Below are 144179 nucleotides of genomic sequence, written 5' to 3' on the forward strand. Positions count from 1 at the left end.
ATTAAACATTTATTAACACCACTAGATCTTATATTAACTAAATAAAAGCAGAAAAGCAATGAAGCAATCTAAGTGATCCTCTTAGTATTCTTCACTTTAAATACTCTAGAAAATGTATAATTAAAAATAACAAATTATAGGGACTTCCCTGGTGGTGCAGTGGCTAAGACACTGCTCCCAGTGCAGGGGGCCCGGCTTTGATCCCTGGTCAGGGAACTAGATCCCACATGCATGCCTCAACTAAGATTTCGCATGCCTCAACTAAGGAGCCCGCCTGCTGCAACTAAGGAGCTGGCGAGCCACAACTAAGGAGCTTCCCTGCAGCAACCAAGACCTGGCGCAACCAAACAAAAATAAATACTTTAAAAAAACACAGATTATATCTTAAGAAAAAATTTAATGCTGACTAGATTTTTTTTTTTTTTTTTTTTTTTTTGTGATACATGGGCCTCTCACTGTTGTGTCCTCTCCCGTTGTGGAGCACAGGCTCTGGACGTGCAGGCTCAGCAGCCATGGCTCACGGGCCCAGCCGCTCTGCGGCATGTGGGATCTTCCCGGACCGGGGCACGAACCCGTGTCCCCTGCATCGGCAGGTGGACTCTCAACCACTGCGCCACCAGGGAAGCCCCTAGATTTTTTTAATACTGCTTTGAATTGCAGTTTCACAGAAAAATATATTTATATTGAGAAATGCACCTACATTTTTCTTTTAGTAATACTAATCATAAATCATTAAGAGATACATCCATAAACATGACTGATCATAATTTTTAAAAAGAAAACATGTAAACATTTAATACAATAATCCCATAAGAAAGCAAACTCAGTAGGAAGTGAAAAATGAACGACTAGTATAAAATTTACTATATAGTACCAAGTTAAGCTTTTCACTAAGTGATTGTTATTATAATTCACTCAAAATGCTATAAATTCTATAAAAGCATACTTATGATCAAATATCACAACAGTAGATATAGTGAAGAAAGCATAATTGGATTTATATATCAAGAAATGCTTTAAACTAGAAGAAATTAACCTACTGTAAATTAGTAATTAGGATATTATTTCTAAAACATATTTCTTTTCTACTCGAGGTCTGATTTTGATGCTTGGAAACAGTCTTCAACATGCTATGATTCTATAGGATATACACAATCACAATGTCATAATCATAACAAAATGCCATCTTTACTGAATAGAGAAATAGCCATCCTGCCACTCTTGATAGTCCCATCACATCCACAATTTAACCACTATCCATTTCTTAACAAAGGAAAGGAGATAATGAAGGTTACTAAAATTTAGATTTTTTTTTTTTTTTTTTTGCGATACACGGGCCTCTCACTGTTGTGGCCTCTCCCGTTGCGGAGCACAGGCTCCGGACGCGCAGGCTCAGCGGCCATGGCTCACGGGCCCAGCTGCTCCACGGCACGTGGGATCCTCCCAGACCGGGGCACGAACCCATGTCCCCTGCATCGGCAGGCGGACTCTCAACCACTGCGCCACCAGGGAAGCCCTAAAATTTAGATTTATAAAACTATATAAGACAGCGATTTCATTTGTTCCAGCAGTCTGCTTCTAGCAAGATTAATGTCAAATACACCCAAAAACCCAATGCAGTCAGAAGCAGAAAATAGGCCAATAACAGATAAAGCGATAGCGGTGAGTGAGGAATTTTCATAAATTCTTTCACAATAATCTTTTCACAATTTACTGGGAGTTGGGAGAAGTCTGGTGTGAGGCTGAGGGAGCTAGCAGGCTGCTATTAATTAGCAAAATAATTTACTTGTAAATAAGAGCTTTAATGAACAAAGTTCAAGGCAGTAGACATAGGTAAAACAAAACAAAACGTTTACATTTCTACTTTACAACTTGTGAAAGCTCTCAGAGTATGCTCCTATAGGACAAAGACAAATGTTTTATACTCTACAAAAGAGATATGAAAATAGAGAATTGCTTAAGTGAGTATCCCAGAAAATTGTCTATTCTTTGATGAAGAGGTACAAGGATCTCCATACTCCAGATTATCAGGGGAGATGAAAAAATGCTAGACTAGAAAAAGAAAATAATACTGAAGAACTATAAGAAGTAAAAACTTCTGAGGCAATGGTGAAATAAAGACAAATTTTTTAAAATATGAAAAATGGAATACAAAAAACTGGCATTAAAAGAACAGCCAGGGCTTCCCTGGTGGCGCAGTGGTTGAGAGTCCGCCTGCCGATGCAGGGCACACGGGTTCGTGCCCCGGTCCGGGAAGATCCCACATGCCGCGGAGCAGCTGGGCCCGTGAGCCATGGCCGCTGAGCCTGTGCGTCCGGAGCCTGTGCTCCGCAACGGGAGAGGCCACAACAGTGAGAAGCCCGCGTACCGCAAAAAAAAAAAAAAGAACAGCCAGTGAAGGGACTTTCACTTCCAGGCAGGATGGAGTAACAGAGACTGGATTTAACCTCAACTTGAAACACCCAAAAGAAAAAGAAAAAATATATGAAGGAAAGAAAAAGGTTTTCAAGACGCTGGATACCAGGTAATGAAGGACAATCATCTCAAAGAGATGGGAAACAAACTAGGTGAGCAGTTTATTGCCTTCAGAGAGTTTTCAGCTGATGGTGTGAGTAGGGTGGGGCAGGATGTGAGATCCATAGAAAACCCATCAGACTCTCTTGGGTTGAGGAGACAAAGCTGAAGGTACAAGACAACTAGAATATGCAGGACAGAGTACTGGAGAGGAGAAAGCTGGACAGAGTTGATATGCAGAGGGTTCCCTCTAGTATTCAGCAGAATACTGAGAGCACATGTATGGGAAGAAACTATCCTAGTCCAGGGAAAGAACCATCTGAAGGGATTAGAGGGACAGTGGCCAGTAAGACAACATGAAGGTGAAATAAAGAAGTTTTCAGACATTAAAAAAAAAGAGAGAAATAATTCATCACCCAGAGCACCTGCATACATGTTATAGAAGTCCTTCAGGCTAAAGGAAAATGATAACAAGTGAAAATAATGATTTATGCAAAACAATAAAGAACACCAGAAATGGGGAGATGGAGCTCAAGACCCATGGAGAAATATGTGTGATTTTTAAAAAATTATTTCAGTCTCTTTAAAAGATAATTCACTGTTTAAACAAAAATAAAGAAGTATTGTGGAATTCATAAGTTGTGTAGAGGCAAAATATATGCCAACAATAATGCAAAGACCAGGTAAAGAGAAATGGAATTATGCTATTGTAAATGTCTTATATGTGAAGTGATATCATGTCAAAGGTAGAATATGATAATGACTTACACCATGTGCCCTAGAGCAACCTCCTAAATAGCAACAGCAATAAAAAAGCCAAGAAAAAAAATAAAGTGGAATCATAGAAAATATTCAATTAATCTAAAAGAAGGCAAGAAAAGAGATCAAAGGGAACAAAAGTAGATAAGAGAAAAAGAAAACAAGTAACAAGGTGATGATTTACACCTAACTATATTAATAATCTCACTAAATATAAATAGAATAAACATTGCAATTAAAAGGAAAAGATGATCAGATCTGATACAAAAAGCAAAAACCAATTAAATACTGCCTACAAGAAACACACTTTAAATATAAACACTAATAGGCTAAAAGTAGAAGATTGAAAATGAATATTATGCCCATACTAATCAAAGGATAGCTGGAATGGATACATGAATAACAGTGCAAATAGATTTCACAGTGAAGAATATTATCTGAGATAAAGAAGGTTATTTCTTAGTGATAATGGGGTAAATTCATCAACAGCACTTAAGAATCTCAAATAATCACTTAAAAATAGAGTATCAAAATGCCTGAAAAAAAAACTGATAGAACTGCAAGGAAAAATACACAAATCCACAATTATGCTCAGAATAATTAATATGCTCTAATTATGCTCTCAATAATTAATAGAACAAATAGAAAATCAAGAGTATTGCAGACTTAAACAACACTATCAACAAACTTGACCTAATTGAAATTTATAGAACTTCTTGCCAATAACAGTAGGCTACACGTTCTTTCAAAGTTCACATGGAACATTTATCACGATAGACCAGATCCTGAGCCATGAAAAAAGTTTCAATAATTTTTAAAAGATTCAAGTCATACAAAATATGTTCTCTGATCACAATGGAATTAAATCAGAAATCAATAACAAAGATATCTGGAAAATTTCCAAATGTGTGAAAAAAATATAACAGCTCAAATAACCCATAGGTCAAAAACAAAATCAAAAGGAAAATAAGAAAGTATTTTGAACTGAATGAAAAACAAAACATCAGAATTTGTAGGATGCTACTAAAGCAGTGTCTGTATTAAAAAGAAGAAAGGTCTCGAATCAGTGACTTCAAGTTTTTTTTATTTTTTATATAAAAAACTTTATTTTTCAGTTTCTTTCTACCATAAGAAACTGAAAAATAAAGAACAAGTTAAATGCAAAGTAAATAAAGGAACTAATAAAGACCAGAGAGGAAATTAATGAAATAGATAACAGGAAAACAATAGAGAAATTAATAAGACCAAAACTGATTTTTTTTAGAAGATAAAGAAAATTGATAAATCTCTAGCCAGACTGACCAGAAGAAAGGTACAAATCACCAATATCTGGAACAAGAGAGGTGATATTACAGATTCTACAGATATTAAAGGGATACAGTTATAAAAAACCTTATGCCTAAAACTTTGACATTTGGATGAAATGAACAAAATATCTATAAGACAAATTACAAAAGAACTCTTAAGAGGTAATAAATAGATACTCTAAACAAGCCTAGGTCTATTAAAGAAATTGAGTTTGTAGTTAAAAATCTTCCCACAAAGAAAACCTCAGGCCCATTGACTTCCGTAGTGAATTCTCCTGAGCATTTAAGGGAGACCTAATACCAATTCTACATAAACCCTTTCAGAAAATCAAAGATAAGGGAATACATCCCAACTTATTCTATGATGCCAGCATCACTCATCATTTATCTAAATTTCACCATACCATCTACCAAAAATTATCTTATATTCATGTGGATATGATAAATATGGGGTAAATGACAGTACAGTTAGTACTCTTAGTATTGTTGAGGTAGTACAGTCCTTTTTGATTGACTGACTATGGCAAAACAGTGATTGAATAACAGACTAATGTCAACCATAGAGAATTTTAATAGAAGCTGAGAACATGTAGGCTATCAAACAATTCAGTGAGCGTAGAGCAATAAATAACAGTTTCTTTCTGGCTCATGGAAGGTTCAGTGTGAATTTTCCTCTTCAGGAGGCTCTCCTGGAATGTCTCCTTCAAATGATGGACTCAGGGATCCACTTTATGTTCTCTCTGAGGTCTTTTTTTGCAACAAGTCAATTGGAGAGAGAGTACACCTTTGCACTGCATGTTTCTGGCCAGCACTGAAACAGATCATAGGGCACTTCTGCCTATATCCCACTGACCAAAACTCAGTCCTATGCCTAGACGCAACAGGAGCTCAGTATGTAGTTGTGCTGTATGCCCAGGAGGAAAATAAAGCAATTTGGTGAACATGTCGCATTATATCTGCCATATATATTATGAATACTTTGTATAACAGCATCAGGATCCACAAACTAAAACCATGATCCATATCTAACAAGGTGACATAGGTTTAAAAAATTCTATAAATCCACTTAAATCAAAATTGCAAAGTAAAGATTTGGCTAAACATCAGCTAGTTAAAATATGGATCAAATATGTATTAATTTGAGACATTAATTGAAGTATGAAATCCAGGTTAAGATTTTCTCTCTGCACCATTCAGACTATCCTGAAATACTGTATTCAACCCTAATTGATGCACGAAGAGAACAACTGACTAATGGGAGTAGGCCCAAGGATAATATTGGGTTGGCCAAAAAGTTCATTTGGGGTTTTCTGGAAGATGTTTCAGAAAACCCAAATGAACTTTTTGGCCAACCCAATATAACTAAGGTGGAAAATTGAAAACTTTCACATGATAATTAGTTGAAAGAACTATGAAAGTTTATCCTGAAAGAAAGATACAGGGATAACAAATAGCTGTTATAAAATATTTGAGTGAGGGGATCATATGAAACAGAGATCACACTTATTCTTTATGGTTCTTGAGATTAGTACAAGGACCTTTCAAGTAGAAGGATAATATGGGCTCAAAATAAAGAAAATCCTTTATAAATAATTGGAGCAATGGTTCTCAAAATGTGATCCAGAGTCCCAGCACAATCTGAGACCTTTTCAGGGGGTCTGCTAGTTCACAACTATATTTAAGTAATACTAGGATGTTATTTGCCATTTAGATCCCCATTTTCATGCAAATGAACAGTGAAGTTTTCCAGAGGCTACTTGATGTGTCATATCACAAAAAAGAAGACATAAGAACCCCTTATTAAGCTAGACATTAAAGAGATTTGAAAAGAGATAAAACCATTTCATTCTTCTCACTATAATTTTTAAATATAATTATTTTTTTCAATTTTATTGAGGTATGATTGACAAATAAAAATGGAATATATTTAAGGTGTACAACATACTTAATATATATATATATATATATATATATATATATATATACATTGTGAAATGATTACCACAATCAAGCTAACTAACAAACCCATCATCTTATACAGCTAGTGTGTGTGTGTGTTGTGTGTGAGAACACTGTAGATCTATTCTCTTAGCAAATTTCAAGTATACAATGCATTATGATTAGCTGTAGTCACTATGCTGTACATTAGGTCTCCAGAATTTATTCATCTTATAACTGAAAGTTTGTACTCTTTGGCCAGCATCTCCTATTTTCTCCCACCTCTTCCAGTCCCTGGTCCCATACTACTCTCTGTCTCCATGAATTAAACTTTTTAAAAAATTCCACATATAAGTGAGATCATATAGTAACTGTTTTTCTGTGCCTAGCTCAAAATTATTAAAATTTTAAAACATTTATGCTAATATCTAATGGGCTTATTGTTGCTATTTTAAATGAACTAATTATTTAAATGCCTCATTTTAATTCCTAATATCACTATCAATAGATATACCCCATATAAACAAAAAGCTCTTTGTGATGTTTAGTTAGTTCTAACAGTATAAATGGGTCCTGAGACAAAAAAGTTTAAGCCCCATTGAATTAGAGCTATACAAAATGGGATGGATTGCCTCAGTAGGTACTGAATTCTCTTTCACTGAAGGAGCTAGCTGGTCAGTTATTAGGGGTATTGTGGGAGGCATTCATACTACAGATTTGGATTAGCCAACCACTGAACCCCTTTCCAAATCTGAAATTTAATGATGCTAAAACTCAGTAATCCAGTAATTTCATAAAATACTGATAAGAATATAAACTTAATTAAAATTTGTTTCATCTAACATCTATTTAGTGTCAGAGCCATACTTAAAATTCTGTCATCTTTCTACTAAACCACTTTTATTTCTTCCCCTTATCCTGTTCCCATACCTAGCAACCTTATGTTTACTTCCAGGCCTTGGCCAGGCAAATAAATGGACTGTGTTTTATTCTAACTAGAACCATTCATGAGCTCACCAGCTAAGATGTTTGTTGGTTGTGACCAGCTTCCTTTCTTAACACTCCTTGACTGAATAGACAATAGATTTCTTGGACTTCTGGTGTGCTGTTTACCATGACTCTTGTTTTCTATTTGTGTCTAAGGCATTCAGAGTACATGTTAGCAAACAAAGATTCAGTTGTGAGATGTGGGTGGGAAGAAAATAAGAAAGAAGCCAGATGAAATACTACCTAGTTTTGAGGTCATCCATGGAGTGGGATGAGTCATAAAACAGTAAAGCACATATAATTGTACACCAACAAATACTTTCCCAAATAATGAACCTGAATATAAAAGGTATATTAAATGAATGCCATGCAACACTTTCTAAAGCAAGTGTAAAAAATCAGTAAGAATGGCATGCTATGAGCATGGAGATACTGTAGGCACAAGTGTTAATTAGGTACTACCATGTATGTGCCATAATATTCAAGCATCGTTGTTGGTGTCAAAGTTTTGGATCAGTTACACATTCCTTTAAAATATCCATGGTTCAGAAAATTGTACCTATATTATATTTCCTTGCCGGAAAAAAAAATGTCAAGAGTAAAGGCAAAAATCCTAAGGTGAAATTCAAACAGTAAAATAAAATTGCCCATGGGATACTTGCAATGACACCAGACTGATCTGGAAAATAGTTTCCTACCAGTCAGTAGGTACCATTTTATGGCTGTCCCAAACTTAAACACTAGAGATAATTTCAATAGTCTCCAAACATTTTTGCACTTATTATCTGAATATTTAAAGAGAAAATAACCTAATTATAATGATTCCTTGTCCTTATATAGTAGGTACAGAAATGTTGTCTTCTTTGAATACTAGAAAAGTAAAGGCCAGTATACCATTTTAGATGTTTTGAAGACAATAGATTCAATCAGAGAGAGCTGGCATTGTTATAATTTTCGCCACACATATACAGAACTTCCTTACACTATTCTATTACACTATCCTTACACTATTGCAAGTTTTCTATAATTTGTAGAAATATAAATTTAGAATAAATTTAGAATAAAAGTTTAAAAATAAGATTTTATCATTACCTTTCATAAAACACTACAATCCTTTCCATCATACTTAGAATAAAATAACATCCTTCCCACAGCCTACAAGGTCCTATATAATTTAGCCCCTGTTTACCTCACCAACATTATAACACTTTACCACTTGCTCAGCATACTTTAGTCATAAGGTTCTCCTATTTCCTTCACATGACAAACTCTTCTCTGCCTCACTGTCCTTGAACTTGCTAATCTCTCTGCCTACAATATTACTTTTCAGGATCTTATAAAGCTGATATTTTCTCAACATTAAATCTCAGCATAAGTATCATATCAAGTAGGCTTTCTCTGTCTTGATTGAAACAATCATCACACACACACACACACACACACACACACACACACACACAATCACCTTGTCCTGATAGCTTTCCTTATATCATTCATCAAAATTCACAAGTATTGGGCTTCCCTGGTGGCGCAGTGGTTAAGAATCTGCCTGCCAATGCAGGGGACACGGGGTTGAGCCCTGGTCTGGGAAGATCCCACATGCCGTGGAGCAACTAAGCTCGTGCACCACAGGTACTGAGGCTGCGCTCTAGAGCCTGCAAGCCACAACTACTGAGCCCACGTGCCACAACTACTGAAGCCTGCGTGCCTAGAGCCTGTGTTCCGCATCAAGAGAAGCCACCGCAATGAGAAGCCTGCGCACCGCAATGAAGAGTGGCCCCCGCTCACTGCAACTAGAGAAAGCCTGCACGCAGCAACAAAGACCCAACTCAGCCATAAATAAATAAATAAATAATTTTTTTAATTCACAAATATTTTCCTTACCTGTTTATTATTATTTCTCCCCTAAACCAAATAGTTTTGTATTTCCATTTCTAACATTATAAGCATTCAATAAACATTTGTCAAATGAATCAGTCTGAAAGAGAGCCACAAAATAATTATCATAATTATCATTATGATAGCTACCATTTAAACAGTAACATGTTAAGTCCTTTATGTGCATTATCGTATCCTTACCTTACCTACTATATCCTTACCTTACTTACAACTGTATCCTTACCTTACCTTTTTTATTATTTTTTTAGTTTTATTTTATATTGGAGTATACTTGATTAACAATGATGTGTTAGTTACAGGTATACAGCAAAGTGATTCAGTTATACCCTTACAAGTATCCATTCTTTTTCAAATTCTTTTCCCATTTATTACAGAATATTGAGCCAAGTTCCTTGTGCTATACAGTAGGTCCTTGTTGGTTATCTATTTTGAATATAGTAGTGTGTACTTGTCAATCCCAAACTTCCAATTTATCCCTCCCCTCCTCATGCCCTTTCCCCCTGGTAACCATAAGTTTGTCATCTAAGTCTGTGAGTGTTTCTGTTTTGTAAATAAGTTCATTTGTATCATTTTTTTTTAGATTTCACATATAAGCAATATCATATATTTGTCTTTCTCTGTCTGACTTACTTCACTTAGTATGATAATCTCCAGGTCCATCCATGTTGCTGCAAATGGCATATTTCATTCTTCTTAATGGCTGAGTAATATTCCATTGTGTATATATATACACCACATCTTCTTTATACATTCATCTGTTGATGGACATTTACTTACCTTACCTGTCATAGTATGATGAGCAACTTCTGAAATGACTCCCAATGAACCCTGCCTCCTGATACTTATGCCATTATATCATCTCCTTCCTTGTGTGTACTGGCTGGACTTAGCGACTTGTCTCTAACAAATAGAATATGTCAAAAGTGGTGGTGGTTCTGAGTTGATAAAAAAAAAATAGTAGCTTCATTGAAGTGAAGCCTGATGCATACAACCTTGACCAATTTATCAAAGTTAATAACACTGCCAATATATACTGACATCATGTACCCATGATATGATACAATGGAAAGGGAAAATCACTTTTGTGTTATCCTTCTAATAATGTAAAACCTCAACAAAATCATGAGAAAATACCAACAAATCCAAATTGAGGGGCAGTCCTACAAAATGACAAAATAACTAGAAGTTCTTCCAAAAAAATGTCAAGATCATGAAACACAAGGAAATACTGAGGAATGATTACAGATCAAGGAGACTAAGGAGACATGACAACCCTGAATAGGATCCTGAGTGGAAAAATTGTTGAAATCTGAATAAAGTTGTAGTTTAGTTAGTTTGTTTTTTTTTTAAGTGATGAGCTGTCAATTCTGAGACTATGCTATAGACCCCTGCAACTTCCATCTGGCTTGCACTTACTCTTGGGCTCTTCCTGCTTGCTGTTCTGATGAAGTGAGTTTCATGATATGAGCCACATGGAGAGGCCCACATGCCAAAGAACTTCTGGTCAAAAGCTGGTGGAGTCACTGAGGCCCTTGGTCCAACATACCTTGAGAAGCTGAATCCTACCAACAACAGTATGATTCTCATACGATTGAACTTGGAAGAAGGTTCTTCTCTATGTAAGACTTGAGATGACTGCAGCCAAAGCTGACACATTCAGTGCATTTGAGGGATTTCAGGGCTGAACAAGGGAAAAAGATATGACCATGAAGTGGCTGTTGTACATATGAGCATTATTTCAGCAACACTTTGACAGGTTTGCATGTGGGGGAAGTCCCTCATGGCATGATAGTATTTGGAGCCTAAAGCACTATCTAGAAGGGGATGGAGGGACAAGTGAACTCCCAGGGGAAAGGGGGCTTACATGTCTAGGGGATGTCATTCAGGAGACCAGTAGGGAATCTGGTTCAGAGAGTTCCAAAGGGCAGCAGCAGCTCTGCTTTTGTAGCTATAGGGTTTATTTTATCCATGGCCAGCAGATGTTGGGCATAGCTTCACAAGATACACAAAGCAGTCAGACTCAAAATGACTAAATTCTGTTTATTTGGGCTATGTTGAAAACAATGTGTAAAAATTTTACTTTGGAACCAATGACCTTTTGAGCTAACAGGACACAGTCTCCTGTGATGAAACAAACAACCTAGGGGACATCTTTGGTTCATTTATAGAACAGATTTACATTAAAGTTCTTCTGTAATTAACTAGGTTAAATAGCAACAACTTGCCTTTAAAAATCTCTCAGCTAAAGTAAAACCATAACTTTTAGTTCTCAGGTAACTCTGCACTGCCACAGAAGTATTATTCAGGCATATGAGAGGCTCAAAATTCTTTGAGAAAAATACTGGCTCCTCTCCAGGCATTACTGTAGACTATTGTCCCAGGCACCTCCATGAGGTGGGATTACGGATTACCTCTGAGCAAAAATAAAACAACTTCTTTAATTTGTATAACTGCATCTTATTCTGCTATTGATCATAATCCGTAAAGAACATATGACTCTTTTCAATAAGATACACAGTCTTCATTCCAGTCACTGGCCAGAGAGCATAACTTAGAATTGGAAATCTTGTGTGCTAAAAGTATAGATGAGATGTTACAGTCTAAGGGCAATGTTAGCCATGAAGTCTTCTAAATTCTGAAAGTTCTATCTTTAAGCCAGAACTCTAGAAATTAGAGAAACTTAGTTCCTGACAGAAATATTTTTACTAAGTTATATTTAGTATCTGTATTTTTTTTTTTAGGATAACTATGTCAAACAGCAGTAACAAATTACCACTCCAACTGTGGTGGCTTAAAGTAATAAAAAAAATTTTATTTCTAGCTCCACTACATGTTCAAAGATGATTTGAGAGTGTTTTCTGTACTTTACATAGGCTCTCAGGGGCCCAGTTTGACTGAGGTCCCATCTTGTAGTTGTACCATCTAAACCATATGGACATGGCAGTAGAAAAGAATCTGATCTGAAAGTGACCCATTTCACTTCTGCTTACATTTCACTGGCCAGAACAACTAACATCTAACTTTAAGGGGACTGGAAAATGTAAGTGAGTGTAGGGAATAGAATATTTGATGAATATTATCTCTGTGACAGTATCATTCCTATACGTTTGTGAGGACAAGTATGATAGATACACTTGTTTGCTATTGCTCTTTTAACAAATTACCACAAACTAGTGATTTAAAACAACAAAAAATGTATTACTTTAGTCTTTGAAGGTCAGAAATCCAAAATGGGTCTCACTGGACTACAATCAAAGTGCTGGCATTCCTTGGCTCATGGTCCCCTTCCTTCTTCTATCTTCTTTTTTTTTTGCGGTACACGGGCCTCTCACTGTTGTGGCCTCTCCCGTTGCGGAGTACAGGCTTCGGACGCGCAGGCTCAGCAGCCATGGCTCACGGGCCCAGCCGCTCCGCAGCATGTGGGATCTTCCCAGACCGGGGCACGAACCCGTGTCCCCTGCATCGGCAGGTGGACTCTCAACCACTGCACCAACAGGGAAGCCCCCTTCTTCTATCTTCGAAGCAAGAAGTGGACAGTTGTATTTTTCTCACATCACACCATTCTGACACTGACTCTTTTGCTTCCCTCTTCCACATTTCAGGGTTCTCATGATTACATTTAACCTGGATAATCCAGGATAATCTCTCTCTGTTTTAAGGTCAGCTGATTAGAACTTTAATTCCATCTGCAACCTTCTCCTTTGCCATATACTCTAACATACTGACAGGCCCCAGAGACAAGACATGGACATTTTTGAGGGGTTGTCATTCTGCTTATCAAAGTAGGATATGAAAAACATATGTGCAGCTTTGGCATACTGCCTGTTAAGCAATGACTTTTATATAAAATTTACATTTAAGGCACTTCCCTGGCAGTTCAGTGGTTAAGACTCCGAGCTTCCACTGCAGGGGGCATGAGTTCCATCCCTGGTTGGGGAACTAGAATCCTGCATGCCAGGTGGCGCGGCCAAAAAAAAAAAAAAAAATTTACATTTAAAAAACTGTTAAAACTTCCTTTCATCAATTCATAAGAACCAAGTAACACAACATGTTTTCCTTTTAGTCTTAGAGACAAGAAGAAGAAAAATGAATTCGGTAATACATTGCCATATGCATTTCAGTATCATTTTCTGAAGCAAGTGAATCCTGTTTTCCTAGGTAGTCTTATAATTTATTTCTCCTTAAAATAAGTGCTCCCTGTTGCTTCCAATGCTTTTAGAACAAAAAGTTTTAAGTACATTAATCAAAAATAGAATAATAATGTCACTATTGCTGAATGAAAGAAAAATTATAGAATATTGGATGCAAAGTGAAAGGAAAAATACATTTTGAACATTTTCTACAGAATGAACTTGTTCTTATAGTTTATTTTCAGCCATATAGAGAGCAAGGTATGCACGTACTCAGAAGAGAGAATATTCCAAAGAATGAAGAAAAATCCCTTCCCTCAAGGAGCATAACATTTATTTGGAGTGATAAAATCATACACATAAAGGGATAACTAGCTACACCTAGCATGAAATAAGCAGAAAAGTGTCTTTAGTTAAATGCTATGAGAGTTATATAAGAAGGAAAAGAAGGAACAATGGGTAATTATCCAGAAAAAAAAGTCTGATGGGACAAGAGTAAGTATTTTTTTTATAATAGACTTTAGTTTTTAGAGCTATGTTTTAGGTTTATAGCAAAATAAATAAATAAATACATAAATAAGAGGATGTAAAGAGATTTCCCATATAAACTCTGTCCTCTGTCCTACACATGCAGAGGCTCCTCTGTTATCAACATTCCCCATCAGAGTGGTAGATTTTGGGTTTTGGGTTTGTTTTTGTAGGTCCTTTTCTTCTCTTGTGTTTCCCACTTAGAGAAGTTCCTTTAGCATTTGTTGTAGAGCTGGTTTGGTGATGTTGAATTCTCTTAGCTTAGTCTATCCTAAGATAGATTACTTGCTAGGCTACAAAACAAGTCTCAACAAATTTAAGAGAACAGAAATATATCAAGCATTTTTTCCAACCACAATGGTATGAAACTAGAAATAAGTTACAGGAAGAAAAATGGAAAACACAAACATGTGGAGGCTAAAGAACATGCTACTAAAAAAGAATAGGTCGATGAAATCAAAGAGGAAATCAGAAAATACTTTGAGAAAAATAAAAATGGAAACACAGCTTTCCAAAATCTATGGTATACAGCAAAAGCAGTTGTAAGAGGGAAGTTTATAGCAATACAGTCCTACCTCAAGGAACAAGAAAAATTTCAAATAAGTAACCTAACCTATCATCTAAAGGAATTATAAAACAAAGAGCAAACAAAGCCCAAAGTCAGCAGAAAGAAGGACTTAATAAAGATCAGAAAGAAAATAAGTAAAATTGAGAATAAACAACAGAAAAGATCAGTGAAACCAAGAGCCAGTTTTTTGAAAAGATAAACAAAATGGATAGCCTTTTAGCTAGGTTCATTAAGAAAAAAAGAAAGTGGGTCCAAAGAAACAAAATAAAAAATGAAAGAAGAGAATTAACAACCAATATCACGGAGATTCAAAAAATCACAAGAGAATACTACTACAAGTTATATGCAAATACATTGGACAACCTAGAAGACATGGAAAAATTTCTAGAAATATACAAACTTCCAAGACCAAATCAGGAAGAAATAGACAACCTGAACTGACCAAACATTAGTAGTGAAATTGAATTTTTAATTAAAAAAACTATAGCAATAGTCCAGGACTGGATGGCTTCACAGGGACATTCTACCAGACATATAAAGAAGAGCTAATATCCATCCTTCTCAAACTATTCCAAAAAATTGAAGAGGAGGGAATACTCCCAAATTCATTCTACAAGGCCATCATTACCCTGATACCAAAACCAGACAAAGACACTGGAAAAAAAACAGAAGAAGAAGAAGAAAATTAAAGGCCAATATCTCTGATGAATATAGATGCAAAAATCCTCAACAAAATATTAGCAAATTGGATTCAACAATATATAAACAGGATAATACACCATGATCAAGTGTGATTCATTCCAGGGATGCTAGGATAGTTCAATATCTGCAAATCAAAATTTAAAAAAGGATGAAATCACATGATCATATCAATAGGTACAAGATAAGCATTTGACAAAATTCAACATCCATTCATGATATAAACTCTCATAAAAGTTGAGGGAACATATCTCAACATTATAAAGGCCATTTATGACAAACCCACTGCTAACATCAGACATACTGGAGAAAAGCAGAAAAGCAGGAAGTTTTCTTCTAAAATCAGGAATAAGACAAGGAAGCTCATTCTCACCACCTCTATTTAACATCATATTGGAAATCCTAGTCACAGCAATCAGACAAGAAAAAGAAATAAAAGGCATCCAAATTGGAAGGGAAGAAGTAAAACTGTCACTATTTGCATATGACATGATGTTATATATAGAAAACCCTAAAGTCTGCACAAAGAAACTATTAGAACTAATACATGCATTCAGTAAAATTGCAGGATACAAGATTAATATACAGAAATCTGTTGCTTTTCTATACACTAATTATGAACTATCAGAAAGAGAAAGCAAGAAAACAACCCCACTTAAAATGGCATCAAAAAGACTAAAATGCCTAGGAATAAACTTAACCAAAGAGGTGGAAGACCCATACTCTGAAAACTATAAAACACTGATAAGGTAAATTGAAGATAATACAAAGAAATAGAAAAATATCCTGTGTTCCTGGATTGGAAGAATTAATATTGTTAAAATGCCCATACTACCCAAAGCAATCTACAAATTTAATGCAATCCCTAACAAAATATCCATCACATTTTTCACAGAACTAGAACAAATTATCCTAAAATTTATACGGAACCACGATAGATCCAGAATAGCCAAAACAATTTTGAAAAAAAATAACAAAGCTGGAGGTATCATGCTCCCTGACTTCAGGCTAAACCACAGAGATACAGTAGCCAAAACCCCATGGTACTGGTACAAAACAGACACACAGAACAATGGAACAGAATACAGAGCCCAGAAATAAACCCAAACACTTATGATGATCAATTAATCTATGACAAAGGAGGCATGTATATACAATGGATAAAAGATAGTCTCTTCAATAGATGGTGCTGGGAAAACTTGACAGCTACACATAAAACAATGAAATTAGAACATTTTCTCACACCATACACAACAGTAAATTCAAATGGGTTAAAGACCTAAAAGTAAGCCTTAGAATCTTAAAACTCTTAGAAGAAAACAGGCTGAACACTCTTTGACATAAATCGTAGCAATATTTTTTTGGATCTGTCTCCTGCGGCAAAAGAAACAAAAGTAAACAATAAGCTATTCGGACTTCCCTGGTGGCGCTGTGGTTAAGAATCCACCTGCCAGTGCAGGGGACATGGGTTCTATCCCTGGTCCGGGAAGATCCCACATGCCTCAGAGTGGCTGGGCCCGTGCGCCGCAACTACTGAAGCCCGCATGCTCTAGGGCCTTCGTGCAGCAACTACTGAAGCCTGCATGCCTAGAACCTATGTTCTGCAACAAGAAAAGCCACTGCAATGAGAAGCCCATGCACCACAACGAAGAGCAGCCCCCGCTCGCCACAACTAGAGAAAGCCCACGCCACAAAGAAGACCCAATGTAGCCAAAATAAAAAATAAAAAAGATAAGCTATTCAGACCTAATTAAACATAAAAGGTTTTACACAGCAAAGAAAACCACTGACAACTTACTGAATGGGAGAAAACATTTGCAAATGATATGGCCAATAAGGGGTTAATATCCAAAATATATAATCAGTTCATAGAACTCAATATCAAAAACCAAACAACCTGATTAAAAAATGGGCGGAAGACCTGAATATACATTTTTTCTACAGAAGACATACAGATGGCCAACAGGCACATGAAAAGATGCTCAATAGCACTAATCACCAGAGAAATGCAAATCAAAACCACAATGAACTATCACCTCACACCTGTCAGAATGGCTATCATCAAAAAGTCTACAAATAACAAATGTCGGTGAGGATGTGGATAAATGGGAACTCTAATACACTGTTGGTGGGAATGTAAATTGGAGCAGCCCCTGGGAAAACAGTATGGAGGTTTCTCAAAAAAAACTAAAAATAGAACTACCATATAATCCAATAATTCCACTTCTTGGTATATATCCAAAGAAAACAAAAACATCTTAATAAATCTTAGCACAACTAAATCTCCATAGCATTTTCACCCAGGATCACAGTCACTCAGTCCTTTGTAGGTTTAAATGCTGGGGGGCTCACCTCCCTCCTTTGAGATGTAGTTCCTTGAGGGCATGAATTCTCAATAGAGAACAGTTTCATCAAAAATTTAAAATCTGATACTTAAAAGTGTCTTTGCAGCTTCTTCATCTGCACTTGCAGCTTCACTAGATACATTAACGTAGAAAGTGTAATGATCCTTGTTAGCATTAAAACATTCAAAACTGACTCCAAAGAAAGGTATTTCAATAGGATTTTTAGCTGTTTTTTTTTTTAAGACTTCTTCTTAAGGTCTTCTCATTAGTAGTGAGAAAGCTTCCTCTGATTGTTTCAAAAGCTGCTAAATTGGTGTTAACCAGTGACTTTGGGTTATATTTTCTCTATTTATCAATCCTCTATGAACTATAATAGTTTGTGACATAGAAACACATGGTCTATTGTAGCAGAAACTTATACGCAAATTTAAGTCTTAACACTACTCTCCAAATTATTAAAATCTTTATTATAATTGGTTTGTTTTCCAAAAAAACAAAAAAAAGTATGTAGATATTTACACATACACACAGAAATATATTATAAGCACCTTCAAATTGGATCTGAATATTATTGTTTTACCTTATTTCCTAGTTGCATAAATTTTCAAATAGTATTTTTAGACAATAGAATATTAAGAAAGAATATAAATAACCTAAAATTATTAATCTTTAATTCTAGATAAACCTATATTGTACATTGATGTTTAAAATCTTACATACATTAAAAACATATGAGAAATGCTTTATAAGAATGTACTTTATTATGAAAATACAAATGACCACAGATACATTTCTACTACTTGGGTAAACATCACATGTGATTTCCCTTTTCTGAAAGTAGGACAGCAACAGATCTTGTAGAATCTTTAAAGATTCTGTTTTCACACTCTGATCCTCAGATATTCTGCCATCCTGCTGGTTCAAACAGAGAAGAGTCAAACTGTCGAGTAGAGTTTCACATAAAGACTGGTTTACAGATTTTCATAAATTCATGTTAAAGTTAGGTAAGAAAAACATATGGTAAGATATGAATACTCCCTGCTTCACACTTCCCTCTGCCAGCCAAGATGAATAGGGCAATGTCTGCCCTTACACATAGGGTCATTGACTAATGTGAATAACAAAGAAGAAATTTTGTCAGTTATTCATTCTCCCAAGAGAACAAAAGAAACACTGCAGAGAAGTTTTTGTTTCAGAACAATTTGATTTTTATTTCAATATTTGGAAAATTGCTATATAATTTGGATAGATGTAGAATCATGTATGAAATAATTATATCAAAATTTTTCTATAGAAACACATTTAAGCTTAAGAAAAATTCCACCAATGGTTGACACATTTTCTGCATTCGAATTTGAACATTTCTTTAAGTGAAATAATTACGATTAATCATAAAATTAAATATAAAAACACAAAAATGGATATCAACTTAGGTACCAGTAGTCTTTATCAATAAAATTCAAGTCAAGGTAAAAACAGAGAGGTATATGATCAAATTGAATTTTATGTCTACTAAAATTAAAGAAGCGTGAAAATATGTATTGCAAACTGGCCAACTGACCAGAGAAATTTTCTGAGGAAACCTCTCCATTAACAGAGATAAATGTTAATTTTAAAATGTCTCCTTTTGGAGGATAAATATGACCTTCATATAAATTTTTATTATATGAACTAGACTGGCACATCTAATATTACTTTGAAAAATTATTGAGAAATAAATATCCACAGCCCAAATGAAAAGTAATAAGAATAAACTATATGAAACCTAAGTAAGCCTACATAACCAAAGAGCAATAACTAATATATACGATACCATTGCAGTCAGAATTAACTTATGTGTATTTTCCCATTTCCACTTCATGCTTTTCTTTCAAAGTATTACCTTTCTATTGAAAGTATTAAATATGTATCTTATATCTTTTAAAAGTGCAAAACACAGAGACTATATTATATTTATACTCAAAATATATAAAGCTTATAAGATCACATGAATCACATTCACTTATTAAACATGTAGTTATATTAAATCATTTAAAATTTTATTAATATTTAATAATGTCCCATTGATAGATTGACAATGTGTAATTCTTACATAATGATGATCCAGTTCTTTCCTTTTTTTTAACTTTTAGATTCTTCACAACTGTAGGCAGGATGTCAGTTTTCCTGTGGTAAATATTTATATAGGCCAAATGCAATAGCAGTGAAGAAGATAGTAACTACTTTGCAAATAAAACCTGAATTCGAAAAAAATACAGCCATCAGATGTGTCAATTTATTTAGAGCAAAAATGTTTGTGGAAAGAGCCATTTACCAAAGAAAAGGTAAGTATATTTCATCTATAAATGTACCAATTTTCCAATTGTAGAATGCAATTAATGTCATAAACTTATGTCAAGTTACTTAAAGGAAATTTTAAAGATATGCTTATAAAACCTTTTAGACTTCTTAAACAAATAGCCCAAGACAAATGCAAAGTGTGTTACTATTCCACAGAATGTATTAATTCTAAAACATAAAAATGTATTTCTACTTTCAGAACTTAATTATCAGCAGAAACTGGAACATTTTTAAACCACTTCATGCAGCTTTACTCCTTGAAATAGTCATCATTTTCCAAATGCCAATAGAAATATTTTAGAAAAATTAATTGACTATGTAAGTTTTTAAATTCATTTTCATTTTTCAAGTTTCGGAAAGTTAATATATTATGGGAATTATATAAAAGTACTTGAAGTTTGTATGCAAATAACCCTGGTCATTAAAGTAAAAAATATTTTACAGCAACAATATCAGTTATCTGACACTATCAATTACAGTAGTTTCAAAGATAAAATAGGAAACATTAATGAGTTATTTGTAATGATACAATACTTCAAACATTTATTTATAACAGCTGAACACTGCAAACAACCCAAATGTCCATTAATAAGAGCATGAATAAGCTATAGCCTATTCATAAAATGAAACAATACTCAGAAATTTTTTAAAAGCACAAACTACTGCTATAGAATAGCATGGATGAATCTCCCAAAAGCATACCATTAAGCAAGACAGGTGAAAAACCCCACCAGCATGTATTATATTTGCATAATTTATAGAACAGGCAAAACCAACATATTTTAATAGAAATATGAAAGGGGTTTATCCGTGGGGGAGGGAAATTGACTAGCCAGGGGCATAGGAGAAATTTCTATAGCTTCTGTTGAGTGCTGGTTCCACAGGTGATTGATAGACTGATAAATTTTTATTAACTTTTTTGAGTTGATAAAACTTTTGAGAATCTGATGAATACCACAGCCTTCCTTTACAGAAGACATACAATGTACAAACAGAATTTTAGGATCCCCAAAATATACTAAAGTTTAATGTGGGCTCCTAGGGCTCATGCATCCCTCTTGAATAAGCCTTGTTCTAGAGTAGTGGTATGCATAGAACTTTCTGTGACAATGGCAGTGTTCTACATCTGCACTGTCCCATAGAATAGTCAAATGTGACCATTAAGCAAGTGAAATTTGGCTGTTGATACTGAAGGACTGAATATTTAATTGCATTAAATTAAAGTTAAATAGCTATGTGCAGGTAATGTCTACCATACTGGACAGTGCAGCTCCAGGATCTCTCACATAGCGTCTTCAAAGTTTACTGTGATAAAAATCACCTGAGGTGCTTTATTAAAAATATACATTCCTACCACTAATTCTTGGTTGGTATTCTAAATAAAGACCTCAGAACTTATATTTTAGCAAGCACTCCAAGTGATTCTGATTCAAATGACTCATGGAATAAAATTTAAATACTGGTTTACACTAAATTGCTGCAAATGTATATTCCTATTTCAGTTTCCTGTATTTGCCCTTTCTGACTGTAATTCCCTATGTTCTGTATTATCATTATCCCTTTTTTTTGTTGTTGTCTTTATTGAATCTGTTAACAACACTGCTTCAGTTTTATGTTTTGGTTTTTTGGCCCCGAGGCATGGGGGATCCTAGCTCCCTGACCAGGGATCGAACCTGCATCCCCTACAATGGAAGGCGAAGTCCCAACCACTGGACGGCCACGGAAGTCCCTCTTCCTTTATTTTTATCTATCTAACTATCTATCTATCTATCTATCTATTTATTTATTTATTTATTGTGGTACGCGGGCCTCTCACTGTTGTGGCCTCTCCCGTTGCGGAGCACAGGCTCCGGATGCGCAGGCTCAGCGGCCATGGCTCACGGGCCCAGCCGCTCCGCGGCATGTGGGATCTTCCCGGACCGGGGCACAAACCCGTGTCCCCTGCATCGGCAGGCAGACTCTCAACCACTGCGCCACCAGGGAAGCCCCCATTATCCCTTTTAGTAGCTCCCTAGTAGGGTTTCTAATAGTTCATCAATTTTCTCAATTATATGCCACATTTGAAAATAGCTAAGCATATTACAGTTATACCTAAAATGAAAACTAAAAGGTTCAGCAGACTTTCTTAGGAATAATGCCTAGTTTTGTTGAATTATCTCTGAGAGATTAATTTTGACTTCTTAAATGCCATTTTTGACTTTTTAAATTTTTAAAAAATTTATTTAGTGTTCAGTATTGACTAATAAGCTCACTGGACAATTGACTTCTGATTTAGAAGGCATTGCTGAATACTGTTTATCAAACAGATATTTATTACTGTTAAATATTAGAGGCTATCATTATGTGGTTCTTTGAATTACTGAACCCACTCAGTAAAATCACAAAACATATAAACACTTTTAAATACTTAGCACACCAGAAGTATCTATACAAAAAAACCACTGAAAGTTAATGCTGATTAAGGCTTCAGAAATTATGTAGTCCAACATCTTCATTTCACAAGAAGATCTAGTGAATTTCCCGAAGTAATACAAGCATATCTAGACTTTCCCCAACACTTTGACCATATCACTATAGCATCCCAATTTTCTATATCTCTTATTTATTCAACAATACTGAATGTTTGCTATATGTCGGCCTTGTTTTATAACTGAGCAAAAGAAACGATGTGAAATTTACATTTAAGTGGGGTGAGAGTATTTTGATACTTTTCAGTGGTGTAAAATTTCTTTTTTAAATTATCCAATCTCTTTTACTGCAGAAATGGAAAGGGCCATAAGGTCAAGCAACTTAGTTGTATATGTATACAGGCAAAATTGCTTCCCAAATTGAAATTCTGCTAATCATCATCCTTTATTCAGGAATAACATAAAACAATTGTGTAGTTAATGCAATGTCTCAAATATTTACATCAGTTCTATAGTAATTTGGTTTCTAAAATGTTTTGTATATAATAATATATGCTTCTTTAATAATCAAAGTATCCATTTGTTCTTAGTTTATTATGACTATAACTTACTCTAAACCGTAAGTTTTTAAAAACAATTGTACCTAGAGTCTGTCATACAGACGTATGCTAACACATATATATGGAATCTAAAAAAAAAAAAAAAAAAAGGTCATGAAGAACCTAGGGGCAGGACTGGAATAAAGACACAGACCTACCAGAGAATGGACTTGAGGACAGGGGGAGGGAGAAGGGTAAGCTGGGACAAAGTGAGAGAGTGGCATGTACATAGATACACTACCAAATGTAAAACCGATAGCTAGTGGGAAGCAGCCACATAGCACAGGGAGATCAGCTCGGTGCTTTGTGACCACCTAGAGGGGTGGGATAGGGAGGGTGGGAGGGAGGGAGATGCAAGAGGGAAGAGATATGGGGATATATGTATATGTATAGCTGATTCACTTTGTTATAAAGCAGAAACTAACACACCATTGTAAAGCAATTATACTCCAATAAAGATGTTAAAATTTTTTAAATAAATAAATAAAAACAATTTTACTTCTCAATATTCTTCAATAGATATCACTTACATACTCCTGCCAACAGGTAGGCCATTTTTGTCTTGTTATAGATCCAACAACTTCCAGTGCTTCCACAGCGCTCAGTATCCCGAAGGATGCAAGAAGTTTCTCCTACTATTTTAAAAATTACTGGTCCAGGTATAGTCCCTATGAAAAACGCAATGATTGTAAATTCACCATGAAAACACTGTAGGTTGGGATCAGAATGATTTTAATCCTAAACATAAACTTATATATTTAGTCATCATCACTGTAAACATATCATTTAAAGTTATCTAAGAAGTTGCTTATCAATAGGATTGTTAAAAACTGAAAACGTAATTGTTTTCGAAAATCCCTATCCCTGTAGATATAAAAAAAGCTAGCAGATCTTCATCTTCTTAGAATGATATGCATGTTGTTATTTAGTTGACATCTCAACATTTTTGTTAATTTCTAAATGAAAAACTTAGGAGAAAGTATTTAAAACAGAGATACTAAATATTGATTTTGTCACCTCAATATATCTCCTAAGATTTCAAATTGTGGAATTTTCAATGACTGAAAATTTAGTTTTGAAATGCAATGTATGCCTGTTATGTATCAAGATATTGCAAAAATAACTGAAAATGTAAATGCTTTGGCATGTTTGTAGCAGCCCTAGCTTCAGAAGGCCTCATATGCAGAGGAATAGTTGTGTGCTGAGGGAAATCTCTATATACTCACAGAGACATTTCCTCAGGAACAGTATTGCTTTCAGGTAAAAGTGAATGCAGTCTTAAAAATAAAATAAAATAAATAAATAGATAAATAAATAAATAAATGCCACTACAAAGACATTAGAACTGGGTTTTCAGAACTAACATATCTAATGATTGACCATCTTCCGTAAGAAATTTTCGGAGTGCTCATGCCTCATGACGTTTTGATTCCTGTCAAAGACCACTGCCCATCACCAGATTTCCCAGTCTCAGTTAGTGCTGGTACTCTGTTTATAATTGTTCAAAGTGAAAAACCTAGGACTACTACTCATTTTTTTTCTATTTCCTACCATATTTTTTCTAATCCATGATAAACCACTGTAACACTACCTCCAAGTACACCTTGAATAAGTTGATTTCTCTTTTTCATTATAACCCCCAGAACCCAATTTAATATAACTCTGACTTAGACTTCAGAAAAAGCTTCCTTTTTCTTTTCCTCCACATTTATCTTTGCTAAATATTTCTCCCTCCAGCAGCAGAGTTATCTTTTAAATGTAAATCAGATAATATCTACCCTCTGCTTAAATTCTTTGATGGCAAAACCCTGAAAGATCTAGAGACAGTTGTATCTAAAATATCATCATCTTATTCCACCCTCTCCCATTCAAAAATGCATCAGCCTCACTGGCTTCCTTTCTGAGGTAGGAAGTTGTGCACTTGCTGTTTCTTATGCTCCCTCCTCCATTAAGAATCCATCGTTATCCACTGGATCACTTTTGACCATAAAAACATGCTCTAATTTTTCTCAATTAAAAAAGCTAATTTAAACCCTGCATATTGATCTAGCTATAGAACAATTTCTCTGATCCCCATTAGAGCCACACTTAAAATTTTCTACATTCTTGACTCCATTTACCATATGGCTTTCAGTCTTCAATCCAGTCTAATCTTGTTTCCTTACCCCACCAATAATTTTAGTCAACTTCTTGAATCAGAGCTCCTAATATAGTCATAATGTGGATTTGAAAGCTATTTTTTGCATTTTAAGAAAGCCTGAAGTACACAGTGCATCACCCTCAGCAAAGCCAATTTGTTCTTTGGACATAAATCTTTTAAAACATCAGATTCAGTGTCTTTGGTAATGAGAAATTTTTAAAGCACTAGTCTAGGTTAATGACTTCTCAAACATGCAAGCAATGCAAAATATAGTTTCTGTGCTTATATGTGCTTTGTTTCAGCTTACCAAACCACTTGTATAAGCTTGAAGAATATACTTCTGATCAAAAAGATTCTCTTCTAACTGAATATAATATTAATGCATATTTTACATGACAGGATAGGTTTTACATTAAGTATTACTTTTTTACTCTAAGTATTGTCTCCTAAATTCTGTAAAGCAGCTCTCCCATTCAATTGTTTTGTGTCAGTTTATCATAATTATTTATTTGAAATTCTAAATATACATGTTGACACATGTATAAATCAAAAAAGAAACAATTCAATTCAATGTAATAACAGATTGCCAGAAGTCCATACCAAATATTCTCAAAATCACAAAGGTCACACCCATGGCCAGAGAACGGTGTTTGTCAGATACAATCCTGCAAGCAAATAGCAATGATATCATGAAAAATCATTATTATTAGCTGTAGAAAATGTTTGCTAGGTTCAGGGGTAATTTTTTTCCCTGTGCATCCATTAGACTAAGGTTCTTTGGCCAGTTGACAGAGTTCAATCTGGGTGAATTAACTGCAACTCTTCCCATTTTTCCATATTCTGCCCCCTGCCAACCAATTCTAAAGTTACTTGAGCTTCACTAGGAGGAAGCATTTATGGCCCAAACTCTCTGCCCCAGCTTTGGCTGAAAAAAATTTAGCACTACCTTTCATACTTCACATTCTTCATTCTGTGGTGCACATCCATTGTTTGAGATCTCTTCCTTTTGTCCCTGTGAAACTTACTCTCTACCTTTCTCTACCTTGCTCTCCATTTAGGTAATGGACTACATCAATAGGCTCTCTTGCCTCTGGATACTGATTGAGTTATGCCAATAGGGTGCTCCAGAGTGAGAAAGGAAAGTGAAGTCAAGGTCTTCATTCCCAGGCTCCCTCTCTGCAGTTACCCAAGTTGACTGGGTCACTAGGCAAAGCAGTACCCTCTACAGGTCTCTCTTCTTCCTACCCTTGTTTCCCTTTGGGTGTTGAGTGGTAACAGACCTGAAGTATTGCACTATACTTTGGGATTCCTTATACCCTGCCCGCATTTTAAATAGCCACTTTATTCAACCTTACTTGAATTGTCCTAATTTGAGGGTGCCATCTCTTTTCGGTTGGACCTCTGACTTTTACCCTCACTATTCAAAAGTTAAAATAAATAAGAAATAACTTTCTCAAATATAAAGAATGAAGATCTCTGTATTTTGTATTGGTCAAGTATTTGTTTTAAAAAGAAAAATAATGTACAAAAATCACATATTAGTATTTTGGAAAATAAACTAAAATACAACAAAAAATAATCAACCCTTGAACATTTTAGAAAGTAAAGAAATAAAAGCTACATTTAAAATGGATATTTTAAATAAATCCTATGCTTACCCTTTATTTCCTTGTTCTGGAACTTGAATAATAAACAAGTATGACCAATACTGTCATCCAAAATGACTCAATTTATTAAAATGTAGCATATGTTCAGTATTTTATGACTATTTTGTAAAAAGTGAGATAATTCCACCTGTATCAACCTGGTAAAAATATATGTTCTTTCCTCAAATATATACTACTAGGAAATGAAAACATATTTACCAATTCTTAAAAGATAATGATGTTTTTAAATGAAAAATAATTTAACTTTTATTATGAGCAGATTCATTAAAGACATATAAAGGAAGTAAAGTGTCACATTTTAGAACCACACTTTAGGATAAAGTTTTTGGTATAAAATAGAAATGTGGGTCATATGCTTAACTAAAATTGAGTATTCTGCTTCATTTAGCATAAGCAGTTTTTTTATATGTAGTATGATAATGGTGTTCTCTGAAGTATATAAAGAGCTAACAATAACTCATAATTATTAACAAATATTTATGTATCTTCAGTTTGATTATAACCTTCTTTCTGATATACAAAAGAAGATGAAAAGATGAATCATTCTCATAATTCTCCAAAATCAGTTAAATGAACAGCAAAACAAGAAATAATATTCATAAAACACAATTTTTTAGTGAAAAACATTACTATGTTTTAAGAATAAAGTGAATTTTTTGGTATTTTGTCTAAGGAGTAAGGCTATGATGGTATGGTTTAAGAATTTCATGGAATAAACAAAATATTGGTTAGTACTCTTCCAGGATGTAAAAGACAGCTTCCACTATCTCTTATGACTTCTAAATATATATTTTCAGTCCATATCTTTCTTGAGTTCTCGACTTAAGTTCCTATCACACACAAAAGTTGCTCTTCCCCTGGTGCTCCCTGTCACAAGAAATGGAATCATCACCCATGTAGTTTTCAAGCCCAAAACCTGGAAAGAAGCATGCTTGAAAGAGTATTCTTTTCCTCATTCACCACAGACAATCAATAATAAAATACTGTGATTTTTATAAATAACTCTTTTTATATATCTCTCTGATTTTCTTCATCTCTAATTCCACTGGCCTATTCCAAGCGTGCATTTTTTGCCTGAAGAAAATAAAACAATTTCCTAACTTATCTGCCAACAACCATTTTTATCCCTGCAGTCCACTCTCCACATAGAGCCACAGTGATTTTTTTAAGGTAAAATTCTGATTATTTCACTAACCCACTAGGAAGCTTCAATGGCTCATCAGTCTCATTGCATGCCACCTCACAACTTTTGCCTTTACCACCCTCTTTGTTTATGACATTCTATCATACAACACTCTTATATAGCTATTTCTTGCACTCAGAGTCAGAGTCTTTGCATACATTGTTCCCACTGTGTGAAATTCTCATCCCCCATCTTTTAGGGTTTAGCTTAAATGCAATTTCCTTCAGGACACCCTCTCTAAATCCCCAGAGAGGAGATTTAGTTTAGATTGTCCCATAATTCTCTCTTGGCATTATTCTACATTTTCTTTGCAGTATGTTTTAATATTACAACTGAAAACTTATTAGTGAAACTACTTTTTTTTTTTCTATCTTGCCACTCTGCAAAGTCCATTAGAGAAGCAGGAATCTGGTCACTTCTGTTCCTCTTTTATTTCACCTTTTTCCCTTAAAGTGCTCATCCACCTTCTTGTTTAAATCCATGGTAACTATCACAGGTGAGAATACATACACATATTAAAATAATGATGGATGGGGACTTCCCTGGTGGTGCAGTGGTTAAGAATCTGCCTGCCAATGCAGGGGGCACTGTTTGATCCCTGGTCCGGGAGGATCCCACATGCTGCAGAGCGGCTGGGCCTGTGCGCCATAACTACTGAGCCTGCACTCTAGAGCCCATGTGCCACAAGAAATTAAAAAATAATCATAATAAAAATTAATTAATTAAATGAGGGATGGAAGGGAAAGAAATGAAGAACTAATTTTTCTTAATGATCACCTTGATGGAGCGAGAACTGACAAATCATGATATTGATACTTTTCTGTTTAGACTTAAGCCTCACAGCTTCAGATTTCATCAGAATTCTCCAGAGGAAAAAGAATGGTGTCATTCTTGGCCCCATTTGGTCACCAGAAACTATGACAGTTTGCTTGCCCCCTAGTGTGACACTCTACCTAGACCTAGTCCATGTTGTCAAGCATCTACCCCTCATCAAGAATTGACAAGAATGTCAGGGACAGCTTTAAATCCCTATTTCATCTCTAAAAGCTTCTGCTCTCTCTGGAATTTTAATCCCTCTAGTTCTCTGCCACTTTGTGCCTTTAAATATATGATTTTTAATTTAACCCAGCTTTTCTAGTTATCCTCTGTGGGAGCATTGGCCTGCAATGCTATTCCATCCTACACCACTTCCATGACATTAGCACTTGATAATGATTTCACAATTTATGTATTTGTTTTTGACTTTTATTGTACTTAAAAAAAATTAAATTCTGTTGAATTTGGAGTATGATTATATTTTGGAAAGCTATACAAAGAGCACATGCTGGAGAGACATGCTTACTTATACCCCTGCTCTCATCTACTCTCATTTCTATCCCATCCCTTTAGGTTATCATTTTCATCACTTTCTTATTTATACCTTCACAGTGTTTCTTTATGAAAATACAAATGATTATAAATGCATACCTCTATACTCTCATTTCTTCAGAGGAAGTAGCAAACTATTGGGTTGGTCAAAAAGTTTGTTCAGGTTTTCTGTAACATCTCACGGAAAAACCTGAATGAACTTTTTGGTGAACCCCATATATTGACTGTTCTGTACCTGATTTTTTCATGTTACAATATATTCTTAAGATCCCCTCCTATATGAACATAGAGCCCCTCCCTATTTGTTTTCACTTTCATTATATTACATTGTGCAAAAATGAAATCATCTACTCAACCTGTCTGTTGCTCTTTCACACTTAGTTTTTTCCCAGTGTTTGTTGTTTCATGTATATAGTACATACATAATATGTGGTTGTATGTAATATAGATAGCCTTATGGATGTAAATATATTTTTTGCAGGATATCTTCAAAAAGGATTTCAAGAAGTACAAGTGCTGGCATAAAGGGTAAACATATCTGCAATTTTTTTTAAGTATTAAAGATACCCTTTTCATCAGAGTTGCACCATTTTGTGCTCTTTCAAGCAATATATGAACACTTTTTTCTATACAGCCACATAAACAGATCTATTATCAATGTTTTATTCCTGTCAACTAGGTACATAAGAAATACTATCACATAAAAATTTTTAATTCTATGACCTTTACTATAGATATGGCTGAATATCCTTTCATATTTGTATTTTGTTTTCTTTGATGCTTTTCCACTTTTCTGTTGGGATGTTAATCTTAGGAGAGCTTTACTTATTAGAGGAATTAATCTTTTATAGAATATGAGTTGCATAAATTCATTGTTGCTTGGCTTTTGACTTTGCTTATTTTTTTTAATTTTATGGAGTAAACCTTATCAGTCTTTCCCTTATGACTTCTAGATTTTTAGTCATAGTTACAAATACCTTCACCTTTTAAAAATAATAATGAAATTAGCTGATTTTTTTTACCACTTGTATTAATTTTTTTTACATTTAAATCTTTGTCCCATTTGAGTTTTTCCTGGTGTATCATATGGGTTCTGGATATAATTTTTTCCCCAAAGTCTGTCCCCATTATACTCAAACCACTTTCTTAAAAGTCCATTTTTGATGCCCTTATTTAGAATTTTACTGTCATTATATTAAATTCCTATATGAGTTGAGATCTATTTCTAGACTTAATGTCAGTCTATTCATAAATCAATATTATATTGCTTCAGTGTTGAGACTTTATGGTGCATTTTAGCTTATGAGGCTAAGCCTCTGTTACTGTGCTTCTTTGTTTCAGATTCCCAAGCTACTCTTGCTTATTTTTCCATAAAAACTTAGAATCAGGTTTTATAGTTCAATAATTCCATTAGTATTTTCATTATCACATTAAAATTATGAATTAACTTAAGAAGAACTGATATATTGGTGGTGTTAGGTCTTCCTATTCAATAATCTGAGATATATCCTTTCAAATTGTTCAAGTCAGTTTTTGTGACATTCAAGTGTGTTTCATTTTGAAACTATTTTTATTTTGAAATTATTATTTTGAAACTCACAGGTAGTTGTAAAAATAGTACAAAGCATCATGTGTACCCTCACCCAGCATCCCTAAATGGTGAAATCTTACAGAACTGTAATATAACATTAAGACCAGGAAACTGACATTGGCTTACTGCTGTTAACCAGACTACAGACCTTATTTTGTTTTCATTTTTCAGTTAATATATGTTAAATTTTTTTAACTGAATGTGTCTGTGTGTGTGTGTGTGTGTGTATAGCTCAATATATCTGTTATTTTTTATATGCTGTTACCTCACCAAATAGTTAGCTAAATGTACTGGCTATTATTTCTTTTTTAAATAATTTATTTATTTTTGGCTGCATTTGGTCTTCGTTGCTGCGTGTGGGCTTTCTCTAGCTGCAGAGAGCGGGGGCTACTCTTCGTTGTGGTGCACGGGCTTCTCATTGCAGTGGCTTCTCTTGTTGTGGAACATGGGCTCTAGGTGCATGGGCTTCAGTAGTTGTGGCACGGGGCCTCAGTAGTTGTGGCTCACGGGCTTAGTTGCTCTGCAGCATGTGGGATCTTCCCAGACCAGGGCTCGAACCCGTGTCCCCTGCATTGGCAGGTGGATTCTTAACCACTCCGCTACCAGGGAAGTCCTATTATTTCTAATGCAATGTAAAAAGAACTGATAATATTGCTCTAGGAAGTTTTACTGTGACTGGGTAGACAAATACTGGAGTTCAAATGTCATCAAAAGTGAAGGATCCTATGTTTAACATACCTTTCAATCAGGACCTCTTGAAAGACTATACTCTAGGATAAAGGACAATCTGAAAATTGATAAGGTCTTTAAAAAACTTAAACCTCTCCTTAAATCGGCTAAATTCCTGCTTGGCTTACAGGGAACTGTTCCTATTCTACCTTCCTTAATAAAGCTATTGTAAAATATTTTTGGAGTTATTAATGTTCAGAGTCTCTATTATTTTTGGTACACAAAATCTCAAATGATTAAAAATAATTATAGGAGTTACAAGAGACAGAGTCAAGAGAAAAAAATTAAATTTAAATAGTACTACAGAATATTCAGATACTAGATATCTGACAGACATTTTAAATTTAGAAGATTAATATGTCCAAGAAAACAGATGACAAGGTAGAGAATATTATCAGAGAACTAGAATCTATTAAAAAGAAATAAAATTCTATATCAGAAAAGTACACTAATTATAACGAACTCATAGGTGAATTTAACAACTAATTAGACACAGGAGATGGTAGAATTAGTAAACTAGAGTACAGGTAACTGGAAAAGCAGGTGGAAATATTATTAATACATTAGAGATCAGTGAAAAAACTTCAGTCTGAAGCACAGAGCATAAAAACAAATGAAAACAGAAAGTAAAAAAGAATAAAAGATACATGGATATAGTGAAAGGTTTACAATATGTGTAACTGATATCCAAAAGGTGAGTAGATAAGGAATGGAGCAGAAGCAATATTTGAAGAAAGAATAGTTAAGTATTTTCCAAAACCAGTGAAAGATACTGTGGTAGATAATCACTCAACATGGCTATCATTGATTCCTCTTTTCCCCCAATACATGCTTGTTGCTCCTGACATCAAGAGATGGAATCTAATCACCCTCTTTTTGAAACGTGACTTTTTTGACAAATAGAATGCAGAAGAGTGACATTCTTGGACTTTCAGCCTAGGTCTAATGAAGCCTTGCAGTTTATGCCTTGTATCTTATGCCTGGGTCTCTTAGAACACTAAAACTTGGGATGTTCCCTTTTGGAATACTTGCACCTTGTTAGCAGATGTTTAAGTTGCATAAAGAAGCCTCTATGACCAATCAACAGCCCCACCTAGGCTCCTAGGAAAATTTAGCCTAAACTGTCAGCCATCTAGGAAATCTAACCCAGTCATACTATCAGGTAACTCAAATGTTATGTGCCATCTGACCACAAGCTCAAGAGAAACCTTAAGCAAGAACTACCTTGTTGAGCTGAGTCAACTTGCAGAACCATAAAAGATAAGGATAAATTGTTGTTGTTAAGTGATTAAACTTGGGATGGTTTGTTACTGTTATGGACTGATTTCTGTTCCCTCCAAAATTTATATGCCAAAAATCCTAACTCCCAGTACTTTGGAATGCCATCATATTGGATACAGGGTTTTGCAGAGGTAATTAAGTTAAAATAAGTTCAGTTGAGTAGGCCCTAATCCAATATAACTGGTGTCATTATAAGAAGAGAAAATATGGACATAGACATTCACAGAGGGAAGATAATGTGAAGACTCAGGAAAAGATTGCCATCTACAAGCCAAGGATATCTGGAACAGACCCTGCCTTCATAGCCATCAGAAGGAACCAATCCTGCACCAACTGTACACTTCTAAATAACACATGGTTTAAATGAAAAATACATTGAAAGGCATATTTGAATTGAAAGTATGAGTAAAATATATATCAAGACTTCTGGGATGCAGCTAAATTTATACTTGGATAGAAAAGGCATATATACCAATAGACAGAAGATATAGGTGAATAAAATAAAAATACTAAAAACATAGAAGTAAAATGATAGAAATTATAAAGATAAAAGCAGAAAGATTTGTTAGTCACACACACACACACACACACACACACACACACACACACAGACATTCAATTTTTAATTTAAAACATTCTCACAAAGAAATTCTAGGTCAGGTACATGACAAGTGAGCTCTTCCAAAGATTTAATTAAAAAATAATACCATACCTCCATAAATTAGTCCAGATATTAAGAGAAGAGGAAATATTTCTCAACTTATTTTATGAAACCAGAGTAACATTGATGCCAAAACCTAACAAGCACATTAATAAGGGAAAATTATAAGGCAACCTTATTCATGAATATAGATGTAAAAATTCTAAACAAAGTATCAGCAAATTGAATCAAGCAACTGACTAAATCCAATTTATTCCTAGAATAAAGTAGAGGTATCATATTGCAATCATCTCAATAGATGCATTAAATGCATTTGATAAATTTTAAAATTTATTAATTAAAAAAAGTTTTAGTGAACTAGAAATAGATTATTATTCTGATAGATGGTCCCAATATCACACTTAAGGGTAAATTTACAGCAAATTTTATATCTAACAATAAAATACCAAAAACCTTCATCTTGATGGGCATAAAAAACAAGTATACCATCACTACTTCTATTCAACGTTGTACAGGATATCTTAATCAGTGCAAGAGAAAAACAATGTATAGGCGTTGGAGAAGAAGAAATAAAAATCATTATTTGCAGATTGTGATTATGTACTGTGGAAAAAGGAACTTCAGCATGTAGTCAGTATTGCTAAGAGAGCTCTTTAAAATGGAGCTGGAAGGCCATTAAGGAAGCAGGGCTTATGCACATCCTCACCAGCTGGAACCATGAACTTTTGAATTGGGCCAAACCACAAATATTCCAAGGACTCTACAAGAAAACCTGCAACCTGCCACAGTAACGAACTTTTCCCTCCCTCTAGTGGTAGCCTTTCTCAACCAATCATGTAAAGATAAAAATAGCTTTGGCTTGCCAGTACCAATTATAATTATTTTGAAACAACTTGTGCAACCTTGTTGGGTTTTTTTGCCTTCATAAACCCGTCTTTTATTTCCTCCTTGGAACACATTTTCAACTCCTGCTCAGATCAGTGTCTCCTGAATTGGAATTCTCAGATGCCAAATAAAGCCTTTATTTCTTTGCAGCTTTGCTGTGGTGAATTTTGTTCATTATTACATAGAAAATCTGAAGTAATCTACCAACTATTAGAAATTAATATGAACACAGTCGCAGAATACAAGGTCAAAGCAATAAGAATGAATTACATTTCCTTCATACCAGTAATAAACAACTATTTTATACTATGCTATACTAAATATCAAAAACAGGAATGAATCTAATGAAGGAGGTTTAAGACCTCAACTCTGAAAAAGAAAATTATGAAACGTTATTGGAGAAATAAATGAAGATTTAAATAACTGAAGGAATCATACTTCACTGATTGATCAAGAGACTCAGTGTGGTAAGTATAGCAATGCTCCCAAATTGATTCAAAGACATTCCAATCTAAATCTCAGCATGTTTTTTTTATGGACATTAACTAGGTGATTTTAATCACCTAGAAATACAAAGGGCCAAGAATTGCCAAGATAATCTCAAAGATGGACTTACAACAAAGACTGATGTAAATATTCACAAAAAATACACAGGAATTAAGACAGTGTAATGTTGGTACCGGGATGCTCAAATAGACCAATGGAACAGAACAGAGTGCAGAAATAGAACCACATATATAGAGTCTGCTGGTGCATGTCCGTGGGGGGAAGAGACAGCCTTTAAATAAATGGTGGTGAGTCAATTAGTATCCATACAAAAAAAGATGAACCTGGGTTCCAACTTTATACAAAAAATATCATTCCCAGTTGAATTATTGATTTTATAATCTCTTATTAAAATAACATAAGAAATGTCCGCATGACTTTGATTAGGCAAAGATTTCTTAAACAGGACATTAAAATTATATTTCATTCAAAAGATGCCATTATCAGAGTGAAAAGGCAAGTCATAGAGTTGAAGATATTTGTCATGAATATATATGTCAAATGACTCCCACATTTGGAGTATATAAAGAAATTCTGCAAATCAATAATAAAAAAGGCAGACAACCCAATGTAAAAATAGACAAAAGAACAGAAAAGACATTTGACAAAATTGCACATTCCTATGGCTAATGAATAAAGGAAAACATGTTCAATAATATTAATCCTCTGAATAGGGAAATTAAGATGACAATGAAATATCAACACTTATACACCTATCAAAATTGCTTGAGTTTAAGAATAATTAAAAATAGACTGCTAGGGCCTCCCTGGTGGCGCAGTGGTTGAGAGTCCGCCTGCTGATGCAGGGGATACGGGTTCGTGCCCCGGTCTGGGAGGATCCCATATGCCGCGGAGCGGCTGGGCCCGTGAGCCATGGCCGCTGGGCCTGCGCATCCGGAGCCTGTGCTCCGCAACGGGAGAGGCCACAACAGTGAGAGGCCCACATACCGCAAAAAGAAAAAAAAAAAAAAATAGACTGCTAGAAGAATGAACTAGTGCAGATACTTTAAAAATTTATTAAAAAGCTTAACATACATATGACTCAGCAATTCTGCTGTTTATATGTGTACTCAATAGAAATGTATTCATATGTTTTCCAAAAAACAAGTAAAAGAATGTTCATAGAAACAGCATATTAGCCCTAAAGTGGAAACAACATTAACTACAGAATGAATAAATTTTAGTATATTCACACAATGGACTACTATAAAACTATGCTGTACAATATGGTAACTATTACCCATGTGTGCTTACTTAACTTTAAGTCAATTAAAACTAAATAAAATTAAGAGTTCAGTGCCTCATTCACACTGACCACATTTCAAATGCACAATAGGCACATGTGGCTAGAGGCTATATTGGATGTCAGAGATATAGAACATTTCCATCATTTTACAAAATCTGATTGGATAGTACTGCTATAGAGCAATGAAAATGAACTTCTGTTATATACAACCATATGAATGACTCTTAAAAGCACGTTGTTGAATAACGAAATGCAGACACAAATGACTATGTGCTGTATTCTCCTGTGTATGCATAAAGTTCAAATACAGAACAAATTAGCCTATTCACTGCAGAAGTCAGGAGAGTGGTAAACTTTAGGCATTAAGGGTTTAGACAAGAAGGGAGGTGGAGGAGGGGCTTTTGGAATACTTGTATTATCCGTTTCTTGGGCTGGACTCTGGTTACACAGGTGTCTTCGCTTTGTTAAAATCCATCAATTTACATTTGCAATTTGTGCACTCTTCTGAAAATATATTATGCTTCAATAAAATGTCTATAAAAATAATATCCCTTGACTCTCCATTTATTATCTATTAGGCAGCCATCAAGCTTATCCTTCTTTTGATCTCTACCCTGTTTACTTCTCCCATTTTTGTTAGTTGTACAATTTCTACTTTATCAAAGCATATTACATTTCATTCTATTTTGCCACCCTTATGCTCAGCTTAGTATTTGCCTTAGTTCTAGCATAAATTAATTGCACTTAGTTAAATATATTAGCTAAATATAGATAGCTAAATCTAAGTAGTTTAACATACTTGATGCTTGCCACCAGACCTTTTTTTAAAAAATATTTATTTATTTGGCTGCGTTGGGTCTTAGTTGCAGCATGCGGGGTCTTAGTTGCAGCACACGGGATCTTCGTTGAGGCACACAGGATCTTTTGTTGTGGCATGTGGGATCTTTGTTGCAGTGTGCAGGCTTCTCTCTAGTTGTGGCGCACAGGCTCAGTAGTTGCAGCACGTGGGCTTAGTTGCTCCATGGCATGTGGGATCTTAGTTCCCCAACCAGGGATCAAACCCACGTCCCCTGCATTGGAAGGCAGATTCTTAACCACTGTCCCACCAGGGAAGTCCCTCGCCAGACCGTTTATCAAAATTTCCCCAATCATATCTTGGTTGGTTACAATTTGCCTTGCTGTCAGTTCTTAAGGAGTATCTAATATCAACATATCCCGGGTACTTCCATATGCAAACTGTTTATAACTGTAGGGCAGTTTGTTGATGATGAAATAATGAGCTCATGTTTTCCTTCCTTGAGGATCTTTTAAGTGTTTCTCCAGTCTTCTGGAGGTGAATGCTGCTGTTGAGAAACCTGATGCCAAACTTTTGTTTTTCCTTTTTATTTTTTAGATGACAAAAGGATTATTTCTGCATCTTTAAATCCAATAATTTTACCACAGTACATCTCAGCGTTGATTGTTCTGGATCAATTTCCCTAGACACTTGATGTGCCATTACAATATGTAGATTCAAATATTATTTTATTTAATTATTTATTCATTATTTATCATTACTTATTATATCAGTAAACTTTATAGATTTAAATATTTATTGTTTTGGTTTCCTTCTTTAGGGACTGCAATTATGTGCATTTTGGCTCTCCTTTTCCTATCTTCTATATTTGCCTATTTTCTCTAATACTTTTTCTTACTTTTATATTCTCCATCCTCCCCCTCCTATGCCACATACATGCTTTCTATGTTGTCTTTTCTTCCTTCTGTGCTTCATAATTTAGTCTTCATCTATAAATTTTTTCCCATTTATTTCTTTCCTGAGTTCTGTCAGTTTTCATTCCATAGCCTCCTTCATCTAGCTATTTTTCTCTTGTTTCATGGCCAAGATTGTTTAATTTTTTTAACTTAAACTTACATAGAGTTACATTTATATTTTTATCTGATTCATGGTAACATTGTTCTAGTGAGTTTTCACTGTCCATTGTAAAGTAATGCTTAATAATTTTCATTTCTCTCACTATAATTATTTGGTATGTAGGCAGAAGCTTTTCCTTTTCTACTTAATCATTTTAAATGAGATGGGTTTTCTTAAACTAGAGGCAGAAAGTTATGGGAATAGAACATGCACCAGCTTTCCAAGCTTCAAAACTGAGTTATCTTCTCTGTTTATATAGAGGAGTTAAATATAGTCCCTATGTGTGGTTATACCTTCTCTGCCTCTGCAAACCTGGCCTGCTTCAAAAGAACTTGTACTGCCAGATCTGGGCTTTCGAGATCTCTTCATATTTATTGTTTTCCAAAGTTATGTATTCACTTGTAGATGGTATTTTGCTGGCACTTTTTTAGATCTGCTATGTCTGGACCCCCTAGGCATTTTGCAAAACTTTTTCCCCATTCTTTCCAAAAATACTCTGCTTTGAGTTATCTACCTCGGTCCTACTCCCAGAACTTCCATCTTAAGGTACAACCCTCTCTTCTTGAGCAGAAATATATGCTGGAGATATTTGAGGTCTGTCAATCTTGAGACCCTCTCCACATTCCCTGTTATTCTTTGTAACATCTTTATGAATCTACAAGCTGGTTCGTTGTTCTACTTCAATTTTGGCAATATTTATATGCAATTACAACTCTGTCATTTTTTGTTGATCTCATAATTGTACTGAAACAACAGTATATGTGTGCATGTGTGTTTATGTGTGTGTGCATGCATGTTATACTTTATTCTACTTATTGCTCTCTACAGTTACCAGGAGACATGAGAAGATTCAGAACTAGACTTCTAGAGTATTACTATCATCTTTCTCATCTTACTGCTGAGAATATTTGCTCAGAAGTTTCACACGAACTTTAAATAAGGCATGCTCAACACTGTACTGATTATATTCAATCTGACTTTCTCTTCTCCTTGAATTTCTTATCTCAGTTAATGCATTATCATTCATTTAGTTCCCCAGACTGGACAAGTGGACATAATTCTAGATTTTTACACATTTTATACCAGGAACATCAAATTAATAACCTTGCCCTTTTATCCAAACTAAATATTTCTCTATTATGTTCTTTTCTCTCTATCTCTAAATAGAGCCACATTCTAAACTGGTCTCCTAAGTATCTTCCTTTGTTTCCAGTTTTCCCCTATCAGCTTCATCCACATTATCTTCAAACTAATCTATCTAAAACACATATTTGATAACTTTTACTTCTGAGGTTTACTCTTTTCAATGGCTTCTAGGTGCATACAGGATAACATCATTCATGTTAACATGGCAAAGAAAGCCTCCCATGACCAGGCCCTTACCAAGCTCAAATCTCCCTGTACAATTTATAATCATGCTACTCTTGTCATAACAAACTCCCTGTCAAGATATTTCACACATTTTTGCCTCTACTTTTCCTACTAATTTTTCCTGTTAAGAACTTGCCCCCAGTTTGCTTGCATTATGAGAAATCACTTACCTTCACAACTTAAGTTCAAGTGCCACACTGTCTATAAGCATTTCCAAATCATCCTAGATAAAAATGAACATTTTCTCCACTTTGTTCCCAGGTCAATCTGTACAAGTTTTAATCAAGGCATTTCTAGGAACTCCCTGCACTCCTTTTTTTTTTTTTTTTTTTGCGGTGCGCGGGCCTCTCACTGTTGTGGCCTCTCCCGTTGCGGAGCACAGGCTCCGGACGCGCAGGCTCAGTGGTCATGGCTCACAGGCCTAGCCGCTCCACGGCATGTGGGATCTTCCTGGACCGGGGCACGAACCTGTGTCCCCTGCATCGGCAGGCGGACTCTCAACCACTGCGCCACCAGGGAAGCCCTCCCGGCACTCCTTTTTATGTGTTTTTCTCCCCCTAGTAAACTCTAAGCAGCTTGAAGGCAAGGTCCATATTTTATTAGTTTTTGTAGTTTCAGTGCCAGATCTAGGTGAATAAGTAAAAACCTGCTTCACTGTATTGATATGTTAAAGTTTTGTCTCCCACCTAAACTGCAAGTTCATTGAAGTCAGAGACCATATGCACCCAACTCAGATTTTTTTTGCATATATTTATTCATGTTTTTTAGTCTGTTTTCCTAGGGGACAACAAATTGCTCCTCATGACCTAAAGGTTTATGTTAGCCTTTTGAAAAAAATAATTTGAAAATAATGACCAATTATTCTGCTACTATGATAAAAACAAATGTTAAATATATTTCATATATTCAGGAAGAACAAATGAATAACAAATGTTGGTTTAATTTAGAATAGTAATAAACTTATGTATTGAAATTCCAAAATTCTAGAAGTTATTATGTTCCTTTGTTGATGACACTGATGTTTTCTCATAGTCAAACTGGCTAATATAGAAGTAAATAGTCAATAAATTTCTATAACCAATGAATCAACATTGTAATCATATGTGTTATAATTAAGATTTTTCCTATATTTATGAATTTTCCAGGTTGTTAAATTAAGTAAATAAATTTAGTTTTAAGTTAAACTAAATGTGTTATCTATATACATACTTTATGCAAATAACTTAGTTAAAATAGAGAATTAAGCATATACATGAATTTTGAAAATATAACAATTTTCCCCTCTAGCAGTTGTTACCTTGAAACAAAAGCATAAATCATTTACTACAATATTCTAAAACCTTCCTAAACTTGTCTTTCATATATATTAAATGAATAATGATTATGAATATCATATACATACCGAAGGAGGGTCAGGATGCTTGGTATACCAGCAAAAGCAGAAAATACAATTGTAGAAAAGATAAAAGCAATGAACAAAGGTAATTTATAGCACTTTGAATCACATGTCCCATGTCTAGCGTCGATAAAATCACCTTGATTATCTGAGGTTGTTAATCCTTCCTTAATGCAAGAACAATTGTAATATGTCTATGAAAATGAAGACAGGAAACAATCTTTTAGAAATATAGTCATAAGACAAAAACTCTTATAATTGTAAAATAAAAATTAAATCAATAACTGCAGGGAGACTAGGCAGTTTTATTAGTAAATATCCTTCTATTAAATCTGCCATTCATAGCTTACAAATGAACCACTAATGATAAATAAGATCAAGGTATTTTACCTAACAAAGAATTGTGTATGTTTATATATAATTATAGTTACTTAGGAAAAATTCTATTAATTTAAGAAATTTCACTAAAAATATTTACATTTAATTGTATAAATAATTGTTGGAGAGAGATATAGATTAAGGACAAATATGGAAAATGTAATGAATAAAGTGGAATTTTAGCTGGGATTTGAAATCCGGAGAGTTACCCAATCGTAGACAGTTTTAGAACTATGCTGTAAAGGCAAGACTTTATTTTGTATGTGATGATGACAGGGCTGTTATCTATCAGGCAGAGTAGGCACAGTGTACCTAGGACCCACAATACTTTCAGAACCAAAAAAAAAGGTTTTAATTTTAGTGTCTTTTAAAATCAGAGAAAAAATAAATATCATAATAATGAATATATTATAATGCATCCAGCCTGGATCATATTTGTCTTTACGCCAAAGCAGTTGTACATTAAATCAATCTCTCTCTCTCTCTCTTTCTTTCTTTTTTTAAGTGAAGGAAGGGGTTTAAAAAGGCAAAGTGCCTAAAGCCAACATAAGTCATAATGTAGTCCCTAATGGGAATGAATGAAAACTTGGGGTTGTTATATTATTATTGATAACTCAAGGAAGATGAATAGGTGATATTTTCTAAGAAGAACTAAACAGAGTTGGAGATACAGAGACCAGTTAGCAATTTGTTAATCTATTGAAAAGATTCTAAATTAAATAATAATAATAATTTTAAAAATTCAGTAGAAATATTAAACTAAGTTACCAGTGAAGGAATAAGAGGAAATAAAGATGGCTTGAACCTGGGTGATTCAGAAAATGATGGTACAAAAACCATGTCCATTGTTTAGGGGAGCTGCTAAGTGGTTACTGGATATAGTAAAGAAAAATAGAAATATCTAAATAGCAAATCATTCATTCTACCATATTTTTTTATAATGCCTATGTGCCAAACATCATTCTAGGTATTGTGAAAACATAGTAAACAATACAATAGAAATCCCTGCCCTCATGTAGGAAATTTTTTACTTGCATGAGATAGGCAATTTTTTTTAAAAAAAGAACCTTTAATGGAGCACATGGTGACGAATACTATGGAGGAAAAAGTAAAGTAAGGAAAAAAAACAGGGATTATAGGGGTGAATTTAGCATGATCAGGTAATGCTACAATGATACAGTGATATTTGAGCAGAGATTCAAAGAAGGTAAGGGAGTGAGCCATGTGGTTACCTGAAAGAAGTATATTCCAGGTGGGAAAAACAAAACAGAAATTGAAAAGCCTTGGGACTGGAGCTTGCTTGACAAATTCAAAGAAAAGCAAGGAGAAAAATTTGGTTGAATCAGAGTGAACATGAGGGAAACGAAGAGAAGATAAAATTGGAGCAATGAGGGAAGGATTTATATAGAAACTGGTAGGTAATTGCAAGAGCAATTTAAGAACTTCAGTTTTTATTCTTAGTAATGTGAAACCAACCATTAGAGGGATAGATGTATAAATGACATTTTTAAAAAGATCACTCTAGCTGCTATATTGAGGCTACTGAACTGTGGAAGCAAGGGTAAAAGCAGAGAAAACAGTTAAAAAGCTCTTGAAGTAAGATGCAAGTCATTGGTGACTGGGGCCCGGGTATCAGAGAAAATGATGAAGATAGTCAGATCTAGTATGTATTTTGAAAGTAGATTTGAAGGGTCCTAGGGTAAGAATGGTTACCAGAAGGAGAAAATCATATGGAGAAGGCCTCCCTGAAAGAAATTAAGACTTGCAGGCAAGGGAGGCAGGTCAGTCCATGGCTCAGAGAGGGAACCAAGAAAATAAACACAACGACTTCACTTTTTCCCCCCATCTTTCTGACTTTCTATCAAGACTCCTTATTATCATAGTCTATATGATAATAGATTATATATGATAATAGAACTCTCATCCTATAGTTTGGTCTCTTGGAACAGTGAGGAGGGTAGAGAAGGTGAAAAGTGGATCTGGAGGTCAGAAAAAAGATATCCAGTACAATAAATAATTGCAGACCATAGAGCCTAAGATGACTAAGGGGAAAAGTGAAAATGTGAAGAAAGTTTAGTGAACAGATGGTAGAATCACAAGATATTAGGCTCTGGAAGGGCTGAAGAACTGTAGAGTTATATCCAAAGAGATACAACCAAAATGGGAAAAATTATATTAAAATGAAATAGTAAAATATATTCAATTCAAATAATAAAAGAAGAAGATAGATCTAAGTCTACCATATCAATAATTATAATAAATGTCAGTTGTCTAAAAACTACAATTGAAAGACAGACATTAACAGAATTGAGGAAAAAGCAAAAGCATATTATACCTTGGCTACAGGAGACACCTTAAACATAAAGACATGAATAGTTGGAAAATAAAATGATAGAAGTAAGATAAACCATGAAAACAGCAAGAAAGCTTACAGTAACTGTTTAATATATAAAACAGACTTCAAGACAAACAGTACTGCCCGAGATAGAAAGGGACATTTTGTAAAGATGAAAGGAACAATTCATCAAGAAGCTGTGACAATTATTAATGTGTATGCCCACAATAAGAGGGTCTAAAATACAGGAAGTCAAAATAAAGAGAGAAATAGACAACTGTATAATTATATTAGGATATATTTTTCATATATAATGTTCAGGATTTCATATATTATTACAAGGTATGCAAAATGACAAGAATAATTGCCTTAAAATTAGGAAAAGAACAAATATAAGTAGACTGCTACAGATAGTAGACTTAATAGCAAGAACTTTAAATAGTTATGATTAATATTTTCCAGAAAATAGAGGGTAAATGGATAAACTATCTTAAATGATGTGGAATTTCACCAGGGACTTGGATTCTACAGAAACATAAAGTTAGAACGGAAAAATACAATGAGTAAACTTACAACCTCAGTAATGGGTTTGACAACAAAGCAGACATGGCAGAATACAGAAATAGTAAGTGGAAGACAGGTCAACAGAAAATATCTACATTTAAACAAACAGATAAAAGGAGATGGAAAATAGAGAAAAGAGCAAAAGAGTATGGGATACAGTAGAAAGGTCTATTTGTAGTCTGCTGTTAGGCAGAATACTAAGATGGCACCTAAGATTCCCATCCTGTTATTTTATAAACCTGCATAATCCCTAGATTGATGTGAATTGGTGGATTTTAATCCCCTTACTAAGTTATGTTACATGGCATAGCTGACTTTAAGAAACAGAGGTAAACTTCACCTAATTAGATAATATATAAAAGGAACTGAGCTTTTCCTGAAGTCAAAGATTCAAAGCATGTGTCATAAGGGAGATTCTGTTGCTGGCTTTGAAGATGGAAGGAGTCATGTGGCAAAGAATGGGGGTGGCCTCTAAAGAGCTAAAATTGGCCCTCAGCAGACAGCTACCAAGGAAATAGGGGCTTCATTTTTTACAGCCCAATGGAACTGAATTTGGCCCAAAATCTGAATGACCTTGGGAGTAGATTTTTTCCCAGAGCCTCCAGAAAGGAATGTATTTCAGCCAACACCCTGATTTCAGTCTGTGAGACTCTAAGCAGAGGAACCAGCAATGCCATATCTGGACTTCTGACCTGTGAGCTAATAAATGGGTATTATTTAAAGACACTAAGGCTGTAGTAATTTGTTATGCAGCAATATTAAACTAATATATGGTGCATCCTCCACAACCAATAACAGAGGAGAAAGTGAGGGAGAAATAATAGCTGAGAATTTTCCAACTGATAGACATAAATCCACGGACTAAAGATATTCTGTGAAACCCTAGCAAAATAAATATAATGAAAACCACATCCAGGCATATCAAAGTAAAATTGCTAAAAGTCAAAAACAAAGAGAAAGTCTTAAAAGCAGCTAAGCAGCCACAGACATAAAGACAATATAATGACATCTTTCAAATGCTGGGGCACGGTCAGGGGGTGGGGTGGCGGGCGGGCATCACTGCCAATACAGAATTCCATACCAAGTGAAAACAGTTTTTCTTTTCAGAAATGAGAGTGAAATATGGTTCTTAAGGAAAAAAAAAATCTCATATGAAAACATGGAAATGCAAGGAAGTGGGTAAATATAAGTGCATATTGACTGTACAAAAAAACAACAATAACAGTATGTGTCCTTTAAAATATATGGAGAAATAAAATATATGACAAAAATAACACAAAGGTTGGAAATCAGTAAATGAAGTTAAAATATTCTAGGGATGTTTCAACTGGAAGAGATCCTGAAGCCTGGCTTCTTGTAATCCTTAATGCTTTGGACGAGACTGACTTCCCTTCTCTATAGATAAGTAGAATGAGGCTCCTGTTGGACTACAGCAGTCTCTGGAAGAAGACCCCTGATACTGCTATTTTATACTGAAAGCCATATCAGCTGCTGAAAAGAGCTAGTCCCAGTGAGATCATGAAGAAAATCCCAAGATTTCTTTCGTATCTATATAAGGAAATTTGAAGATCTTGATAGCATGGATAAGAATATGTGGGTCTCAATGAGGCAAAACACTTGGAATATTATCAACATGAAGAGCAGATATCTATTTTCAGTTTTGGTAAAGCTGTGATTTTCTATAGAAACTTAGAAATCTTCAAAGGTGTAGTATTTCCTACCACTCCTCTTGTAAACTTTTGCATAAGTGTAATTGAAGAGCACTCAATTCTAATACATTTGACCCTTATATTTTGAATACGAACATTTAATCCGAATTATTTCAAAGTTGACATATTTTCACTGAAAAAAATTTTCCAGAGGGAATTCCATTAACACAATTTAGACACAATAATTTTTTGTATATGGTATTTCTCTTATTTTCATTTTGTTAAAATTATTTTTACTGGCATCAGTTCTTTCCCATTTGAAATTAATGTATATTTTATCCATTAATTGGTTTCATCTGTATCAAATTGTATTAATCATAACTTCTGCTATTGTCAGTTTTCCTTCAGAGCCATTATTTCTTTCAAGGCTAATTGTCCTGGGTAATTCATAACAGATCTAATTTTTGCCAAAAATATTTTATTCTTTCAATTTTTATTCAGCATCAAATGTTATCACACAGTTTGAGTCACTATTTTGTGAATTATTTCATTATTCATTATTAATTATTCCTTAGAGAAATGAAAGGAAATTATAAAGACTTTTATGAAATAGAAACAAATCCCTAAAAGGGATTCCCCAGAAAAAGAAAGATGGGTTGGAGCTATATAGTGGCTGGCATTTTTAGCTCTTGAATATCCCATGGATCAAAACCCCAAGGTCAAGCATTTCTGCTTTATTCTGTGGTGACAACATGAGATTTAAAAAATCATTTACTTGTCAAAATAAAATGGAGAAGAGGAAGTAAACAGGAGTGTAAATTAAGATCTTCCATAAGTTAATAAATTGTTGAGGATGGGTAACTAACATATGGGAGTTCATTTTGGTTTTCTATTACATTTAAAGCTTCCCACGGTAATATATTTTAAAGATTTTAAATATCATTTTAAATATATTTTAAAATATATAAATCATTTAAAACATGTAATAGTTTTTAAAATATATAATACATATAAATAACCATTTTAAATTTAAAATTTTTAAAGAATCATTTTAAACATTTTAAGAAGAAAGATTTTTTAAAGGGTATATAATCCTTTTAATATTAATATTCAATTAGAAACTGAAGATATATTGTTAAATAGTAGGCCAGTGAAAATACGACAACGAGGAACTAAAGTTGGTCAGGCATGCTAATATACTATAATAAAATGATCTGTGTAACAGGAAGAAGAATATTGTTATGTACATACTAATAAATAAAGTACTAATAAAGTACTTTATTGCCTGCTAAGGAAGATGACATAATGCCCATGGGTCAGGAAATATCTTCTTTGTTGCTCTCTTCCCCTCGCAAAGACTAGACAAAGAGAGAGGAGAGAGAAACACAGAATTTTTAAAACCTGGGTCCCTACTTCACTCCCAATTCTCACAAGTCCTATGTATTGTGATCACATGAAGCCATAATTTAAGAAAAATTTAAGAAAGGGAAAATAAGAAGGGGAAAGGATTTTATAGAGAGCAGGAGTAAAATATAAACATCATCTATAAGTTGCACTTCTTAATGGAGAGGAAGAAGCAGAGAAAAAGATAATTACCTTGTGATTCTTTAATGTTTTAGAATATGTACAACCTGCAAAGCAAGGAGAAAAATATCCAATATCATTTCTTCCACATGTAGCAGAATAAAATGAAGATGAACATTTACAATGAGAATTGCAAGGAGCTGTCAGGTTTCCCAACTGCCCTGTTCTGTAAAAGAAGAGATTGAATGTAATTATAATACAACTGTATTATCCTTATTAATGTATACACAAAGATATCAATGAGATCAATAAAATATGATTATTTAAATAATTTTAACAGATTTAGGTACAACAGATATACAATAAACTGTACATTTTTAAAGCATACAATCTGCATACACTTGTGAAACCATCACTGCAATCATGTTAACAAACATAATCATCACCCCCAATAGTTCCCTCGTTCTCCTTTGTAATTCCTCCACCCAATGGCATCTGCTGATCTACTTTCTGAAACTGTTCATTAGTTGGAATTTCATAGTGCACTAGGTGCACTTTCTTTGTCTGGCTTCTTTCATGCAGCTGGTCTTTACATGGTCTTTGTATGGTCATATGCTTCCATGTCTCTTGGATAAATATTAAGGAGTAGAATGTTTGGATCATATGGTAGGTGTTCATTTAACTTTTAAGAAACTGTCAAAGAGTTTTCCAAAGTGATTGTGCTATTTTGCATTCTCACAAGCAGTGTGTAAGATTTCAATTGCTTTCTATATTCCTTGTCAACACTTGGAATAGTCAGTCTTTTTAATTTTAGACATTCTAACAAGGATACAGTAACTTCATATTGTGGTTTTTAATACGTTTTTCCCTAATGACTGATGCTGGACATCTTTCCATGTGCTTATTTTCCATCTGTATCTATTATTTGGTTAAATATCTGTTTAAATCTTTTGCCCATTTTTGTGGATATTACTAAGCATTGAAAGTTCTTTATATGTTCTAGAAACCACGTTCTTTGTTAGATATATGATTTTCAAATATCTTCTCACAGTCTATGGCTTGTTTCTGCATTACCTTAGTGGGATCTTTCAAAGAGCAGATGCTTTTTATTTTAATGAAGACCAATTTATCAATATATTTCTTTATGTATCACATATTTGGTGTCATAACTAAGAAATCTTCGCTGAACCCAACTTCACATACATTTTCCTCATATTCCTGGAATTTTATATTTCACAATTACATCTACAATCCATTTTGAATTAATTAATCATATGGTATAAGATATGGATCAAAGTTTGTTTAAATATAGATATCTAATTGTTCAGGCATCATTTGTTAAAATGACTGTATGTTCTCTGCTAAATTGCATATGCACCCTATCAAAAATCAATTATCTATATATGTGTGTGCTTATTTTTGGACTCTCCATTCTGTTCCACTGACTTATTGGTCTATATTTACTCCAATACTACTTTCTTGATTATTATAGCTTTATAATAAGTCTTGAAATCAAATAGCGTTAGTCCTCCACCTTTGTTCTTTAGAATTGTTTGTGGTTTTTCTAGATCCTTTGCATAACTATATGAATTTAAAAGTCATTTTTCCAATACCTAAAAAAGAAAGCTTGCTGGGATTTTGATTGTGATTATATCAAATACATACATCAATTTGGGGAGGATTAACATCTTAAAGATACTGAGTTTTGTAACCCACAAATACGGGATATCTCTTCATTTAAAAATTTAGGTCTTTAATTACTGTCAGCAATGTTTTACAGAAATCAGTGCATAGGGCTTTTACATCTTTATCATATTTATCCTTAAGAATTTCTTTTTCCTGGCCTTCCCTGGTGGCGCAGTGGTTGAGAATCTGCCTGCCAATGCAGGGGACACGGGTTCGAGCCCTGGTCTGGGAAGATCCCACATGCCGCAGAGCAACTAGGCCCGTGAGCCACAACTACTGAGCCTGCGCGTCTGGAGCTTGTGCTCCGCAACAAGAGAGGCCGCGACAGTGAGAGGCCCGTGCACTGCGATGAAGAGTGGCCCCCGCTCGCCGCAACTAGAGAAAGCCCACGCACAGAAACGAAGACCCAACACAGCCAAAAATAAATGAATAAATAAATAAATAAATAAATAATACTTTAAAAAAAAAGGAATTTCTTTTTCTTGATACTTTTGTTAATGGTATTGTTTAATATCAATTTCAACTTGTGTGTAGGTAGTATATAAATGCCATAGAGTCTTATATATCGATCTTTTCTTCTACAGTATTTCTTTCTGTTTGATAGTATTGTTAACATTTTTTTAAGTTTTTTCCAGAATTTACTGAGATATAATTGACACAGCACTGTATAAGTTTAAGATGTACAGCATAATTATTAGACTTACATACATCATGAAATGATTACCACAATAAGTTTAGTGAACATCCATCATCTCATATCAATACAAAATTAAAGAGAAAAAATTTTCTCCTTGTAATGAAACTCTTAGAATTTACCCTCTTAACAACTTTCATATATGACATACAGCAGTATTAATTATATTTGTCATGTTGTACATTACTTCCCTAGTACTTATTTACCCTATAACTGGTAGTTTGTGCATTTTGACTGCCTTCATTCAATTCCCGATCCCTTAACCCTCTGCCTTTGTTAACCACAAACCTGATCTCTTTTTCTATGAGTTAGTTAGTTGGTTGGTTGGTTGATTTTAACATCTTTATTGGAGTATAATTGCTTTACAATGGTGTGTTAGTTTCTGCTTTATAACAAAGTCAATCAGCTATACATATACATATATCTCCATATTTCCTCCCTCTTGCGTCTCCCTCCCAACCTCCCTATCCCACTCCTCTAGGTGGTCACAAAGCACTGAGATAATCTCCCTGTGCTATGTGCCTGCTTCCCATTAGCTATCTATTTTACATTTGGTAGTGTATATATGTCCATGCCACTCTCTCTCTTCGTCCCAGCTTACCCTTCTCCCTCCCCGTGTCCTCAAGTGCACTCTCTACATCTGTGTCTTTATTCCTGTCCTGGTTCTTCATAACGTTCTTTATTTTTTTTTTTTAGATTCCGTATATATGTGTTAGCATTACGGTATTTGTTTTTCTCTTTCTGACTTACTTCACTCTGTATGACAGATTCTAGGTCCATCCACCACACTACAAATAACTCAGTTTCATTTCTTTTTATGGCTGAGTAATAATCCATTGCTTATATGTGCCACATATTCTTTATCCATTCATCTGTCAATGGACACTTAGGTTGCTTCCATGTCCTGGCTATTGTAAATAGTGCTGCAGTGAACACTGCGGTGCATAACTCTTTGAATTATGGATTTCTCAGGGTATATGTCCAGAAGTGGGATTGCTGGGTTGTATGGTAGTTCTGTGTTTAGTTTTTTAAGGAACATCCATACTGTTCTCCATAGTGGCTGTATCAATTTACATTCCCACCAACAGTGCAAGAGGGTTCCCTTTTCCCCACACCCTCTCCAGAATTTATTGTTTGTAGATTTTTTGATGATGGCCATTCTGACCGGTGTAAGATGATATCGCATTGTAGTTTTGATTTTCATTTCTCTAATGATTAATGACGTTGAGCATTCTTTCATGTGTTTTTTGACAATCTGTACATCTTCTTTGGAGAAATGCCTATTTAGGTGTCCTACCCATTTTTGCATTGGGTTGTTTGCTTTTTTGATATTGAGCAGCATGAGCTGCTTGTAAATTAGGGAGATTAATCATTTGTCAGTTGCTTCATTTGCAAATATTTTCTCCCATTTTGAGGGTTGTCTTTTTGTCTTGTTTATGCTTTCCTTTGCTGTGCAAAAGCTTTGAAGTTTCATTAGGTCCCATTTGTTTATTTTTGTTTTTATTTCCATTTCTCTAGGAGCTGGGTCAAAAACGATCTTGCTGTGATTTATGTCATGGAGTGTTCTGCCTATATTTTCCTCTAACAGTTTGATAGTGTCTGGCCTTATATTTAGGGCTTTAATCCATGTTGAGTTTATCTTTGTGTGTGGTGTTAGGGAGTGTTCTAATTTCATTCTTTTATCCTGGGATAAACCCCACTTGATCATGGTGTATGATACTTTTAATGTGCTGTTGGATTCTGTTTGCTAGTATTTTGTTGAGGATTTTTGCATCTATGTTCATCAGTGATATTGGCCTGTAGTTTTCTTTGTGACATCTTTGTCTGGTTTTGGTATCAGGGTGATGGTGGCCTCGTAGAATGAGTTTGGGTGTGTTCCTCCCTCTGCTATATTTTGGAAGAGTTTTTGAAGGATAGCTGTTAGATCTTCTCTAAATGTTTGATAAAATTCGCCTGTGAAGCCATCTGGTCCTGGGCTTTTGTTTGTTGGAAGATTTTTAATCACAGTTTCAATTTCAGTGCTTGTAATTGGTCCGTTCATATTTTCTATTTCTTCCTGGTTCAGTCTCGGAAGGTTATGCTTCTCTAAAAATTTGTCCATTTCTTCTAGGTTGTCCATTTTATTGGCATAGAGTTGCTTGTAGTAATCTCTCATGATCCTTTGTATTTCTGCAGTGTCTGTTGTTACTTCCCCTTTTCCATTTCTAATCCTATTGATTTGAGTCGTCTCCCTTTTTTTCTTGATGAGTCTGGCTAATGGTTTATCAATTTTGTTTATCTTCTCAAAGAACCAACTTTTAGTTTTATGGATCTTTGCTATCATTTCCTTCATTTCTTTTTCATTTATTTCTGATCTGATCTTTATGATTTCTTTCCTTCTGCTAACTTTGGAGTGTTTTTGTTCTTCTTTCTCTAATTGCTTTAGGTGTAAGGTTAGATTGTTTATTTGAGATGTTTCTTGTTTCTTAAGGTAGGATTGTATTGTTATAAACTTCCCTCTTAGAACTGCTATTGCCTCATCCCATAGGTTTTGGGTCATCGTGTTTTCATTGTCATTTGTTTCAAGGTATTTTTTTATTTCCTCTTTGATTTCTTCAGTGATCTCTTGGTTATTAAGCAGTGTATTGTTTAGCCTCCAGGTGTTTGTATTTTTTACAGATTTTTTCTTGTAATTTATATCTAGTCTCATAGTGTTGTGGTCAGAAAAGATACTTGATATGATTTTGATTTTCTTAAATTTACCAAGGCTTGATTTGTGACCCAAGAATTGATCTCTCCTGGAGAATGTTCCATGAGCACTTGAGAAGAAAGTGTATTCTGTTGTTTTTGGATAGGATGTCCTATAAATATCAGTTCAGTTCATTTTGTTTAATGTGTCATTTAAACCTTGTGTTTCCTTATTCATTTTCATTTTGGACGATCTGTCCATTGGTGAAAATGGGGTGTTAAAGTCCCCTACTATGATTGTGTTACTGTTGATTTCTCCTTTTATGGCTGTTAGAATTTGCCTTATGTATTGAGGTGCTCCCATGTTGGGTGCATAAATGTTTACAGTTGCTATATCTTCTTCTTGGATTGATCCCTTGATCATTATGTAGTGGCCTTCTTTGTCTCTTGTAATAGTCTTTGTTTTAAACTCCATTTCATCTGACATGAGAATTGCTACTCCAGCTTTCTTTTGATTTCCATTTGTATGGAATATCTTTTTTTCATCCCCTCACTTTCAGTCTGTATGTGTCCCTAGGTCTGATGTGGGTCTCTTGTAAACGGCATATATACGGGTCCTGTTTTTGTATCCATTCAGCCAGTCTATGTCTGCTTGGAGCATTTCATCCATTTACATTTAAGGTAATTATCGAAATGTATGTTCCTATTACCATTTTCTTAATTGTTTTGGGTTTGTTATTGTAGGTCTTTTCCTTCTCTTGTGTTTCATGCCTAGAGTAGTTCCTTTACATGTGTTGTAAAGCTGGTTTGGTTGTGCTGAATTCCCTTAGTTTTGCTTGTCTGTAAAGGTTTTTGTCATCTTACTAGATGCTTTTTGCCCAGACACTTTGCCAGAAGTGCCAGCTTCTTGCCAATGTCCAGAAATAGTAAATATACTCAGAGTAAAATGCAACTGCAGAAGTTTGCTTCTCCTCACAAGGTTTGCCTTTCTCCAGGATTTTGGTCTTTAAATTCCTAGTTGCCGAAACAACTGTCTTATGCCCTTAAACACATTTTTAAAACGTTATTCAGCTTTTCTAGGTGTTCTTAGTGGGAGCATTGGTCTGCCATAAGCCACTTCATTTTAGCTCAAGTATAAGTCTTGTTTTCTTTACTTATTTTACTTGCTTAGTCCTTTGGTTTCCAATTCCAGTTCTGTTTCTCTTCTTTAACATCAATCTCTGCCCAGTTCTTTGAATTTTTGCATGTTTAACCTAAAGGAGACATTACTCATGCATACTTTCAGATGTCTTCAGTTCCATTCTTTGATAAGAAGGCAGACATACCAATTCAAAAACAAAGGTAAGACTGGCTTTTTACAGACAGTTAGTATGGTCTCCTAGTTGCTACTCACTTTAATACAGATTTCTACTTATGGGTTCTGATTCATTTCAATATGTTTTTTTTCTTTAGACTATATGAATGCATAAGCAGTCATACTACAAGCTATCATTATGATATTTCTGCCCTTAATGTGAAAGGTAAAACTATGCTTTATGTTTCTTTTACATGTTCAGTAATGCCAAGAATGATATGAGCATATTAGGCTTACTGGATAAATAATTATTAATCGACTAAGAAATATATTGTTGGGATTAGATGTAAAAATCTCATATATATAAAATTATATTTACCCGCCATAATCTTCAGTGATCCCAGCAAATGGTATTGAATCACAGCGTACAAAAATTACAAATGCAAGCAGTACAAGTGTTACAGCAGATGTAACAATTACAAATCTCATAAGGCCTTTACAAGACATTTGTAACTTTGAAATAATGATACCTCCCAGAATCTGGCCAAGAGCACCTCCTGGAATTAAAACAAGTCCTAAAAGAAAGGAGGAAGAGAAAACACAGTTAAAAATAGTCAGCTAAAGACAGTACAGAAAATTCATACTTTGAGGTAATCCCCTCTGCTCTAAACATATAGCAAACATAGATTTAACTAAGAGACCGAGACAAAACTTAAAAGCATGATATTAATAAATACCTCAACAAACCCTGAACCCTAAGAGAAATACAAATTTGCAAGTGGGGCTGAAGCTATAGGCCTAAAGGACCTAGAATAAGAGGCTCCACAAGATGTTTTACAGCAGTTGTGAGAAATACAATAAAAGGCATACCCGGAGGAACAACATTTGAAAATTTGTAGCTAAGAATGAGAAATTTCAATAATTAAAGAAATATTAGTCCTGGGAATAAAAGTGCACTCCAATTACTGAGAAAGAGTAAAAATAAATAAATATTAAATCACATAAGGTAATAAGGTAAGGAAACTTCATAACATCAAGATTAAAGTGTAAATTGTAAAAGCTGCCAGAGAGCCTGTAACTTGCAAAAGAATTATAATTATAGCTAATTTTTTAAAAAGATAAAATTAATAACCTAGGCCAAACACACATACACGATCTTGAGGAGTGGGGTTAGTAAACTGCAAGTGAGTAGTGAAAATTTCCTAAACCAACTGAGGGGGATAAAATGAATAAAAAAATGAGTCCATTGACAGAGGACAGAATAGTGGGGGGAAAAAAGAAACAAAAGAGAAGTGTAATAAACAAAATGTACAATTAAAAAGTTAAAAATTACTTAAATATGTCAGAATTTACAATAATTTTAAATGGACAAAACAACTATTAAAAAGATAGAGTATCAAATTTGATATTTTTAAAAAAGGAAAGCTTGAAAATAAAGCAGTGAAAAAATATGTACCATGAAAATGTAGATCATGAACATGTATATACCTAATGACAATGCATAAAATAAATTATGCAAACACTGCCTAGATTTCAAGAAAATTAAAAATCTATAAACAAAGTGTTCTAACTCAGCTTTCTCAGACACAGAGACCTAGCTTACAACACTATTAAAGATATGGAAAGTATTAATTGATTTGAACAAGCAGTTATTTCAAAAGAGAAGAGCCTATTTCTACAAACTAAAAATCTCTTTTCAATAATTCATGGCTTAAGTAAAAATATGCTGATGAGAATTAAAAATGCTTAGAACTGAACAATAATACAAATTACATCTAAATGTATGAGATGCTACTAAAGAAAATCTATAACTAATGATACCTCCATTATAACTTGTTAGGAGAACTAAATGAGTTAATATTTAAGTGCTTAGAACAGTGTACAGTCACATAGCAAACATTATATGAGTATTTGTTAAAAGGTACAATTTACAGACAAATTCATTTATTAGAAAGCAAAAAAAGTACAAATAGTGTAGTGGCAATATTTATTAAGAAAATTGTGGGAATTGGAAGTGAATCAGAGGGTGAGCAACAAGGCTGCAGTTAAGAAGTCAAGAAGAAGTAAACTACATTTTACCTCATAATCTCAGAAATTAAGGGCAGTAGGTATGACTGAAAGCAAGAGTGAGGTAGACTTAAAAAACAAGAGGATTTGATGGCCGTCTATATAAAATGTTTGATCCCCAATTCCTATCCCTACCCACAATGCCAGAGAACCCTAGGTTTATTCAGTTTGAACCCAACAACTATAGAGTTAAGAAAACCAATTACATCTGTGAGCAGAAAGCTGAGAACACAACTCAGCTGAGAAAGTACTGGATGTCAGGCTTATTGCCCTAGGCAATAAGAAAATACTGGACACTGGGAGTTCAAAAATTAAATAGCTGGGTCCTTGAAAGACTACCCTAAAAGGACACAAAACAGTTGAAAATTCAACTGCAAAGCACAGAACTTCCAATCAACTTCTTATGTAAATACTTTATTGGTGTACAGAAAAATATACAAATCAATATTACACATTTGATGAATTTTCAAAGTGAACGTAACTATGTAACCACACCCAGGTAAAAAAATCAAACATTACCAGAAGGCCAGAGGCTCTTTCGTGCACTTATAGGATTTTATAAAATATGAATCATAAAGTATGCATACATTATGGCTTCTTTTACTGGACATGATATTTGAAAAATCCACCCATGTTTTTGTATGTAACAATAGTTCATGCCTTCTCATTGCTGAATAGCATTCTACTACATGCATACAACACAACTTATTTATTCACTGTGATGTTGCAAATTGTGCTGCTACTTTTAAAATTCATGTATATGTCCTTTTGTAAATGTTTGCATTCTGTTGGGTATATTCTTAAGAGAACTTATGTTGGGTATATAACTAGGAGTTGAGTTCCTGGGTCAGGGGATATGTATAGGTTCAGATTTTTATGATACTGCCAAACAGATTTATAAAATGATAAACCAATTTACATTCTCACCAGTAGTGGATAAAATGTCAATTGCTCCACATCCATGCCAACATATATCTTTCTTTTTCATTTTAGCAATTCTGGTGAATGGGTAATAGTATTGCATTGTGATTTTAATAGGCATTTCCCTGAAAAACTACTGAAGGTGAGCACATTTTCACATGAATATTGGCCAATTGATATCATCTTTTATATAATGTCTGTTCAAGTCTTTTGTCCATCTTTACTGGATTATCTGCCTTTTTATTATTGTCAGATTTTTTACATATTCTGGACACAAACACTTTGTAGAATATTTCGATTGAAAAGGTTGTTTTGCACGCATTTTCACTCTTCATGCTGACATCTGATGAACAGAAGTTCTTAATTTTAATGTAATAGCACATTTTTTTCTTTATGGCTATGTAATTTGTGTACTGTTTAATAAATCGTTGTCTTCTCCAAGCCATGAAGATATTTTCCTATGCCTTATTCTAAAAAGTTTTATTGTTTTACCATACACATTGAGATCTGCAATCCAGCTAGAATTGGTATCTATGTATGTAGTGAGGTAGAGGTCAAGATTTGTCTTTATTTAAATGTACTATAACTACTACGCTATTTATTGGGCAACAATTCTCCACTACCCTCTGATGCTGTATATCCTACAAGTAGAAGTACTGACTGCTTTTTGTTTCATATTTTCTAAGATATTTCTATAGTGAACATGCTTGGATAAGCAAGATAGACCCCCTTTTAGAGCACTTTTGTTGTGGCTTCACTATACTAATGCTGTGGCTCCAATTTCAAAATATAAAATAGGTAATTATTTTTTACCTATTTTAGGCTTGTACTGTATATGCTCTAAACTCCAAAAGTGATACTGGAACACATAAATTGTTACCCTTGCTCCTCAAGTATGGTCCAACAGGAACAACGTAGAATCTCAGGAGGAAAAAGGAAAGTCCCAACTCTCATTATGGACTCACATGAAGCAGAAGTAGTAAGAATTGTAGTATCTCAATTCAACAGACCTTATGTTCAGTGAAAAAAGTTACCAGGGGCTTGAGGTTTACAGTGGATTAACCACCAATTGAATTCCATTGTTCCTATAGCCCTGGATGTTCCACACATTGTGATGTAACTAAATTTTTGGCACAGACCGATGGCACTGGATACACTGTCTTGGACATTGCTGAAGTCTTCTTTTGCATCCCTCTAGCACCCAAAGAAAAAGACTAATTCTCATTCATGCTACAAGGCCACAAATATACATTTGCAGTATTCCCTGAGGAGTACCTAAATTCCTCTTCTATTTACTACAAGGGGGCAGGTCAGGATTTATTGTGACTACCACTACACTATGATGCCCAAAGCTTTCAGTGATAGATGTTATTCAGTTGGCTGTAGGGTCAGAAGCCTGACTCAATGGCTCTGACTCTGGTACTAGCACACCATCACCAGCAAGGGTGACTGACCAACCCTAACAAAATCCAGAAGTCTGCCTATCTAGTTTTGGGGGGATTCTGCAGACAAAATCACAATGCTCTATCACTCTGGAGGTTAGGGAAAAATTGTCTCCCTTCCCCCAACCAAAAGCCAGCCTAGCATCACTTTGGATTCTTGAGTATTAGAGAGAGTAGCCAATTCACTAGGGCATTCCCTTTGGTCTTGTATACCAGCCAACCCACAGGCCTACACTGGATGCTAATCCGCAAGCTGTGGTATGCTCCCTACTTTGAGGTACCACAAACCTAATGACCTATTTGAGCTACAAGGCTCCATGACTGATGATTTTGTTTGCTGGAGCCTATGGAGAAGGGAGGAAGTCCCCACTCAGAAGCATCGTTGCTTGTATAGGACTCACCGACTCCCTGAAACAGGTACATTTAAGAGCAACTCTTAGCTTACTACTGACCCCTTGTCACAACCAAAGCTCGGACCCACAGAGACTTTGTGATTCTGTGGACTGATATTCTCATTTTGAGATGAACCAAAACAGACTCACCACTAACCATTTGACAAGCCTTACTTGTCAACTGGAATTAGTGTGTTCAAGCCATGGGGGTGGGTCACAAGAGATCTTCAAATGATTAAAGAAACACCACCAGTATCACAGAGCCCTCAGAAGACAGTGGAAATCTCTTTTAAATGTACTTACTTTTGGTTACTCAGGGAAGATTTCCAGAGGGACTACTGATACATTATTTATATGTACCCTGAGGGCAGTTATCTTTATTACTCTAAGAGTAATCCAACTAGAAAAGGTGGTACAAAATTTGTCCCTAATTTTAGTTGAAATAATCAATGACGGGCTTCCCTGGTGGCGCAGTGGTTGAGAGTCCGCCTGCCGATGCAGGGGACACGGGTTCGTGCCCCGGTCTGGGAAGATCCCACATGCCGCAGAGCGGCTAGGCCCGTGAGCCATGGCTGCTGGGCCTGCGCATCCGGAGCCTGTGCTCTGCAAGGGGAGAGGCCACAACAGTGAGAGGCCCGCCTACCGCAAAAAAAAAAAAAAAAAAAAAAAAAAAAAAAAAAAAAAAAAAATAATCAATGACACCTCATCCCTGGAAAGCACTCTGGTCAGCCTCAGTCACTGATCAGCATTGTTAGGGATGACAGAATTGCCCAAAACTTCATCCTTGCAGGCCAGGGTAGAATATATGCAATTGCTAATGCATTCTGTTATGCTTGGATTAATACCTCAGGCTAAGTGGAAAGGTCAATACGGAAACTTTAGGAGAAAGCCATCTTGCTTTCTAAGGTAGACCCTGAGGGTCAAGAAATTTGTTCAGCTGGCTTGGTCCAGGAAGTTGCCAGCATGATTAGGCCAATACTGCAAGTGGCCTTATCCTGTTCTTTGGAGTCCTGTTGATATGAGCCTTAATTAAATACTCTATGAAACAAATTGAATGGGTTTAGTCCCTATCTCTATTAATTAATCAGAGTGTCAAACAATGTGGTATACCTGTGGAAAAATCTGTCATGGCCCCTGAAACTGTGTCATGTTTGGCTTTTGGACTATGTGCAGTCTGACAGTGGTGTGCTCTTTATCACAAAATCTACTCAATAATAGGCTGATAGTCAATGTTTTTGCGCACCTTAACATTCGTTTTTTATTTGGCTCACATGTTTTATGTTCCTTCTTTTTTTCCTTTCTTATTTTTTTAAATTATTAGTAAAAATTTTCAAATAAATATACTCATTTACTGTTCTTTTTACTATTCTTTTACTGGTTACCTGCAAGTTACAGTATGCATCTCTGACTTTTTATAGCATAAAATAAATGATCACATTTACCATCTTTCCATTAATGCTGGAACCTTAAAACATTTAATTCCATTTGCAACCTCTTTTGGACAGCCAATTCTCAGTATCTAGTAAAACTGATGTACACAATAGCAATGCCTCTTCAATCTCTAAATATAGATCAACTTTTACAAATGTGCACAAGGAGACATGTACAAGTTTATTTGTTACTGCACTGTTTGGAAAAGTGAAAAAGTTGGGGGCAACTTCATATCCTTTTATATGATATGGATAAATAAACAGTATTCATAAAATAGAATCCCACAGCACTGTTAAAATGCACTGAATAGAGATCAGCATGAATCGATGAACATAATTTCAGATGAAAGTAACAGAAGAGTACATACAAAATGATATATGAATTTTAGAAACAGATTGTATGCAGATAGGTACATCAGAGGTAAAAATATATAAATGTGAGAGAAGGATGAACTCTAACTTTAGAAGAGTTGTTACCTATGGGGAGGGAGGGAGAGAAATGGGATAAAGAAGAGGTACAGAAGTCTTACAAAGTTTTATGTGTTAAAAACTATTGATGCAATGATGGTAAAGTGCTCATATTTTAAAAATTTCAAAAAGCAGTATTTAGATATTTTAAGTTTAAGCAAATGCTACTACTCCTTCTACTTTCTGCTTATTTGAAATAGTTCATAAATACATATAAGAAAACTTTACATAAAAATTTCATAATGAGTACGAGTGGAAATGTCTACCTGCAAGTGTAGTTGCTTCACTGGGTGTTAATAGAAACTGATTTTCTATGTATATAGGCAAAAATTCAGATGCTCCAATCATAACTAAATATTCTGAAGCTCTGGACAGAGACAGGTACACAAACATTGGATTCTTGATCAGAATCTGAAATAGAAATAAGTTACATATGAATTATTTTATTTTGTTAGGTAAAATGGAATAGATATACCCACTAGTATGTTAATGACCAATCCATAAAAAGTTTAGCTTTCTCAATCTTAACTGAAAATACATATATATGTATATAAAAATTGAAATATAAATTTAAAATTCACCAATATACACATACCATAAAAGACATGTAGTGTTTTAACCATTTTTGTTATTTGATCTCCACACCACCTATAATTTTTACTTGGGGATCTGGCAGTTTGCTAGAACTGCTAGAACTAAAACACTAACCTTCAAACTAATTTCTCTATTTCCTAAATATGTATGTATCCTTTAAACTATTTAGTGGTGGTTTATATTTGTATATATTTTTTAACAAACTTAAAATTTCTTTTTCTAGCCCTAAACACAATTTCTAAAATCTAATCATTTTCTGCATATTCATCGAATTCATCTTCTGAGTGCTATTTAACATTACATAGTGTAATTCCACAATATTTATCCACTCCCATAGGGTTACATGCTTAGGCTGACTTCAACTTCCTACTGGCACAGACAAGGCTACATTAAACATCCCTGTGCAACCCTTAAGGAAATAGGATCGAGTGTCTTTGGAAGTACATATCCTAGAAAGGGTTTGCTAGGGCATTGGAATTTGGTATACTTCATTCCATTATTTCTCCAAATCTTTTCTCCAGAATTATCAGTTTATAGTCCCACCATAATATAAGATAGTTCTATTTTCTTCATGTAGCAACTGATACTTTCTAAAATTCATCAGATCAATATTTCTGACTTCACATCCCCTTCCAGAACTTTGCTATTCTCCAAGAAAGAGGCATTGAACTTCGAAAGGACTTTACGACTGCCTCAGCAAAGCAAGTAATGCTGCAAGACTTCTGAGGCTGGGTCATAAAAGGATAATATGACTTCTGCTGGGAACTCTCACTCTCTCAGGACTCTGGCCTTGGAACTTGGTTACCATGTTATGAGAAAGCCCAGGCCAGATGGAGAGGCGATGTGCGGGCATTCCAGCAAACAGCCGGGATCAAAAGCTACTATCTGAGTGAACAAGTCTTCAGATGACTCCATCCCCCAGACTTAGTTCACTACAACTGACCACAAGTAGAGCTGAGAAGAGTAAGCTCTGCACAAATCACAGAGAGCAAAACGGATGCTCTAGTATTTTAAGCCACTAAGTTTTGGGGAGGTTTGTCATGTAGCAATAGATAACTGGCACACCCCACATAATCACAAACACTTTAATATTGGCTGGCTTTCAAAAATTTTCCATGCTGATGAATGTATATTACTACAATGCTATATTTTGTATTTCTCTAATTTCAAATATAACTGAGCATTTCTTGATATAATTCTTAGCTATTTAGGACTGTTTTGTGTGTATGAACTGGCTATTTGCATGTTTATTAGGCTTCCTGAAATTCTTGTGTAGATTTTCCAAGAATTTCTTGTTTATTCCAAATATTAATCTCTTGTTGGATTTAGATATCTGTTGCCCACCTTTTAGCACTGTTTATAGCTTCCTTCATTGAACAGAAATCTTTGACTTAATGTAATCTAATCCATAAATTATCAGTCAATATTTGACGCTATTGGGAATCTTGTCTAACCTTTTCCTACCTCTATGTCACAAGGTATTTCTTTCATTTTAAACATTAACTTTGTTTTTTCTAGTCACATTCTATTAACCTAGAAATCACCTTTTTGCATAATGTTAAGTAGAGAGCCAACTTCATTTTACCAAATAGAGAACGAAGTTAGTCATCACACCTATTGAACAATTATCCTTGAAGTGCCTCTTCTATCATATGACAAGTTCTTATATACATTAATCTGTAGCTGTGTTCTTTATTCTGTTCCACTGGCCTATTTATCTGTACTAAGAAAATGCTACCTTTTTTTTTTTTCACTACTAAGGCTTTATAGCCTGTCTTAATGTGTACTAGGATCAACACTCTGTTTTACCTATTCATGCCCTTATTCTGCCATAATTTTAGAATCAATTTGTCATTTACTAAAAAAATAAAATTCTTGCCATAGTACTGATTACATCACATTGAATTCATGGATTATTTGAGAAAGAAATCACATATATGAAAGTTGTCATTTTATTCATTAAATTGTATATCTCTCAACTTATCCTAGTCTCCTCTAATACTGTTACATAGAGTTTTAAATTTTTTCACGAAGTTCTTGAGTAGTTCTGAATTATTTATAGTTTTGTGATTTTTACTTTATTATCTAATTTTAAAAATAGATATTTATGAATAGTCTTATTTGAATATTTTATTTTTTTAAATTTTATATTTATGTTGCACATTCAGATACTGCTCAATTAGTGGATTACACCTCTTTTATAGGTCCTTCTAGTTCACAAATGTTGATTTATTCATAATAATTATTGAGAATTGAATATTAAGCACAGTCCTTATTCTAATGAAAGTTATAGCAATATTCCATGATGTTGTATGAAATGGAAGTCTGTATTAGACATAACAAGCAAAACAAGAAACAGAAAATCTGGTTTTTTGTCTTGGCTCTGCAACTGATTTTTGGAGCAACAATGAGCAAATCACAATCTCTACATATCTCATTTTCAGCAAGTATTATGTAACAGTAGATAGAGCAATGGCCTGAGAGTAAAATACATGAGGTATTCTTATATTCTTAACCTCAATTCGGCCACCTGTATGTGTGTGTGTGTGTGTGTGTGTATGTAAGTGTGTGTCCAAAGATATACATGTCTTTGGAAAAGTTACTCATCCTCTTTAAATTAGTGGTTCATCATCTGTAAAGTAGAAATGATAATATCTATATTTATGGTGATTATGAGAATTGCATATATGTAATAATTTATATAATTTCTGGCACATAGTAGGTGCCCAGTAAAGAATATGCATCAGTTTGATAATTTATAAAATAAGAGTATCACATGAGATTACTAAATTTGTTGTTTGTAAACTTTAGTTAGCCTTAAATCATTTGGAGGGCAGTTATAAAACATGTATTGCCAGGTCCTACTTCCAGAGTTTCTGATTCAGTAGGTCTGGAATGGGGCCTAAGAATTTACATTTTTAACAAATTCCCAAATGATGATGATGATGTTAATCTGAGAACCAATGCATGAGATAACTTTTGTGTTTATGCTGTTTAGGATTAAAATGAACAGACTTAGTGGCTAATTCAGTTGATGTAACTTATCATAATGTTACACAGAAAGTTAAGAAAGCCCAAACACTCTCTCAGTAGCTAAACAATTCAGAGCTCATAAAGAAATAGAACCATCATTCAGAATAAGATGGCAGCCTATCTTGTCTGCTCAGTAGTGGGAGTTCCGTTTCTTTATCTTGATTGCTTCAAAGGCCCAAATATTCAGTTTCTTTCTGTCAGCTTATTGTGTCTATGTCTGCTTCTATTTTGGCTACTGACTATTCTCTCTCCATTTTCTTCTTTATCTCAATGGCCTCTGCTCATTCATTTTCTCTACGTCAGTTTACCAAAGCTATGTTGCTTGAGTTTCCCTCTCCTTCTCCTATGTATATACTCCACAAGAGAGAGGAACTGACTAGATTAGTTGGTTTACAGCAAGGTGTCTCTGTTGGTCATTGTTCTCAAGATATGATATTTAATAGGTTTTGGGGAAATCTAAAGATTACTATCTTGGACTCAAGTGCTGATCCCAGATCTACTTTTGGCTTTTTGGAATATATCATACAGAACAAGGCAACTAATGCACAAGGAAACACTTCTGGGCACTTTATTCAGAAAGGGACTGTGAGCCTAGCAAATACTCAGAATACCATGGATTCTCTTCCAGGTGTTCCTGCTTTAAAAAAATCAACCCATTTCTTTTCTTAGATATAAAATACAGGAGGCAAAGAAGAAGGCCAGATATACAAATCGGTATCCAAGTGGTTTCATGTAGCAAAATTAGGCTTAATTCTGGTAGTTGTTGATACACAAAGGGAGAAACTGAATTAGTTCCGCACAGTAGGAGACAGTTGTGTGCAACAGCCATATCTTGCAGTACTGTGGATCTTAGCCCCAGTCAAATGGCATATAATCTATAAAAGTATTAGATCACTATGTTGTACACTTGAAACCATATAATATTGTAAATCAACTACATTTCAATAAAAATAATAAGCTATAAAAATTATCTTTACTGACATTTTAATAAAACTCTTTTCTTTCCTTACTTGTTGAATTTTCTAAAATATATCATGCCAAGCAAGAAATACAGTAATACTAGGGAGAATCCATTTAAAAATATCCACTTCTCTGGCTCCCTTTATTAAAAACTCATGACAAGTAAAGAAGACTTAAAAAAAAAAAAACTATGTGTAGAAAATCAGGAGGTGTGTATTTCAACCAAATTAGTAAGTCTTATAATGATGGTGATACATTTTACTAGCTGGAATGATCTGTTTGCTGGAATGATTTTCCATTAGTCCTTATATCAGGAGCTTCTAAACAGTCATTGGACTTCAAGCAAACAATACCAACTAAGTGTCATGAACCAGGAGGTACTGAACTACAGGATTAATAGAGGAGAAAGACAATAGGCCTTTAGTAAATGAAGTTCCTCACACTAGTCTTTAATTTTCTTATTTTATAGTTGATAACCCACACTTCTTATCAAGATAAAGGAAAATCTTGTCATGATGTTTTCCCCTAATTATTTTGTGCATTTTCCTTCCTTAATCTAAAATCAGAAATATTTCAATTCATATTATTTATGCATTTATTGAGTTTTTACTATGGGCTATGCACTGATCTGTACACTTTACATTCCTATGAGGAAGGTACCATTATTGTACCAATTTCTTGGCTGAAGAAAGCGAGGCTCAGAAAGGTTGAAATACCATATTTCATTGAATCTAAAATGCCAATGCCATCTACTGTAAGAGACACCATTATTTTATGTACTTCTAAGTAAAAAAAAAAAATCACTACCACTCACATTATGGTACAACGCCTTAAGGAAAGTCCTACGTTACTCAGATTTCAGTCTCACCAGCTTTTGAAATACATTATATCTATTAAGAAGATACAATGTCAATTTTTCTGAGTTTTCTGAGGTATTTATATATTTTGGATATTAACCCATTACCATCCAGATCATTTGCAAATAATGCCAATTTTTCCTGACTCAGCTATACAACTTGGCATGTGGGAGGCAATCTTTTTGCAGATATCTCAATAAAAGAACAATAAAGCTATCTCTACTTGTGGGAATTCTTTACTTTAGTCCCATAAAACACTTGACTATTTCTTTGCAAGAAAATGTGAACTAGTGATCATTCCTACAACAGCAAGTATTTGCTTTACTAGTATCAAAAATTATATCCTGTTGCTGTTTCTGTCTTTCAATATATATATATTAACTTTATAATTCAATGCTTAAATATTGCATTAGCTTTTTGAAGAGTTAAAGAGCAGTTTCTTTCAATATGGACAGCACCACTAATGTATATAACTCAAAGTAATAATAATATGAATAGTCATGACCAAGCTTGCTATATCAGGCAATATCTACTATGTCACAATTACATTCTGACTTACAGCTATTTCAAGATTCCATAAGTTTAAGATCCTACCCAATTTCAAAGATGTTAAAATGTCCAGGGGAAAAAGTGTATCTCAGAATCAAAGAAATATTTGTATCAATATAAGGTCTCAACAGCAGTAAATGCTATATACTGTCTCCACTGGGTGGTCCTACTAGTAGGTAGGCCTGCTAACAGATCAGAACCTATGGATAAGGGGAGACCTGATTCAGCATTAGCCTTGTTAACTCTTGAATATATATGTGGAACACAAAGAGTAGGCTATAGCTGGCTCTCTCTTAAGGCTTTTCATCAAGGAAAATAGGATGCTAATCTCTGGTGGTCAGTCTCTAGTGTGCAACCTGACTTTTGGGCTTAGGTGAAAGTAACAGACCCTAACAAGGAAAATCTCTCTGCCTATTAGATCTACCACAAAGAAGCATAAACTCACAGTTAGTTCTACCTTTTACTCGTTACCAGAAAGTCATAGACTCTCTAGCCCTTACCTGAGGAGAGATTATAACCATTACCCACTGCACAAACCGCTCTTGCTTCCTTGAATTCCTTTATAATCTTCATTGCTTGACTGACTCACAAGTAAACACCAACCCACCAGAGAACACTGGCTAACCCTTTATCATCAGGGAAGACATGCTCTACTTTAATTTTACCAACATGGCTTAACAGATATGCTCTACTAAGAAACTCATCTTTGGCAGGTGCTAAACTATGAAAGAAAGCAAACACTGCAAATTTTTAAAATCTTGTAGGCCCGTTATCTCTCTGTTTTCTTTCTGAAACTCAAGCCTGCTATAATGTTAAAGGCAAGAGCCTAGATGTATGGGCTTTTCTATTGAATCTTAACATTACATGTCTATAAGGTACCTGGATTTTAGAACATTTGCGTCCCCATGTTTTAGGCTTTTTATTTTTCTTTCTTTGTAATGGCTCCAGAAGCTCAGATCATGTTGCTTCCTAAAACGTCTACTTTTTTCTTCCTACATAAATTATTATCAGTAGCTCTGAACTTTATGAATGCCAAGTGATTCTTTAATTGGCTCCTGAAATTGAGTCCTCATATGCTACAGCTGAATAAAAAATTCAACTTTTTATGGCACATACGGAAAACTTCCTGAAACAACATTCAAACTGTACTGACTTTTCAATTCTTAATCCACTCTAATCCATTTTTTACACAAAGTTTAAAAGTTCCTAAAACAAAATTTATATTATGTTCATATTATTCCCCTACTTAAAATAAACTAGTGACTTCCTATTGCATTAAAAATAAAATCTAAAGTTCTTACCCTGTCCCACAAAGACATGAGTTAGCCTCTGAATGTCTCTCCAACCTATCATTCTATCACTCTCCCCACCAAGTAACTATGCTCCAACACAGAGGTCTTCTCTAAACTGAACATACTCAAATCTTTGCTTCCTCAAGGTCTTTCCACATGTGTACCTTGTGCCTGGAATTTTCTTAACGACCATTCTTCACATAGTGAACTCCTTCTCATGCTTTAGGTTCCTCCATTTAAATGCTCCCTGTTCAGTGAAGCCTTCTTTACCCCTCATCTAAAACAGGTTTCACACAATTTTCTCTACTCAGTTGTTAATCAGTTGTTTTTAATCTGTGGGTTTGTTTTTTTTTTAAATCTGAGACCCATAAGTTCCATAAAGGCATGGGTATTATTTACTAGTTTATCTTTAATACTGTTGGGCTGCACCCCACAAGCCTATAAGGCCAGTGCCTGCCCAGCTTTAAGACTGAAGAAAGCCTGGAGTCATTGACAGAGACATCAATGGTTTAATGGATGGGGGAGCTTACATGTTTGAGGCAAGGTCCTGGAGCGACATCTAGTCGTGTGCAGCAGACCAGCAGACAAGACATGGCAGCAGGCTTTGCTGGGGGTGCGGGGGTGGGGAGGAGGGGCGGGGACTGCCAGTTATAGGGGGAGTCAGGTTGGCTCACCAGGTTACCATGCAAACTAGCACAGCGGCATGCCCCTCACCGCCCCTTTGATAAGAACGGTCACTAGCTGGGCCTGGGGCAAGTGTGTAGAAAGGTCAGTCAGGTGAGTAGGGTTTAGGTGAAGTAGGCACTGGTGGAGCAGAGGAATGTACAGAGAGCCAGAGAACAGTCATCTTGAGTGGCCTGACCATACAAATACCAAACACAGTGACCCTACACAATTAAAAAGAGATGAATAAGAAAAACTAAAATAACAATCCATTATATTGTACTACTATGTGCCAGGCACTGTTCTAAGCACCTTACATGTATTAATATGTTTAATTCTAAGTATGTATATAAGATATGCACTACTATTACCATTATTTTATAGAAGAGAAACTAAGGCACATAAATGTCCCCAAAACTATTTAAGAATCATTAAAAATGGTGGGCTTCAACAACTGTTAGCTTGTAATCATTAAAAAATTAAATGGGGGCTTCCCTGGTGGCGCAGTGGTTGAGAGCCTGCCTGCTGATGCAGGGGACACAGGTTCGTGCCCCGGTCTGGGAAGATCCCACATGCCGCAGAGTGGCTGGGCCCGTGAGCCATGGCCGCTGAGCCTGCGTGTCCGGAGCCTGTGCTCTGCAACGGGAGAGGCCACAACAGTGAGAGGCCCATGTACCGCAAAAAAAAAAAAAATTAAATGGGTATGGGTCTATCAGGTTGTAAAAAAAAAATAGTTTAACTTTTTAAAAGAGTAACAAGTTATTCCATTTAAATTACACACCAATTTGTACTTGATAAATGAAAATGAGAATTTCTCAAATTATTGTTTATATAAAGTCCAGGTGGGCTCAAAGCAAGGAAATTTCATCTTGACTACTGTTTTGCTCTTGGCCACTTTGTGGCAGTGTGTTAGGAATTTCACAAGGTGATTTATGGTTTTTGTAACCTTCCTTCTTCCTAGGACAGGCACCTATCAGAAACTAAGTTTACAAGCCAACGACATATGCAGAACCTGCTCTGTAATTGTGCTTTCAGAATTAGGGTAAGTAGAAAAATCTTTGATGAATCAGTGATTTTTCAAACTGTAATCTAATTTCCAGAGTTTTGAAATGGTTGTTGACAATTTTGCCAGTTTCAATTACTGTTTTTTGGAGCTTAAGAATTTCTAAGCTCCTCACTCTGACATTCTGGAAGTCCCTTCTAATAAACTTTTAAAAAGATTAAGATATCTTCTAGTTACCCACCCAGACAGGTGTTAGTCAGAAGTCTAAGACTGTTAACTGGACATTATATTATTTTGTATCCTAACACTAGCAATCAAAGCACTCTATTTCCAAGAAAGAAATATTGGAATTGGCTTGTTTTTGTTTCTTGTCTAGCAATAATTTAAAAAAAAAATCATGTTTAAATTTTCTGAAAAGTGTATTTCAACAACTGTATTTTAATTTTTAACAATGTGAAAAAGTTATACCCAACTTATTTCAGTACTGTTAAAATATACACACGAAATATTTTGTAAAAATTAAAATTAAATAAAAATCTGAATGAAATATAATCCATTACTGGGAAGAGTTCATGATTTGATAAAAAATAAACACTTTTGTGTTTGAATGAAAACAAGTAAACAAAATTTCTGATTTTATACAACAAATCTATTCATTTTAAGAAGAATTAAACTAATATAATAAAAAGTACTATCTGTACACATCCAATATATACATTTATATGATATGATATTTTGAACAAACATCTATGAAAGCATTAAGGAGAGAGAAACTCATTTTGCCTAGGAATGTAAGGTAAGATTTGACAAAGAGGTCTTCTCAAATGGAGAAGAAAGAGAAGAACATTTGAAGTAGAGAGATTTGCATCTACAAAGGTAGAGAATTATAAAAGTACCCAATATGTCCAGGAAAGAGCAAGTGGGGGAGATAGGGATAAATTTCTGAGATGAGGTAGGAAAATTCAGTTGATGGTATTGTGAAGGGTCTTCAAAGTCCCACTGAAAGAGTGTGAAATTCACCTGCCAAGTACTGTGGAAAATGACTTGATAAAACCTACATGTGAGAAACACAGCTCTTCAGACAACATAAAGGATGAAGTTATGAATAGGAAAAGAGAAAACAAATTGAATATAGAATCACTAGAAGTTGGGTTTTTTTAACCCCACTATGTCTGTACTGTAGGCTGTGTTTCTCACCCAGAAAATGAAGTGTTCTTCTCCATTTGATACTGAGATGAGATTATTTTCCATAAAATAAGATGTTCATTAGTTTTGCTGCTTTGGTGGGTCCATAGAAGCAAAACTCAGTCATAACCTGTGAGAAGGGCTGACAGGACCTTTATCTGGGTAAGGTCCTATAGGTCATTCTGAAATAAAGATAAACATTTTTAAATGAAAAAAAAAAAAGAAGATGTTTGTGAGAAGATTTGTTAACTTCTAAAATTCTTTTCTAAGTTATTTAAATATAGTAAAAAGATAATGTTAATACCTCTGTCATCTTTTTTTTTTTAATTAATTTATTTTTGGCTGTGTTGGGTCTTCGTTGCGGTGTGCAGGCTTCTAATTGCAGTGGCTTCTCTTGTTGCAGAGCCCAGGCTCTAAGCCCAAGGGCTTCAGTAGTTGGGGCTCGCAGGCTCTAAAGTGCAGGCTCAGTAGTTGTGGTGCATGGGCTTAGTTGCCCCGCGGCATGTGGGATCTTCCCGGACCAGGGATCGAACCCGTGTCCTCTGCATTGGCAAGCAGATTCTTAACCACTGCGCCACCAGGGAAGCCCCCTCTGTCATCTCATTAAATGGCTTATTTATTTATGCAGGGAGAAAATAAACTCAATATAATATAAAAGTCAAATTAAAAGCAATAGAAGAAAGAAAAATACTTGGTACCAGTATTTGACACTAATCAAGTTCTTGGTGATGCCACGTAGGTGAAATGGGTCCTATTTTCCATTACCTATAAAATGAGTAGGTTAATTAAGACTTCAAAAGTTCCACTCAGATTTAAGCTGAACACTTTATAGTTATTTTCTTAAATCCACTACAAAAGAATTGTACATGTCAATTTAATGTGTTTATGTAAAATATTTTACTTTACCCCAAAAGTAGCAAATAAATCCTTGATACTAGCTCCAAATTCCTGATCTTTTGTTTGATCTCTGTCCAACAAATGAGGCTGTTTACTTTCTCTGGCTTTTATCCTTGCTGTGCCTATATGTTAACAAGTAAAAGAATCTTATGACATGTTCAAATAACTAAAACACATATTATAAACATACATACACATGCCAATACACCCAGTTTGTCTTGAAATGGCAAGTGAGCTGTTTTTGAATTGCTAAAGTCAATCTAACTAAAAGGCACATTCTTCTAAAACAGTGCTGTCCTAAAGAAAATTCTGTGATAAGGAAAATGTCCCATATCTGTATTCTCCAATACTGTAGCCATTAGCTGTACTGTGGCTGTTAAATACTTGAAATGTAGCTCCTATGACTGAGTAAATGGATTTTTAATTTAATTTAAAACTTAAATAGCCACATATGGTGACTACAGTATTTAACAGCATAGACCTAAAATATAAAAGCACAAACTTTGATATTACTAAAAATATTTTGTGCCAATGAAATGTACTACCATTAGGAGAGTATTTGATTTCTCTAACATTACATGTATATTTTAGTGTTTCCAAAAGAATTTTAATAGTTATTACTCTATCTTACAACAATTCTATGGGGCAATACATGCCTTAAATCATGATAGGTAAATAGGTTTAAATATGCTTATTTCTTTAAGAAAACTTCTGAATTTTAGATATAAAGCATTTTTAAAGAGGAATGACAAGCAGCAAAAATATGTACTAATGTAAGTCTGGTACATAAATAAAATAATACTTGGCTACATGCAGCTTTATTTGTTCAAATAATACTAGCACATGTCACTGTATGTCCATGACAGAATGAAATGTACACAGAAAGAAATGCAGTTCAGCCATATTCTGAGAATTGGTAGGGATGAAGAATACACTGTCCTTTAATTTAATGAATTATATTTTTATAGTCACCTCGAATACCATGTGGAAAGCATGCAAATGGTATTAATGTAGACCATGCAATAACTGCAATAATAACAAAATGAATCCACCAACTCTGCTGCCAGTGTTCATTATCACCACTGTCTTCAACACTTTAATAGAGAAAATGAAAATTTTCAACTTTGTATATTTTATTACAAAGAAAGCCATGATTAAACAAAGCAAGAAAGAGCATTTTCTGTTAATTTGTTATTGTTTTGCTGAAACTGAGTGGTTGTGAGTTCTCTAGTTATGTGGTTCTCTTTTGTCCTGCAGGATACTAAATTTTTTCCTTTCCCCACTTTTCCCCTGTCCATTCAGGTGGCAAAGAGTAATTCTTTGTTCCTTTTTAACTTGTTTCTCCAACAGAAACTATGCATTTAGAAGACATCACTCTAAATCTCATCTCTTTTTAGAAATCATTCCTGCCCCTTTAAATCATGTGCCCAATTCTTTAGGATAAGCCTGGCCCTTTAAGTTGCACAACTAACACTGTATCTGGGTACGTGACCCTTTAAATCACATATACTTGGTAATCTTTCTCTTATAGTCCCTTCTCTGAACTCTCAGATTGAGTGTGTATTACCCTTCTAGTGATCATACCTAATCATGCTTTGATAGAACTTTGTCTTCTATCTTCCCTGTGGTTTTTCTTGGTTGGCCTTTGCAAACTACAAGCCTTGCAGTGAGCAGGGTGAGATGAAAATGTGAAGGATCCTCTGCTGGGATTTGTTGATTTTTCCCTTTTTACTCACAGTTATTTTGCAGTTTCAACATCCTTTGTCTTCAGTAATGCTCAGGCCATAATTTTGTGGGGGATTTTCTCAGCTGTGACATTATTTTGTATCAATGTAATGGTATTAGGAAGTGGGGCCTTTGGGAGGTGATTAGGTCATGAGGGTAGAGTCTGCATGAATGTGATTAATGACCCCAGATAGACTTCTTGCCCCTTCATCCATGTAAGGACACAGGGAGAAGCAAGGACACCAGGAAGCAAGATCTCACCAGACACTGAATTTGCCAGCACCTTGATCTTGGACTTCCCAGCATACAGAACTGCAAGAAGTAAATTTCTGTTTTTGTAAGCCCAGTGTATAATATTTCTGTTACAGCTGCCCAAATGGACTAAGATAGTACAGAAGAAATATTCCTGCCTAGAATAAGTATCTTTCCCTATAAAGACAAATCTCTATGTTAAAAGAGGGCCAACCTAATAACAAAGTAATCAACCTGATGACAGCTTGTCTCCCCATGAATGTGTCGTATCGGGAACTCAGGGTTGACCTCTACTACTGATGAATTGGATACTCAGCAGTAGTAATACTCATATCCTAGTAAATATTCTTGTTGAGAGATTGTCCTTAGTGTGAAAAAGTCCATGTTACTGCACTCATGCAAAGTCACCATTACTGTCACCATGGCCACTTTTCACATGAGCTTATTGAGGAAGAATTAGGGTGGTTAGAAGAAAAAGAGAGAGGCTGGCTAACATTAACAGGATGGGTCATCTTGTCCAGCTGATTAAAGAGCCTCTTCCAAAGTACATACCCTTGTCATGTGCCAGTTCTAAGAGTTTCATCCACATATTCTCCTGGTTACTTATTGTTTTTTAATCTTGTTCTAAGTCCTTGGCTACCCAACCATAAATTAGTATAAATTTATACCTCAGGCCATCCCTCCTTCTATGCTAAGTGGACAACCAGCCTGAAGTTCTACTCACTAGAATGATCTCCTGATTTCAAGGCCACTGTTGAGGGGAGTTGCAATATAGTGGCCATCCCCTTTCTCATCTCAATGAGAGAACTTAATATTCACACAATTAAATGTTTCCTTTTCCCTGGGAATATTTTCTAGTATTGTTAAAAGAAGCCACATGACCCAGAACTCTTAAAATAACTTTTGTCCCTCCAGTGATTAAATGCTACAACTATTTAATTTCCTAGTCTTGCCCTCCCTGAACTTAATCCCATCCTACAACCTATGATCATTTTAGTAACTATCTTCAATTTACTCCCAGCAATGAGGTTATCTGTGCATACAAATATGCAACCTAATTCTGGAATCCTAAAGCTACTTCTGATACTATTTTTAGTATCAGTTAGGATACTGATAGGAAACAGATGGTATACTCATCTGAAATAATCTGAAGAGAGAGGGACAAGAAGACTATTTCCAGTGATGTGGGCAGAGTTTAGGGAAATGAACAGGGTACAGCACAAAATTATGGGGTCAGCAGTACAGTAGCAAACTGTTATGACAAGCCTTGATGTCAAGTGGAACAGTGCTTAATAAATGGAAAAGGAAGCCTCAAAGGAGGTGTCATCTTTAGAATAGGGATACAGCCAATCTGGGTACAACCCCTGCAGAAACTGGAAGGATAATACCCTAGCCTTAATTTGCTCCTGCCCTCTCATTTGCCAGTGCCTCTCACTGGCCAAATCCACCTGAAATCCAGAGTTCAAGGGATTATTTTGAGGCTCTCAATATAGCCTCCTGGGGAAGAAAAGAGAATGGAGAAGGTTTTAGAAAGGTGGAAGTGAATTTAGAGGGTCAAAAAAAATACATCCAATACATATTCTCTGATACTTTATCTGCCCACCCACCCTGCCCCTTCCAGCTACCAAAACTTCACTATGGCTAGGTAAGAACCCAGATGAGCTGGCAGGGGAGCTAGGAGGAGAGCTTCCACATATTATCTGTAGCAATAAATAATTATGGAAATAGTTGGCAAGTTGGCAATAAATAACAGGAGCTAGTTGGCTTCTGTACCTCAGTTTTAATTAGTTCTACACTTATATAAAACCAGAGGTTCAGAAATGGAGGGTGGACCTTTCTGTTTTCTTGTAGTGGTAGATTTTTATCTCCTTCATTAACTCCGTCATCTTAATGAGAGAACTAAAAAAGGCAATAAGTCACTTATAGTACCACTTCCCAATACATAATTAAATATAACTTTAAAAATACATATTTAGGGACTTCCCTGGTAGCACAGTGGTTAAGAATCCACCCACCAATGCAGGGAACACGGGTTCGAGCCCTGGTCCAGGAAGATCCCACATGCCACGGTGCAACTAAGCCTGTGCGCCACAACTACTGAGCATGCACTCTAGAGCTTGCGAGCCACAACTATTGAGCCCACGTGCCTAGAGCCTGTGCTCCACAACAAGAGAAGCCAGTGCAATGAGAAGCCTGCGCACCACAACAAAGAGTAGCCCCCGCTCGCCGCAAATAGAGAAAGCCTGCGTGCAGCAACGAAGACCCAACGCAGCCAAAAATTAATTAATTAATTAATTAATTTTAAAAAATACATATTTATATAGCAGAAAGAAGGAAACAGTAAAGACTAGAGAAAAAATAAATGAAATATAGAATGGAAAAATAATAGGGAAAATCAATTAAATTAAGAGTTTATTTTTTTTTGAAATCAACAAAATTGACAAACCTTTAGCTAGACCAAGAAAAAGACTCAAATAACAAAAATCAGAAATGAAAGAGAAGATACTACAACTGATGTCACAGAAATAAGAAAGGATCATAAGAAACTACTATGAACAATTTTATGCCAACAAGTTGGATAACCTAGAATAAATGGAAAAATTTCTAGAGACATATAACCTATGAAGACTGAATCATGAAAAAATAAAATATCTAAACAGACACAGAACCAATAAGGAGAGCAAATCAGTAATCAAAAACCTCCCAACAAAGAAAATCCCACGACCAAATGGCTTCACTGGAGAGTACCACCAAACACTTAAAGAAGAATTAATACCAATCCTTCTCAAACTTTCCCAAAAAAATTAAGAGGAAAGAATACTTCCAAACTCATTCCATGAGGTCAGCATTACCCTGAAAACAAAATCAGACAAAGATACTACAAGAAAACTACACACTAATATTCCTGATGAATAATGATGCAAAATTCATCAACAAAATACTAGCAAACCAAATTCAACAACATATTAAGAGAATCATACATCATAACCAAGTGAGATTTATTCTGGAATACAAGAATGGTTCAACATATGAAAATCAGTTAATGTGATTTACCCCATTAACAGAATGAAGGACAAAAGCACATGATCATCTCGATGCAGAAAAAGCATTCAACAAAATTGGGCTTCCCTGGTGGCGCAGTGGTTGAGAGTCTGCCTGCCAATGCAGGGGACACAGGTTCATGCCCCGGTCTGGGAAGATCCCACATGCCGTGGAGCGGCTGGGCCCGTGAGCCATGGCCGCTGAGCCTGCACGTCCAGAGCCTGTGCTCCACAACGGGAGAGGCCACAACAGTGAGAGGCCCGCATATCGCTAAAAAAAATTGAGCACCCTTTCATTGTAAAAACACTCAACAAACTGATAATAGAAGGAAATTACCCAACATAATAACAGCCATATATGAAAAGCCCACTGCTAACACTGCACTCAGTGGTGAAAAACTGAAAGCTCTCCCTCTAATATCTGGAACAAGGCAAAGAAACCTAACTATTTTTACCACTTCTATTCAACATAGTACTGGATATTCTAGCCAGAACAATCAGGCAAGAGAAAGAAATAAAAGGCATCCATATTGGAAAGGAAGAGGTAAAATTATCTCCGTTTACAGATGACATGATCTTCTATTTAGAAAATGCTAAAGACTCCAAAGAAAAAAACTGTTAGAACTAATAAATGAATTCAGCAAAGTTGCGGGATACAAAGTCAACACAAAAATCAAGTGTGTTTCTGTACACTAACGATGAGCAGCATGCAAGGCAAAGATTTGTACACCGAAAACTCCAAAACATTGCTGAAGGAATTAAAGAAGATACAAATAAATGGAAAGACATACATGCTCATGGATTTGAAGACTCAATATTGTTAAAATGCCCTTAATACTCAAAGTGGTCTACAGATTCAATGCAATCCCTATCAAAACCTCAACAGAATTTTTTGCAGAAATAGAAAAAAAATCCTAAAATTTCATATGGAATCTCAAAAGATCCCAAATAGTCAAAACAATCCCAAGAAAGAAAAATAAAGACAGAGGCTTCACACCTCCTGGTTTCAAAATATATTACAAAGCTATAGTGATCAGAACAGTATGGTACTGATATAAAGACAGATATATAGAACAATGGAAGAAAATAAAGATCCCAGAAATATACTCTCATAAATATGGACAAATAATTTTTTACAAGGATGAAAAGAATACACAACAGGGAAAGGATAATCTTTTCAATAAATGGTGCTGGAAAAACTGGATATTCATGTGCAAAAGAATGAAGTTGGACCCTTTCCTTAAAATATATACAAAAATAACTCAAAATGGATTAAAGATCTAGACATAAAACCTGCAACAATAAAGCTCCCAGAAGACAACATACAAAGAAAGCTTCATGACATTGGATTTGGCAATTATTTTTTGATATGACACCAAAAGCACAGGCAACAAAAAAAATTAGAGAAATGGGACTATATCAAACTTAAAAACTGCACAGCAAAGGAAACAATCAACAGAGTGAACAGAAAAACTACAGAATGGGAGAAAATATTGGCAAACCATGTATCTGGAGTAGGGCTAATATCCAGAATATAGAAAGAACTGCCTCAACTCAGCAAAAACAAAAATCTGATTTTAAAAATATGCAGTGGACTTGAATAGATATTTCTTCAAAGAAGATATATGAATGGCCCACAAGTATGTGATAGGATGCTCAACGTCACTAATCATCAGGGAAATGAAAATCAAAACCACAATGAGATATCGCCTCATACATACCTATTAGGATGGCTGTTAAAAAAAACAATATGGAAGTTCCTCAAAAAAATTAAAAACAGAAATACCATACAATCTAACAATTCTGGGTATATATCCCAAAAATATTGAAAATAGAGTCTCAAAGAGATATTTGCACACCTATGTTAATTGTAGCATTATTCACAATAGCCAAGAGGAGGTTGAAGTAACCTAAAGGTCAACTGACAGATGAATAGATAAAGAAAATATGGTTTATACATACAGTGAAATATTATTTAGCCTTAAAACAGAAGGAAATACTGTTATATGTTACAACATGGATGAGCGTTGAAGACATTATGCTAAGTGAAATAAGCCAGTCATAAAAAGACAACTACTTCATGATTCCACTTATATGAGGTGTCTAAAGTAGTCAAACTCTTCGAAACAGAAAGTAGAAGAATCACTGCCAGGGCTGGGGGGAAGGGGGAAATGGCAAGCTGTTGTATAATGGATATAGAGTTTCAGTTTTGCAAGACGAAAAAATTCTAGAGATACGTTACACAACAATATGCATATAGTTAACATAACTGTATTATACACTTAAAAATGGTTAGGATGGTAAATTTTACACTATGTGTTTTATACCTCAATTTAAAAAAAAACTATATGTGGAAACAGTAGTATGGTTGTCATTATAAGTTGTTTTTTGAATTATATTTCAAACAGCAAAGATAAAATGTGTATTTTAGATATATTTATATGTATACATATGTGCATATCAGTCACATTTACATATTTTTAAAATAGTTATTACAAATTATATATTTATAAGCTACAGTATGTATCCAATAAATATTTTATACAGTGTAAAACAGAAAAAAAAGAGAAAAAAAAAAACAGCCTACCTTTTCTCAAAAGTACTGTTCACAGAGGCCTTAATTAAGGGTGCTCCTATTGCATACCCCAAAGCATATCCGAGTATTCCTGCAGCTTCCACAAGGCCTATAAAATGGATACTGAACATCAAACAACTACATAACCCAACTTTGTTGTAAAAAGATAAAAAATATCTCACTGCAATGGATTATTTCTGAAAGCTTCATGGAATATTCTATTAGTCTCCAAAGAAACAGAACCAATAGGATATTGAGAGAGACAGAAAGAGAGAGAGACAGAGTCAGAGAGGGAGGCAGAGATTTTAAGGAAAGGTTCATGAAATTGTAGGGCTGGCAAATCCAAATTTGTAGGGCAGGCTGTCAGGCTGGAAATCCAGGTAAGAGTTAATGTTATAGTCTTGAGTTCATAATTAAGTCTTAAATCTACAGGGCAGGCCAGCAGCATGGAAAAACTCAGGCAGAGTTTCTACACTGTAGTCTGGAGACAGAATTGCTTCTTCTTTGGGAAACCTCAGTCTGTTCTGAAAGGCTTTAACTGATTGGAAGAGGCTCACCCATATTATGAAGGGTAATCTGCTTAACTCAAAGTCTACTGATTGTAAATATTAGTCACATCTAAAAATTATCACAGAAACATCTAGACTGGTGTTTGACCAAACAACTGGTTGCCATAACCTAGCCAAGCTGACACATAAAATTTATCATCATACATATTATTCAATGCACGTATTAGAAAAACTCAGATAATTTTGTAATTCACTGTACCTTATTTAATCTATATATTAATGTAATATAAATAAATATGCATATATTTAATACAAATTCAACGGGTCTTACTTCAATTTAATTTGTGGTACTAAAGCAAGATGATACTTTAACATAAACATCACCTTTGCATCCTTCACTTTAGCTGCCAGGGTGGCAGGAGGTAGCAATAAAGTAAGCTACTCTCTGTAGTGTATACATGTGTTTTAACTGCTATTCAGTAGAACCAAAAGTAAAACAAACAGATTTGTTGCCACCATCAGCCAACGGTAATGAATGGCTGCAATTTTTTTTCTAAAAACAAACATAAATATGAATATTATCTATTTTAGTTTATTGACATGACTTTCCTTACCTCTGGTGGAAAAATTATTATTCTGGTGAAAAATGTTATTTTCTGTTAAGTGACCTTCACAATAAGTATGCAAAAACAACTTTAAATTTTTTTCCAAAAATGATAGTTAGATAATCCTGTATAAGTAGATGATCTACCAGGACCAGAAGCTATTACAGTATAAAGAGGTAGAGATTACTGTACCCCAGGGCTACTTATTGTGTGATACACTAGCATGAAATATTATAAATAGAGGATACTACACTGTAGTTAATTAAATAGCACATCACTCCTCTCCTTGATAGGATGAATGAGATTATGTTTTCATTAACTTCAAAATACCAAAGCTCCCCAAAACGATTTTGTTAATGTATGTAAAGAGCTTAGTAATGATTATTTCAGCACCACACTGAATCTTGCTCTAAGCAGGCATAAAAAATGTTTCTATTTCCTTATAGACATTATGGCAGCAACATCCCACTATATCCTTGATATCAGTCAAAAGGCCAAGAAGTGATACCCCACTATATCCTTAAAGTTAAAACATACAACTACTCGAGCAATTTAATCTGGTAATTTGAGATTTTTTTTCCTAGCGAAATGAACTGCAGCCTAAATAGGTTGATAGGATGAAAATATATAAAAATCACATTAGAAGGGGAAATAACTTGCCTAGATAAATACCAGCTGAGTGTGTGGCAACGCTGTTATAAATAAAGGTTATTCCAAGGACATAAAGAGGTATAGCTGCTATTCCCTGCACACTCTGCCCAAGGATGAAGAAAGTCATATATTTTGATTGGAATGATAATGAAGTTTTCTTGCAAGCCTTGTCCATCTTCATTTCTTGGCAAATATCTTTTGAAAAGATAATTATATTTTTGTTAAATGAGTCAAAAGTTAAACATACAACAAATATGCAGTATCTTCTATGAAATGTTTTACCTTTTATAAGCTATTCCACCATTATGCTTTTATCTTAGTTGACACTCATTTATATTGAATATAGTAGTTCTATAATCAATCATCATGTTCTCAGAAAAAAAGCAACGATAAAAGAAAATTTGTGGGAATACTGGAAAATATGCACATATTATAAACCAAATGTAAATGTGTATGCATGATTATATGTATATATATACTTATGTGTGCATAAGTATATATATATATATGTATATATGTATATACACACACATACACACATATTCCTCTTAAATTTGGCATCTGGTACCCCTGAGTTTTGACCCCAGGGTAAAAGTATTTCTAATGTCCTAAATTTTCTGAATTACTGAAGATTACCTTCTGAGTTTAGTTCTAGATTCACTTCTTCAGCAATCTTCACATTAACTTCGTGTCACTAAATAGTTTCCCATTTTAGACCCACTAACTTCTAGAATACAGGTGCATAAAAACAAGGAACTATACAATAAAAATTTCTCTCTGTTAGTCATTATATGGTAATGTACTAGATTTTAAATTCCTTTAGGTGACAGTGTATTTCTTATGCTTTTTCAAATTCACATGGTTGTAAACCAATAGTAAATAAATGTTTGTTGGAATTACATTTGTCATTAGATTGGAAGATCCAGGTAATGCTAATTAGATCATTCTGACTGTGTCTATTTTGACTGGAATTTAACAAATGCTCTTAAAATATTAGTGGAAAACTGGTAATAGTATAGATTGCAAAATAGTACACAAATGGAAATTTTCAGGTGGTTCAGTATCCACAGAGAATGAAACTTGATCCCACGTCAAATGGGAGGAGGTCTCTAGAATTGTGATTCAAAATACTGATGATTCAATTTTACATAGACATGTTAACTTGTGGTGATATCAGTATCAATCTGATATTTCCAACACCCTAGCTTCTTAGTTCCTTGAACTCCTCTCCATTCATGTACTTTTATTCCACTTACCCTAGCTACTCATTTTAAACTTTCAGAAACAAAAACTACAAACCTTCCTTAATTGTAAGCATCCTACACTCAAACTCTCTCTCTTTTTCCAGATCACTCCTTCTAGTAACCCAGCTGCTACAATCCTTAAAACTCACCAGGACCTATAATCAATCCATTGATCCTGCTCCTTTTCACTATCTCAATGTCCCCTTCATCTCCTTACTTCTCTCATTATCATATTAACACTTTTAAATCCTTTGTTCTTTTTCATATCATGCAATCCCTTAGTAAAACTTCAGCCCTGGTCCAATTAAACTCTTCTCCCTACTCTACACCTACGCTTTCAAAGTTGAATGAGGCTGGAGGGAAACGTACAACGATGCAAATCTCACTTTGAATGCATGATTATTAAACTCAGGTAGGTCCTTCACCCTCCTGATAATCAAGTATGTCCCTAATCTACTACTCTTGTCTCCTTCTAGAAAAAAAACATTCAACTTGTTTCCCTTCTCCTAAGGATCATGGTCCTGAGATTCCTGCTGCCCAACATCTGAAAACAAATGTCTTCTACCAGTAGGATAAAACTAATCTTTTAGTGCCCTTCTTGAAATTATAGTCCAAACAAGGGATTTTTTAAAGTGAAGAAGGGCACTTGGACCTTGGACTCTCAGCCTTCAGAGCGGTGAGAAATAAATTTCTGTTTTTTAAACCAACCCGTCTACGATATTTTTGTTATAGCAGCCCAAACTAAGACACGAGGAAAATCAAAAATCTTTGTTGTGGGGCTTCCCTGGTGGTGCAGTGGTTGGGAGTCCACCTGCCGGTGTAGGGCACGCGGGTTCGTGCCCTGGTCTGGGAGGGTCCCACGTGCCGCGGAGCGGCTGGGCCCGTGAGCCATGGCCACTGAGCCTGCGCGTCCGGAGCCTGTGCTCCACAACAGGAGAGGCCACAACAGTGAGAGGCCCGCGTACCGAAAAAAAAAAAAAAAATCTTTGTTGTGAATTATAGAAGGGAACTGAAAAAAAAAATCAGGGGAATGGATCCATTTGAAAGTATAACTGCGGTTGAAAGTAACAAATTCATTGTGGGACTAAGCTGTCCTCTTGTGTGATTTTTCTCTAAAACACTCATCAGCAGCCCAGATATAGATATAAAAGAAAGGTATATGGTTGGATCAAAAGTTTTCCAGACCAGGAACAAGAAAGGACAATGGGACAGAGAGCTTAGTATAATGATTAGAGTATGTCTGAAATATTCTAACATGTCATATTAAGGAACATAAAATAAGCTACAAATGAAAGAAAGTAACAACAAGGAGAATCTGATAAAGGGAGAAAGTAAACGTCAATACACTAAAGGTTCCAATGAAAGGAAAGATCTGATGTTTCTGTTATATGAGTGAGTTAGAAGAATTAGTGGATATAATCAGACAGTGAGATAACAGATATTTAGGAAGTTCTTAGTAACGTGACAGTGCACTGCAACCATGGATATGTTGGGTGTTCAATTATATGTAGAGATCTAGAAACTAAAGATCAGAGTGTGATACAACTGTTTGCATGAACTAGAGGAGAAAATTAGTTTTAACTTCTGAAGGATTTGGTTTACTATGATTTCTACATGTTAGTTGACGCATAGGGACTGAAGACCAATTTGTCATTAGTACAGAAAACTGAGATGGGGTAGAGGGGGCAGAGAAAGGGAGTGAAAGGTGGTGATAAATGGACTGCTCCAAGGTTCAGGCCAGTCATACAGGAAGATGAGTATGGCAGGTAACTGGGCAAAATAGAGAATAGATTAGGAGAGATATTCAGAAAAGAATAAGAGAAGGACCCCCCCAAAAAAAGGATGAAAGAAGAAAATACAGAAATTAAAAATATATACATACATAAACTGAAGTATGTACATAGAGGAGAAAATTAGTTATGTAAGAACTAAACTTTTCAACAAAATGAGTGAAATATGTGCATAGATGTGTGTATGAAATAAGCACTTCTACCTGCAAAGACCATTTATTTACTTTATTTCTGCTTCTCTAACAAGCAGAGGGTTACCCAGTAAATACACTGAATGGTTGTTGTTAGATAAATTACACGTTCCTAATCACAAGCAGAAAATAAAATATGTAGAATCTAGATACTATAAAGAAAACACAAAGGAAGAAAGACTGTACTATTTCTACTCTCATTACTCCTGAGTACTCATCAAGCAGCATTTTTAATGTTTCAAGCAGTGCTTCCTAACTTTTCACCCTTTCTGACCAGAACAGGGTTAAGGGAAGAATGGGAGTAAAGTGTTATCCATTCCCTTCTTCCCATAAGTCATCTTCTAATTCAATTAGCTGTCCATTATACAAATATAATAAATATATTACAAATATATTCTATAAATTAATAAATGTATTTATTCTACATATAGTCTACAAATAATAAACAGATTATAAATTTATTTGAATATTATAGATTTCATAAATTATATGATATATATCATATACATATCAGTATATTATTTATAATATGAATTACATAGTATATATAGCTAAATATCTTATTATATAAATTATATTTAATATGAACTATTTTTATTTATATTGTAAACACACAGCATAAACACACATCACAAACATACTTTTAAACATCATAAACATGTATATACACACATACACACATATAGAGACATCCTCATGCCTTTTCCATCAGTTTTTGCTAAAGCTCAGTTTAAAGTTTCCAAAACTGGTAAATGCATTCCAACACTTTTATAAGCCTATGCATAACAAGAAAGTCCCTGACACAAAAATGTCAGAAATAGTGCTATGAACTTCAAATAGCCTTTTTATCTACTGGGAGTAGCAAAAAATTGTGGAATAAATCAAAAAAAAAAAAAAATGAAGAAAGCAAAGAAGCCTCCAATCTTTCCAGATTCAAAGTCCTGTGTCAAAGGGCAGCATTTTGAAATGGCAGAAGTAGCTAGAAAAGTTCTGACTTTTTGTGTGTGTCTGTGTAAGTTTGGTTATCTTTGTCTTTGTACTTGTGTATATGTGTGTTGAGGTCAAAATAAAGGGATCAATTTAAGTATACTGTGGAAGACATAAATCAAAAGATTTATAATATATATGAAAATTGATAAAAGAAAACCAATTTCACAAAATAATTATCCCACATATCATCCAAAATATTCTTTCATCTTACTAGGCCCATCTCTTAGATGAAAGGGTATATGATCATGAGAAGATGGGAGAATGACATACATGTTACCAGGGAGCTACCATTAATTAGCTTAATAAACTTGATCATATAAGTAGATACAGATGAATGAATGTACAGACAGATAAATATCACAGTCTATTTTAAGTTCCCAGAGCCAATGGTTTAAATGAATAATGATTTGACGTATGATAGTATCTTTTAAAATCTTACCTTCAGTTTCTACCATCATTTTATAATTTCCACCACTAAAGTATGGAAAAGCAAATAAAAGTGATCCAGATCCTACTAAAAAGGAGGAAACTGTAATCCATCCTGGTATGTTTCCTTTCCCTCCATAATATGCTATAAACACTACTACCAGGCAAGATGAAATATCATAGGTCAATGACAGCACTAAATTCTCAATGGTTTTCAGATGATTCTCCTTCTGAAAATTGTCATTGCTCAGATCTACAAGACCAAACACAATACCTAAAATGTAAAAAGAAAAAAAGAAAGCAATAATATGCATTAAATTACCTTTATAAAGACAAAATAGATCATCATTATAATCACTGAAAAACAAAACAATTTGCAATGACTTAAGTTTATTTTACATTACTCTGAATGTTTAAGATCTATAAATACATAATAATTCCTTTTCTAAAACACTAATAGGTCTTAACCTCTATGAAATATTAGCTAATTGAATTTTTGTAACTATTTTTAAACTATATTTATGAGTAATATACTGAAGAATATGCTCTTTTTAATCATCTCAGTACTGATCTTTATTTTAACGTATTATGTTTCAATTATTAAAAAATTAATAAATAACAATCTAATGAATATTTGCTTATCTCCCATCCAGAATAGGAAATAAAACATTAACAAAATAGTTGAAACCCAACATGTATTCCCTAAACACATTCTTCTTTCTCACTCTGTAACCCATATCCAATATTTGGAGTTTACCATTTCTGAGCCGTTTTAACACTTTTTTTGGCAATGTATATATACATCCTTTAACAGTATAGAGTATCATTTGTCATGTTCTTGAACAGTAAGTAAATGGTATCATATATGTGTATTTCTATAACTCAGCATCCAACTGGGAAAAATAAACATACTAAATATTTGAAACAGAAAGAAATTGATATCAGTGTTGGTTACAAAAATAATACATTTGTTGGAGTGAAAAGAAAAAAATAGTTACTAATCAAAACTCATGATATAAATGCCACTAAAGTTGCTGGAGTAGTGACAGCTACTGCTGCTGCTACTGCTGTTAGAACTGCAATCACTACCTCTTTGTAGGAAGCCAGGACCCACACACCTATTAATGCTATGAAATTTAGCTACCTCATAGTCACCTGCTGTTTCTGCTGCTCTTGCAGTTGCTTGAGCCAGTGCCCATGAACAGTGTACTGCTGCATCATCCACTGTTGTTTCTGATGGAGCTTTATTTATTCCTGACTATAAATCCAGGAGCCTTCACCTACCCAGTATTGCTGCTGATGCCAAAATCATCACCAGAATAGAGAGAGAAAAAAGAGAGAGGCTTCCCCTTGCCCCTTTTTCAAATGTACTGCCACAGTCTCTTACTGGCAACACCTAAGTGGAAGCCAGCTGGCAAGGAAGTCTGGTAAATGTAGTTTACAGGCTGCCAGTCCCCTTGGAAATAGGAGTGAGTCCAGAAGGGCAACAAATGGAGTGCATGGCCAACAAATAACTTGAAGAGTTCACCCTCTGGACTACTTAGGACACATTTTCACCTTTCTTCCCATATTTAAACTTCCATACCAAATTAACAGCAACATAATCATGCTTCTGCCAAACATGTTGCAATTATCATTCTTACAAACAAAGATGTTCTCACTTTTTCCCCAAAAAGGGAGACACATAGTCCAATCAGTCACCATATCCATTTCAAGGTAATTTTAACCCTTCTTCTAGTTGAATCACAAACCTGAATGGGTTTTCTTTAACATTAAAATTAAATTGTAAGGTATAAATGGTATAAGTAAATAAATAATTAAGCAAAGATGTAGGCCTAACTAAATCTGTGAGGGAACTGTATTGCAGAAGAAACCATAATCAGACCCAGAACCACAGCAGTTTAACAGACCAAAACCAGCAAGAAACAAGATATAGAAACTTTGCTGCACCTAAAAGCATTTTCTTCAACTCTCATTTTTTAAAAAATTTTTTAACATCTTTATTGGAGTATAATTGCTTTACAATGGTGTGTTAGTTTCTGCTTTATAACAAAGTGAATCAGTTACACATATACATATGTTCCCATATCTCTTCCCTCTTGCATCTCCCTCCCTCCCACCCTCCCTATCCCACCCCTCTAGGTGATTACAAAGCACCGAGCAGATCTCCCTGTGCTATGCGGCTGCTTCCCACTAGCTATCTATTTTACATTTGGTAGTATATATATGTCCATGCCACTTTCTCACTTTGTCAACTCTCATTTTAAATGTAGCCAAGGAGGATACTGGCCAAGGCAAAGAATGTCCTGTCAGTAACTGTGTCCGTCTCTGGGGTTGGGGTATTAATTCCTCTTCCAATTCAGGAATATTATGTAGAGACAAATTTGTAAAGTTATCTTCCACAATACTCTTCTATAAAATAGTAAGGGAAAGAGGAAGAGAAAAAAATTAAAAATTGAAATACATACACACACAAATGTATATATATTTGTGTGTATGTACACTTAAAACAAGAGAAAAATGCATAGTTGCTACAGTTTTTATGTCTCTAAATGGTTATGAGACTACAGTTGATATTTATAACTTCCTCCTTCCAAAATTCACCCTCTCTTCTTCCTCTTGATTTCAGATAACATATATAGGTTACTATCATAAAGCATATGCCTCACTCTACAGGACAGTACCCAAACTTTTGATTGCTGTCCCTAGCTGAAGCCTTATCTGAGTCTTCAATAGGACACTAAAACTATCTGTAATGCCAAGAGTTTCTGGTTATTGAACTCTGTAGTAAGACCAGTGAATTCCATGAACATGAACTTCCTGATGTACTTCTTTTGCTGTAAAATGAGTTCCTTCGTTAAAAGCAATGTGATACTACATAAGATGATTATGATGGTGTATGAGACATACATTAAATCCAATTATAGTGGTTCTGGCAGAACTGTGGTGATAAAAGAAGAACCCAGATCTAAAATAAATATCTATTTCAGTGATGAGAAATTATTGCCCACTCTATAATAGAAGCAGATAACATAATCAACCTGTTTCCAGATAGCTGGTTTGTTTCACTAGGGAATGGAGTTATTTCCTGGATTGTGTTGAATTTTCCTGGTGGCAATTCAGGCACTCCGAAATGCAATAGCCAGATCAGCTCTGGTGAAGATAAAGCCTTGCATTCAGCTCTCATATAAACTCTTATCTTTGATGTGATTGTCACTATAAATATGAGCCCACTGAACAAGACATACAATGGCAGAGGAAAGAGGCTGGTTAATATTCACAGGATAGTTGTCCATCTACTTCATTACTGAGAGCTTCCTCTGCAATGGATTTCTTTTGGTGAACATTCACATAGGATAACTTTGGCCATTCAGAGACACATATCACTTACCCAACCCTTTCCTAGTCACCAAATGGTCAAACCGTTAGTCAAAGGCAGCCTGGTATCTAGGCAATACAGACAATCAGATGTACTCTCCAATGTTTTGCCCACTGGAAGGACTTCCTTTTTTCTCTGTTTTTCAGGGCTATGATGCTTCCTATAGCATTATACTACAGCAGACTTTCGTCTTCAAAAAACCACAGGTTCACCAAAGGTTATGTTTTTTCTTAGTAGTGGGTGGTAGAAATGAAAAACTTTTCCTTCGTTTGAGAAGAGGTAGCCCTGCACACTCCATACCAATTGGTCCCTAGAGATATCACTGAAGTGGCAGGCAAATTTTGGGTGAATAAGATATTATCTCCCAGGACAGATTTTATGTTAGTCATTCTGGGAAGGCTGGAATCTGATTCTAGCTATGAGTCTAGTAGCAATAAGGGATGGTAGGGTGGGTCATGAGGGCAATCAGCATTCCCTTATCTCAGGTGAAGTAAATTCAGGGTCTCCAAGCAAGGAATTGCTTCTTTTTGAGACACAGCAAGAATAGTTGCTCCTACTGGGAAAGGAGGTTCAGGATTTCAGAGTTTACAGTTGTTGGATTCACAGAATTCCACCTAAATGCTTTTGTCCCAATTCTCAGGGCTCCACTCTTCTCCAATCAATGCCCCAACTGTCACATAAGTGATCTCATAAATTTATGAATTCAACTTATGTTGTAATTCTGAAAGTGTGAATACGGGTTGGTACTGTTCCAAATATGCAGTATGTGCCTAAAAGTGATAAGATTCTCACAGAACCAGCAGAAAAGCTCACGCATTTCTAATCATGTCCTAAACTTCTCATTTTCTTTCTGTGAATTTTTCAGTGCGGTGAGAAGCAATCAACCCCAAAATCTTTGTAGTCAAAAGTTCCACCATAGGACTCAATTGCAGAAGCTATTTGTCTCCCAAAGTCTTGCCTCTAGTAAGAACTTTATCCCAGGCAACATTTTAAATAACTCTTTTAAGTCACTACATGCCACTGACTTCCAGTGTACCATTTTCCACAGGCACAAATATTGCTTTTTTCATTGCTTTCAAGCCCAATCAGGTCAGATAACCAATTCCAGATTCCCATCTTTAAGGGTTGTTTTGTTTGTATTTTTCCTGGTTCAATGCCTGGTATGGAGTACTACCTAAAAAATCATATAATTTTTTAAATTTATAAACCAACTAGTTTTATTACATTAGTGAAGCTAAAAATTTAGTCAAAAACTTTTTAAATATCTTTATATTATGTATCATGATATTTACAAAATAAAGGAATATTATTCTCATTACACACTCAGATACTTTAACCAATTTTTTAGCCATACTTACCTCTAATAAAATGTTAATTCATATTTTTTCTGAAGAATATATTTTAATATGATCTTATCCCTAATTGTTCTTATAAAATTAACTGTAGGAGCTTCCCTGGTGGTGCAGTGGTTGGGAGTCCACCTGCCAATGCAGGGAACACGGGTTCGTGCCCCGGTCTGGGAGGATCCCACATGCCACGGAGCGGCTGGGCCCATGAGCCATGGCCGCTGAGCCTGCAAGTCTGGAGCCTGTGCTCCACAACAGGAGAGGCCACATCAGTGAGAGGCCCACGTACAGCAAAAAAAAAAAAAAAAATTGTAATTCAGAGTTGCTTTTTATAGTTTTGCAGTAAAGAGTTAACTCAGGCCTGGGTTGCTCAAAAAAAGGCCTGTCTTCAAGACTGGTCTTTGGTTGGCTCCTGGGAGGTGACTCTGAGCCCTTGGAATATTCTACCATATAAGAGTGCTTTTATATGCTGGTGGCCTTGAGCCACACAGTCCCATTTTGGTCAGACAGTTTATGTTAACAACATGATTTATGGTGAATGCCTTTTTTGTTGGGTGTGAGGGATGGAGTAATAGAATCTGAGTAGCTGAGGTCAGTCACACAGATGCTGCATGCCTAGAGGACTGACACCCCCTCAAAAACAAAAGCAAAAGCAAAAACCCTGGACACCAAGGCTCACATGCGCTTCGTTGGTTGGCAACTCTTTGCATATGTGTTATCACACATTGTTGCTGAGAGTATTAAGCATAACCCTAGTATTAATTTCACTGGAAAAGGACACATGGAAGCTTGGCCTGGTTTTTTCTGGACTTTGTCTCATGTGCCTTTTCCCTTTGTTAATTTCAATCTGTATCCTTTTACTATAATAAATCATAACTATGAGTATAACATCTTTCTCTGAGTCCTTCTAGTGAATCATTTAGCCTGAGTAAGGTCTTAGAGATCTCCAATATAATAGTTAATAAATTTGAAGTTGTTAAAGCCTCCAAATGACTCTTTACTACAGATCATAATATTTTCATTGAATAAACACTCTTTATAAGTGTGCAAGTATCCCATAAGCTCAAAGAAAATACTACTAAATAATGTCTTCAGTTATATTTTTGTACTGAAATATTTCAGACAAAATACTCAATTCAGAGAATCTTTCTTTGACAAATACTTTACAAGACAAAGCTCTTTAAATAGGTTGTCTCTATGATTATTTTGAATGTTTCACCAAATTTAAGTGCCCAAAGCCACAGGCCTCCTTAATTTCAATTCAATATATGAAAATGAATCATTGTAATTCACTAAATTAACATAATAAAAAATAAAAGCCACATGAACATCAAAATGCAGAAAAAGCATTTGACAAAATCTAACCCCCTTTCATAATAAAAACACTCAATGAACTAGGAATAAAAGGCAACTTCTTCAAATCGTTGAAGTACATATATGGAAAACCTAGAGCACACTTAAAAATTAAACTGTAGAGGTACCATATGACTGAGCAATTTCACTCCTAGGTATAAATCCAGAGAAATGAAAATATGTGTCCACACAAATACTTACACACAGTTCAGTTCCACATGTAAAGAGCTTAGAAGTTACCACTATGTCCTAATAAGTAACAAACTGAACAGACTGAAAAATTAACACTCATCTTGAATACATAAGAGAGGGGAAGACACAGGGCAAATTTGACAAGATTTTGAATTCAACTGTCATTATAATTCATCAATGCATACATTTACATTTTGTGTTTGATTTCCAGAAAGAGAGGGGAAGACACAGGGCAAATTTGACAAGATTTTGAATTCAACTGTCATTATAATTCATCAATGCATACATTTACATTTTGTGTTTGATTTCCAGAAATATCTGTTCTGTGGTTAAAAGAAATGAGAGCTTACTTCAGGGCTTTGATGGGAGCCCTTGAATTCTCAGACTATAACTTGGGCTGAGAGCTAACAAACCTAAGTTTGTCATTTTCTCTTCATAAGTGCTTAGGGGCATTCAAAAGATTCCATCCATCACCAGAGTCCTTATAGTCATCATTACTACCATAAGTTAAACTACAGCATCCACTCGGCTTTCAAGGTACATGCTTCATTTGGCATTTCATCCCAATCAAGCATAGGTGATAGCTTGATTAATTATGATACCACTACATGCCAAGAACTACTACCCGTTTTCCACTGGCAAAGAGCTCAGCACTTCACTCAAGATTAAAGGCATACAAAACCAATCCTAAAATTACAACTTTATGAGTATATCTTCTGGGACTACTCCTGATACCAATTCCATCACAGTCTGAATCCAATCAGAAGAGAGAAACCACACAGTAATTTGAACAAGAAAAGTTTAATATAAAGAATTATTAACTATAACAGGAGATTAATGTAACAAGGCATCAGCTAGTTAGATGTAAAGAGAATGCTAAAGAATATAGAAATAGCCCATATAAGGAACAACCACTCCCCCAGGGCTGAAAGGGAGCACTCAAGGGCTAAAATTCAGACCTTGCTGAAGAGAGCATAGCCATGGCTTATTGAATGACCAAGAAGTCACTGTGGTGCCATGCTAACAAAACTGGCAGGAAATCTATACTCTAAAACTTTGTGGTAGTTCTCCTTCTATGTGCTGGGGAAAGCTCTTCATGGGGAATGCCAAAGGAAGCTGCCAGCCACTGAGTGCTTCTGGCCACCTTGCACTACAGCAGAGGGATACTGGAGAAGATGCAAGCACTGCAACAGCCTGATGATAGAGAAACCTGTATACACTGCAGGAGCTTGCCAAGCAAACACACTAGAACCAAGAAGTAAAATTTTCTGTGTAATGGCTCTCCAGTACCTTCTACTGATAAAATTTAACATTGTGACAGCTGGTAAAGAAAAATATTTAAAGGGCCCAGGTCTATTTTCACAGAGCAGGCAAAAAGGATGAGTTTGAAGCTGAGAGGCAAAAAGCTGATACTAATATTGATATAGAGAGGTAATAAATCGACAAACTAATTCTGAAAGAGTTTGTGTAGGCACCCAATTATACATAAACTCTTTCAGAAAAAAGAGGAGAAAGGAACGCATCCAAATTAATTTAATGAGGCCAGTATAACCTGATACTAAAGACAGACAAAAACATTCCAAGAAAACTACAGACCAATACTCTCATTAAAAAAAATTCTTAGCAAAATTTTGGCAAATTTAATCCAGCAATCTATAAAAAAAGATAATAGGCCAGCAATAAGGGTTTATCCCAGGAATGCAAGGTTGGTTAAACATCCAAAAATCAAAAAACACAATAATGTTAATAGAATAAATAAGAAAAACCATATCATGGTCTCAATAGATACAGGAAAAGAAACACTTGATAAAATTCAACACCACTGGGCTTCCCTGGTGGCGCAGTGGTTGAGAGTCCGCCTGCTGGTGCAGGGGACACGGGTTCGTGCCCCGGTCCGGGAAGATCCCACATACCGTGGAGTGGCTTGGCCCGTGAGCCGTGGCCATTGAGCCTGCGCTCCGCAACGGGAGAGGCCACAGCGGTGAGAGGCCCACGTACCACCAAAAAAAAAAAAAAAAAAAAAAATTCAACACCACTGATGACAAAAATTCCCAACCAACTAAGAATAAAAGGGAACATCTATAAACTGGTAAAGAGTATCCACAAAAACCCTGCAGTTAACATACTTAATTGTGAAAGGCTAAGTGATTTCTACCTAAAATCAGGAAAAATAAATGAATATCTCTTTTCAGAACTTCTATTCAACATTGTACTGGAGGTCCTAGTCAGTGCAAAAAAGCAAGAAAAAGAAATAAAAAGCATACAGACTGGAAAGAAAGAAGTAAAACTGTCCTGATTCACAGCTGACATGATCATGTAGTTAAAAATCCTAAGGAGTCTGCCAAAATGCTTCTAAAACTAATAAATTAATATAGCAAACTTGCAGGAGAGAAGACCTAAATAGATACACCATGGTCAGGCATCAGAACACTCAGTATTGTTAAGATGTCAATTTTCTGTAGAGGATGGACTTGAAGACACAGGGAGGGGGAAGGGTAGGCTGGGACGAAGCGAGAGACTGGCATGGACATATATACACTCCCAAATGTAAAACAGATAGTGGGAAGCAGCCGCACAGCACAGGGAGATCAGCTCGGTGCTTTGTGACCACCTAGAGGGGTAGGATAGGGAAGGTGGGAGGGAGATGCAAGAGGGAGAAGATATGGGGATATACGTATACATATAGCTGATTCACTTTGTTATACAGCAGAAACTAACACAACATTGTAAAGCAATTATACTCCAATAAAGATGTTAAAAACGTATATATATAGGCTTAAGTTGATTGCAAAATGAATCTTTCATTGGGGTCTGGAAAATCTACTCTCCTAGCAACTATCTTTCAAAAAAAGAAAATAATATATATATATATATATAATTCTAATTTGCTATTTGAGGTTTCCAGGAGAATGACTGTTTTGAGCAATAGTAATTTCTGTATTCTTTCTTATAATAAATCAAAAGGAAAAAAAAAAAGATGTGAATTTTCTCCAAACCTATAGAATCAAAGCATACCCAACTAAAATCCCAGTAAGTTTTTTACAGAATTAAACAAATTGATTCTACAATTAATGTGGAGAGGCAAAGTAACTAAGATAGCCAAAACAACTTTTAAAAAGAACAAAGTCAGAAAAATACCTGATTTAAAAACATATAATAAAACCAGAGTAAACAATGCAATACAGCATTTGCATAAGTTAGACATATTAGTTCAATAAAACAGAATAGAGAAGCTAGAAAAAGACTCTAGAGATTGGAATTTCAACAACAGCGTCAAGGTAATGCAATGGGTCAAAAGACAGTCTGTTTAATAAATCATGCTGGAGTAAAGTATCCATATGGAGAAAAATGATTTTTGACCCTTTCCATACACACACAAAAAATTCATTCAAAATGGATCAGAGATCTAAACATAAGAGCTAAACCATAAAAATTCTAGAAGACAACAAAGCAGAAAATCTTCATGACATTGAGTTAGGCAATACATTCTTAGATAGAAACCAAAAAGAATGAACCATAAAAAATTAAGAAACTGGACTTCAACAAAAGTGAACACCTTTTTCATCAAAAAGGCACAAGAAAATGAAAAGGCAAACCACAGATTTGGGGGAGAGAGAGGGAGAGGGTGGCGGGCAGGCAGGTATGGCCTGAGTCTGGTCATAAGGAATGATCAAAAAAACCCATTTCAAAGTTCAACATAGAAAATGAAAGACCCATATACTTTAAGACTGGCATGGACATAAGAAACAGGGAAAGAATGAGGAATTGTTGCAGACTAAAGAGGAAGTCTAAAGTATGACAACTAAATGCAACATGTGTTCCTGGATAAAATTTTGGACCAAAAAGGAAAAGGAGACAATATTGAGACAGTTGGCAATATGTGAGTGGGGGTATGAATTCATAACATGATGGTGGTGTCACACTAATATTCCTGACTGGGAGGGGTGTAAGGTGGTTATGCAGCAGCATGTCCTCACTTTGGGAAGATGCACACTGAAGTATTTAGCAGTGATGGGGCACCATGTCTGAAAAAGTCTATACGTATAGGAAAGAAAAGGTGAAGGAACAAATGTGGTAAAATGTAAACAACTGGAGAATCTGGGTGAAGGGAAGGCAGGAATTTTTTGTATTGCCTTTGCACCCTTTCTGTATGTTTGAAATTGTTTAAAATGTAACAATGAATAAATGAATTGATAAATGGAAAGTGAAGAATTCATTTATGAATTCATTTAAATAAATTCATAAATTCATTTATGAATGAAAGACTCAGTATTTATACCCAAACTGTGCTAATGATCTGTATGAAGTCAGTTAATAAGTAGTAGAGCTAAAAACCATTCACTGCAACCACTCGTTAAAAACGTTCACTGGCTCCACATTACCCACCGAATAGGGAGATTATATTGAGATGATGCTTGTAAAGCACCTGACTTATTAACCCAGTACATTAATGGGAAGTAAACACCTTTTAGTATCCTTTCAGAATTCTCAGTCTGGTATTTAAAGACCTTCATAATGTGGCTACAATTTGTCTTTTTCTTCTTTTTAAATTTACTTATGTATTCAATACATATTTCTTTCTTTTCTGCCTCAGTCACTATATTAGGTCCTGGGGAGACACGATGAATAAAATAAATATAATTAGCAGTTTGGGTGGTTAGGTGAAACCATCATCCAGCCAAACTTGTCACTCACCATTCTGAAACAAGGCCTTCCTGTATCTGAGTGTTTATTTACCAAAACACTCTTTCATTCATTTCCTTATTCAATAAATATTCTACATCCCCAGCTATCACTATACCTATTTGTCAAGGCATAATTCAAATGCTTCTTTCTCAAAGAAACTTCTTTGATGATTTCTCAAGAGAAATTGATGACTATTTATTTGTTGCTCTCATATGGTACTTATCACATACAGCCTTTTTATTGAAGTTATTTAGTCACAGCATTTTAGAGCAAAAAGAGATCATGTTTGGCAAACTCCAATATCATCAGTGTAAATAGGATAGTAAAGAATCTAGGTGTAATGGGAGTAGTGAGGGCTGTGGCCAAGTAGAAAATATACGTCTCCTCTAAAGGCATTCAAATTCACACTCTTCTTCAAACTGTGTGGGCAAAGATAAACACCTTTGAGTTTGGTTTCTCTGATATAGTCTGAGGTCCCACTCCACCTCTTCAATCCACACATAAGGAAACAAGATCCAGGAGACAAGTGGCTTGGCCAATGTGTCTCAAAATTGTGGGTAGGGGGCTTCCCTGGTGGCGCAGTGGTTGACAGTCCGCCTGCCGATGCAGGGGACATGGGTTCGTGCGCCGGTCCAGGAAGATCCCACATGCCGCGGAGCGGCTAGGCCCGTGAGCCATGGCCACTGGGCCTGCGCGTCCGGAGCCTGTGCTCCGCAACGGGAGAGGCCACAACAGTGAGAGGCCCGCCTACCGCAAAAAAAAAGAAAAAAAGAAAAAAAGAAAAAAAAATTGTGGGTAGAAGCAGAAACAACCTGGTGATCACAGATACTGTTTTCGACTTTATTTTAATCTCCCAAGTGATTCAGCCCTGAATGACAGAGCTTCTCAGGGCTGGTGACCTAATAACGGTTCAACGACTCAACGCCACCCTCCCTCCATCAGGCTCTCTGGAGGCCAGGCCCCCTTCATGCACGAAGCGGGGATTATGTCCATCAGGTGCCTGATGAGGTGAAGTAAACCAGGCGGTGGCCCGTTTAACCAGTTTTGATTCCAGACGTACCTTGAGAACGCTGGAGAGTCCCGCCACACGAAGCGGGGCCGCCACACCACACGTGGCACTCCCCACGCACCTCGTCCCTCTTCCGCCTCCCCAACGTAGGCAACCCTCTGACGCCCCGCATTGGCCCGCACCAGAACCACCTCTCCTCTACCCAGCCCCACCCCAGGCTTACATTGAGAGGTGACCAGGATGCAGAAGAAAATCAGGAAGCAACGGATGTTGTTAAAACGCTGACAGCAGGGAAAAGCCATACAGCCCAAGCCGCAGGGCCCCTCCAAACTCTCTTCCTGTTTTTCCCGTACCTTCTTGATACTGGGGGGCGTGGACCCAGCCTGGTCTCTTTCCCTTTTTTTGAAATTTCCGAACTTGATCAGGTTAGCTGGAAAGATCCTGAAGCGCGGGTTTTTTCCCCTGGCTTTCCCGGCCTCGGCCTCCGACGGTACGGTGTTCTCGGCAGGCTGGGCCAGCGCAGCCCGGGGCTCCACTTCCACTAGGCCTTCTTGCATGGCTCCGCCGCGGCCCGCTGAGGCAGGGGTCGGGGCTGACGCTGGGCGGCGCAGGCGGGGCGGGCCGTGGGCTGCGGTTCCCACAGGCGCGGTGCAGCCTGCTCTCCTTGCTTCAGCGGAAAAGCCTGCCGGGCCAGGACGTCGGGGAACTGGTGGCCACCCAAACCTCCAGAGGGAACGTTTCTCCTTGGGCAGGAGGCAAACGTCCCGCGGGGAGGCTGACAGTTGCCCTGGGAGAGCTTACAGGGCTGTTTCCTTCTTTGCTTCCACGTGGGGAGGGGGAGGGGGGGTGGAGCGAAAGCTAGTATGACTAGATTCTGATAACTGCTCACACAGACAGGGGCCGCCAGAGGAACTCTAATGCAAAGGATCCATTTTGATCCACTAGCATCAAAGGATGCTACTACTTATTTAATACTTTCTCGTTAGGAAGCAAGTTAAGAGAAATGTTCAATAATGGGACAGTAGAACTGTCTCCCAGTTTACCCAGACTTATTTTATCGTGGTGTTTTTTGAACTGGATGATCTCACTAGAAACAACCTGAAAATTGTTAAATGACCAGGAGAAATCAGAAGACATGAAAAAGAAACTTCCTTTCCATTACAGTAGGGTTGTTTTTGTACCTGGGAAAGTAAATCACTTTCCCATTCCCCTATTTAGGGAGGAAAATAATAATCCTTTCTGTTCTTAACTAGGAATAGAGTTTCCAGGACAATAATTTCTATGTGTAAAACACTTCACTTAGGAGCAAATGGATGAAAACCAGCAAGATGAAAAAACAATGTACTTTCCCAGGCACAAAAATCTTTCTGAAAAGAAAGAATGTAAGAGAATATTACCAGGATATGAAACGTGTGTTTTTATGTAAAAATGCAATTTCTTATTGGTTTTCTTTTCTTAGGCAGAAATACAAGTTATTCAGGACATATGTATGGGGAGGATGACTTTCCAGGAGAAATGAAACTATCTTTCCTCCCCTGGATTAGACATTGTGTTATCAAAAACAATCCAGCTCTTCAACAAGTTTTTGTGCTGCTAAAATGGTACTGGGACTGGTAGACCAGGGGAAAAAAAATCACTGAGAAGAATTGGGGAGGAAGGTACCAGAGACACCACCATTGACCTGAGGCTGGGCTTTCTTCAGCAGAGCTATATGCCCATTGGTGAATGGAAATGTTATTTTGCCTATACTAAGAAACTTAATTTGTCAAATATATGTAACTACATACAGAGGAACAATGACCTAGTTTTCGCATGTTCATCATACTCAACTAGGATTCTCCCTTCATATTGCTTCATGACATTAATAAGCATAAAGGAAACAAAAAGCCTAGGAGGTAGGAAAGAGATTGAACTCTTATTCTTATGCTTTGGTACCAGACTGGGCACTGCCTGAGAGCAGAATGAAAAAGACAGATCTGATCAAAATAAATGGTACTAGTACTTTTACTTCTACTGAAAATACAGAGAGCCAAACTGAATGTTACCCCCATTCTAACAACAACAATAACCAAAGGAAAAAAAGCAAAAAGAAAGCTAGATAATTTTTTAAATTATCACTCTTTTGAGCCCAAAGCAACCAGGTGAAATGATTCCAAGGATACAAACACCTTGGAAGAAGGATGAGACTCACAAACTGTTTCACCTTGGGCAGAGCACAGAAGGAAGAAATAGCAACCATAAAAGAAGATAGGAAGAAAACACCTGAAATTTTAATGAATACGTAAAGGCTAAGTGAGGCTGGCACAACAGTTTAGAAACTTTAGGAACTTCAGACACAAGGGGAATCTACACCCACTTACCAGATCTTTGTTATTCAAAAGGATAAGTGTGCTCTCCTCAATGAAGAAAGCATTTAATGGTGATAGGTTGCCACTAAGGGAGAAGCAGGAATACTCGCTCATCCTTGTACCCTCCAGCTCTGTATTCCTGACGCTTTTGGAATGCAAAGCAAAAGTGGTTCTGTCTCTGAGATTACTGGCCCCTAACCCCTGGTAAAGTTTAGATGTTACAGGGAGAGGGACAGAACAAAAGCCATTTGTCATTGAGGGAGGGGCAGGAAACCATCCTGTTCTGTGGTCCACCCAGAAGTTGGCTACCACCAGAGGGAAGGGTAGAAATAAAAACTATCTTCCAAAGAGGGAGGGACAAGAACATCATTCCTTCCCAAGGACTGTCACCAAAACAAGGCAAAGTCCAACCCTTGAAGCTCAGGCACTCAGGGCCTAAGATTGAGCCTGGACTGGGGAACTTATCCCCTGCTTCCATTATGAGTTTGGCGTGAGTAAAAAGCAATAGCATTCCACCAATGTAAGTGGGTCATGAGAGGAAAGGGAGACCCAATCTTTGGTGCCTGAAAGCTGAGGATGGAGTAGTAACACTGACCAAAACCCTCAAGTACTCCAGGTTTTACATGATATATAAGGTAGCTGCAGTCCCCATTAGAAGAATTCTAACCCTGTGGTGCACTGAAGATAAATATAGGAAAAACAAAACCCAAATCGAACTCTACTTCTGTCAACATTGACAAACCTACACTAATAGCCAAACAAAAGATGAACCATCATTTCTAGATATAAATAAATACCTCCAATATTCTTTTATATACAATGTCTGGAACTTAGTATTAAATGGTCTAACATATGTATAATTGAGGTACCAGAGAGAAACAATGAGGTAGAAGAATTATTTGAAGATATAATGGTTACAAATTTTACAGAACTAATGAAAGATATAGAACCACATATGCAATAATCTCAGAAAACTCCAAGCAAGATAAATACAAAGAAAAACACACTTAAACATATCATAGTCAAGCTGGTAAAAATCAATCCTAATTAGGGATGTTTAAAGAAAGTCAGAAAAAATAGAAACATAACTTATGGAGCTATTAATTTTTAAAAAATTATAACATCAGAATTTATGCAGGCCAGAATACAATGAAACTATATCTCTAAAATGTAAAAGAAAAAAGATCCAACCAAGAATCCTTTATTCAGCAAAATATCTTTCAAAAATGTGTATGTAATGTAATACAATATGTCATTAAAAGACAAGATCTACATGGTCATTTTAACAGATGCAGAAAGGGCATTTGAAAATATTCTTCACCCTTTCATGATAAAAAATACTCAAGAAACTAAGAATAGAAGGGAACTTCTTCAAACTGATAAATGGTATCTGTGGAAAACTTCCAAATCATATTTAAAATGGTGTAAGACTGAATGCTTCCCTCCCTAAGGTCAGGAACAAAACAAGGATGCCTAATCCTGCCATTTCTATTTAACATTGTACTGACAATTTGCTATAAACTGAATGTTTGTGTCTCCCTAAATTCATATTGAGATTCTAACTCCCAATGTGATGTTATTTAAAGGTAGCGCCTTTGGGAGGTGATTAGTTCATGAATGCAGACCCTCATAAATGTAGTATAGAGCCCTCATGAATAGGATTAGTGTCTTTATAAAAGAGAGCCCAGAGAATCCTCTCTGAGGAGTTAAGAGGGTAAATCTTTAAAGTTCTCATCACAAGAAAAAAAAATTGTAACTATGTGAGGTGATAGATATTGACTTAACTTATCATGATAATCATTTTCCAATATATACATATAGCAAATCATTATGTTGTACACCTAAAACTAATACAATGTTATTTGTCAATTATATCTCAGTAAAACTGGGAAAAAAAAGAAATAATATGAAGTCTGTACAAACTCTTCCAGAAAACAGAAGAGGGAACAACAGTATAGTAATTGCAAGAAAGAGAGAGAATAAGAAAAACAAGATATTACTGTTTCTATATGTGTTCATAATATTTCTTAAGAAAATAAATCCAAGAGCTCTCACAGTTATATTACTAGTATATGCAAACTTTAGGGATAATTGAGTATAGAATGAATTTGTTTATATGCTAAGATTCCACTATCATAATGCAATAAAATTCTGTTTTTGCAGAAAACTATGGCACTAGAACAGCATCTAATTTTTGCTTATCCAGTATACTAAATTTTTTAAACCACAGCCTATAATAAAAAGCATATTTTACACTGCAACTCAGTACACACATATACACACCCATAATGTGTATATGAATGTATATATGTATGTGTGTATGACTGAAGCACAAACATATGCATGAATGAAAAACTCATAAACAATACATTGTAAATTAATTTTTAATATTGGTAGCAACCTTCTAAATGAAAAACACAGGCCTAGAATATTTTTCTTTCTCCTAAAGTTTTCTTAATTGAAAGTTTCAACAAACTAACTGAGGTTCTGCAGACTTAAAACTATTCTAACACAGTATGTGCTCTAGACACAATTCCCCCTTAGGGTTTAAGGTCGAGACAACTAAATTAGCTATGTTTAGACAGCATACCCTTTTAAAAAATTTACCAGTATTTTGTTTTGCTTTGTTTTGTTTTTAGGCTGTGCTGTGGGGCATGTGGGATCTTAGTACCCTGACTAGGGATCAAACCCGTCCTCCTACATTGGGAGCGTGGAGTCTTAACCACTGGACTGCCAGGAAAGTCCCCAAAACTTACCAGTGTTTTATTTGCATAGTTTATTAAAATATTATTATTCACTTTTTACTTCCTTTCCCCTCAATTAAACTTTTGTCAATGTTGTTCATGACAGACAAACAGACTTTTATTAAACATCTAGTGGGGAAACAATGGTTAACTGCAGGGTTTCTCACACCTGTGCTGCAAGGAAATTTAATGTGTTGGAGATAACACTTCAAGTAACTGTTGATACATTAGTACAAAAGATAGCTTAGCTATGAAAACAAAACTAGGTCCTAAAATTTTATGGAAATAATGTAGGTTCCATGATGGCAAGAAAGACTTCTAGCATGGCCTAGCTGCAGGATAGATGTTTAATAAAACTTAACTTTTGTTATGAGGTCATCATCTGAATCAGTACTGTATTCACTTCTTTCCTTCACCTCTTTCCTCTGAAAGTAATAATAACATGGCTAATGTTAGTCTAGAATTGGTCAGTACTTGAAAAAACCTGTACAAAGCAATCCTAAATGGAAGCTCATTGACAAACATCACTGGTAAAACACTGACTACTAATTTGGTTCCTGATTCCATCCTTGATCTATCACATGTAATTGAAGAGAGAATTCTTAATGGAGTTTAAGAACACACTCAATATTTTGTTGGTTTATCATCGGTTAGAATCTCATGTGCCTCAGCAAACTTCCATCAATTCTACAGTCTATATCAGATCACCAGCTAAACCATAAATACATAACCTTGACTTCACATTAGAAATACTTAGGAAGCTTATAAAAATCTCAATACCCAGGTCACACTCAGGACAGTTAATTCAGAATCTCTGGTTGTGAGACACAGGAATCATTATTTTTAAAAATTCCCCAGTGACTCCAATGGGATGCCAAGTTTGAGAACCACTGATACAAGAATGTAGCCACCTCTATGGATCACTTTGAAATGTGGTATAGACTGCAGATATTCCTGTTAAGAAAAAGAGGGTGAAAAGCCTCAAGGATAACATTTACTTATGACACGTACCATACTGCAAACCTGCTTCCTTCTCCTATGGTCTTGATTCCTGTGCTTCGAACGGTAAATATGAACCCTATACCCTGGAATACCAAAGTCCTAAAATAACCCAATAAGAAGTATTCAATAGAATCTTGGTCCATACTTCTTACTGATTTGATATTTTGGTCACAGGTTAGTTGAGAGAAAGTGAAAATGAAGTGGAAAGGGAAGGATAAAGTAATGAAATGTAGGTAAAGACAGCTCCTGAATGGGCAATATCAGCTTTCAGAATTATGTGAAATATCAGCTTTCAGAATGTTACTTGTTGTCCTTACATGTAATACTAAGAATGAGGTTGGTAGTTGCACTAGCTCACAAAGACATGTCATCAAAACACTCTTAGTGTACAGAAAACACTCAGTGAATATATCCTTCAGAACTAAACTGATCAGCTGCCTTCACCCAGGCCCTTAATTCTTTCTTTTTCCCTCCTTCCCTCCCTCCTTCCTTCCCTTTCTTCCTCTCTCTACTTTTTCTGGATCATTTTTCATTTGACAGCAGTAATCTTTAGAAAGATTTCTAGGCATTCAGCTCCAGAAACTTCAAGATGAGTCCAGTAACTATGCAGATTACAATAAGAGTTGTCAAATTTATCTTTATTGTATTGAAATTCCCAGGTAATGTTGGTTAAGGCACTCTCTCGTTTCCCTCTCTAATAAAAGAAGTAGCATAGATCCCAAGCTAGTCACAAAGGGAATTCTAAAATCCTTTAGTTAAATTAAAATTAAAACACAATAATCTTTTTCTTGTGTCAGTGAGTTTTGAGATTAACTAATTAGATCTTTATCATCAGTCCTTATTTGGGGAATAAATACCATTTATTTTCCATCCTTCACAACTTTTTCAAAGTTATAGGAATACAGTTTTTACCTAAGATATTTTTTTGAACTTCTACTTTTTTCACATAATGTCTTAGTATTCCGTTTCCTAATATTTCTCATTTGATTTCAAAAACCTGTTCTAAGACTTTCAAGTGTGTCATACTGGTAATTTATAAAAATAATACCAAAATTAGAGCTATTCAAATAGAACATTAAAAGTTGCTACTATGCAAGTGACCAACTGGTTTCTCTTGAGAAAGGAGCATTTTTAACTAGTGATTTGGAAGCTCTTTCCCAGTGATTAAGAGCATGTTTTTATTGTAGAGTCTTGTCTTACAGACATAGATTTCAAAAAAAGGAAACTGTCTATGAGTTTGTACAGAGAATTGTACATTTGGACAAAGTCCATTTCACATCTGATTTTTTTCTATAACATTTATTACATGGTAAATTAAGTACAACCTGTGTAAATTTTAAAATAACCAAAAAGAAACATTAAAAAAAAAAGTCTGCTCCTCATCCCCCTCAAATTTTGAACTGTATTACATGATGATAAGTAAATATCAAAATCTTTAAATAAAGATAATATGTGCTGCAACTAAATATGCAGCATTGTATTCAAATAATATATTTAATCTAGTAGAAGGTAATTATTATAAATGGAAAACGTACTACATTTGGAATCAGAGACTTAGGTCAAAATCCGCCTTCCTTACTTATTAACCTTATGTCTTTGACAAGTCATTTAAACTCTCTTAATCCAAGAATCTTTATTTATAAAATGGGGATTCTCCTTAACCTACTTATTTCATATGGTTTTTGTGAAAATCAAAGGTGACAATACAAATGAAAATGAATTAAAACTACAAATTATACAGATTTTAAACTTAAAAATATTAAAATTTTTTAATGATTTAAATTAAAGAAAAAATTTTAAACATTAACAAAATTACCACAGTTCTTTTCTTCAATGTTTACTGCAGGGATTTACTTCTAGCTTAAAATAAAGTCCCATTATTTACCACACAAAGGGTAAACTGCTTTGTTATGATATGTTTCCATTTCTAGAATCTAGGATAACCTGTTGGATTTTCAAAATTGAAAAGAAGGAGGAAGCAAAGAGAACTGTAATTTGTTGTGTGCCTACTCTCTTTCAATCACTGTGCTAGGTATTTAGCATTTCACTCCGTTTTTCAGATATACAGGCTCAGGAAAGTTAAGCCCTTTGCTTAAAATGTCACATGGATCAGGAGGGAGCTAGGAATTCTATATGTGATCTAATTCAAGGGTTCTTGACAAGAGCGATTTTGCCCCCGGGGGTTATTTGGCAATGTCTAGAGACATTTTTGTTTGTCGCAACTCAGGGTGAGGGGCAGGATGCTACTAAACATCCTACAATGTATAGGAATAGCTCCCACAACAAAGAATTATCTAGCTTTAAATGTCAATAGTGCCAAGGTTGAAACGTCTTGGTCAAATTTCAAAGCTCATGCTCATTCTACCATGTAATATTGAAAATAAAAGCTGTTTCTAAGTTTAAATATTCTACAATATTCAGCTATCACAAATGTACCAACTTCAATCTAAGGTGTACTCTCTCTGTGTTCTCAGTGTGTCTGGGAAACTCCATTTTAAGATCCCACTAAGTTATCTTTTCATTCAAACAAGAAAGAAGGTTCCTGGAAAAATTTCATGCTCATCAGTCCAAGGAAAATGACTCAAGGTCAGAGAGCAAGGATGATTTTGAGAAAGGCTGTAGGTATATTACTCAGATCACACCCTGGCCCCTTCTCTCCACCCACTCCCCCCACCAAATAGCACTGTGTCCTGGTAAGAAAGAAATGGAAGCAAGCACTAAAGGAGTTTTTCATGAAACTCTAAGGCACTAGGAAGCTCTATAGTAGTATAACACCAAAGAGAGGAAAGAATACTATTCCTATTTGGAGTTGCCTCTTGAAAAATGATGCGGATACATGAATAAGAGCAGTATTATGCCCCAACCTAAGTTTGGACCAGAAAGACTTCATTTTTGGAAGCAAATCACACTGGAGCTTAATAGTGTTCAAGAATTTGTAGCTTCAAAATACTTTTTTAGAAGTTTGGCAGCCAACAATAACTCTAGATCTAGAAAAGAGAAGACTATAAGCCCAGTATTTTTGTATTCCTTGACTCTGTGAATGGCACCAACACTCTCTCAGTTTGAAGTCTTGGTAGTCATCTGTAATTTATTTTTCTTCCTAACTCCTGGGAACTCTTCAGACCCAGTGTTAGAAGAGGATTCCCAGTACTGCAATCTATTTACCTGTTTTACCCTCTGAGACTCTATGTAATATTTTATTTGAATAAAGGATTCCATAGTTCAAAAACTATTTGGAAACCTGTGATTTTTCAGGATGAAATTTGCAAGGCTCTTCATGCTTTGACTACTGCCTTCTGACTGACTTTATTATGACTTTGGTCTTCATGTTCCAGTTCTACTCAGTTCATTGTGACTTCCCAAAGACTTCATGCTACAATTTCACTTTGACCATATAAATCTCCATTAAAACAAGCATTTCGGGCTCCCCTGGTGGCGCAGTGGTTGAGAGTCCGCCGGCCAATGCAGGGGACGCGGGTTCGTGCCCCGGTCCGGGAGGATCCCACATGCCGCAGAGTGGCTGGGCCCGTGAGCCATGGCCGCTGAGCCTGCGTGTCTGGAGCCTGTGCTCCACAACGGGAGAGGCCACAGCAGTGAGAGGCCCGTGTGCCGCAAAAACAAAACAAACAAAAAAAAGCATCTCATTGTATTTGTATATATATTTCTCCACCAAACTGAACACATCTTGAGGGAACAGTGCTTAGCACTTTGAAGAATTTTCTTAAGATTTGATTAGTAATTAATTAATTAACTAATTAAAAATTGGATGCTACAGGAAGACAATGACTACAACCAATGGAAACTATTTGTAATACTTAGGGAAATCTTTAAAGGAGCATGGAGCATACTACTAGGGTAAAGATCAAACCAGAGAAATATTGTCCTTGGATTGATTTACCTTGGGAAACCTATGCAGAAAACAAAGAACATTCATTCCATCAACAGATTTTATAAGAACCATTTTTAGCTAGAAATATTAGACTTCCAGCTATGATTCTACAAATAACATTTTACCCTTTAATATCTGCATATTTCTAGATTCTCAACTGCATTACTTACTTGGGTAGCACTAGTACCTTATCAAGGAAACTGACAGAGATGATCTCCCCTCCCCTGATTCTGATTTATTGACCTTTGACTTGCTTCCAAGGTCATTTGAGTAATCCTTTATGCAAGGATACAACTGTATGATCATGTAGTCATATTTTAAATACCCATGGATATTTTAAATATCACTGGGTTTAAACATCATGAATGTTAAGTCTGGAACTCACTACTGAAAGCAGTAGGTGACAGTCATAAAGTGATATGTCCTTTCACTGTACAAGACAGCATATGTTAGAAGGTCATTGCAAAGACACCTTATTAGCACTACTGCATCCTGAGGGAAAGATGAAGTCCTCGGGGAAGTTCTGCCCGTGGCTTTTTTGTGCTTGTTATTCTGATCACAATTTTTTTTTTAAGTACAAAGGAGTGTCAAAAAGAAGTAATAAATGATTCCTTACTAACTTCTTTTTACTTTTGGCCAGAACTGAGACCTCTGAAGTTTCTAAGTCTCTAAGAAATAAAAGTTTTAGAGCAGTGCTGTCCAATAGATATAAAATGTCAGCACATGTGTAATTAAAATTTTTCTAGGGACTTCCCTGGTGGCGCAGTGGTTGGGAGTCCGCCTGCCAATGCAGGGGACACGGGTTCGACCTCTGGTCCAGGAGGATCCCACGTGCTGCAGAGTGGCTGGGCCCATGCGCCACGGCTGCTGAGCCTGTGCTCTGGAGCCCGCAAGCCACAACTACTGAGCCCGCGAGCCACAACTACTGTGCCCGCATGCCTAGACCTGGTGCTCCACAATGAGAGAGGCCGCCGCAGTGAGAAGCCCACAAACTGCAACAAAGAGTAGCCTCTTGTGGGGGCAGCCAAAAATAAATAAATAAATTTATTTAAAAAAATTTTTTTCTAGTACCCACCATAAAAACAGGTCAAATTAATTTGAATTATATATTTTCTTTAACCAAATATGTTCAAAATATTGTCATTTCAGCATGTAATCAATATTTTAAAACCATTAACTATAATAAGATATTTTATATTCTTTCATTCCTACTAAATCTTCAGTATTTAGTGTGTATTTTACACTTAGAGCATATCTCAGTTTGTACTGGCCACATTTCAAGTGCTCAATAAGCCACATGTGGCTGATGACTACTGTAATGGAGAGTGCAATGACAGAGGTTCCTTTTTAGTTTTAAAAAGTTAAGTCTGTAAGTAATTTTAGGGCTAGAATTTATTTGAATCACAGAATTAATAATTCTCTTAGTTATTATTTAACTGATGCTTTGGTGTTCTATATCTTTTATATTTTACTATAAAATGAGGCTTTTTCCATTTTTATAAATAAATTTGTTTTTTAAAGCCAAGCTAAATTACTTAGTTGTGTCTTTTTTAATCTTAGTGCTTATTCAAGTGGAGAAATGTCTAATCACAAGGTTTTTATTACCTAATGGGGCACTGCCATTCAGTTACAAGAATTGTAGCCTAACTTTTTAAGAAGAAATAGTAGCTCTTTCTTGCCTTGCACATCTAACCTCAATAAACATCACACTCAACAATCCATGTTGATTCTCTTTATATGGTGGTACAATGTCTACATAGAATTCCATCATATGAATTTAATACAATTTATTTAAGAACTCCCATATTGATGAAATTGGCTTGTTTCCAATTTTTGCTCTGACAATTCTGAAATGAACATCTTCATATGTAGACTATTTTCCTAAAAGACAGATTGCTGATTTAAAACAGCTTTTTATAGAAAATGTAAGTAAGACTTATAAAACATATCCCAATTTTGGAAATACTAAATGTGAAAAAACTGTCTTTGAATCTATAAAAGTATGGATATTAAAATCCTTTTGCATATTTTCTAGAAGTTAACAAGTGACTATTGCATAAAACTTCAATATAGGCGTTGAAATATAGCTGTCAAGTAAAGCAGTCCCTTATAAATTCAGCAATCCAAGATATTTCGAGACCAGCTTGAATTAAACAATGAATGTATATGAGGTGCTGTTAAATATCCCCCATATAATATTTATTTCAGCTACAACCTCTAAACTTGTATATAGGAAGAACTACTCACTAAAGTAACCTGTTAAGAGTAATTCATAAAACTTTTTTTGCCAAATGAGTCAATAAAGCAGATATACATGATGGTACAAATTACAGTAAAGTGGTTTAATACAGAAATGACCTTAGTTATTAAGGGATATAGAACTGTTTGCTCCTTTAGTAAATTGCCGTCATTTGCTTAGCTTAGCCTTGGTAAATGATTCTTGCTTCCTCTCTGCTTAAGAGTAGTGACTTTTTGCTACAGTTTCTAATATGTTGCCTCCCATAATTATGTAATCAAACTTATTACATATTCTACACAAAATTTAAGATCTGCAGTTACTGCACTGAAAATAAATGCAACGTACTGCTAAAAGTACGTTTAAAATGTAGGTGCTATAAGTACTGCTTTTCTCAATGATTACAGGTTTTTAATTTTACTTTTGTTTTGGCTTCCCATAAGTCTCTTTAGTTTTCTGAGATTAGAAGTCTGACTGCTGGATAAATGAAGCACTAAATAATTTTTTAAACCCAAAGGAAAACAATGGTAGGTGGTATGAAAGAAGCATTATGTATAGTGAATGAAATGTAGACTTTGGATCTAGCTCTTCTGCTTCGTTATTATGTGTGGGGTAAGTCTTTTAAACATTCTGACCCTTAGTTCCTCAATTGTAAAGCAAGGACAGTATACTATTTAATAGATTATTGTGAATATTAAAAGTAACATACTAAAAGTGTTTAGCACAGTTCTTGGCATATTGTAGATATTCAAACAGATATAATTACTTATCAAGTTACTAGAATCATGAACATTTATATTAAAAAGTACCTACTATGTGTAGCCCTCTGTAAGTTAGACCTCAATCAATGGATAGAAATTGACTTAATTGAGGGGGGAATCTATGAGCAGATGTTCTCACAAAAGGCTACAGTGATAGGGCAACACTTGAGATTATCCTTAAAGAAGTGGTAGAATAAGTAATAATGTTCTCAAGAAGCAGAATAGCCTAAACTGATGTTTTCTATGAGAGACATTACAGATGAGGTTTAAGACATTTAGAAAGAAAGTTAAAAGTTGTAACAATGAGTTTTAAGGTTTCCTGAAGCAGATTTTTTTTTTTAAACACAGACTGGATAACTTTTATTTATTTATTTATTATTTTTACTTTTAAATTATTTATTTATTTATTTATTTTTGGCTGTGTTGGGTCTTTGTTGCTATGCGCCGGCTTTCTCTAGTTGTGGCGAGTGGAGGTCTACTCTCTTCGTTGCGGTGCACGGGCTTCTCATTGTGGTGGCTTCTACTGTTGCGGAGCATGGGCTCTAGACGTGTGGGCTTCAGTAGTTGTGGCATGTGGGCTCAGTAGCTGTGGCTCGTGGGCTCTAGAGCGCAGGTTCAGTAGTTGTGGTGCATGGGCTTAGTTGCTCTGCATGTGGGATCTTCCCAGACCAGGGATCGAACCCGCATCCCCTGCATTGGCAGGTAGATTCTTAACCACTGTGCCACCAGGGATGTCCCCTGAAGCAGCTTTATGAACAGCAAACTACTCTGACAGGGAAGGACCTGGAAAAAAAGAATATATAGATACCCGGGAATGACTCCCTGATTGACATTTTTGTGGAAATAGGGGTGCTCAGAAGTATCTGGGAGAGCTGAGATCCTTCAATTAAGAATGCGTTATGTTAAAGTGAATATAATTTTTTATTAATTAGCTAGTGAAGCCTAGGAATTCAAGATGACTGAGTGGATTGGAGTTGAAGATACTGGAAGATCATTTAAGAGGTCAATGAGTGAAGTAATAAACAGCTGAATGAGAAGAGAGATGGTGAAGAAAAAGAAATGTATGCCTGTTAGAAATAAAGCACTTTAAAAATAACTTAGGTTTAAAGCCATTCAGAATAATTGCTAGATCGCATGTTAAAGTTTTGAAAACAAGTAAAACATTAAAAAATAAAAATGTATTATTAAATTATTGTCACAATTGTTAAAGTAGTAAGGAAGACTTTATTCAAGACTATTGTAATAGGGATAAGAAATTGAGGTCAACTCCAAATACAACAAAGACAAATGGGAATTTATAGCCAAAGAGTAGATTAAGGGTGTCAGTGGATGGAAAATTACCAAGGAGGTATCAAGAGTATCTTGTTAACAAGATTCTTGCTAAAGGAAGGCCAAGGACTTATGCATCAAAGGTGCAGATGAGGAACTTGATGAGATACCAAAAGTGATCAAATATCAAGGGTGGAGGATGATGACTTAGCAGATTCTTTACTAAGAGTGGCTTAGACTAGTTGAAAAGAGTGCTACAGAGGAGCTTGTGTAAAGTTTGGTCAAGGAGAGAGTCTTCATCAGAATGTATATTTAATGGTTTGCTTCTTCCCTATTGACAACATTTGACTTACATTACTGAAATAAATCTATTTCAATATTATAGCAGCTTTGAAAATAATTCCTTAGTAAGTTTGATAATAGCATATCTCATTGATACATGAGCTTTAAGCTAGTCAGCCAGTATGACCAGGAACACCTCTATAAGTCTAACTGAAGCAAGAGGGAATGAATACCAAAAGGAGAGAGGTAGGGAAGTGTACAGAAAGGGTTTGAGGTGCTAGAGTTAGTCATGGGTGATCTTGGCAAACATTACGTAGAATCTGTAAATTGGGCCAGTCTCTGTCACAGTCAATGACTGTATTTTCAGAACTCAGAAGACTGTGGGGAGTTGGATCAGTTTGTCTGTGCTATTTTCTTAGAACATATGTATTCAAAGGAATTGGTGTTAAAAAGAGTTTAACCTTAGGAGACCAATATAGATAGTCTGTAATCACAATTTGGTTGATAGAATTTATCTGACTTGCCAGTGCATTTTACAAGTCATGGTTTCTGTCTAAATTCCTACTTCTTCCCTAACAACTTGACTGCCAGCAGGGACATCCTTTCCCCTCTACTTTAACAGAGGTACCGTTTTAAAAGATTTAACTTGCCGCCATCTAGTGGGCAGACACTTTCATTTTTATATTAAGTTTAAAAGAAAGGATTTAGACATTTAAAATAGACTTCAACATGCTGTTACATTTTTTACTTACCTTTCTTTCAGGAAAATATTTTCAATCACAAAATGATTTAATGTTCCTAATTACGTCTCCAGTACTCTGTGAGAGCTGAATTGGACTTACTGATTATACTCAAGGTACAACAGTATATTTGTTTATACCATGCTAACTTTTATAACAGTGCATAATATATTTGTAAAACTTGAGTTTTTAAGCAAAACATTTTTAAAGAAAAAATTTTAACTCTTTTCATCGGTATTTTAAAATTCTTTTAATCAGGAATACCTCATGTGCACAATTTTAAGGCAGGGATTGATTACATACAAATTGGTAACCAATGGGGCTAAACTGCCCCACAATTAGCTTTTAACTGATTGATTGACATTTTATGTAGGTGGTAATTTGACTGGGGGAAACATCTATTATATTTCTTCTTTCACTTCTACAAAAAGAGAAGTCTCCTATATTCCTCAGAAAGAAACATTGAGGATTACTTCTGGTCACTCCCATCACCACATTATTTGATTATCCCCCAAGAAGGAGGATTAATTTACCAAATTGGTGAAAATAGGGGAAGGACACTGAACATGCAGGACACTGGGCTGCAGTTATCTGTTCTCTCTACCTATGATGAGATGGTAAGCTCAATTCAGTGGGAAGAACAAGAAGTATATTTCACTTTCAAGTTCCAATTATGCTCTTCAATATAGCTTTTCCAGTAGTACAGCTGATATTTTACTCTGTACTGCACTTCTGTATCTTTTTTAATGTATTCAGAACTCAAAGGCAAAGTGGGGTGGAATTAGTACCACCACAAAACCCAGTAATTTCCGTATGTATGGACAGCAATTGAATTAGAGGAAGAGGAATCAATGGTAAAAGTTCTCTTTTTCTTAGGGATGAGTCATAAATAGAGAAAGAAGATCTTTGGGAGGCCAAGCAAGAGAGAGAGTTACTGAAAAAATATTGAAGTAAATGCAGGATCTGAGAGAGTGACCATTTATTTAGCCTGACCAAGCTGACTGTCCTCAAATATAGATATTTTGAAGAAATTCAGAGCAGGACAGACCTTTGTATTCTTAGAAAGTTTTGACCTGATTCAAGATCCTGGAATATGTTATAAAAGCACTTTTCTTTACATCTTCTAGTAGTGAGATAAAGAACCTAAAAACCAATGAAACAAAATCAGAAAGAACAGAAATATAACATTTGTTGGCCTATTATGTGTCCCACTACACAATGCACTGGTGTTGCCCCATTTCCTCTCACTCTCCTTCTTCCTCTGCCTGTTATTCTCTTCTCCCAAGGGTGCTGGCCCTGCAGGCTGCAAGTCTCAGGCTTTGTATTTAATCCACTGCTCCTTGTTAGGTTTGGCCAGTGGGAAGGTGGGAGGAAGGAAGAAACCACGATATTTCTCTCCTTCTCTCTCTGCCTTGGCAGTTCTCTGGCGACAGCTGCATCTCCCCCATGGATCCAGTTTCTGCCATTTAACTCCAGCCCCTGGGCTTCAGGAACACTGCCTTCTCCTTGTCTCCCTCCAGGGATGGAGCAGCTTCCTTCTGTTGCTAATTTCTGAAGTGCCTCCTGTTTGGTTTCCATAACCTATTTAACCAATTCCTGGTATTAACTTCTTTAAAATAAAACTGTAGGGTGGTCTCTGGGTTATGCTTTCCTCTTAGGACCCTGACAACATATACAATATACACATACACATATAGGTGAGTGTATATAGTTTGCTTCTGATTCTGATTCCATCGCCAACTTCCTGCTAGGAAAGCATCTTTGGTGAGACTGAGGAAAGTAACAGAGGTTCTTTGGGGATCATAATGTGGTATAATTAAGCATTAAGAAGAGGTCCATCTTGGTAAGAGAAAGGTTTGACTGGCAGATATTTTGATTTGAATGTTCTGAAGAATCTGCACCATCCCTCACCCCACCACATTAATAGAATCCACTGACTAAGAGGAGGGACTCTGCAGATAGGGGAGATGGAAGAAGTCTGGGGGGACTGACAGTGAAGATGGAGGGACAGAAAGGCTTCTTCACTGTAGGAACACCCTATCTCTTCATCATATTCATTGTCTCCCCAACTCTGGGAGGCAGAGAGGATGTAGGAAACCCAGACTTTTACAGGTTCACTCCCTCCAATAATTTCTAGGATATTTTTTTTTTAAGATTTTCTTTCTGATGTGGACCATTTTTAAAGCCTTTATTGAATTTGTTACAATATTGCTTTTGTTTTATGTTTTTTGGGTTTCTGCCTGCAAGGCATGTGGGACCTTAGCTTCCCAACCAGGGATCGAACCCACACCCCCTGCATTGAAAGGTGAAGTCTTAACCACTGGACAGCCAAGGAAGTCGCTTCTAGGATATTTTTAAGGAATATTAACACATTCTACAAATCTCTAATATCCAAATATGATCTTCAAAAAAATAAAAGCATCACTCACCCAAATAAAGTCAAATATTTTTTACCTCATTAATGAGGGAACCGGCAAGATGGTGAGGCTGGTTGAAAAAGAATTGGAAAAAATCAGAGTATTTATAGTGGTTTATAGAAAAGATAGTAAAATAAGAACGCTAATTTAAATACAAAACTAGTTAAAATCCTACAGGGCAATAAAAGTACAACTTCTGAGGTTCATCTTTTTTACAAGACAGAAATCATTTCATCCCTTAAACAAAATTCATTTATATTGCTATCAGAAAATAATCATGTGTGTCAGCTTCTACAAGTTAATAATTTCTACAGAGATATAAAATATCCTAATCAATATTAAAATAGCAAGAAAGACAAAGTTATTCACTCCTAGAGACTCAGATAATACCTCTGTGGACCAGCTAGACAATAATTAGCATGACACTGAAAAGATACCTAGTAATCTTTCACCTAGTTCTAAGATTTGGATACTTTTTCTTAACATTTACTAGATACCTAAATTGCTGCCTGATTCAAGCAAAGAATATATGGCAAACCTCTTTGAAGGTTACCACTAACTGACCTGTAACCAGCTTTCTCTAAGCTATTACACTTCACTCCCAAAAGTAATTTCAAGTGTAGACTCCCACTAGAGGGACCAACCATCCCTATTTGCCTGGATCTGAGGAGTTTCCTGGGACATGGGACTTCAGTATTAAACCAGAAAACCCTGGGGAAATCGGGACAAGTTGTTTATCCTAACACAAACCCATCCCCTTAATTCTACAAAGGAATAAAAAACAATATAATGTAACATAAACCAAAATTTTACTGAAGTTTTGGGATATCAGAAGACAGAATCATCAAAGAACACAAAACCAGACATTACATATAACTACTACTTGGAATCCCCTGGTCAAACCTTTCCAATGCAAGTGCTTGTGGACATCTCTCTTTTAGTTCCCAGCCCCCTACCACATTAGATTTAGCTCTTGACGTATGTGTCCTTCAGCATGACCCTCCTGCCCAGAATTTAAGACTAGGACTCCCCAAGGACTACAGAAAAGGAGAAAACAGGGAGTTTTTCATTCTGAAAGGAAACAGACTTCAGAGATGTGACTCCATTTTTAAGTAAAAAAAAAAAACTTTTATTTACAATGCAGAGCAATTTCACTGCTCACTGTATTATATCTCTTTGCTTCAAAATGGGATATTGGTTTCCCATAGGAAAAGCCCTATTAAACTGTTTAGATTTCTTGTCTAAAATAAAGATTGCTGACTTCAAAGGTAAATTCAAGCTTCTCCATTTACAGAAAAAAAAAACTGCTTGCAACTTTAAAATTGTAGAATTTCCCCCTTCATAATATGAGGTGTTCTTCAATGATGATTGCAAAAATACATCCTACCCAACAAGCTCCATCACAATGTGATATTCACAGCTCTCCACCAAGAGTTGGGATCTATGTATCTTCCCCTTGAATATGGGTGGGCTGTGACTATAATGGAGGGACGTCATCTGCCTTCTGAGGTTAGGTCATAAAGCAATTTGATACCTACCATACCCAATTCAATAGATACACATTCGTGTGTGTGTACGCAAATAATATGTTTATTTATTTAAAAGAATTTTTAGAATTGTGACCAACAACACATAAGCTAAGAAACTTGTTCACAGATGGAGGTAGATAGGAATGGAAGAATCCTCTGTTCTTATTATCCTTAATTCTTTCTAACGATCTATCGGCTGAAAACTCAATTAGGTCTTCCTTCAGTTTTGTTGAAGACAGAGAACTGGAAATCACCAGCCTTTCAAAAAAACATAATTTTACTCATTGGTGCCACTCACTATCTGAACACTAACAACACTATTTCACATAGTCACTTTATTTGGCACTGGAGGATTTATACTTTAAGTAAAAGCAGCACAGTAAGACTCTGGATGGGTAAGTAATGTACTTATTTTGGAATGTGGTAAAGAAGAGTTGTGAAAAAAAGAGAAGAAAACAGGCGTGATGCTCTAACATGACCACTTTTCCAGCCACAAGTTCTCAGGCACAGCACTGTTGAGTTCAGGATCTGGAAAGTGATTCCTTTAAAACTGCCCACACTCTTTGAAGTGTTCATGCACCTGGTTTAGCCCACCATATTAACTTATTTTATCCTTAGAACAACACCATGAAGTAGCTGCTATTATGAATCAATTTTACTCACGAGACCATTTGGACAAAAAGATGTAGCATCACTTGTCCAAGGTCACAAACTTACCAAATGGCACAGCCAGGATTCACATCCAGGTTGTCTCTAAAGCCCACATTCTTAGGCACTATCTTGAATACCTCTTACACATACCACAAATACAAATAAATACATATATACAACATCTTGCTTTAAAGCCACATAGAAAAAATTAGGAAGGAAAAATTAATGTTAAGTGAGAGTAAAGGAAATTTTTAATGATCTCAAAGATTATTTGTTCCAAATATCTAATACTATGTATTTAATATTTATTTAATTCATAGTAACTTGTAACCAGGGGTATTATGTCATTTGGTTTACTTTTCTCTAGTTTTTCTAGTACTACCCTTTGGTAATAATTTTTAGAGCCTACAGTTTTTCTATTTGCTAAAATACTTCTTTTACACTTCCGCCCTGTTGGCACCAGGAAAAGCAGTCAGGAAGGAAAACACGAACACAAATCAGCATCTCTCTTTTCCAGTTCTTGTTTCACATTTGTTCCATTGTCTCAAGAGCAAAAATAAAGAAAAGGTGCAATTAGTGTCTTTGGGAGATATGAATCCCTGAATCGATATTATTGCAATTCTTGGAAGATTTTTTTTCTTTTGCTCACAAGAAAAGTAGATCAGCTCCTTGCTATTTTTCCTTCTCAAATAAGGAATGACCATTTTACTTACATTTGTATCATATCTAATTTATTGATTTTTCTTAACAATCTCCCAACAATTTTTTTATGAACTACTTTAGAAAGAATCCATTTAAAGGGTCATTAATCCTTAGAATTGAATATTTGAGCAGTAAATTAAACTAAATTCCTATTGAGAGTAATTTATTTTTTTCTGAATGACAAGAAAAGACAAAGGTGGCTTTTGGAATTGTGATCTTTAGGTTCATGATTCCATTAATTTCTGAATTTGTGTTTTGATTCATAAAGTTATAAGAGGGTGTCTGTAGAAAGAATCCAAAACCTAGATTGGAACTGTGCCATAAATCTAGTGTATTCAATAGCAAAACATCATCTCTGGGAAAATCATCTTACTGCAAGTAATATTAACCTTATGAGCTTTAGGAAACTCCAGTTCCCACAGTCTCAAAGACAGTAGATTTAGCCACAGTCTGTTGCATTTCAATAGTAATTCAACAGGCTACTGTAAATTTTTTGGTAGAAATCAACTCTCATTTAGAGTTCCAGTAAAGACTCACTTGTCAGAGATAATGAAAAAAATAAAAAGTACAGTAATGGTATGAGCCACATACTGGTAAGTACTGTTTATACATTCTGTCTGCCCTTGTCATGGCATTTCAAGCCATGACCATGCCCATGCTTGGGGATAGAGAGAGGGAATAAACACAACATTTTGAGCCTGATGTGTCATTAAAAATTTAGCATGTTATATACAGAGAGAATCAAGCTCATTATTCTATTACTTTCAGATTTGAGATAGTATTGATCACTAGTGTGTCCAATAGGGCAATAAATCTCTTTGACTATAAACAATGTAAGTAGAGACTTCTATGGCCCATTAAATTTCCTTTTTGAGGGGGAGGGGGTAGTCTTTTCATGTTTATAACTTTGTTCTAGATTGTCAGAGCATTTATCTTGTCAGTCAAAATTCCCACTTTGCCACTGTAAATATTTTACATCTCTGAACTTCAGTTTCCTTATCTGTAAAATGTGGAGAATAATGCCTGGCTGACTTTGTACTGGGTATGAATTAAAACTAAGTGTATTAAAACCTACTACAGTGTAAACACACTGTAGGTACTCAGTAAATGATGACAATGGTGGACATTACTAGGATCAACTAGAAATCCATAGGCAAAGTACCTGGTGCAGTACATGACACAAAAAGTTGGAACTCAATGTACATAAGTTGCTGTTATTATTCTAGAGACAGGGAACTTCTTGTTCAAGTTATTTAAGTTGGACACACAGGGTATGTCACACATGAACCCATGTATTAGTAATCCTTGTTCTTTTGTGAAGGGGAAAATGGTAGCCCAGCTCTTCCACCTTGTCATTTTTCTACTGTGCACATTCTTGTTCATGTGCAGATCACTAGAACCAGGGCTACCTATCTTACTATATAGTGATGACAGTATGACTAAGGCAGGATTTAGGAACAGTCCAGTAGATAAAATGCAGGAAAGGAAGGCAGTGGGAAGAATTGTGACAGAGTTTTACAAGAGCTGAGAGCAAAGGAAACTTGGTCAGCGGTTCAGGAGAGGCACATAAATAATATTAATAGTTTAGGTCTGAGGAGTTGCTTCAGCACTAAAATCCTAACATTAAAAATGCCATTTGAGGGGCCTCCCTGGTGGCGCAGTGGTTGAGAGTCCGCCTGCCAATGCAGGGGATACGGGTTCGTGCCCCGGTCTGGGAGGATCCCATATGCCGCGGAGCGGCTGGGCCCGTGAGCCATGGCCGCTGGGCCTGCGCATCCGGAGCCTGTGCTCCGCAACGGGAGAGGCCGCAACAGTGAGAGGCCCGCATACCGCAAAAAGAAAAAAAAAAAAAAAAAATGCCATTTGAGATTAGTGATATACTTTCTTGCCGTTAGGTTGTAGGTACAGGCTCTGCTGAGTTTTGGAGATTCACCGAATGGTAACACTGTGAGTCTAGGGGGCGAGGGGCGGCGGTGGGGAGATAATATGAGCTCAGGTTGGAGAACAGCTTTAAGATTCCCATCAAGTGTAAGTGCTCTTAAGATCAGGTCTTCTAGAAGTCTGTGTGGGTCTGTCTGTATTAGTTTTCTAGGGCTTCTGCAACGAAGGACCATAAACTAGGTGACTTAAGCAACAGAAATGTACTTTCTCACAGTTCTGGAGACTATAGAAATCTGAGATTAAGGTGTCAGCAGAGTAGGTTTCTTCTGAGGCTGTGAGAAGATCTATTCCATGGCTCTCCGTTAACTTCTAATTGTTCATAATCTTTGGCATTTGTTGGCTTGTAAAAGCCTCACCCCAATCTCTGCCTTCATTTTCACATGATGTTCTCTCTTTGTGCATGTCTGTGTCCAAATTTCCCATGTTTATAAAGGCTCCAGTCACACTGGATTAGGGGTTTACCCTATTGCAGTATGACCTCATCTTAATTAACTACATCTGCAATGACTCTATTTCTAAGTAAGGTAATATTCTGAGGTACTGTGGGTTAGGACTTCAACATATGAATTTGGTGAGGGGTGGGATAAAATTCAACCCTTAACAGGATCCTTGGAATTGTCACCTGTTGCTATGGTCCCCTGGCCAAACCCATGATGCTATAGGGAAAGGAGTGTGAGTGCACTGAAATAGGAATATATGTGTGAGTATAGTGCAGACAACCAGTACTAGTATATCTTTGCAGTGGGGTGAATTAGCCAAATAATGAGGGATTCATTGGAGAACTTAGTGGAAAAAGAGCCCTGAGTGTTGGGCGACAATTTTCCATGGGTCTCTCTCATATCTGCTTATCTTATGTGAAGTGAACAGATTGAGGAGACCTTAAATGTTGAGTTTCAACAAGTTAAGGGTTTAGAACCATGATTCTAAGGACTTGATATTAAGTATTTGATGAAGATGATGAAAAAGGCACCTAAGTAAAATTATTCTTCTTTAACTACTTATTTGCAATTTATCTCAAAATATATAATATGAAGAGTCAAAAATAGACAGTGATTTATTTAAAGAATAAAGAAAAAGCAATGAAGTTCTTAGTAGTGAATAATATATTTGAAATGAGAGTGAAAGATTCATAAGGTAATTGGCAAAGTTCAGATAAAAATAGGAATATCCAGCATTAACTATGGAAGAGCCAACAGATCAAGATGAATAATGATCTTTTAAATGAGATTAAATTTGGAATTTCATAAAGATAATTGTTAAATGAACACAGGAAAAAGCTCTCCTGGATATGGTATATGCTGACAATTCTGCTATTTGGAGTCTAAACCTTATTGACTTTTGGACAAAAATTCTACTCCTACAGAGGCTTGCTTTTAAGGGAGATATGGGTTTGGTTTGGTTTGGTTTGGTTTTTTGCATGAACCCATCTTCTCTTCTTTACTTCCATTCTTTACAATTTTTTTAACATCTTTATTGGAGTATAATTGCTTTACAATGGTGTGTTAGGTTCTGCTTTAGACTCCTTAGAATCTTAATTATTATCCAATCCATTTCAAGTGTTTGCTTTGAAAGTTAGTGTTATTTGGCAAAAGTAACCACATGCCAGTTTTCAGACAGCTGTGTGTCACACCTCACTATGCACAGTTGAATTTCCAGCCAAAGCAGACACAGATTCAGCAGCACTGTCAGAAGACCTTATTCCTAAAATGTCAAAGAACAAACATTAAGTGACATTTTATGCAAGAAAAAATAAATGCATGTAGGTTACCATGAATTTGACTGTTGCCTCAAGGAAAAAATTAAATATTAAATGTATATATTGAATTCATAGGACATACTGGAAAGGTGATTGTGTGTATATGTGTGTGTGTTTAAATCAAATGCTATGATTCTAATAGATTGAAATTTTTTTCCAGAAACGTATATCTTGCTCTACAAAACTATCCTCATGTTACTCTGAAGGCTTTGACCAAAGACATTACATCAATGAAATGTGAAAGTGTTGCCTTCTCCGTCTTTTGAGTGAAACCATTTTGATTTCTTTGTTTTTAAATTGGAGTATCGTTGCTTTACAATATTGTGTTAGTTTGTACTGTACAGCAAAGTGAATCAGCTATACGTAAACATATATACCCTCTTTTTTGGATTTCCTTCCTCATTTAGGTCACCATAGAGCACTGAGTAGAGTTCCCTGTGCTATACAGTAGGTTCTCATTGGTTATCTACTTTATACATAGTATCAATAGTGTATATATGTCACTCCCAATCTCCCGATTCATCCCACTCCCCCTTTCCCCCTTGGTATCTGTAGGTTTGTTTTCTATGTCTGTGTCTCTATCTCTGCTTTGTAAATAAGATCTTCTATACCAATTTTTTCAGATTCCACACATATGCGTTAATATACGATATTTGTTTTTCTCTTTCTGACTTACTTCACTCTGTATGACAGTCTCTAGGTCCATCCATGTCTCTAAAAATGACACAATTTCGTTCCTTTTTATGGCTGAATAATATTCCATTGTATATGTGTAACACATCTTCTTTATCCATTCCTCTGTTAATAGACATTTAGGTTGTTTCCAAGTCCTGGTTATTGTAAATAGTGCTACAGTGAACATTGGGGTGCATGTGTCTTTTTGAATTATGGTTTTCTCTGTTGATTTCTTTTTAATTTTAACTCTTTTTTTCCAGTCAGCCATGGCATAGTATTCGGGCTGGTTCTCAATAATCATTTATCCATTCATTCAATAAGCATCATTAAGTAAGAGTTAATATAATATAATGATTAAAAACATAGGTTTGGACATTAATCAGCCTGAATCTTGACTACGTCATATACCAGCTCCATGTAATGTTTCAGTGCCTTGGCTTCCTCAAATGTAATTTAAGGATAACATTCATGCCTCTCTCACAGAGAGGTTGCCATATTAATTGTGACACACATCCTTCCTAGTCTAAAAAGCTATTTTGGAGCAGTGGGGGAGGGAATAGGAATAGGAGTTAGGTCAATGCAAGGCTCTAAGGGCTGTGGACTGGGTAGATTTCCTTAGATCAAGAGTGTGTGTGGCAGACAAAGATTGATATGGCAGGAAGAGAGAGCAACACACAAAAGCATGCTAATGTATAAAAGATGGAGCACATTTGGGGAATTTCCAATACTTTTCCATGACTAGAATAAAGTGAGTCTAAAGCAACAGTAAAAAATGAGACTAGAGAAGAAGAGGTGAGTTCACACATATTATTAGGCATGTTTTATATACAGTATTATATGTGCTGCAAAGAGTTATATTATAGAATTTTAACTTTAAATTAAATGGCATACTTTCATAGATCACCACAAGCAATTTAGGATCCATCATAAATAATAAAAAACATGTTATTTTGACCCTTTAATGGAGATGGTAAATAAGGAACAGAGTCTCTATGATTCATCCTAAGTATCTTGTTCTCTGGGGAAATAAGAACACAGGGCCAGTCATGTCTATTATAATTGCCATTGTCATGAAGTATCGGAAGGGACCTGAAGATTTTGTAATCTCAAGCAGCCATGACTTACCAGTGACACAGATTGCTTTTCCTTTTCTGGTAACTGAATCCTCTTTTTCTTTTGGGAATTGCTTTTCACCTATTTGATGTGATTCTAACAATGTATCAGTCCCAACCAGCCCAGGTTGGCCACATGCCTCTGGAATTAATGATTAGTCCAGTAGCAGACACTTGACCCAAGCAGAGCTAATCAGTTCTTTTCTGACAATAAATATAAACTCTAGATGAAAGGAGCTCTCCTTCTGATATTGGGAGCTCTAAAGATTATGTAACTCTGGTGTTTCCAGGGTCAATATTGATGCCACATACAGAAAGCGTGACTGAAGCCAATATAGAGGAAAGCAGAGTCAAAAGATGGAAAGAGAAAAAGAAAAAATGTCCTGGATAGAGTCAGTCTTAAACCAGCACTATCCATTAAGATTGTCAGTTATATTTGCCAGTAAATTTCATCCTCTTGTTAAACCAGTTTAGTTGAACTTCTGCCTCTAGCAACCAAAATATAATACAGATGATCGAGAATATGAAAATTATGATCAAGACAACTGAATAGACAAAATAAAATAACACAAGCATCTCTGAACATTTTATCTGTAGTAGTCATTTCATATATCTTGTTAAACATTTCAATAGAAAGTTCTATATATACTTACTTAATAGGGTCTCGGGAGAAGCAAAAATTCCTATCCCTAATTAGCATCACCTGTGCTTGGTAAACTCACTATAAATTCTAATTTTTTCTTTTAGGAATCATGTGAGGAAATAGGCAAGGTGATTAAGTGATAGATTTCAGAGCCACATCACAAGGGTTTGAACAAGGTATTGCCACTTATCAGCTATGTGACCTTGAGCAAGTCACCTAACCTCTTTATGCCTCAGTTTCCTCTTCTATAAAATGGGTATAATAACTGCTCTTATCTTGTAAGGGTATTATGAAGGTTAAATGTGTTAGTATATGTAAGAAGCTTAGAGCAGTGCTGGGAGTATAATAAACACTATATAAATGTTTAAGAGAGAATATGATGCTATTTTTAAGCTGTGGTATAGAGCAACAGTATACTTTTCATTAAATAAACAAATGCAAAGAATAATCTTTATAAAGTTATTGTGGTCACTAACAACATTTCTGTTAAATGGTGAATTTTGGATTAATGAAGTTTATATAACCCTGTCTCTGATTCTTTGAATTATAAGCTATTTTTACATACTTTTTTCAGTTACTTAGGTATTATTATTATTATTATTATTTTTTTTTCAGTATGCAGGCTTCTCACTGTTGTGGCCTCTCCCGTTGCAGAGCACAGGCTCTGGATGCGCAGGCTCAGTGGCCATGGCTCACGGGCCCAGCCGCTTTGCGGCATGTGGTATCTTCCCGGACCGGGGCACAAACCTGTGTCCCCTGCGTCGGCAGGCGGACTCTCAACCACTGCGTCACCAAGGAAGCCCCTACTTAGGTATTTTTTAAAATAACATCTAAATGTGAACACTTAGGAACTTCCCTGGTGGCGCAGTGGTTAAGAATCTGCCTGCCGATTCAGGGGACACAAGTTCAAGCCCTGGTCCGGGAAGATCCCACATGCCTCGGAGCAACTAAGCCTGTGTGCCGCAACTACTGAGCCTGCGCTCTAGAGCCCATGAGCCACAACTACTGAGCCCTCGTGCTACAACTACTGAAGCCCACGTGCCTAGAGCCCAAGTTCCACATCAAGAGAAGCCACTGCAATGAGAAGCCCATGCACCGCAACGAAGAGTAAGCCGGCGTGCAGCAACGAAGACCCAACGCAGCCAAAAATAAAAATATGAATAGATAAATAAATTTATATTAAAAAATGTGAACACTTAATCTGAATCATTTGACAACTAAATTGCTTACTAAGAACTTTATTTAAGGAAGACTACAGGAATCAGTAATTTAATTAAGAGCTAGAAGTCAGTAGAGGTAATTAAACTGGCCCTTTCACAGTGAACTCTGACATGGGAAAATGACACGGCAAAGCCTTGCCCAATTTTCAACGGTAAAATCAATGATAGGAAATGAGAACTTACCAAGTTCAGTAAGTAAACAGATATTAGTCCACTGCAGTTAAGCCTTGACCCATAAATTGTAAGTAAATTGTAATTTGCAAACTGAAGACCAACTTAGCTGTTTCAATATTTGCTAAAAATTAATGAAAGAAATTAAACACTTAAAAGTAGAGGCAGAAAACTAGCATTGTCCCTTAGCAGGTAAGAGATTTTAGTTAAACCATATAATTTCTCTGTGTATCAAGGTCCTTACTCAAGAAATAAATACAATGCTTGCCCTATTTAATGTAAAGATTGCTGTATGGTTTAACAGAAATAATTTTGATCAGTCTTTTTTAAAGTTATGTGATGTGATCGCAAACACCTCTTCTATATGCCTCAGTATCTTCCAGGCAATTTGCACCAAACACTTTTCCTATAGTAGTGCTAATTATCAGAGCCTTGCTATGAAGCACGTACTTTTTTCATTTTGCAAGGAGTATACTGAAACATAGTAATGATAAATAACTGGTTCAGAATGACTCACAGAGCAAGTGATGGAGTCCAGATTCAAATCCAGGTTGGTCTGTCACAAAAATGTTTCAGTTTGCCTTAACTCAGATGCCCAACCTCACTTTCCTTAGGCCTTACCTCTGAGTCCATGCTTGGCACTAGTGATCAGCGAAGGGCTTGCTTTGACTCACTTGGTACTGACAGTGTCTTGTGTCAAGTGACAGCCCCAGGCCTTTCCAATTCTGTGCCCTGAAAGTTCTGCAGGATTCCATCACACACACACACACACACACACACAAGGGCAACTAGGGAGTAAGAACACTGGGTAAGCCTCACTCAACGGGGGATGAGAGCTAACGGCAAGTGCTTCCTCACGCGCACCCTCAGGACAGCTCTGAGGTATTCTACACCCTCCTCAGAAGGATGGAGCCCTGTTACCTACAGCACTGACCATCTCAGTAACTTACCTTCATCTTGGCTTCTCCTGCCTCCTTGTCTGACCTTCCCCTCAAGTCTGCCTTCTAAATAACCACTGACACACAAACCCTTTTTTTCTGGCTCTGCTTTCTAGAATGTCTCAGATGAAGATATGGACTAACTGAAGAATTATATGAGATCAAATTTCAACTAAATTAAGAACCTTTAATATCAAGTACTAGCACTAGTAAAGAAAAGAGCCTCACTATTTAGGTGTTGTGGATAAAACAAAAAGATAGAAATGGCAGAAAGTATTCACGGTTGTAGTCACAGAAGAATGAATTTCACCATCTGGATATTCTTCCTCAGGATAGATGGGATAGTGATGAGTACTACGTTTATGAGCCTCTTAGGCGAAAACCAGTCTACACTGGGCTTCCATTGTAATGATTTATCTTGTTTTTACAGAGAATAATCTACTGGCATAAAAGTGGGGCCTCAAAGCATAATTATGGGCTTCCCTGGTGGCGCAGTGGTTGAGAGTCCACCTGCCGATGCAGGGGACACGGGTTCGTGCCCGGGTCTGGGAAGATCCCACATGCCACGGAGCAGCTAGGCCTGTAAGCCATGGCCCCTGAGCCTGTGCGTCCGGAGCCTGTGCTCCGCAATGGGAGAGGCCACAACAGTGAGAGGCCCGCGTACCAAAAAAAAAAAAAAAAAAAAAGTAGGGCCTCAAAGCATAATTAGATCAAGTAAAATATTCTCCATACCACCCCACTTCTAGACACATGTTGTGCTTCTCCTACACATACTGTCTCCTAGCTCCTATGACTTAAAATAAGCCTGCTTGTGATGGATATTCTCTTTTAAGGCAGACAAAGTAGAAAGAGAAAAAAGGAGCTGGAGCACAAAGGGACTGTTATTTCTCTTTGCTCATTTAAGATCCAGTTAAAAGAGCAAGCAGGTCTAATTATTATTGGTCCATTTGAACTACTTTTCTTAGGAAAAAAGAATACTAAAATTAGAAATCAAACTATTTCTCTGATTAGGTCATTCTGGCCAGTACAGGGTTTCCTGGGTCTATTGTATACATGGTGCCCCTTTTCTGAATTCTAAACATTTCCACATCCCTTTCTCTTCTGTTTCCCAAAGGGGGAAAAAATAACACCTAATGGTACTCATAGAGATATTCCCATACTTGCTGGACTTTTCTTGTCCTGGGTTCCAAGTTTAAATATCACAAAGAGAACTACAAAAAGAAAAAAAAATAATCCACAACATACAATGACCACAATATACAATACAATGAATACAATGACCATTTTCTACTATTTAAATTAATATAAGAGCAAGGGGTTTGGGGGACTTATTATTAAGGTGGTTGCTAAATAAATGTGCTCACTGGAATAAAATTAGTATAAATTGTTAAACTCCCTTGCCATCAGAGTTCCCATTTGTAAAGCTGGGATAATAAGATCTACTTCACACAAAGAGGATGAAATGAGAAGTCTATACAAGCCTTCTGGCCCAAAGTTGGATATATTCTAGCTACTCAAAATACATAATAAATACTCATTCCTTTCTTTGATATATAGAAATGAGAACCTTACTTACTCCTGATTATCCCAATGTGCATAATATTATTAAAATTAAATAATAGCTATTACTTAGTGCTATTTATCAGGCACCGTGCAAAGCACTTCTCATGTGCTTTGTCATTGAATCCTATAATCTATGAATTAGTCACACATATTATCCTGATTTCACAGATATAAAGGAAAGGAGGTGTTGACCTAAAACAAATAAGCTGCCAGATATTTCTCCAGCAAAGATGGGTTTATTCAGTAGCAGCAGAGAATTACCACTTAGGGTCTACAACCATGGCAAGCCGCATGCAAGTCCCTGCATGTACTAGGGAAGGAGAAGCCTTTTACAGAGGGAAAAAAGGAAGTTGGGAGGGATATAGCAAACAAAAAATCTATGGCTTTTCGTTGGCTGAGTCCTTGCCAGGAAAGAAGAGGAGTCTTTCTTCTTTCTGTTGGGCTCTGCTATCAACAGAGGGCATGAGCACTCCCCCTTCTGGTCTCCCAACTCTATTTAATTGAGGTTTCTGTTTATTAATTTTTTTACATGGGCAAAAGAAGTACCTAAACAAGTCCAACACAAAAGCCCAAGCTTAACCAAATGGATACTTATAAATATCATTAAATTATTAATTGATTAAAGACAACACAAGTTCTAATGAAAAATAACCCAGTGGTAATTACTAGAAGTGCATTCTAATACTACAAGCTGAAAATCCTGTCAAATTAATAAAAACTCTGTTCTTTAACAATACTGATTATTCAACATGCTTAATCAATGTAGACGTTTCATGTGTCAGAAATATCACAAAACTTGAAGCTCAAAATTACCTATTTCTGGCAGAAAAACAAGGGCAAATGTAGAACTGGCAAGGCATTAAATGTAATATTGACTACTAAGATGGTTTCAAATGTGTTAGTGTAACCTTTACCACCACCACACAGAAATAGCCTCTTTAACAAAAAAGTCTAAGACATGATATTTACCTATTTCTTTGGTTGGGGGGTTGTCTGTTTTACACATTCTGGAATACTATATTGTTTTTCTAAGTGACATACTACTGCAGGCAACTCAGTTTATTCCTGAAGGAGTGGTTCTCAGTTATGACCACTGTAATCATCTAGAGAGCTTTAAAAAATACTGATGCATGGGTTGCATCTTCAGAGATTCTGATTTAATAGGTGTGGGGTGTAATCTGGGCATCAGGAATTTTAAAAGCTCCCCAGATATTTCTAATGTGCAGCCAGGGTTGAGAACCACTGTCCTAAAACCTGAACTATACGTTTCACATAGCTTTGTATTGCTTCTCAATAAGGAATAACATTCTGTGTGACTCATCTAGACACACATGAAAAGATGCTCAACATCACAGTTATTAGAGAAATGCAAATCAAAACCACAATGAGGTATCACCTCACACAAGTCGGAATGGCCATCATCAAAAAGTCTACAAGTAATAAATGCTGGAGAGGGTGTGGAGAAAATGGTCCCCTTCTACACTGTTGGTAGGAATATAAATTGGTAAAGCCACTATGGAGAACAGTATGGAAGTTCCTTAAAAAACTAAAAATTGAGCTACCCTATGATTCAGCAATCCCATTCCTGGGTATATATCCAGAGAAAACCATGGTTCAAAAGGATACATGCACCCCAATGTTCACTGCAGTGCTGTTTACAATAGCCACGACATGGAAGCAACCTTAAGGTCCATCGGCAGATGAATGCATAAAGATGTGGTATATATATACAATGGACTATTGATCAGCCATTAAAAAGAATGAAATAATGCTATTTGCAGCAACATGGATGGACCTGGAGATTATCATACTAAGTGAAGTAAGTCAGACAGAGAAAGACAAATATCATGTGATATTGCTTATATGTGGAATCTAAAAAACAAAATACAAATGAACTTATTTACCAAACAGAAACAGACTTACAGACTTAAAAAACAAACTTATGGTTACCAAAGGGGAAAGGTACCAGGGCATGGGGGGAGGGATAAACTGGGAGTTTGGAATTGACATATATACACTACTATATTTAAAATAGATAACCAACGAGGACCTACTGTATAGCACAGGGAACTCTACTCAATATTCTGCAATAACCTAAACAGGAAAAAAATTTGAAAAAGAATAGATATATGTATATGTATAACTGAATCACTTTGCTGTACACCCGAAACTAACACAACATTTGTAAATCAACTATACTCCAATATAAAATAAAAATTTTTTAAAAAGTAACCAGTTGCTATCTTACTGTTTGCTTTCGTTATACTGAAGCCTCTGCTACAATTTTTCAACATTAAGTTTTGTCCACGTTCCTGTATGTGGGACAAATACTGTATTCTTAAAAACTTCCTTCTTCCACTTAGACCCTTTCAAGTATAATTTCCAGTCCTTTATCTTGATCTTCTCATCTCCATGGAATCCTTAAACCAAGTTTGAAAGAACCATCACACTAAGGAAAAAAGGGGAACAGGGAATCAGTGACTCTTGGTCACTGGCAGGGGAGGATTTAAACTCCCTAAAGCCCAATCTGAGGAAGGATCAAAAGAGGGTTCCTAGTTTGTTGCCCCTCATGGGTTCCCAAGTAGAAGCAAATGTTTTCAGCCAGAAGGACACACTGGAGCCTCCCAACCTGACTTTAGTTGGTATGCCTTACTGCATTGGTAAGTGCTGTGGAGAGATGTGGTGTGAATTACCTCCCAGAAGAAAGGACAAAGGGCTGAACAAATCTCCTGATTAACTGCCCTGAGTCTGCCAGGCTGTATCTCCTGGGCAAGGAAAACAACAGGCCAACAGGGGCTGCACAACTCTTATTTTCAAAACAAGCTCATTAAGAATGTTTACTGAGTGGTTACTCTGTGATATTTTAGATAGTCTATATATCATACCCTAAACCAAATAATATTGTGCCTTTTAACAAATTATTTGGGCAAACTGTGGAACTTAAAGATTAGCATATTTCCTCTTTAATCTGCCGTAAGGATGCTGATGGAAGCAAAGTGAATTTATGGAACGGTTACTGTTCCTCACTAGGACTGAGAAGAGCATTATATGAGATGTTACCAAGTCCTCTTGAACTTCATAATTTTTATCATCTTGCAAATAGTGCCTCAAGGAAATAAATTTTGATATAGGTTATTTTTATTTATGTCTTACTGTTTTGTTTTGTTTTTTTGCAAAGCAAAAGACTGTAGCATAAGAGCTAAGAAGACTTGTAAGAAATTACAATTAGATATACAGATTATATCTTATGAATTTAATGACATGTTCAATTTGGCCTGACTTATTGGGATAAAAACAAGAGATAAAGCTAAAATAGGTATCATGGATCATGAACTAGAAAGAAAAAGAGAAAAGCCTGCCCAGAATATCACACAAGAAACAAAAATAAAACCATAACAAATGTATACTTTTAATATTCCTTAAATTAAAATATACTTTGGAGAATTTCACCCAGATGTTTCTGAAATTATAGTATAACTTTCATATCTTCTGTTTGTCACTGTATTTTTAGTATGGCATTTACCACCTAGAACCTGAGTTCTTCACACAGGTACATGGTCTGTAAACTTAGATAATAGTTGCTAAGCCGTTGAAAAACTAAAATCCACAGACCATGTAGGAAAGAAAAGCAACAGCTGATCGAGAGAACATAAAGGAAAAGAGAAAACTATCAATGCCTCTACATGCCTGGTTCAACTGAGAATAAGAGTTCTGACAACTGAGGTTGTGCTTACACATAAGGCCCAATTTAGTTACTTACCTAAAAATAACCTGCCAATTCAGTCAGGCAAATAGTTAATTCATTTTTAAAAGAAAGAGAGAGATCTCCTGATTTTAAGGTTGAACTAATCGATTGTTTGCACTGATTGACTATTTTGGTTAAAAATAATCATATCAGAAGTACGTGTATCTGGAGAAATTTATTCAAATTGCTTAATAATCTTAGCACTTCACCCCTGCTCTCAGGACAGTGGCTTAAATGAGTTGGTGCCCCATAAATGTTTGTTGAATTCTGGCACAAAGAATTCATGTTATAACAAACGGTACCTGGTCAGTACCAAGATCCATTCTGAATAAGAGCTAGGAAAAAAACCAAGTGTTTTAAGTTTTGGAATATAAAAGACCAAAAATAATCCCAGTGTCATATTTACAATATTTAAATAGTTTTCAAATAGTAATTACTCAGTTGTTCATTATAATCAAATCTTTAAAAATGAGAGGAAAATTAATGAAAGGAACTTTCAGTAACTAGGACAAGAGCCCCTATAAAATGACTCCCTAAGTGTTAAATCTAAAAGGAATTGCTCATGAAATGATTCCTTTCATGATGAGATTACTGCAAGCTGGTGCTTGGGAAAATGCTGTACAGCCTTTATTGCCTAGTCTACCTGGTTTAGACTAAGTAAGTTATGTTTTCTAGTACTTTCATGCATGACTTTTGGAAACAACAACAAAGGACTGATATTTGTAACAAGAAAACAATATAATAAATTTGTTTATTAAAGCACCCCAATGCTTTAATAAACTTGAAGTAAATTACAGCAGTATAATTTATAGTTTGGTATTAATTTTCAAAGTTTCCTTCCTAGAAAAAAGCCTCAGTCAATAAAGGCCAGAAAATTGACTTTATCCTTATCTTGGTATAGATTTAGATTCTTTTATCCTCTGATTCTATTCTTGGAAGTTGGTGCCCTCTTCTGGAGAACCGTAACTGGATCATACTTGGCTGAGTCATTTTCTTCCTATCAACACAGAGAATTTCCAGTTTCTCTGCCAGCTACCAATCAGAATTTGGGTTACTTGCTTCAACCACAAAGAGTTTACCAACTGTTCATGAACTTCTTTATCTGTTCCTGTCACTATTGCACAAATCTGTGCAATTAAGAACTTTTCTTCAGATAAAATTATCCTACTCAACCCATTTAGGATGATGTCCTTCCTCTGTTACTAGCAGGAAAAAGCAGATGATGATTTTGATGACAAAGCAGACACAAATAAAAGGAAAAGTCATATTTAGCAAGACAAATTTAAACATACAGCTTTAGTAAAATGCTGATTATCTCCAAAACACTGCACTATAAAACAGGTGCAGAAAACTCAATCTCTTCATCAGCATCATCTTTATTGCACATTGACTTGTAGAATTTAAGTAATCAGAAACTCTGGGGCTAAGAAAGAAAAATAAGAGATTGCTATGGATCTATAATATGTGAAGAACATGGTTTGATTGAGTGGAAAAGAAATGCAGGTAAGAGAGTCAGACCCGCACCTCTGGGTGACTTCTGTTAAACCACTTAACTTCAACATACATCAGTTTCCTCATTGTAAGTTGTGAAAGCAAGATTGACTCTTTCATCACCAGAATGTTGAAAGCATGTTGTAATGAAACGTACATTGACTTCCTTTGAAGGAAGAAAGTTGTAAAACATAAATTCATTAGGTTACAAACTCCTTTCCATTAGAAGAGTTGGAACAGGATATAGTTCTCATTAAGTTGTACTTCTTAAGAGCAGAGATCACCAATGTAGCCACACAGGAAGTATAAGTCTGTAGCCTATGAGAAAGCATTTATAGCTTTTACACAGAACTTTTACCACAAAAAGTACACAAATTATTACATACAACAGGGTAAAGGTTTATGGTTAAAATCTCCCACAATTCATAACTAACCATGCTTGATGTACATAGAGTTTCTCCTATTAATAGGTTATAGAAATCATTCTCCAAAAAGCCTGGAATTGCATCTTTTTTTTTTTTTTGGCGGTACGCGGGCCTCTCACTTGTTGTGGCCTCTCCCGTTGCGGAGCACAGGCTCCAGACGCGCAGGCTCAGCGGCCATGGCTCACAGGCCCAGCCGCTCTGCCGCATGTGGGACCTTCCCGGACCAGGGCACGAACCCGTGTCCCCTGCATTGGCAGGCGGACTCTCAACCACTGCGCCACCAGGGAAGCCCGCATCTTTTTATTTAGCTATTTTAAGAATTGAAACAAAATGGCACTGAGTGGTTTATTATATAAATTGACATGCCATAGAAAAGAAGTATTCTGTAAATTAATAAACAAGTTAAAATGTTAATATGCTCTAGATACTTGATATAGTTATGTAAAATTAAACCTAGGCAATATATTCCATAGTTTTAAACAATATATATATATTTTAACATCTTTATTGGAGTATAGTTTTACAATGGTGTGTTAGTTTCTGCTTTATAACAAAGTGAATCAGCTATACATATACATATATCTCCATATCTCCTCCCTCTGGCGTCTCCCTCCCACCCTCCCTATCTCACCCGTCTAGGTGGTCACAAAGCACTGAGCTCATCTCCCTGTGCTATGCGGCTGCTTCCCACTAGCTATGTATTTTACGTTTGGTAGTGTATATATATCCACGCCACTCTCTCACTTCATCCCAGCTTACCCTTCTCCCTGTCCTCAAGTCCATTCTCTATGCCTGTGTCTTTATTCCTGTCCTGCCCCTAGGGTCTTCAGAACCATTTTTTTTTTTAGATTCCATATATATCTATTAGCATATGGTATTTATTTTTCCCTTTTTGACTTACTTCACTCTGTATGACAGACTGTAGGTCCATCCACCTCACTACAAATAACTCAATTTCATTTATTTTTATGGCTGAGTAATATTCCATTGTACTCAGTAATACATTGTACTCATTCCATCTTCTTTATCCATTCATCTGTCGATGGACACTTAGGTTCCTTCCATGTCCTGGCTATAATAGAGCTACAGTGAACATTGTGGTACGTGACTCTTTTTGAATTATGGTTTTCTCTGGGTATATGCCCAGTAGTGGGATTGCTGGGTCATATGGGAGTTCTATTTTTAGTTTTTTAAGGAAGCTTCATACTGTTCTCCATAGTGGCTGTATCAATTTACATTCCCACCAAGAGCACAAGAGGGTTCCCTTTTCTCCACACCCTCTCCAGCATTTATTGTTTGCAGATTTTTTGATGATGGCCATTCGGACTGGTGTGAGGTGATACCTCATTGTAGTTTTGATTTGCATTTCTCTAATGATTAGTGATGTTGAGCATCCTTTCATGTGTGTGTTGGCGAGCTCTATATCTTCTTTGGAGAAATGTCTATTTAGGTCTTCTGCCCATTTTTGGATTGGGTTGTTTGTTTTTTTGATATTGAGCTGCATGAGCTGCTTGTAAATTTTGGAGATTAATCCCTTCTCAGTCGCTTCATTTGCACACATTTTCTCCCATTCTGAGGGTTGTCTTTTCATCTTGTTTATGGTTTCCTTTGCTGTGCAAAAGTTTCATTAGGTCCCATTTATTTATTTTTGTTTGACCACAGGGCCGGGGGGAGGAGGGAGTAGGGAGTTAATATTTAATGGGTACAGGTTTCAATTGATGATGAAAAGTTCTGGAGATGGATAGTGATGATGGTTGCACATCAATATGAAGGTACGTAGTGCCACTAAACTGTACACTTAAAAATGGCTAAAATGGTGAATTTTATATTTTACTACAATAAAAAATATATGTGTATAATTTTTAAAAAGAAAATATGTGGAAATATTTTATTTTATACACTTGATTATCTTTGGGATTTTCTTACCTTGAGCTCATAAACTACCACATAGAAATGATTCAGAATAAAATAAAAATGTCTAAATAGGGACTTCCCTGGTGGCGCACTGGTTAAGAATCCACCTGCCAATGCAGGGGACACGGGTTCGAGCCCTGGTCCAGAAAGATCCTACATGCCACAGAGCAACTAAGCCCATGAGCCACAACTACTGAGCCCACGTGCCACAACTGCTGAAGCCCACGCACCTAGAGCCCATGCTCCACTACAAGAGAAGCCACCACAATGAGAAGCTCACGCACCGCAACGAAGAGTAGCCCCCGCTCGCCGCAACTAGAGAAAAGCCCTCCCGCAGCAAAGAAGACCCAATGCAGCCAAAAATTAATTAATTAATTTTTAAAAAAAGAATGTCTAAATAAAAAAACAGGATAAAATTGATATGCTGCAATTCTTCTAAATCAAATGTAAATTTAGATTTTATAAGCATTTATTTCCACTAGGTGGAGCCATTTGCTTAAACTAGTTGTAGGAAAATTGACTGGAATAGTGTATGTTTAATTTTATAAGAAACTGCAAAAGTGTTTTCCAAAGTAGCTATACCATTACGCATTCCCTCCAGCAACATATGAAAGTTCCAGTTGCTCCAAAGTCTTATTAGCACTTGGCCACTCCCTTGCAGGACATTGGTCCTGGATATTTTGGACAGGACCAAAGGTCTACTAACCCTGTATGATTCCATTCATATGACATTCTTGAAATGGAAGAACTCCAGAAACAGAAATTGAATTAGTAGTTGTCAGGGACTGGGAGTGAGGAGAAGGGACTGAGTGCAAGGGGCACTGGTAAACCATTAAAAGAGATTAAATTATGCTATACCTTGTTTGTATTAGCAGTTATATGATTATGGACATTTGTAAAAAGCCATTGAATATACACCTCAAAATGGTGACTTTTACTGTTCAAAAATGGTGACTTTTACTTTTACTGACTTTTGTCCAATTATTATTGGGTTTTGTTTTCTTAATATTGAATATTTTAATATTCGATTAATGGGACATACAAATAAATTGCTTATGAGAAAGAATTAAGATTAAAAACACGCTGAAGAATTCTGCCAGGTTTTATAAAAGTCTCTGTTAACATAAAAATCTTAACTTTTTTTCTCTGTCCTACCATAGTTTAAGGATGTGCATTGATGCCTTCTAATAAAAATGTATTTGTTTAAGAGACTCAAAGACACTAAAGTGATAGCGATTATGTTTGTTTTATAATGAAAATTCCAAACTGGGAAATAACAACATCTTGGTTATCTATACAAATCAAGTATCACCACATATTGTTCTTTTATAATTGGATACTGTCTTTCATATATATGTGAAAAGAATCTTACTCTTAAGGATGAGAAATCAAATAAGTATTTTAGATAGAAGAGCATTCTGAGATATATACCTACCTATAAACATATATAAGTTATATATTTCTCTTGTCATATAAAAGTATCATCATCAACTTGGAAGTTACATAATAAATATATTTAGTTCTAGCTTTACCATTATAACCTAATATTTATAAATAGAGTAAATCTCATCTTTAAATATATTTTTTAGAAATCTCCATCTGTATTTCATTTGGAGTAATGGGACTTGGGTTTCCTAGAGGGAAGACATCCAGTATATCTGAAAAAAATCATGCTTTGTTGGCACATTTTAAAATACATTCAGTGAAATCACATATTTAATTCATGTGTGAGAAAACTCATAATTTTATAGCCTATGAGATGGCCAAGAAAAGAGGTTGGCAGGAAAGCTTCAACAGTGTGACAACATATGAAAATATTTTTGAATGAATTGGGCCTTGGGAATTGTAATAGAATTGTAGTCTTTAGCGCCATAGAGGAATAAAACTGGATTATAAACAGCTACAAAGTAAGAGAAAACTAGCCTGTCTATGAGTTCTTCTGGTCATTTTCTAATAAGAGTGCTTTGTCTTCTTGGCTCTATACCTTTTGAAGAATACCTAGAGCATCAAAGATATCAGATTTCGGAGGCTTCCCTGGTGGCGCAGTGGTTGAGAGTCCACCTGCCGATGCAGGGGACACAGGTTCGTGCCCCGGTCCGGGAAGATCCCACATGCCGCGGAGCAGCTGGGCCCGTGAGCCTGTGCGTCCGGAGCCTGTGCTCCGCAACGGGAGAGGCCACAACAGTGAGAGGCCCGTGTACCGCCAAAAAAAAAAAAAAAGATATCAGATTTCACATAAAAGACTTCAAAGCAGCCATTAGACATATGATCACAGAACTAATGCTAATGGAAAGCTTGATTAAAGAAGTAAAGGAAGGCATGATGACAACGTTCAATCAAATAGAGAATATAAATAAGGAGGTAAAAATGATAATAAAATAGAATAAAATGGAAATTTGGGGACTGAAAAGTATATAAGAAATCTGATATTTGGTCAGTCTCAAACTCTGGGTACTGATTACCCCCATTCCGGGGCTTGTTATTGTCATTTGGTTTTTTTTTATTTGTTTAGTAACTGGCTAGATTATTTTAATATAGTCTAGTCCCCATGCATACCCCCCACACACACCACCACACACATACACATACTCAATGTTAAAATTCTGTTGCTGCTTTTCAGGAAGGCACAGCTTTAGGTATGCCCACAGTCACTCTGCAATAACAGTATTTGTATGGCTTTCTTCCTCTCTTTCACTGACCACACCCAGCTGTTAAATGCCATTAATTGCCAGCTGATTACTCTATTGTTCTACAAACTAATCCAATTAAATGCTTCCTTTAAAGAGATGGAGTCTGTGGTCAGTATCTGATGTTTGTTCTAACCCCAGAAGGCTTCTCCCAGCTATCTTATCCTCTAGTTCTCTCCTGCAAACTTTTCAGCCAACAGTCTAGGATTTATCGTCTTTAAATCCAAGAGTCACCTCCCAATTGCCTTTCACCAAGATCTCTACTGTTCTTGACAGTGCTTTTAGGCTTGAACTTTTCCATGCTGTTGCAATTGAAGTCAGTTCCTTTGGGAAGAGATTAGGAGCTATATGTTTTGTGGACTGACTCTCCCCCAGGCAAACTCTCTTAGCCAGGGCTCTGGAGCTAGGGGTGGTAACAATGACAAGCTTCTCTCTGTACGACCACCCCACTCTAGGAGCTGAGTACTCAGTATGGGGGTGAAGGGTGGGCAGCAGCCAAGGTTCTCTCAGCTTGGGTCTCCTTGCATGGAACCACTACCTTATGAGGTGGGGCAAGTACAATCAGGATCCCAGTATTTTCAGCACTCTGTACTCAAAGTAGTACCTCCATTCCATAAGTGGGAGAGGGTTGGAAGATGGGAGTCCCACCTCTCATTAGCAATCACCTAGAGCTTAGCCTCAGCAACAGGTAGCCAGGGGCAGGATAAGAAGCACCAAAGTCATGCTCCTCCAGGGTGAAAAAGCCCTCTGACTAGAAGCTGGGGCAAGAATTCGTCCTCTGTTCTTGGGTGCAGCAGTCTAGAGTGGAATCTTCACCTTGCTGAGCAGAGAGGGAGGAAAAGAGGGAACAGTCTTGGTTCAAATATCACAAACTCTCACTTTTTTTTACAGAACATTGATAGATGTTGAATAGATGTTTCCTAATTTGCTATTTGTCCTTAGGACCCTATCCAGAAGGTTTAAATGGTTGGTTTTTCTTTTTTTTAATTTTTATGAATTTCACTGAGGAAGGGGTAAGCAGAGCTTCGGACACTGTCATCCCAGAGATTGATCCAAACTTTCATTCATTTTCTATATCTCATTCAAGCAACATTGACATTGAGCATATTCTATGTGTGATGAATGCAAAAATGAAAAGGATAAGATTTCTGCTCTTGAAGAGCAAATAATCTAATGGAAGGTATAAAGAAATAATTGCAACTCTAAGTGATAAGAGCTACAACAGAAAAGTATATTAAGTACAGTGGAAACACAGAGGAGCAGGTGACAGTGCTGGGGTGGAAGTGAGAACAATACGGAAGATCTCATGAAGATAATTAAAACCAAAGGGTAATTTTGGGAAACTTTAGCTCTGCTAGATCCACTATCCCTGAAAATCATTCCAAATAAAAACAATGATTATAATTTTTATATTAATATTATTTGATATAAACAGTTGACATTTTTAAAATCTGAAACATAAAAGTATCTAAGAATTTTTGCTACATTTGTCTGTAACATAAAATATAAGTAAATCACAGCGAGCAAGTACAACTTCAAGGCAAGCTCTCTAGCCTCCTACTTCCAATAATTCCAACCAGTTTGTGCCCCTAATCCCTTTGGTACAGAAATCTAGAGCCTCCACTGTTCTTGGAGAAGAGGATACAGTTCCACATCATTTTGGTAAAGTCTCTGAGGAACAAAGGAATAGGACACAAGAACATTTGCTTTCTAACATAGCATGCTAGACTAGTTTTTGTCAACCAAAATAATGCAGAAAACTGCAAATAAGAAGAGTTTATTTGGGGTCTTAAGAATTGTAATTCAGGAGACACACATTTGGGTAAAACAAAAAGAGTGTTCCAGGGAAGAGAAAGAGTCAGGGACTTACAAAGGCAAAAGCCATGAAGTTATACTCTGACACAAAAAGAAAATATTTTTCCTCAAGGGATGGTTGTCACAGGTTGTTTTAGGGTGAGGGTCCTATAAGTATCTTGAGTTTCTGGCAGATATTCCGGATGCCTCCATTAGGACAATAAGTGGTCAAAGGGTCAGATTTCATAAGTCACACTTACTCAGTGGCCTCCTGGCTCCATTTTAAAAAGCTCTCTTAGCAATATCAACTCCATTTTGATTTTCTTTCCACATTTTCCATGGACAGTCCCTGTTCTTGTTTTCTTCTCATAAATATCCTCTCTATTCCAACATCAGCTCAAGAAAATCAAATCCTTCTCAAAAAAAATAAGCAAACAAAAACCAACAAGAACAACAATAAACATAGGATTTGACAAAGAGAAGAAGAAAAATAAATAAAACTGAATCATCTGCCTTGCCCTATTCCCAGGGACAGCACTTGAGTTTCTAATTCTGATGTAGAGGGACAGCCCATTGGCTAAGCTTAATCCATATATAGCCTCAGTTGGACTGGACCAGTGCTGAGCAGAAACATTTAAAAATTTATGGCTTTGGCTAAAGAGCTTAGGGCCATTGAGATAGTATCTGGAAAGCCGTAGGAACTGCTGGATGCCTAGGATACAAAACATAAGCCAGTTTTTAACCTGTGGAATGGAGTTATCCATTCTATCCTTGAAGAGCCTTACAGTATTCTACTTGAACACACTATGTCTACATCCATGACCAATGGTTTCATGGCTATGGCTATGACTGTTGTAACTTTGTGCGTGTCTTGTGTCCTTTCTTCTGTCATTGTGACCAAAGCATAGTCATGGGCATTTAAAATCACTGTCTTAATAGATCCAGACAAAATTACAAATACTGTTATATTTGGACACCTGATCTCGGACACAGGTATCTCATGTAGGAATAATGACACGTGGCAAGAATAAATGATGTGGACTACCCTGGTGGTGCAGTGGTTAAGAATCCGCTGGCCAATGCAGGGGACATGGGTTCAAGCCCTGGTCCGGGAAGATCCCACATGCCACTGAGCAACTAAGCCCATGCACCACAACTACTGAGCCTGCGCTCTAGAGCCCATGAGCCACAACTACTGAGCCCACATGCCACAACTACTGAAGCCCGTGCCTAGAGCCTGTGCTCTGCAACAAAAGAAGCCACTGCAATGAGAAGCCCACACACTGCAATGAAGAGTAGCCCCCACTCGCCTCAACTAGAGAAAGCCCACACGCAGCAACAAAGACCCAATGCAGCCATAAATAAATTAATTAATTAATTTTAAAAAGAAGAAGAAATGATGGATTTTCTTCACTGTGTAGACATTTGAATATAGACCGGAAATAAGTCAGAATGATGGAGGAGAATGATGCTGTAGGGTCTTTTTGTTTACTAAGAGGTCATCATAGATCATAATTCCCTTGAGATTAAGTGACTGACTCTAAATAGTCTTCTTGTCAGAAATAACTAAACAAATGTCAGCCACTCTTCTAGTGCATTCTCTCTGTCTCATAGCACTCTCAATAATGTTATTGTTGTAGTATCTTTTTTTGAATTATGTCAGAGTCACTGAAATCTTCTAGCACCAGCTTTTGAAAAAGACAACACGCTGAACAGTGAGAAATGGAGGAGAGGTGTGATTAATTGTCAAAGGAGAGAAATACAGAAGCATAACTCCTTCTCCTGACAGATGCTCCAGCCGATGACACAGAGTCAAGTAATAGCATTGTTACAGAAATCTGGCCAAATGCTTTAGGCACCATCTGCTCATTTTTCCCAAGAAGAGTAATCCCTTTCAAAAGTTGAAGGGGGAGTTAAAAAGGCTGCTCAAGCACTTACAAATTTCCATCCATTTCCAGAATCATGAGTCACTCAGATGTAACCTGAAGGCAAGTTAACCTCAAAGAGAGCAAAGACCATCAGAGCTGAACCAGATCGGAAAAAAATATTTTTTTTAAATTCTAAGAGAAGTTTGTCATTACATCTCTTGCACTTTCTTTCTGACAACTGTGGTCTGAAAAGCAAATTGACTGAGCCAACCAGAATCCTTTTTTTTTTTTACATCTTTATTGGAGTATAAATGCTTTACAATGGTGTGTTAGTTTCTGCTGTATAACAAAGTGAATCAGCTATATGTATACATATATCCCCATATCCCCTCCCTCTTAAGCCTCCCTCCCACCGGTCACAAAGCACCAAGCTGATCTCCCTGTGCTATGCAGCTGCTTCCCACTAGCTATCTATTTTACATTTGGTAGTGTATATATGTCAATGCTACTCTCTCACTTCGTCCCAGCTTCCCCTTCCCCACCCCCCACACCATGTCCTCAAGTCCATTCTCTAAGTCTATGTCTTTATTCCTGTCCTGCCACTAGGTTCATCAGAACCATTTTTTTTAGATTCCATATATATGTATTAGCATACAGTATTTGCTTTTCGCTTTCTGACTTACTTCACTCTGTATGACAGACTCTAGGTCCATTCACCTCACTACAAATAACTCAATTTTGTTTCCTTTTATGGCTCAGTAACATTCCATTGTATACATATGCCACATCTTCTTTATCCATTCATCTGTCTATGGACATTTAGGTTGCTTCCATGTCCTGGCAATTGTAAATAGTGTTGCAATGAACATTGTGGTACATAACTCTTTTGGAATTCTGGTTTTCTCAGGGTATATGCCCAGTAGTGGGATTGCTGGGTCATACGGGAGTTCTATTTTTAGTTTTTTAAGGAATCTCCATACTGTTCCCCATAGTGGCTGTATCAATTTACATTCCTACCAACAGTAAGAGGGTTCCCTTTTCTCCACACCCTCTCCAGCACTTATTGTTTGTAGATTTTTTGATGATGGCCATTGAGACCAGTGTGTGTGAGGTGATACCTCATTGTGGTTTTGTTTTCCATTTCTCTAATGATTAGTGATGTTGAGCATCCTTTCATGTGATTGTTAGCAATCTGTATGTCTTCTTTGGAGAAATGTCTATTTAGGTCTTCTGCCCATTTTTGGATTGGGTTATTTGTTTTTTTGATATTGAGCTGCATGAGCTGCTTGTATACTTTGGAGATTAATCCTTTCTCAGTTTCTTCGTTTGCAAATATCTTCTCCCATTCTGTGGGTTGTCTTTTCATCTTGTTTATGGCTTCCTTTGCTGTGCAAAAGCTTTTAAGTTTCATTAGGTCCCATTTGTTTATTTTTGGTTTTATTTCCATTGCTCTAGGAGGTGGGTCAAAAAGGATCTTGCTGTGATTTATGTCAAAGAGTGTTCTGCCGATGTTTTCCTCTAAGAGTTTTACAGTGTCTGGCTTTACATTTAGCTCTTTAATCCATTTGGAGTGTATTTCTGTATATGGTGTTAGGGAGTGTTCTAATTTCATTCCTTTACATGTAGCTGTCCAGTTTTCCCGGCACCACTTATTGAAAAGGCTGTCTTTTCTCTATTGTATATTCTTGCCTCCTTTGTCAAAGATAAGGTGACCATATGTGTGTGGGTTTATCTCTGGGTTTTCTATCCTGTTACCTTGATCTATATTTCTGTTTTTGTGCCAGTACCATACTGTCTTGATTACTGTAGCTTTGTAGTATAGTCTGAAGTCAGGGAGCCTGATTCCTCCAGCTCCGTTTTTCTTTCTCAAGATTGCTTTGTCTATTCAGGGTGTTTTGTGTTTCCATAAAAATTGTGAAATTTTTTGTTCTAGTTCTGTGAAAAATGCCATTGGTAGTCTGATAGGGATTGCACTGAATCTGTAGATTGCTTGAGGTAGTATATTCATTTTCACAATGTTGATTCTTCCAATCCAAGACCATAGTATATCTCTCCATCTGTTTGTATCACCTTTAATTTCTTTCACCAGTGTCTTAGAGTTTTCAGTGTACAGGTCTTTTGTCTCCTTAGGCAGGTTTATTCCTAGGTATTTTATTCTTTT

At 35.8% G+C, this 144179-nt stretch overlaps 1 protein-coding gene across 1 annotated transcript; it reads right to left on the reverse strand.

The window, feature by feature from the left end:
* Positions 1-23543: 23543 nt before the first annotated feature.
* On the reverse strand, positions 23544-99967 carry LOC308616335 (solute carrier organic anion transporter family member 6A1-like; the record flags this gene model as incomplete). The annotated part of the gene is made up of 12 exons (XM_081232601.1): positions 23544-23689; positions 25762-25826; positions 41004-41191; positions 47520-47673; positions 54168-54363; positions 60775-60919; positions 71551-71663; positions 80909-81181; positions 85554-85814; positions 97729-98280; positions 98549-98603; positions 99866-99967. The coding sequence occupies 12 exons, from the start codon at positions 99965-99967 to the stop codon at positions 23544-23546; spliced, it is 2250 nt and encodes a 749-aa protein (XP_081088727.1).
* Between the last annotated feature and the right edge of the window lie 44212 nt (positions 99968-144179).

The sequence above is a fragment of the Mesoplodon bidens genome (genome assembly GCF_964165515.1).
Source record: "Mesoplodon bidens genome assembly, chromosome: 4".
NCBI classification, from domain to species: Eukaryota; Metazoa; Chordata; class Mammalia; order Artiodactyla; family Ziphiidae; genus Mesoplodon; species Mesoplodon bidens.